General features: G+C 51.8%; 4 protein-coding genes and 2 non-coding genes across 13 annotated transcripts in view; 3 read left to right on the top strand and 3 right to left on the bottom strand.

Annotated features, from left to right (window-relative positions):
* The window catches only part of ZC3H7B (zinc finger CCCH-type containing 7B), a 56054-nt gene extending 20781 nt beyond the window's left edge, over positions 1 to 35273 (bottom strand). For 3 of the 6 annotated variants that reach the window (XM_036072616.2, XM_036072617.2, XM_036072618.2), the window contains exons 1-6: positions 12358 to 12416; positions 9695 to 9728; positions 9360 to 9557; positions 8472 to 8630; positions 5547 to 5627; positions 4669 to 4725 (exon numbers count right to left, since the gene is read on the bottom strand). In XM_036072616.2, coding sequence (XP_035928509.1) covers positions 4669 to 4725; positions 5547 to 5627; positions 8472 to 8630; positions 9360 to 9557; positions 9695 to 9728; positions 12358 to 12410 — 582 coding nt within the window. In that variant the 5' untranslated portion in view covers positions 12411 to 12416. Of the gene's footprint in view, positions 1 to 4668; positions 4726 to 5546; positions 5628 to 8471; positions 8631 to 9359; positions 9558 to 9694; positions 9729 to 12357; positions 12417 to 22394; positions 22783 to 34992 lie in introns of those variants that run through there. The other 3 variants (XM_036072619.2, XM_036072620.2, XM_078076679.1) reach the window with 3 other exon arrangements.
* Positions 35274 to 43046: 7773 nt separating this feature from the next.
* On the top strand, positions 43047 to 75529 carry RANGAP1 (Ran GTPase activating protein 1). 2 transcript variants are annotated; one of them, XM_036072624.2, is made up of 16 exons: positions 43047 to 43128; positions 47563 to 47712; positions 52512 to 52639; positions 55745 to 55804; positions 58595 to 58774; positions 61438 to 61572; positions 63965 to 64123; positions 65358 to 65471; positions 65877 to 65976; positions 66210 to 66294; positions 67326 to 67506; positions 68426 to 68545; positions 70812 to 70914; positions 72068 to 72156; positions 72395 to 72516; positions 74512 to 75529. In XM_036072624.2, the coding sequence occupies exons 1-16, from the start codon at positions 43089 to 43091 to the stop codon at positions 74579 to 74581; spliced, it is 1836 nt and encodes a 611-aa protein (XP_035928517.2). In that variant the 5' UTR covers positions 43047 to 43088; the 3' UTR covers positions 74582 to 75529. The 2 variants fall into 2 exon arrangements, with proteins under 2 accessions (XP_035928517.2, XP_035928519.1); XM_036072626.2 differs by lacking the exon at positions 43047 to 43128 and adding an exon at positions 44403 to 44694.
* Positions 75530 to 82478: 6949 nt separating this feature from the next.
* On the top strand, positions 82479 to 93251 carry CHADL (chondroadherin like). 2 transcript variants are annotated; one of them, XM_036072622.2, is made up of 6 exons: positions 82479 to 82589; positions 84049 to 84217; positions 84931 to 86634; positions 87171 to 87337; positions 88055 to 88259; positions 93035 to 93251. In XM_036072622.2, exons 1-5 carry the CDS (start codon positions 82582 to 82584, stop codon positions 88233 to 88235), a joined length of 2229 nt encoding a protein of 742 aa, XP_035928515.2. In that variant the 5' UTR covers positions 82479 to 82581; the 3' UTR covers positions 88236 to 88259; positions 93035 to 93251. The 2 variants fall into 2 exon arrangements, with proteins under 2 accessions (XP_035928515.2, XP_035928514.2); XM_036072621.2 differs by lacking the exon at positions 93035 to 93251 and adding an exon at positions 88358 to 88550.
* L3MBTL2 (L3MBTL histone methyl-lysine binding protein 2) lies at positions 90653 to 111729 on the bottom strand. The gene is made up of 17 exons (XM_036072623.2): positions 111590 to 111729; positions 109544 to 109787; positions 108146 to 108279; positions 104514 to 104637; positions 103642 to 103721; positions 102017 to 102134; positions 101437 to 101571; positions 101075 to 101163; positions 97369 to 97600; positions 96897 to 96973; positions 96618 to 96722; positions 95767 to 95914; positions 95280 to 95362; positions 94720 to 94954; positions 94171 to 94236; positions 93108 to 93224; positions 90653 to 92739 (listed from the first exon to the last, which is right to left on the bottom strand). Exons 1-17 carry the CDS (start codon positions 111611 to 111613, stop codon positions 92627 to 92629), a joined length of 2124 nt encoding a protein of 707 aa, XP_035928516.1. The 5' UTR covers positions 111614 to 111729; the 3' UTR covers positions 90653 to 92626.
* Positions 111730 to 123603: 11874 nt separating this feature from the next.
* LOC118523192 (U6 spliceosomal RNA) lies at positions 123604 to 123706 on the bottom strand. The gene has a single exon (XR_004910981.1). It is a non-coding gene; the product is annotated as a U6 spliceosomal RNA (small nuclear RNA).
* A 2425-nt stretch (positions 123707 to 126131) lies between these two features.
* Positions 126132 to 126238, top strand: LOC118523195 (small nucleolar RNA U13). The gene has a single exon (XR_004910984.1). It is a non-coding gene; the product is annotated as a small nucleolar RNA U13 (small nucleolar RNA).
* Positions 126239 to 139583: the final 13345 nt, after the last annotated feature.

Genomic DNA, 139583 nt, shown 5'->3' with positions numbered 1-139583 from the left:
CTGCCCCGTGGGCCCGCAGTGGTGCTAACAGCAGCGAGATGCATCCGGTGCCCTGCCTCCTGCCAGGCCGGGCCAGCACTCTGCAGCCAATCGAGTTCAGCCCTTGGTCCAGGTGCCCTGCAAGGTGTTGTCCCCCCACCCCGCCCCTGCACAGAGATGTCGGTCCAGGGGTCCAGGGAAGCTGCCACTCCCGGGCCAGAGAGGGGCTGTCTGACTCGGGACTCGGCCCCGAGCCCAGCCCCAGGCCTCTGCTCCCAGCCCCACCTGCACGCCCTGGAGCCCGGCCCTGGCGTGGCAAAGACGTGCAGCTCAGTATCTCGGGCGTGTTTGCTGCACAAACCGAGGCTGCCACGCTGGGTCAGAGCTGCTGCTCTCATGGAGAGCATACAGAGCGCGGGAGGAGGGAAAGAGGTGTCAGGTGGACAACGCTAGGGACAGCTGTGCACCTCCCTGCCCAGTGTGTCCGCGGCTCTCCAGGCCCCCTGCCCACCACCCAGCTCCAGCCCATCTTGCTAGGCTCGTCTGTCCCTGCCTTTCACTGCTAGGGGCACTCACGTGGCAACAAGGTTGATGGAGCTCCCCCTCTCTGACGGGCCTCGTACCCGCGGCTTTCATAGAGGACCCGCTGTTCCCCTACAGCCACCACCACATGGCGGGGCCCAGCGGCTCCCCGAGAGGTGGAGTGGCTGCCTCAGATAAGGGTGCACGTGAGACCTGAGCCAGAACCCATGCCCGGCTCCAGAGCCCAGGCTCTTCCAAACCCCCACGGGGAGAACCAGTCTTGTGGTCCAGGGTACACGTTCCCCTCTCCTGCCTCTCGGCCTGTGCTCAGTGCTCAAGCCTGTTCCTCTGGCTGTGAGTTCTGCCCCTTCCTCTCTACCTGCCTGAATCCTGCCACGCAGGCTCTGTTAAGTCCTCTCCAAACAAGGCCGCCTCAGGTTCTATCTGTCCCTAAAACTCACTGCCTTCCTCCTGTCTTGCCCCTCACGCTGCCAAGCTCAGGCGCGGACACCATGCCTGCCCGTCTCATCTCCAAGTCCCACGAAGCTCCCCGTGGGGTGCAGCTCATGAGTCTCCACGACCAGGCACACATGTGGAATGACCGGCTGGCTGAACCGCCGGGACCCCGGTGCTGGAGAGTCTTGCAGGGGATGCTTGTGGCCAAGCTCATGCACGATGTCTGTGGAAACCTCCTGGGGCAGGGGATCTGGCTGGCACGCTCCCCCCCGCCCCACTCCGTGTATCCTGGAGGCTCCCCAATCCCTGGCCCCGAGGAAAGACTTGTGGGCTGGGCTGGAACGGGATGGGGAGGGGCCCCACCCCCGCCGGGGGCGCCAGGCTGCTGGCCTCCCAGGCCTGCCTTCATGTCATCCACACAAGCACCCTGGGAACTGAGCACAATCTTCTGTTTTACAGAGGGGAACCCAAAGCTCAGAGACAAGTCCTTTCCTCTAGGTCATGCCACCAGTGAGCAGAGACCTGACCTATCTGACTCCAAAGGGGTGCCATGTGGAGGCCCAGAACAGAGGAACCCATGGTCCTGCTCTCAGAGGAGCTTGCCACGGAGCCCGGGAGAAATGCACGCACACTTTGTCTGGTGCATGGGTAGGAGGTGAGGATGGAGAGGGACGTTGGAACTAGACTGTTGGGGAGCCTAAATGCCAGGCAAGAGTATCCGGAGTTGATTCCTTTTAAACAGACACTTTAATTAATAACCACTGAGGGTCTCTATGCTGGGGAGGGACCCAGAGGCCTGCCAGAGTTCACCTTGAGGGTACAGGAAGGGGAGGCTAGCCCAAGTGGGATGTGGCTTTAACCAGGGCAGTCACTGCGGGAAGGGAAGGAAGAAGCAGGGACATACCATCACGTACCCAGCCAGGGTCACCCCAGCATAGTCCTATAAGGCACAATCATGACAGTTTCTTCAGCTCCAGGAATGAGGCAGGAGCCCTTGATATCCAAGAACTCTGAGTAAGATCTGCCTGAATAACTCCCTGCCTCCCTATCACCTCTGGCAAGAGGGAAGAGGAGCCCTGCACCCTGACCTCTAGCTACCCTGGCCTCCTGGCTGTTCTCCCCACACACTGGGCACACCCCTGCCTCAGGGCCTTTGCACTGGCCATTCCCTCTGCCTGCTCCCCTAGACCTCCTCAAGGCACATCCCTCATCTTCAGGTCTTTGCTCCAGTGTCTCCTTCTCCTTGAGGCCTTCCCTGCTCACTGTTTAAAACTGCAACCCCTCCCAATTACCCCAGCATTCCCCAGCCCGCGTCTCCAAGGCACTGATCACTTTTTGTTTGTTGTCTCCTCCAGTTAGCTGTAAGTTCTATGAGGGTGGGGCTCCTTGGCTATTTCTCCCTCTGCTGTACATCCAGTGCCTCGATCGACTCTATGCTGGGCACATAGGAGCCCTCAATAAATCTCTTCTGAATTAATGAACAGACTCAATACTCTTCCCCTTCAAAGCCTTCCCAACACTCCTATGATGAAGACTCATCTCCTCCCCAGGGGCAAGGTGGTCTGGCTTCTATCTACTGTCCCAGCCCCACTAGGGCCCTGCCTCCCCTCCACTTGGTCCCTCCCATTCTCTGAGGTCCTCCTAGCCTCAGGGCCTTTGCACATACCATCCCCTGTCTGAAATGCAGCTTTACCAGCACACCATGCCCCTGCCTACTCCTCAACCTTCAGGTCTCATTTGAAAGTTTGCTGATGCCCAATCTAAATCAGGCCTCCCTATTCCAGTGGCCCGTGGGTACCCACACTTTGCCTTTACAGCTCTCATGATGGTTTGTAACCAGAAATTATCAGGCTAGTATCCGTTCACCCTGGACTGTGAGCTCTTTGAGGGCAGGACCCACGAATGTTTTGTTTACCACGTACCTAGCCCCAGGCTCAGTGAACTCAGACAAATCATCTAACTTGTCTGGCCTTGCTTTCTTCTTTGTAATAGGGGTATGTAGTACCTCCCTTGAGGCATTGTGAAATTATTTGCAATTCTTCAGTCATTCATTCACTGTTATGGTCTGAATATTTGTTAAACGTTCAACGTATGTCAAATTCACACGTTGAAATCCTACCCCCCAAGGTGATAGTATTAGAAGGTGTGGCCTTCGGGAGGCGATTAGGTCATGAGGGTGAAGCCCTCACGAACGGGATTAGTGCCCTTTTTATAAAAGAGACACTAGAGAGCTCCCTTACCCCTTCCGCCATGTGAGGTTATAGCTAGAAAGTGCCATCTGTGAACCAGGAAGCGGGTCCTCAACAGATACCGAATTGGCCAGCACCTTGATCTTGGACTTCCCAGTCTCTAGAACTGTGAGAAATGAATTTCTGTTGTTTATAAGTTGCCCAGTCCATGGCATTTTGTTATAGCAAAATGTCATAATTTTTTTTTTTTTTTGAGCATCCAGTATGTGCCAGGCCCCAAAATTTCCGGTTACAATCCATGAGGAATGCTATACGGGCAGATGTGGATCTGGCACCCGGAAGTTCCCCAGGCCAAGGATGTGCCTGCCTGACTCAGCTACGCCCCAGCACCCAGCCCAGGGCCAAGAAAGGGTTCTCTGGGAGTTTGCTGAGTGAATGAATGAAAGCCTTGTAACACTCGGAAGGCAGCCAGGCCTGCTGCTGCCTGGCTGTGTGATGTCCGCCAAGTCCCCTCCTTGCTCTGTGCCTCAGTCTCCCCTTATATACAACAAAGAGGCAGGACCCCAGCCTCCATCAGTGCTCCCAGAGCCTGTCCCTTGTCTTCCAAAAAGCCTCAAAGTCCACCTGAGCATGCGTGGTGAGCAGTGGGAGAGTCCAGTGTGCGTACTGGGTCCTGCCGCCACCCCTAGGATGAGCCAGGGTTGTACAAGGGTCTTGGCCCGGGAGGCGGGGGACATCCAAAACCTAGGATAATGCTGAAGTACCAGCAGTTACTGCTCCTCATGGCTCCCGCAGGTGCCACACTTCTCAGGGTATGCTCCCTTGTTCTGGCCGAGGGACAGAACACCTTCATTTCACAGGTTCGAAATCTGAGGCTCAGAGGTAAAGATTCTGCTCAAGAACAGCCCGCACAGAGGCAGGCTGGGCTCTTCTCTATGGGATCCCAGGTATGAGCTCTGCCCCCCACTTCTGTGCATCTCCCCAGCAGTCACTTGGGCAGGGGTACCAGGAAGGGCCTCAGTGGGGGTGTGCGCTTTAGCTGGGTCTTGAAAATGGAAAGGCAGAGAAAGTAGGGTAGGCTGGAGGGAGGACATTAGAGACCTGGAGGCCTAGATGCAGAAAGCCCACCGGGGAGGAAAGCAACGGCGGCAGGAAGGATGGGGGTGAGGAAGCAGGAAGGTCAACGGGACTGGGCCACCTGCCCGCCAACAGCGGCCACAGCCTATCCCCACACTTTGCCCCTGTGGTCCCAGGAGGCCCCTCTTAAGAGGTGGAGGTGCTGTGCATCCCAGAGCTATCCTTGAGTCTGGCCCAGGCCCAGGTGGTCAGTCACCCCCTCTTCCCAGGGCAGATGCCTGGCTCACAGCAGTGCGGACTAGGACGGGTTGAGCCCAACCCTTCAGTCTGATGGCCCTGGACCCCCTGCTGGGGTCATTATGCCCCACAGAGTGAATCCAAAGCTCTCATGACAAGTTGGTCCTGGAGGCAGGGAGGGGGCTTGGGGTCCTGGCCCCCATCCTACCTGATCTGCCACGCCAGCCGCAGTGCCATTACTGAGCAGAGAAAATGTTTCCAATTCCTGCAGAGGTTAGAGAAGTGGGAAGGGATGAAGATTCTAGAAAGATGCTCCGGGTCCCATCAGCCAGGGCAGCAGAGGGGCCCCAACCCAGGCAGCTGGGGTCTGTAGTACCCTAAGGCTCCCTGCCCCTAGGCCTGCCCGAAGTGACCTGCCCTGTCTCTGGGTCAGATTCAGGCATTTTCTTCCTGTAACTGGGACCCGGGCAGAGGACTTCCACATACAAGCTCCTACTGCGTGCCAGGCACCACATCAAACATGCTTTCATTTTGATCCTCCCACGAGCCCCCTGCGGTGGGCATAATTATCCGGATGTTCCAGATGTAGAAACGCCAGGGGAGAGAGAACTAAGTTGCTCAAGGTCACAGCTGACTCTAGAGCCATACCCTCTCCCCCATGCAGCTTTCTGACACAAAAGAGGCGCCAAATGAATAAATGTGGGTCTGAAAGAGCCACACAGATGCCAACGTCTCCAATATGCACCCTACAGAGGTTATTTGAGAACATAAGACCGAAGGGCACCAGGGTCAAGTCAGGCCATCTCTGGGGCGTTTAAGCTGGCCAGGGCATGGGAGGGAACAGGTTTTAGCAGCTAGTGTCTAAGGTGAACTGCAAACTCTGGCTGTTCCTTCCTTTTCCAAAAGGTTCTGGAAGTCGGTCCAGGGCTTCCAGCCAACACAGATAGAAGATCACCTGTTATCATTGCCCTCGGTCCTGACCCAGCCCTGGCCACCCTCACCCACTTCTGCCCAAAGGTGCCTGGTCCCCCTTCAGACCTCCCCATCTCCACCCCCGCCCACCCTCAGCGCCCAGAGCCCACCTACCTGGGGCCTCTTATATGCTTTCCGAACCCGAAGTCCAAGCTTCTGAGCCAGCTCCTGCCCAAGCTGAGTTACGCTTTCATCCTGGAAACGGCAAGACACGGGGTGGAGGGGGTTAGTCTGCCCTAGCTCACAGAGCTCTCTGCTCTGGAGACCCTGAGCAGCCCTTCCGGGGCACGGTGGGGCATGTGGGGGGGGGGGGGCGTCCATTGTTACGCCATGTTACGGATAAGGGAGTGAGGCCCCAGGAGGGGTCACTGGCTGCCCAGGTCACACAGCTCATGCGTGGTGGGGCTGAACCAGAACTCATGCTTCCCTTTGTCCTTTTACTGTGGGGATGGGAAAGGAATAATTTTTATTTTGGAATTTAAGATGATCTTTTTATTTCTAAAACTCAGCAAGTGGTAGTGTCTCTGTAGAGGGCTGAAATGTTGCAGAGAGAGCAAGTGCTCCCCTGGATCACCCCCATCCCCACCGTCGCCCTAGGTTCCTCCCCAGAGGGAGCATGCCTTGTGCTCTCATCTGTCTCCCTACAGATCTTTTCTAGGAATTTACGTATGTGCCTATGGACCTATAAAGGATGCTCGGTTTTGCTTTGTGAGGATTTTCTTTTTTTTTTCATAAGTGAGATCATATTGTACCTATTGTTCCACCACTGGCTTCTTTCACCACGCAATGTCTTAGAACTCTTTGCAAGAGAGGACATGTGGGTGGTGCCCAGGCCCATAGGAGCGAGAATGTGGGAAGTTTGGAACATGGCTGGCCCACGGTTAGTGCTCAGTAACAGCACCCAACATTCCTTCCTCCCTCCAAGGCTGTATTACTGTATGCACATTATGTGCCAGGCGAGGGCTAGGAGCCAGGGACACCACCATCACAGGGAGGACGAGGCCCAGGCCTCATGGAGGCTCCAGTCTAGTGGGGGACACCAACCAATAGACAAAGAAATGGTAACTATGGTCCAAGGACCAAAGGCGGAACAAGGATGTTGTAACAACCTGTGCCTTTGACCACACCTCCCTAGCTGATGAGCTCCTGGAGCCCAGGGCCAGAGTCTTAGTCATCTCTGGTCCCCAGTACCCAACACAGAGCAGGGTTCAGCCAGTATTTGCCAGCAAAGACTGGAAAATGGGGCAGTTCCCCAACTCAGAGTCCGAAGTCCTCATCTGGGCACTTTCCTTAGGCAAGTTAGCAACCTCGCTGGGCCCCAGTGTCCTCACCCATACAGTGGGGTAAACGCCACCCTGCCTGCCCATGAACGGTAGACATGAGACTCGCATGTGGACCTGCTACAGACACTAGAAAATGCTGTACAGCTCAGGGACTATTGTCATAAGACAGGATCTCAGTTGTGAACTAAACTGAATTGGAGAGACCTGGGTGGCTCAGTCAGTTAAGTGTCTGCCTTCAGCTCAGGTCACGATCCTAAATTGGAGAGACCTGGGTGGCTCAGTCAGTTAAGTGTCTGCCTTCAGCTCAGGTCCTGGGATCAAATCCTGCAACGGGCTCCTTGCTCAGTGGGGAGTCTGCTTCTCCCTCTGCCTGCTGCTTCCCCTGCTTGTGCTCTCTCTCTCTCTGACAAATAAATGAATAAAATCTTTAAACTGAATTGGAGAAGCATGAATAATAAACAAAAAGTATAGTAACAGTGCATGTTTTCTGGCCATTATGCCAACTGCCTTGCATGATTTTCAGATTCCATTCTCATAGCCCAATGATGCATGGCATATTATCATCCCTGTTGGACAGGGGGTACAAACAAGGCTCAGAGAGACTAAGCTGTATGTGTCCAAGGTCACATGGCTAGTAGATGGCTGACTTAAGATCAGAATCCTAAACCCAGCTCTCTGACACCAACATCCTGGACCACTGTGCACATGGCCTTCCCTCTGTTCTGACCACCCAGATCCTTCCTGCTTCTTCTGGCTCCACTCAAGCCCACCTTCCTCCAGGGAGGGAGCCCTCTAAGATCCTGATCACTCCTGGGCAGAACTGAGCCTTGTCTGAGCCCTTTCATACTCATTATTTCAGGGGTAAAGTAGGAGGGGCCCTTTATAGACATGCAGCTGATGCGCAGAGAGGGGAAGTGTTTTGTCCAAGGTCACGCTGGGGGTCAGTGGTGGAGCCAGGCCTAGACCCCAGGCCTCTTTCCATGTCTCCCAGTGGACTGTGGGTCCTTGAAGGACACAGATCTGGGCACTGCATGGGTGCTTAGTAAATACTTGTTAAGTGGATGAATAAAGGGGGAAGAGGGCACGTGCCCAGCTGTGTGTGGGCCAGGGCAAGCCAGGCTCACTACTGATCCACTCCCTGTCTCTCCCCCACCCAGGGTCAGCCTGGACATCAGGATCCCGGCACATGTGGCACCCCTTTTAGTCCCCGCTGCAACCCTGTACCGTCACAGTGCAGAGGTTAGGATGCCAACTCTAGAATCGACTGCCTGGGTTCAAGGGCGACTCTGCCAACTCCAGCTGTGATCTTGGCTAAGTTCCTCTCTCTCTGTGCCTCTCTCCTCATCTTTAAAATGGGATGGTAACAGTATTGGGGCGCCCGGGTGGCTCAGATGGCTGGGCGTCTGCCTTCGGCTCAGGTCATGATCCCGGGGTCCTGGGATCGAGTCCCGCATCAGGCTCTCTGCTGGGCGGGGAGCCTGCTTCTCCCTCTGCCTCTGCCTCTCTCTTTCTCTGACTCTCATGAATAAATAAATAAAACATTTTAAAAAAACAAAATAAAATTATACGGGATAATAACAGTATCTACCTCAACTGGTAGATGCAAGGATTAAGTGAGTTAATACATACAGTGCATTTTCAGCAGTGCTTGAAACACAACTAGAGCTCAGGGTCCGTATCAGTATGTGCGAGTCCAAGCCCCAGGGGAGGAAGCTGACTCAGAAGCGCTGGCACACAGGGCACGCAGGGCACTCACGTGGGGCCGGGCAAGGGAGCACCGGCTGCTGCACTCGTATGCCTCCTTGTGGCGCCCCAGCTCGCTGAGGGCACGGGCCTTGCGGAACAGTGCCCGGATGTTCTCGCCATCCAGGCCCAGCGCTTTCTCGCTGTCCTCCAGCGCCTTCTCATACAGGCCCTGCGGAGAGGAGTGGGCGGCTCAGCGCTCGGCACCTGCTGCCTCCCTCCCTGCGCCTCCCGCCTCTTTCCCTGCAGAGATGGAGGATGCTGGAGGACCGGGGTCAGGGAGGGGGGCTCAGAGCTCCAGGAAACAGCTCTGGCGTTCATACTCTTAGGCATCTGGTAGACGTGCTTCTCCAGAACAGTCCACTCCGGACCGCAGAGGTGTTAGTGGGTCCTCTACAGAGCTCCCAGCAGAGCCTCCCAAAGGATCCGGTGAGTGACTGAGTCAGTGAGCAAGCAGGACAGGGAAGAGGTGGAGGCCAGAGCTGCTTTCAGGGACGGGGGAGACAGGAGGGAGGGAGTCCAGGAGGGAGAGGCCAGGGCTTTGCAGAAAGAGGCAGCACATGATGAGGGTCACGGATCTCAGCTCTGACTGCCCACAGACTCCTGCCAGTGCCCAGGCCACCCTGAGAGTCTAACTTAATTCCTCTGGGGTGGGGCTTAGTATCATTACAAACCATTTTTTGTATCGTGTATTAGTGCTTTAAACGCTCTCCAGGTGAGTCCGTGGTGCGGCTGGGGTTGGGAGCCATGGGAGTAGATGGTGAGACTCACACAGGAGGAGGTGAGGGGCTGGCCCTGCAGAGGCTCACTGGGGTACCGGCCGGGCTTGGCTGGGCATCTGGGGAAAGTGGTGGTCAGGGCCCAGGGGGTAGAGGAGAGGAAGGGAGGGTGTCGGGCTCACCATGGTGAAGTAGCAGGCGGCCCGGTTGACGTGCAGTTTGCACAGCAGCTCCTGGGGTAGGGCCACCTGGTCGGAGGCGGCGTAGTCGGCCACGTTCAGCCCCTCCATGTACTGCACCAGGGCCTGCTTATAGTCCTTCTCCCGGAACAGGTCATTGCCCTCAGCAAACAGGTTCTGCACCAGCTTGAGCAGAAAGGCCTGCCAGGGGGCAGGGTGCAGAGGGGGCTCAGGGGTCTTCATGCAGCCCAAGGCCTGGCACCTGGCCTCTACACCCCACCCCCGGACACCTCTGCCCTTCTCCTTCACCTTCCCCCAGCCCAGCAGCTGACACTCACCTCATATTCTTCTTGCTTTAGGGGTAGTGTCGACCTAGCAGGAAAAGGAGAGGGGTACGAAGTCTAGGTGAGCCCAGGGGTCTCAGACTCATGGAGGCCCCAGGAGCCCAAGCCAAGGGCCACAGATCATGCCAGGAATGGACTTATCTAGCTTGGACCTCAGATGTCACTTTGCAGATTGGAATAAGGGGACAGCAGTTTTTTCTCCCTAAACCAACACCATGTTTAAGGGGACAACAGGTTTTTTTCTCCCTAAACCAACACCATGTTGGTCTTCTACTTCTGATGGAAGGGTTGGAGCAAGGCCTTGTGTTTGCCCCAGGGCGACGGCCAGGCTTTCCCAGGTGCAGATGCTGAGAAAGAACAGGCCAGCTCCAGCTCCAGCTGGCTGTCCTCTTCCCAAGAAACCAGTTCTCTGGGAATGACCACAGCTCAACACACCAAACCTGCAAATGCAGGCGCCTCAGACAGCACCAAGAGTCCACCTCAGGTCCCCCTTCTCCCATCCCTTCCCACAAAACACGCAGGACCCCAGCCAATGCCAGGTACGCTCAGAGCCTGACCCTTCATGCCAGCCTCAACAAAGCAGATGGGGCTGTGGGCACCCTCTCCTCTGTGGGGGCCAACAAAATGCCAGCTCAGTACAGAAGAAAACGCCAGCCCAGGAGAACGGAGGCACATCGGTCAGGCTAAACAGCTGAGCTAGAAGGGCAGTCTCCTGGTCCTTCACATCACAAAGGGGAAAACAGACACTCGGAGGGGGCAGTGACTTGTTCAAGGTCACCCAGCAGGTCGGCGGCAGCACCAGGGCCAGAGTGCAGGGCTGGGGCTCTTTCTGTTGCCTGGAGCTGCCGCCAACATCTGGGCAAGAAAGATCAGCCTGAGCCAGTGAGTGAGAAGTGGTGAGAGGAGATGCCGAGGGCCCCTGTGTGTGGGGGAGAGGGTGTCCCTAATTGTGACAGTGGGGCTCACATCCTGCTCACTTGCCTCTCCACCGTCAGGGACCAGGGCCCATCACTGTTCCCTGTACTCCCCAGCCAGGCCCCATCACTACCCTGCCTCCTGACCTCCCACCTCCAGCACCAGCTCCCTGTCCAGTAGGTCACACCCTGACCTAAAGGTCACCTCATCCTGGTGTTCAAGGCTCCACACAAGCCAGAGCCACCCCACCTGTGCAAACCGCTTTATGGTCCTACAGTGCTCTATGCCCAGAGGTGCCTAATAAATGCTTAGTGCACAAAGGCTATATATGAAAACACAGTTAATTTTAAAAGAAGCAGGTCCTATTGTGTTACCTTGTACAGCAATCCCTTAGGAGACTACCATATGGGTTCCTAGGAGGCTGTCCTATTGCTAAACCTTCTTGGAACTCCCCTCTGGAAAGGGGAAGGAGAACAATGAGCTACCATTTACCCCAAGCACAATGACTCTGAGGGAAGGGGCTGAATTCATTTCACAGTGACTTAAGAAATCAGTGACTTAAGTTAAAGACATAATTCTTATGAGAGACAGTATTTGCAAGGTTCACTTTGTTCATCAGACTGGCCTCTTATAAATTTTGAGCAGTGCCACCAAATCAAAGCTCTCCCCCAGATGGGAGGAGACCGGCTCAGAGAGGAGTGAAAAGTGGACCACAGTTCTCATGGCGGCCTGAGCAAGCTGCGGAAGGACAGTGCGTGAATGTCGACACGTGCTCGAACAGAGCCACGCGGACACCGCGTGCATGACAAGGGGCCCAGTCTGTGGGGAAGAGGCAGGTCGTGTTTTACGCATCTCTGTGAGAAACAAAACTGGAGAGTTTATATGAGGGTATGTAGCTGTAAATCCTAGTTTTGTGGGGGTTCCCATTTAAGAAAAAAACCCCACAAAATTAGAAACAAAGAATTGCTCAGGGCACCTTCCATGGCTTCGGAAAGGACCCGAGCAATTGAGGGGTCCTGCAGCTAGCACTTTAGTAGTGTCATGATAAATGTGCCTCTGGGGATCTATGTAAGAAAAATAAAAGAAAAAAGTTAGCAAAAATATTTTGTGTATAAAGAAAAAACAAAACAAAACAAAACCCAAATATGGCATGTGGGTACTGAGGGGCAAATAATGGAAAGAAATGTGGGTTTGGGGTCAGCCAGACCTGGGTTAGAATCCTATCACGTTATAGCTGTGTGACCATAAACAAGTTTCTTAACCTCTCTGAGCCTTAGCAAAATGGAAATAAGGCCACCTACTTCACGAGGCTGTTGTGAGGGTTAAGAAGATGATGGATGCGAAGGGCCCAACACAGAGCCTGAGAGATGTGCTTAATAAGCAGAAACTAATTTATTGATTGACTGGTTATAAGATGTACACAGGCCAGCAGGAGAATTAACAGGAAGTGTGCCAGTGTATGTGGAAGGCGAGGGTAAAATGGTATACGGAGCAGGACTGAAGGGTAACCAGGGTCAGGGAATGTGTGTGCATGGGGGGTGGGGGGCGGTTCACAGATCTACACCCCCTCCCCTGGCCCCTTCCTAGCACATCCCACCTCCTCACTCCCCAGCACACATGGGAGCCTGAGCAGCAAAGGCTTAGCGAGAAGAAAAGGGGAGCTGGGGAGGCCTGGGCGGGCCTCGGGCATTGGCGTCAGAGGACCCACCGTGCCCAGCCTGCCCAGCCTGCCCCACACTCACTGAATGAACTGCAGCCCCTTCTCGATGTCCGCCTTCCGTCTCTGCCTCTCCATCAGTCTCTGGGGGAGAGAGCAGTCTATCAGTTAGTCAGCAGGGGCTGGTGGCTGGTCACAGTCCCCACCCCACTGTGTGCTCTCATTCTCACACTCATCCGCTTTCACAGGTGCCGCTGAGGGCAGTGGCCCATCTCACAGCCTACAAAGACCTTCTGAACCCAGCCACGCAGCTCCTGCCCTCCACACCCACGCCCCGCTGGACTCCGGTGTTGTGCGGGGCCTCTGATGGGTGGGGGGATGCCTGGAGGCCACCTGCCTTTTCTCACCCATGGCTCGGGCGGCAATTCTGCACCAGACACCCCAAGTTCAAGGAGAAAACCTTGTTTTACCAGCAAACTCAGCCCAAGGAGAAGAGATACAGAGGATGCAAAATGATGCCGATGATTAGTTACAAGGTAGCACCAGACACTGGGCCGGGCACTTTGTCTAAGAATCTCTTTGAATCTTTCAACAATGTCATGAGGCAGGTGTCATTTTGTCTCCATTTTACCAAGGTGGAAATAAGCTCAGGGAGCCCCAGGCATGAGCTGGCACATAGGGACCCGAGCAAGGATTTGAACCCAGGCCACCCTCGTTTACCACCAACAGCCCCTCCGCGCAGCCCTCACACACCCGGGAGCCCGCATGGCCCATACCAGACCAGGTAGCATAGTGTGGGCCCCAATTTGGCAAGATGGAGGGAATTTCCCATGTTCTGGATGAGGAAGATAGAGGCTCAGCAAGCCTGAGGACTGGCCTGCTGATGCACAGCAAGTGAATGGTACCAAACACGTGCAGGGAGCCTGCTCGAGACGCAGGGAGTGAAAACTGCTTAAGGAGAAGGGAGGCTCAGGCAGAGCAGCTAGGGTTCAGGTTCCTTTAGGGCACGCCCCCCGGGCGCCGGGAGCTCCTGGCCAGATCTAGACAGCCCACCCGGCTTCCACGACACCATGTATGGACTAGAAGGCCCATTGGAGGTCAGCTTGTCCCACCCAGTGGCAGCCCAGAAGGGATGTGGGCCTTCCCCTGGGTCAGAACCTGAGCCTGGGGCTTCCACCCCCTAGTGGGAAGGGGGCTGGAAGCTGCCTGATCTCAAGCCAGCACTTTCTGTCCAGGCTACTCACGGGCCCCTTCCATGATCACTCTCTCCCCCACCAAATGGTCCCGGAGAGAGGACTACGGGCTATGCTGGGAAGCGGGGAGCTCCATCAGCAGAGGGCTAGAGTGCAGACACAAGCAGGGGCACCAAGATGTAAAAAGGTGTGAAAAACACCCAGCTACTTTGGGGAGGGAGCAAGTGTGTCAAATTAATACCTTCCCAGGCTTCCTTACTTCCTTGTTCTTTTTTTTTTTTTTAAGATTTTATTTATTTGAGAGAGAGACAATGAGAGAGAGCATGAGCAGGGAAAAGAGGGAGAAGCAGGCTCCCTACTAAGCAGGGAGCCCGATGCGGGGCTCGATCCCAGGATCCTGGGATCATGACCTGAGCCAAAGGCAGACACTTCATCGACTGAGCCACCCAGGCGGCCCGCTTCCTTGTTCTTTATTTCCATCTGCATCAACCACGTCCTCACAATCCTGTCTCGTAAGAAGGGTAGGGGTCACTAACCCATTTTACAGATGAGGACAGTGAGGCACAAGGTATGAAGTTTCTTTCCCAAGATCACTTGACCAGTGAGCAGGCAAACAGCCCCGTCAGACCACACACCATGTCCTCGGCCACACTCGGAGTTGTGAGACGCCATGTGGCCATTGCGTTGCTCTGGGCCTCACTTTCCTCCTCTGTGCAGCTTGTCAGCTGACAAGCCCCGCCTGGAAGGGTGGCTGTGAGGCTCTAGAGATAACAAGCGTGGGATCAGGGGAGCTCAGTTCCCCAAATCTCGTTCCTCCTGTGTGTCCTTCCCAGGGAGGGGTGAAGCCACACTGAGTCTTCAGGCTCCCAGAACAGTGCTCTTCACACCAGGGCCTGGGCCATCGCCATGTGCCCACTAACATCTGCTTGCCCGCCGGGGTCGAGGGTCAGGGCTCAGGACTCCGACAGACCTGGGTGGGAATGCTACCACTTAGGCTTGCGTGTGACTGTGACTTTGGGCCTCGGTCTCCTGATGGGGAAAATGGGGCTGATGGTGGCCCCTGCCTCACCGCTGTCGTGAGCACTCAGGAGACACATGGGCAGAGCACCTGGGGCGGGGCGACAGTCCAACCATCCTGGGAACACGCGTCATCCAACCCTGCTCCTCCCTCTTGCAAAAACCTGCAAGTGTGTCCCGGGATGGACACAACTAGGACCCTGTTCTCCCGCAGGAGGCAGGCGGTGATGGCCCTGGGCTGCCTGGGCCTTGCCAGGCACACCCTTTGTTTGGTCTCTCTGTCCTAGGCTTCCCTGTCTGGGACACAAGGGCTCATCCCCCTCACAACCACACGCTCCTCTGGGCCTCCAGCCAGAACGGGCTGTGGTGGCCTTCCTGTCTCCTGGCTTTTGCCCTTGTGGTTCCTTCTACCTGTGCCGCCATCCTCTAAAGGAAACTCCATCCCTCCTTCGAAGCCTAGACCCTCCACAGAGTCTCTCCCCCTCCCTTCGATGAGACCATCATATGCTCAATTCATTCTATTTCCTGGGAGCCTGGGGAGCCACCGACGGCTGAGACCCAGTCCTGGCCCTGCAAGGAAAGCTCACCTGGTGGGAGAGACAAGGGTGTACCTCTCACCATGCAGTGTGGCCCAGCAAGGCCAGGGGACCGGTGAGAGGGGGCCAGACCCCCACAGGCCTAGACAACCAGCACCACAGGGTCACGACCACCAAGCCCTGTCACTCTGACCCGGGTCAGAATCCAGCCCCCATCCCTCCCCACCATTTGGGAGTGTTTCCTGCGCCCAGACAAGCGGACCAGCCTCCTCACTGCCCCCCACCTCCCTGAGGCCAACACGGGGAAGGGGTAGGCTCTCGAGCCCTCAAATCAGACCCTGCCCTCCCCCACGTAGAGCCTCTTGATGACTCGCTTTAATTTCAGCTGATCACGGTTCCCCGCACCGGCTCACGCCGTGTGGGGGCAGTTGGCCTGTTATCTTCCCGAAGCCCGGCTCAGCCTATAGCTCTCTCAGAAGACCACGGTGGTCAGAGAGCAGTGTTCCCATGCAGTCTGAACAGACTTAAGAGCAACAAGCAGTGCCCATATCCATCCCAAGAGGTAATTCTGAAGTCTGAATCCAAAGCCAAGGAAAAAAACATTCCCTGCCCCGGGCGCTATGTAGAAGGTTCCTCACCCGGCCCAGTGTGAATCCTCCTCTCCGACCACCAAAATCCCAAAGCAGCAGCATCGCTGTGTGCATGCACTATGGAGAGGGTTCAAATCCCAGAGCAGGCTACTCTGCCCGCCCTGATTTGCAGTTCCCTGCTTTGTACGGTGGAGATTACAGACAGCACCTACCGACAGGATTACTACAGAGAAGGCACTGATTCCAGGGCCTGGGATACTTAGCAAGTGGTGACTTTTGGATCAGAATTCCTATGCTGGGCATTCAATTCAATATCTGCTATATGCCCATTATATACAGGTGAGAAGGCCAGGGTGCCCATCCTCTACACAGCTCTTCTAACCTACTTAGAGACCTGGAAAGAATATCCCGGCACCTCCACTCCAAACCAGACTTCTGTGGCAAACAGAGGCTGGGATGAGGTACAACAAAGTGGAAACATTTGGGAAACAAAGAGGACCACATTTGAACTGGGTTTTGAAGGGTGAATAGGAGTTGGCTCATTGGCGTCAGCGAGAGAGGCCCTTCTGACAGGCTGCATCCAATTGTTTATGAAATCCCTGTCATCTCCCCCATTTTATCTGATCCTGACCAATGACCCTGGGGCTGGGCCGTTCTGGGACCCACATTTTGAGAGACGAGGAAAGTGAGGCTCAGCCAGCACGCGGGGGCCCAGCCTGGAACTACTGATTTTATACCAGTAAAAACACTGTCGCTCTCCCTCCTGAAAGGCACAGTAGAGGTGGAACTGCTCGGTAACCTTCCTAGGCACCTGAGCCCGCGCTTGGTGTTTGTGAATACTCGTGGGGCCCAGAAAACGCAGATGTGTCTGTGGGGCGATTCGGGGGGGAAGACTTCTCTGTGTGAAAATATTATGCTTCTTCCAATGTCCTGTTCTAGGGTCTATTATTGACCATGCTCGAGTCCTTCTCTTGAGTGTAAAGGCCCTAGGCCAGGGCTGGCAAATAGATTTCATCTCATAAGCAATGCTGCCAGGCTGGTAGAGGTTGGTAGGGCTGCCCCAAGGGGCTGGGTCCTAGTGATGCTTAAAGAAAGAGTACCACCATGTGCAAGATCGGCCATAATAAACTAGGGATGCCCAGTAGAGATGCATATGCCTCAGGCCTTCACACACCCCCTCCCCAGTAAGAGTACAACCACTGCTAAAATTCTCAGTAATACAAAAGTAACACCAAGCCGGAGGCCCAGTCTTATGGGGGCCCAGGATGCAGAGGAAACCACCATCCCCCCCTCCTTTGGGAAGATTTTTCTGACTCCCGTAATGTATTGAGTTAGTCTCCTCGTGCCAAGGGCAGAGATAGCCCCAGAAAGCCAGGGTATAATTCAGTCCAACCAACATCCATGACCTTCCTACTCAGTGCTAGGCATGGGGGCAGGGGAGATACAAAACGAATTGGTAGCTCAGGCCCAGCCCCGCCCTCCAGGAACTCCTGGTCCAGCGGGAGGGAAAAGACAGGTAAGCCACCAGCTGTGGTGCAGGCTAGTAGTGGGTGCAAAGGGCCTGGGGCCTGAGAGGAAGGAGAGGTGCGTCCATTGGGGGAAGCCAGGGAAGGCTCTGCAGGAGGTGCTCCTTGAGCTGGATGTGAAGGAGAATGAAGGTTTCTTGGGTAGCTTGGGAGAGAAGGGACAGTTCTTACAGGACACCTGTCCATAAACATGCGCACTGAGACTGATCTGAACCCCCCAATTCCCTGTGGCATCCTGCAATCTGCCCAGCTATAATGGGGAAGCCCAGGCCCCAACCCACTCCGAGGCTGCCAACAGGGGTCAGGCCTGGCCCACAGCTAGGAGAAAGCCAGAGGGTCAGGTGGCAGCAAGGGAAGGAAACCCACATTTCCTGGGTGCCCACCGTGCACCAGATACTGGGCTTACCTCCCCCTGATCGAAGGGCCTTCTGCTGGTAGCTCCAGTGATCCTTGCTAACGACAGGAAGGGCACCGACCACCCAAACAGCTGCGTAGTCTGGTACCAGATCTGGCTTTGCCCGGCCGTGCCCATCCCAGAAAACAAACTACAGAGCACTTGCTAAGTGCCAGATGCCCGGATGGAAGGGCAGGTAAAGTATAAAGCACACCGTCTGGAAAGGAAAACCAGAGAGTCTACCAGACAGTGGCCCTGGGCGAGCTGGGGGAAGTGGGCAAAGCACAACCATGCCCTCAATTCTGTCATTAAATGTGAGTGGCTTTTCCACTGGGCCAAGTCCTGCTCTGGGTGCAGGGGACTCGGCCATGACAGAAACAAAATCCCTGCCCTCGAAGGGCTCACCGTCCAGCCGGGAAACCAGGCGGCAGGGGCACTCTACAACATGAAGAAAAAGGAGCTTCAGTGGACCCATCCATCCATCCACCTGTGCATCGAGCCCTTAAGGGATTCCTTCAACGTTCTAGGCCCTAGCAATTAACAAAGGTGACAAAATCTCTCCTCTTCCAGAGTGTCTGTTCTGGTTGGAGGAGAGATATGACAAATAAATGCATAATGGAACACAGGAAGAATACATATAGTGAAGGAAAAAATAAGGTGATAGAGTGACAGGATGCTATAATTATATAGGGGACTCAGGGAAGGCCTTCTTGACAGTTGAACAGAGATCGAAATGATGGAGGAGCAAGCCGTGTGGGGAAAAGTGTTCGGGCAGAAGGAACAGTGAGTGCAAAGATCCTGAGATAGAGATTGATTGGTGTATTTGAGGAAGAGCAAGGAGGCCAGCGTGGACGGAGCAGAGTGGGCAGTGGGGAGAGTGGAGGATGGGCAGCTCAGAGAGATTAGCAGGGAAGACCATACATATGGTCTCGTCTGTGGGGCAAGGACTGTGGCTTCCCCCTAAGTAAGATGAGAAGTCACAGGAAGTGTTTTTTTTTTTTATAAAGATTTTATTTATTTATTTGACAGAGAGAGAGACAGCGAGAGAGGGAACACAAGCAGGGGGAGTGGGAGAGGGAGAAGCAGGCTTCCCGCGAAGAAGGGAGCCCAATGCGGGGCTCGATTCCAGCACCCTGGGATCATGACCTGAGCCAAAGGCAGACGCTTAACGACTGAGCCACCCAGGTGCCCCGTCACAGGAGGTTTTGAACAAAAAAGCAGCTCTGTGTCTGGCTTTGTCCTACATGAAAACGAGTCATCATTAAATAAACGCTATTTATTTAAGTTTCACCACAACCCCATCAGGCAGGAAAATAGTGCTCCAAGAGGCTAGGAAAGTTGTTCAAGGCCGCATAGTGATCCTGGAGCCTGGGTTCAAAGGGCGTGGGGAGATGGGCATTGGACAGCCTCGTTAACAATGTGCCAAGCTGGGGTGCCTGGGTGGCTCAGTCGGTTAAGCGTCTGACTTTGGTTATTTAGCAGAGGAGATTTCTTTTTTTTTTAAAGAGCTTTAATCGTTTATTTGAGACAGAGAGAGCAAGCACAAGTGGGGGGCAGGGCAGAGGGAGAGGGAGAGGGACAGAGAGAATCTCAAGCAGACTCCACATTCAACATGGAGCCCGTCACAGGGCTCGACACAGGACTCCATCCCACGACCCTGAGATCATGGCCTGAGCCGAAACCAAGAGTCAGACGCTTAACCAACTGAGCTACCCAGGGGCCCCTAAGCAGAGGAGATTTCTTTTTTTTTCTTTTTAAAGATTTTATTTATTTGACAGAGAGAGACACAGCAAGAGAGGGAACACAAGCAGGGGGAGTGGGAGCTGAAGGCAGATGCTTAATGACTGAGCTACCCAGGTGCCCCTAAGTAGAGGAGATTTCTTTTTTTTTTAATTATTTATTTTTTTTTTTTTTAAAGATTTTATTTATTTATTTGACAGAGAGAGAGATAGCGAGAGCAGGAACACAAGCAGGGGGAGTGGGAGAGGGAGAAGCAGGCTTCCCGCCGAGCAGGGAGCCCGATGTGGGACTCGATCCCAGGATCCTGGGATCATGACCTGAGCCGAAGGCAGACGCTTAACGACTGAGCCACCCAGGCGCCCTTTAATTTTTTAAAGATTTTATTTATTTATTTGACAGAGAGAGACACAGCGAGAGCAGGAACACAAACAGGGGGAGTGGGAGAGAGAGAGGCAGGCTTCCCGCCGAGCAGGGAGCCCGACGTGGGGCTCCATCCCAGGACCCTGGGATCATGACCTGAGCCGAAGGCAGACGCTTAACGACTGAGCCACCCAGGTGCTCCAGCAGAGATTTCTAAGCAAAGTATGGAATGTGTGGCATGGGTCCTCCTTACTGCTTATAGTAAAACAAGAGAAAAGAGATGAACTGAAGAAGGAATTGTTAAACAAAAGGAATCAGAACTTGAAGAACTGGAAAATGCTCAGCCTATCCTTATCGCAAAAAAATGAGGACATGTGTCCTGAAGAGAACACTAAGGATGTGGCTGAACAACCATTTGACAAGGAGATGAGTATGGGTATGAACCACATATCAACTCAGCTATCAGCAGAAGTCAGAAATAGAGATGGGATTATAGCAGCAGAAACACTACCAGTTAGAACCAGAGGGGACAGAGAAAACTGGATGACAGAATGCAGGAAAGCTGCTGGACTTCTTGGATTCTACAGGACTGGACCATAGAGCTCTTTGGAGGCAAACATGCTTTATCCTTCAAGAAAAGGGAAGTTTGACCCTGAGTCACAGATCATCAGAGCTGCCTTGATGGGGCCACCAATTCCTTTTCAGAGCTGTGGGGGGGGGGGGGGTGACCCACTGGCAGAGCTGTGGGGGGGTGTGCTGTACTCCGGTGGGCCAGCAAGGAGGAACAGCAAGTCAAAGATGATTCTCAAGCCTTTAAATCAAATGGAATTTGCCCCAGTGGGTTTTAGACTTGCTTGGGCCCGTCACTTCTCTCTTCTTTCTGAATGATCCCTTTTGGAATGGGAATGTCTATTCTTTGCCTGTCTCACCATTGATTTTTGGGAGCACATAACCTGTCTGGTTTCACAGGTTCACAGCTGGAGAGGAATTTACTCCGGATGAATCTGCCTCCAGTCTCGCCCAGACCTGATTTAGATATTTAGATGAGACTTGGGACTTTATAGTTGATGTGAACGAGTTAAGACTTTGGGGGCTGTTGGGATGGAATGAATGTATTTTGCATCTGATAAGAACATGAATTTGGGGGGGCAAGGGTCAGAATTTATACACTGAATGTTTGTGTCCCCCCAAAATCATATGTTGAAGCCCTAACCCTCTTTATGACTTTGGAAATAGGGCCTCAAAGGAGGTAATTAAGGTTAAATGAGGTCATAGGGTGGGGCCATAGTCTGATAGGGTTAGTGTTTTTATTTTTTAATTTTTTTTAAAGATTTTATTTATTCATTTGCTAGAGAGAGAGAGCATGGGTGAGAGAGAGTGAGCGAGAGTACAAGCAGGGGGAGCTGCAGGCAGAGGGAGAAGCAGGCTTCCCCACGAGCAGGAAGCCCGATGCGGGACTTGATCCCAGGACCCTGGGATCATGACCTCAGCCGAAGGCAGCCGCTTACCTGACTGAGCCACCCAGGCATCCCAGGGTTAGTGTTTTTATTAGAAGAGACACCAGAGAGCTCTCCCTCTCTCCCTGCCCACACAGGGAGGAAAGGTCACATGAGGCCACAACGAGAAGGCAGCCATCTGCAAGCCAGGAAGAGAGTTCCCATCAGAAACTGAATCTGCCAGCACCTTAATCCTGGCCTTCTAGCTTCCTGACCTGTGAGAAAATAAATTTCTGTTGTTTAAGCCACTCAGTCTATGGTAGTTTCTTTTTTTTTTTTTTTTTAAGATTTTTTTTTTTTTTTAATTTATTTGAGACAGAGAGAATGAGAGAGAGAGAGCACATGAGAGGGGGGAGGGTCAGAGGGAGAAGCAGGCTCCCTGCCGAGCAGGGAGCCCGATGCGGGACGCGATCCAGGGACTCCAGGATCATGACCTGAGCCGAAGGCAGTCGCTTAACCAACTGAGCCACCCAGGCGCCCAGTCTATGGTAGTTTCTTATAGCATCCCCAACAGACTGAGACAATGGTTAAAAGAGCATTTGTTCTCAGCTGAAGAGGGAGATGAGTTCCTTGAGGGTGAGGATAGGGGTGGGGCATGCTTGGTCACTGCACCTGGTGGAAGAGCAAGAAGCATGTAAATCAAACAAATCTTACCTCTTTTTAAAGAAAAAAGTGCAAGGAAAAAAAAAAAAGAAGAAAGGAAGGAAGGAAAAAAGTCCAAGGAGAAAACAGGCCCAAGACTCCCCCAGGATCCCGCTGCCAGGCGGGGCAGTCCCCTCTTCCCTACTCTAGGTCCATGTTCTTATAATTTGGGAATTGCAAGCTAGACTTACCTCAAATCTCAAATGGCTCTTCCCAGAAATATAGCCATGAATTAAGGAACCAGCAAGAAACAATTCCCTCAGCATGGCAGCACAGTATGGGACCACATACCCAGGTTCACAAGCAAGTTCAAATCCAAGCCCTGTTCCTTAGTAACTGTACACAAGTTGCTTCATTTCTCGTGTTTCACTTCCCTCATCTCTAAAACAGGGACACTGGTACCTCCTTCTTCTTTTTAAAAGATTTTATTTATTTACTTGATAGAGAGTGAGAGTGGGCCTGAGCGCGTGAATGGGGGAGGAGCAGAGGGAGAAGCAGAGCGGGGAGTCAAAGTCAAAGTCCCAACTCCAGGCTTGATCCCACCACCCCGAGAGCATGACCCCAGCCGAAATCAAGAGTCCCATGCCTAACCCACAGAGCCACCCAGGCGCCCCAAGAATACTAATACCTTCTTTACGGGGTTGTTGTGAAGATTCAATGAGATGCCAGGCCTGGAATAAGCACTTAATATCAACCATGACTATTGTAGGATCATTATGATTACTTAAAAAGAGGCGCAAAGAACATAAACAGGAAATCCACAGGAACTACGAGTCATGAAGAAAAGACACTCGAACTCACTGATAAAAGAACCACAGGATAAACAAGACGCCCCTTTGCCCCTCTGAGACTACTGTGATTGGCCAGCCTGGTTCATGCAGGCAGAGGCGTGGGCACTCTCCAATGCCACAAGGACACTGCGCGCGTGGACTGGCAGCATTTCCGTGAAGCAGTGTGGCAACATCCACCAAAAAGAGCAAGGCAGCCAGTCGCCCGTCATCCTCCCCAGCACAGCCCCCAGACTGTTCCCTTCCCAGTCATTCCGCTGAACCTGCACTGGACTCAGCCAATCATAATGGTCCTTTTACTTGCCGGTGATTGGACTAGGCAAGGGCACATGACATCATCCCGGCCAATGAGAGAGGAGGGGAAGTCTGCCAAGGGGTTTCTGGTTTTCTTCACACTTAAAAAAGGACCGAAGCCGTAATTCCTTTCCTGCCGCCGTATGACAGCGTGTAGTGGGACGCACGCACTGGCCATGGCGGGGCAGAGAGACAGACCAAAGCCGTTGAATGTGTCTGACCCCTAAATTAGCTGATCCTGGAACTGCTCTGCCTCATTTATCACGTGAAATTATAATAAACTCCCGTTTTGAGGTAGGAATTCGGTTACTTGCAGCCTAAAGCCTTCAACATGATAAAGCGCCCTTTCCTTTTGACCCAGAAACTTCACTTCCAAGAATTTAATCTACTAAAATCCTTGTACAAGGACTCAGTTGTATTTGTACAGGATGTATTTTTTTTTAAGAGTGAAAAACTAGAAGGAACTTTAATGTCCACCAGCAGAGAATTAATCCACTGAGGTATAGTATACCCTACCATGGAATGCAATGCAGCTATTCAATCTATTACATGCCTTGTCATGGAGATGCCGCCATTCATAGCTGAGAAAGAAAAAAAAGCAGCAGATTCCACAACATTCTGTGTTGTATGATCACATCTGTGTGCAGTGTGTGTTTACATCAAGAGGACGTTTGAAAGGTAGTCTCCAATCTAACTGGTTCTCTCTGGGGACTGGGATCTGCCAAGGGGCAACAGGACACAGAACACTTTCTGCTTTATGGACCTCAGCATGATTTGGATTTTTTTTTTTTTTTTAAGATTTATTTATTTATTTATTTGACAGAGAGAGAGACAGCGAGAGAGGGAACACAAGCAGGGGGAGTGGGAGAGGGAGAAGCAGGCTTCCCCGCGGAGCAGGGAGCCTGATGCGGGGCTCGATCCCAGGACCCTGGGATCATGACCTGAGCCGAAGGCAGACGCTTAACGACTGAGCCACCCAGGCGCCTCTGATTTGGATTTTTTGCACAGAGCAAGTATTAACCTTGTAATCTAAAATACAAAATGAGATGACTGACTTGAGGCCAACCTGGTAGGGCAGAGGCCAAGTGGGAACCAGAAGCCTGGTTTCAAACCCAGTGTTTCCAGGTCTGCCCAAGTGTCCATGGGCTGTTCTTCCAGGAGAAAGACCAAACCACTGACCTGAAAACCATGATGGAAGCATATTTTTTCTTTTTCTTTTTTTTCACTCACTTTTTTTTTTTTAAGATTTTATTTATTGGGCGCCTGGGTGGCTCAGTCGGTTAAGCGACTGCCTTCGGCTCAGGTCATGATCCTGGAGTCCCGGGATCGAGTCCCGCATCAGGCTCCCTGCTTGGCAGGGAGTCTGCTTCTCCCTCTGACCCTCCTCCCTCTCATGCTCTCTGTCTCTCATTCTCTCTCTCTCTCAAATAAATAAATAAAATCTTAAAAAAAAAAAAGATTTTATTTATTTATTTGACAGAGAGAGAGATAGCGAGAACAGGAACACAAGCAAGGGGAGTGGGAGAGGGAGAAGCAGGGGGAGTGGGAGAGGGAGAAGCAGGCTTCCCGCCGAGCAGGGAGCCCAATGCGGGGCTCGATCCCAGGACCCTGGGATCATGACCTGAGCTGAAGGCAGCCGCTTAACCGACTGAGCCACCCAGGCGCCCCTTTTCCCTCACTTTTGAGAAGAGTTTGATGATGACAGAATTTCAGAGATTCAGATCTTCATCAGACCAGGAAGGGACTGCACCAGCCTCTTCAAAATCTCAACGCCTAGGCCCCGTCCTTGGTACAGAGCAAGTGCCCCATTAATGGTGGTAAAAGAAATGGATCAATGAATCAATTCATCCAACCCAGGCATTATATAGATAAGAATGAATGAGTTGAATAAATTAAAAAAAAATGGACACTGAAATAATCAAGTAATAATAATAGTAACATTTGCTGAGGGGCTACCACGTGCCAGGGGCTAGCATGATCTCTCTCTCTTTTTGGCATGTCATGATCTCTTTATACATGATACCTTCCAGCACACCCTGTGAGATAGCCTATCATCCGAATTTTGCAGAGGAGAAAAGAGAGGCACAGAGAAGTTACGTGACTTCCCCAAGGTCACACAGCTGGCACATGGTAGAGCTCAGATTTAAATCCCATCAGCCTGGCCCCGGGGCCCACACACATCACCATCTCTGTTGCCCATTAAGCAATCAGACCCAGCCCTAGGACCCCTCAACCTGTCATCATGCTCAAGTCTCCCCCACCCCCAAATAATTCCCTCCCCTGATCCTGAATCCCCTTCTGAATAATGCACAACCTCTCCTCCTTTTCTTGGTCACATTTTGTGAAATAGTAGTCTACAGTCTCTACATCCTCACCTCCCCATACTCCATTCTCCCCATACTCCATGCTCCATCTCTACATACTCCAATCCCCAAATCTCAGCAGCCCCCCTTCCACTCCACCAAAGGTGATTGCCAAGGGTCCCCCCCCATCCCAGGGACCTCCTGGTTGCTGAGTCCAGCAGAGGGACAGTTTGTCACTCGCCTTTTTCGGGACTCTTGGCTGCAACTGCCAGGTCCTTCTCACACCTCTCTGATCGGTCCTGTTCTGTTAGGAGTTCTTCTTCCTCTGCCCAGGTCTCAAGACCAATGCGTCCGAGCTTCCGTTTAAGGGACAGTGCTCCTGCTCTCCTCACTCTGCATGCTCTCCCCAGATGAGCTCTTACGTTTCATGATCTCATGAGTCATGTCGATGACTCACAAATCTGTTCCTCCCGCCAGGCTTGCCCCCTCCCCAATATTTCATATTCATGTCTCTTACCCTCTGAGTGGTGCTACCTAGATGTCCAACACACAGGCTACTTAGGACCTCCATGCTTTTCCAAATCCTGGGCCCTCTACCTGGAATGCCCTCTCCTCACACACGCACCTACCCAACTCCTATTCATCTGTTAAGACCCAGCTCGGATGCCTCCGTGCCCAGAAAGTCCTCCCTGGTGCCCATCCCAGTTGGGTGCTCCTCCAACTTAACCGTATTCCAAACTTAACTCAGCAGCATCTCCCCTGCTCCTACTCCTCCTCCATTTCCCCCAAACTCCAGTCATAGCTCCAACTGCCATCCTGTTCTCAGTCCCCAGTTCCTTCCACCTTTACCTCTGAAACAGTTCTCCACTCTGCAGCTCCTCCCACCATCTCCATGACCACAGCTCCCAGGCCCTCAGCTTCTCCTGCCAACAGCCTCCAACAAGCCCCCTCCAATCTGCTGCCATTTGGTGGTCGAGGATATTTGTCCAACACATATATCAATGTCACTCCCCTGCTCAAAACCCTTCCAGGTGCACACATGCACACACACAGATGAATGCAGTTGTTGTTTTTTTTTTAAGGTGAAAACTGAGTAAGCTCTATAGGCTCTTAACGTACCAGTACCGATTTTCTGGTTTTGATACCCCTATATACCATCATCAGGGGAAGCTGCGTAAAGGGAACTCTACTATTTTTGCTACTTCCTGTGGAAAAAAGTTGAAAAACAAACAAAACCTTCGTGACACCCACTACCAGAAGGACAAAGGCCAAGCTGCTCATCCCGGACACACAGTACTGTAGGGAGTGCCTGGCCTCCCCTCCAGCCCCATGGCTGGCCTGGAAGCTTACCCGCTGACAATGTCAGACCCAAGCCCCCCGCTCTGTCTGGAACAACCCTCACACCCACTGCTTCCTTCCCACCCCAGCTAGCGCCCAGTGCTTCTTTAAAGCCCAGCTGAGGTGGCTTCTCTAGCAGGAAGACTCTTGCCCCAACCCCCAGCCTAACGCAGCACCCGAAGCTCACCACAACCATTGCGCTTACCCTAGTTAACCAACAGTGTGTGCTTATGTCCCCATCTCTCCCTAAACTATGAGCCCCGTGAAGGAAGAAGCTGCACCCGATTCATCTCTGGGCCGCACACAGGAGCAGTGAAGATGCTGATTTCAATCCTTTATTAAGGTTTTTCTCTTACCTGGTAAGAATTTTAAATAGAATACTTAATTCTCTGGGCCCCTCGGTGGCGCAGTCAGTTAAGCGTCCGACTCTTGGTTTCAGCTCAGGTCATGATCTCAGGGTTGTGAGATGGAACCCTGCACCGGGCTCTGAGCTCGGCAAGGAGTCTGCTAACATTTCTCTCTCCCTCTGCCCCTCCCCATTCTCTCTCTCTCTCTCAAATTAATAAATAAATCTTTAAAAAATTTCACAACACCCCATAAGAAGGTACTATTATCATCCCCATTTTACAGATGAGGAGACCAAGGCACAAGGAGGTAAACTAACCTCCAAGGGCCACACAGGTTGTAAGTGACAGAGTGGGAACTTGAACCCTGGCAGCTGGGCTCTGGAGCCCACACACTCTCACCTCCCAACTCAGAGGTGCTTCCTCCCCCATCCCCACAGGCTGCCTCCAACCTCATCCCCCACTCCACCTGCCTGGCCCTCCCGTACCCCAGGATTCATGGAAAAGGAGCAGTCGGTCCAGACTGCAGACTTGCCACACACCGCGTGAACACTACCTGAGGTTACGTCATCTCCAAAGATGCCTGACACTTCTCCTGACTCGCCAGGCCCTCACAGCTCGCTCAGAGACCAGCAAAGGTTCCATTCCACCGTCCTCGACCTCACTAGTCAGAATTCCAGGTCAGCATTGATCCCTTCCCCAGAGGCTTGGTGCACCCTGTCTGTCCACCTGAGGACCCTCTGCTCCAAGGAGGTCGAGGAGGGGTCTGGGCTCATTTCTGGAGCTTATGTGTTGGGTGTCATGTACCTTTTATGGCAAGGGTTTTGAACCTGGGGCCCACGGCGAGAATTCAGGGGGCCATGAACTGGGATGGGAAAAAACATTTACAAGTTCTTTTCACGAACCCCTAGCTGGCATTTAGCATTCCCTTCAATTCCGAATGCAGGCAATACGCCGCAGTGGTGCCGCGCTAGAAATCGCAGCTCTTTCCCTGTCACATTTCAGCTACTGTCGGCACAACAAAATACTGTTCCCGCTCGTCACAACTTCAAAATTATGGTGCTTAGATTAGACTCACTGCCAGATCTTGTTTTACAGTGAGTGCATTGATAGAAGAGCCCGGCTACAGTTCAGGAGAACTGGCTTCCTTTGCAATCCTGTGTATTTTACTTTATGCAATTAAAAACAGGATTCTGAGGGCACCTGGGTGGCTCAGTTGGTGAAGTGTCCAACTCTTGATTTCGGCTCCTCCAAGGATCGAGCCCCTTGTCGGGCTCTGTGCTCAGCGGGGAGTCTGTTTCTCCCTCTGCCCCTCCCCCTGCTCATGCTCGCTCTCTCTCTCTCAAATAAATAAATGAAATCTTTTAAATAAATAAAAAATAAAAACAGTATTCTGAAAAGGTGTTCATGGGCTCCCTCAGCCTGCCCAACGGGTCTGCAATGCAGAGACGATTTAGAAGCCCTGTCCTAAGGAATCATGTTTATCCCTACCACAATCTCAAAGGCAGGTGCTATTATCCCCACTCCCCACTCTCCACAGAAAAGCTAGGCTTGGAAAAAAAAGTCTTAAACAGGGATGCCTGGGTGGCTCAGTCGTTAAGTGTCTGCCTTCAGCTCAGGTCATGATCCCAGGGTCCTGGGATCGAGCCCCGCATCGGGCTCCCTGCTCCCCGCGAGCCTGCTTCTCCCACTCCCACTGCTTGTGTTCCCTCTCGCTGTCTCTCTCTGTCAAATAAATAAGTAAAATCTTTAAAAAAAAAAAAAGTCTTAAACAGAAGTGCGGCTTGGGGAGTCTCTGACCTGCCCAAGGCTACCCAGCAGCTGAGGAAGAAAGCTAGCGGTACTAACACTGCGTCAGGCTCCCCCAGAAACCACCTCAAGGAATGACCTCAAGAAATGGACCGCCCACAGGCCTCAGCAACTTGCAGTGTGTTTTCTTTTAGCTACCTTGAACAGAAACCAAAGTTCAGGAAACTTCCCTCAGGCCTCCCCCAAGGCCCCACTCTAAGCCAAACCAATCGGCAGAGCATAACCCCTCCCCACCTGCAGAGCTCCGGTTACAAAGCGCTTTTTTGTCTTCCGCTCACGGCTACTTGGGGGCCACACTGCATGGGAAGGGTTCAAACCCACAACTCTGTCTCCAGGGGTCCGGGAGACCTGGTTCCAATCCCAGCACAGCCCCGCCCTAGCTTTGAGGGCACCTCTCTGAGCCTCGGTTTTGTCATTTGGGAGATGGAGCTAATCATATACCCACCCTGCAAGACGATTTTGAAAATGTACACAGCATGCCCTTGACCCCCGTATCCAAGAGGAGATCAAACATTTGTGTTTCTCCTGCAGCCATACTGTTATACAGCACCTGGCTACTTACAAAATTACCCCGTAAGTGCTTTCTGATCAGTCAACACCAATTCCTTTTCAGTTTCTATCTATCTAGGCTGTTCTTTTTTGGCAAGAGCTCTTCCGGACACCCCGCTACTATTACTCATTTATTCAACAAATAACCACAGAGCACCTTTATGTGCCAGGGGCTCTGCTACATGATGGGGGAGCGAGGTTAATAGAGTCCCTGACCTTGTGGGACATGAGGTCCAGGCGTGGGAAGACAAACAGGCCAATGTTAAATGCACATGACAAGTAAAGCTACAGAGAAGAGTTACAAGCAAACTGAAATCGGAAATGTGGCAGGGAGTGATGGCCCTTCGGGGAGGCGGCATTTAAGAGAAACAAGAAGGAGCCCGCCATGGGAACGTAGAAGGTAGGTAAGCGTGCACCAGCAGAGGGTCCAGCAAAGGTAATGGCCCTGAGGTGGGAACAAACTCGGCATGTTCGAGGAAAAGACAGAAGGCCAGTGTGACTACAGCACTGGAAGTGAGGGCAAGCCGAGTAGGAAGCAAGTTTCGACGGGACGGGTAAGGCTGGTTAGAAAGCTACCTGCAGGCCAGACTGGGGAGCCAGCACTGCATTGCATTCTGTGTGTGTCAGGAAGCCACTGGAAGCTTTTCAGCAGAGGAGTGACAAAGTCCCATTTAAATCTTGAGAAGATCCGTCAGGCTGCTGCATTGAGGGTAGATTAAAAGAGGGGAAGCTGGGAGAAGTGTTAGCAAGCTACTGCAGTGGTCTGGGCCCAGATCAAGGTAGGCAGTGGAGAAGATTCAGGAACATTCTGGAGGTTATGGCTACCATAAGCATGCTGTCACACCAGTGGTCTTTATAGTTTTCAAATTCTCTTCATTTGAGTCTCACAGCACACCCAGGGAAGATGGGACTGAATCAGTGAGGCCATTTCACAGAACAAGAGACTGAGGCCAAGAGTGACAATATGATTGTGCCCCAGAACACGCAGCTAGTGTGTGCTGGAGCTGGGAATGAAACTGAGGACTTTGGACTCCCTGCCCTAAGTTCCTCTGCCTGCAGGCAGACAGGGCATGACACCGAATGCTCCAGAGAACAAAAGCATAGATGAACCTCTGTAAACCCCAGCAGGGTCAGCCTCAACCTCCCCTGCAGCCCTCACAGCAAGTGATCAATGGATGCTCGCTGGCTGTCCCCAGCACTTCGGAAGACATGGCTCTCAGTCCCAGGGAATGTGGGACCTTCCCTTTCCAAGTCACAGTGTGGACAGGGTAGGAAGAGCTGGAGGGCGGGTGACCCCTCCACTTTCTTCTTCTGCAAAACAGGGACTTCTTGCCTTTTAAAGGAGTGTCAAGAGGATTCATGAGAATACGGGCCAAAGCACAATACAAATGATAGATAATTGAGATTTCCAGAGAGATAAGAGCTTCATGGAGACTAAAAGAACTCGTGGGGCGCCTGGCTGGCTCAGTCGGTAGAGCACGCGACCCCTGATCTCGGAGTCGTGAGTTTGAGCCCCACATTGGACGCAGAGATGACTGACTGACTAAACAAAATACCTTGAAGGCACCTCTCTTGCAGAGCGGCAAAGACCTTGGGCTCGGGAATGCAAAATGCCTGGCCCCCTCTGACCCCCTGAGTCCCGGCTCCACCACAGGCTGGTGATCTTGGACCCTGTCTCCTCATCTGCAAGATGGGGCTGCTAAAACTCGTTCCTGCCTCAGAGAGTTGTTGAGTGGATTCAGGCAGAGAAGGCCCAGAAAGTGCCAAGCACAGGGCCGGCACACGGCAGCCTTAAGTACGTGGTGGCTGGTGCCCCGAACGGCCACTGCTGCCACCAAGCTCGGGGTGGGGGCCCGGGACCCGCGGCTGGACTGAAGTCGGCCACAGCCAGCTTCTGAACGCAGCAGTGGCCCCCGCAGCCTGACGGGGAAACGGTGCTCACACCCCTGCAGAAGCCATCAGGGCGCTAGCCGAGAAACAGACTTCCTAGGGAAATAAATAAGGCAGGAAGGAGCCCCGTAGCTGGTGATGACAGAGAAAGGAAAGCGAGCCCGTTTTCTGTGGGCCATTAAACATGATGAAAGGAGCTGGCTTCTGTGGGGGCTCCTGGGAGCTGACACGTAGCAGTCACTTCATCAGCCCAGGCTGAGGCTCCTGAGGCTCCGGCTTCGGCTTGCAGCCAGACTTCCTCAGAGGACACCTCCACCTCTGCCACCTGAAGTTACCACTGCCCGCCTGGTCACTCCCTCCGCCCCGTCCTTCCCAGTCCCTAGTCCCACGCGGAGCCAACTCAAGAGCCAGGCTGCCTGGCTCTGCTCTCCAGCTCTGCCACTTAACCTCCCTTGACAGTTTCTTCATCTGTAAAATGGGGACAATTACAGTGCTTCCCTGTACGGCTGCTGTGAAGGTTAAGGAAGCTCATCTAGGAAAAAAGCACTCACAACAGGGCCGGGCTATAGGAAATGCTGGCTTGGGTAACGGCTACATGATTAAAAATTTTAAAACCCCTCCACGTGTAGTTCCTCTCATCTGACTCTCCTGCCCTGATTCCCGGGCACTGGGCTTCTCCCCACAGGTCACCATCACACACCATCAAACCGCAGGGCTTATTTTTAGAAAGGGAAATTTGGGGCCAGAGAGCCCAAGGGACGTGAACTCATGCCTGTCCCCCACTCGTGGCAGGACCAGATGACCTGCCGCTTCCTTCTTCACACTGCCCTGCCTTTGCCCGGCTCACTGCCTCTCCTCAGGATGCCTTCTCTGGCCTTTCTGAACCCACCTCCCAAATGTTCAAATGGCACTTCTAGGAAGACCTTCACCCCAGAGACAAAAAAAAAAACAAACCACCCTTCCTCCCCTACACTGGAGTATAATTCAATATGACAACACGTTGGCTGAATGTGTCCTCCCGGCACCTCCACTGGGGCCTGGGGCACAGGAGGTGAATCAGACCCAGTGTCTGCCCTTGGGAAGCTCAGGTTAATCACCCATATCGTTCTCCTTTCCAAAGGACAAGCTCCTTCAAGATGTCGAGCGAGGCACCCTTAGGCACTGAGGAAGTGAACTTAGATTCCACACTCAGAGCCCAGTCCTCCTTCACCACCATTCTGCCTTCTCCAGGCATGCTTCCAGAAATCTCCTAAGTCCTTTCACTGGGCCAGCCCCGTGAGGCCCTGGGATATAAGGGAGTTCAGTAAAACTCCCCCACCCCCATTGCATTTACCAAATCAGACTGTCCTGGTCTCTGTTCTTTGTCTACACATTTGAAATGGAGGTGAGCCAATTCTGACACCAATCCTGATGTAGTACACTCAACAGTCACATACGCCTGGGTTCCAATCCAGCTGGCTGACATCGGGCCAGCCACATGAATCCTGCATTCCTCAGTTTTTCCATCTGTGAAATGGAGATAAAAATGCCCACCCCCCTCATGGAACCACTGTAAGAGTCAGAATATCCGTCAGCCTCCCGGCACAGAAGCAACTATGGCCAGCCCAGGAATTCCTTTCCTCTTCTCTCCCCCAGCCAAACCTCCCCATTCTGTCAAGCTCAAGATCCACTTGCCGGAGGAAGCCTTTTCTAACTTTTCCAGGTTACCCTAAGAGCTCTCTCTTCTGCTCCCTCCCACTGCATTGACTCCAGTACTGAGCATGTCTTGGTCCTCTCATGGGTTCTACTAGAGTTGACTTTCTCTTCCCAGCCAGAATCTAGGTGACAAACTCAACCCCAAGCCTGCCCCACAGCATCTCACCATGCTCATAGAAGGCGTTCAAAATCTAACTTGCTAAGGCGGCCCAGGCCTCTGGGAAAGGCTGAAGATTTGGAGTCTGAAAACTAAGTGGGAATCCTAGCTCTGCTATGTGACTTTCCAGGGGGACACTCGATTCTAGAAGCCTCAGGTTTCTCATCTGGAAAATGAGGATTGAATAATGTCTACCTGACATGGTTGCTATGGAGCGCAGATGAGCCGGCATATGTGAAAGCCCTTTTGTTATACACTAAAAAGTTCTATTTAAGGGATTATTATTTTCAGAGTCTCAAATCCAAACCTACTGACACCTTAACTTTCTTATACCTAGAGACTAGCTCATCCCACAGAGCTTCTTAGCCCCCAATAATCCACCCACACCCGCATTCTTAATTGTCCATCCCAAACAAAAAGCCAACAGCCTAGAATTCACAGCCTCCATGGAACACAAACCTGGTTCCAGCTCAGGAACCACAAAATCTCTCTCCCATCCTCAGATCTCATCCCTCCTCAACACAGGTTTCTCCTTCCCAGCTTAAGGTACCCCACGCCTCAAACCTGCCACAGTAGCATTTTGGCCAGGCATCATTCCTCCCTCGCAGTCCAATTTCTACGGGAAGTCCAAATGGGGAAAGAAGACTTTGGTGGGTATGGTTGTATGTGGAGAGAGGGACAGTAGTAGTCTTGGTAGTAGAAGTAAAGATTCCGCTGGAATTTTGTGTCCAACAGTTGCTAAATGTACTATAATTATCCCATTTGTGTGAAAATCCAAGGATCTGCATTCTGCTATTTTCATGCGACTGGATGAATTGCAGATGCTGAGGAAAATGGTAAGAAGTTGGGGTTCAAAATCTAGTACCTAGACACCAAAGTCTCTGTGAGCAACCCCAGAGAACTGAAATCCCCGGCAAAGCTGCTATGGGCCCCCAGTCCCCCAGTCCAGGCCCAGCCCCCTTCTCCAGCCCCAGACTCCCCAGCCCCCTTTCCTGGCCCCAGGCCCTACTCTTCCCCATTGATGCCATGTTGGCACCACAGCCATCAGGGGCAGAGGGAACGTTTCGACGTTTTTTTGTTTTTTTTTTTTCCTCCTGGGAAAACTGCTTTGTCTCTGTGAAAGAGCCCCAAACCAGGCACCTTATAAACATCCGAGCCAGAGAGATTTTAAAGGGAAAGAGGGGAAAGGAGGGAGCAGGCCCGGGGAGGGAAGGTGGGGGAGTCCCTGAGACCCGCTGACGGTGGGAGGAGGGTCCGAGGCCTGGGTCAGTGACTCCGGGGCGCCGATCTCCGGGGGGCGCCCCCCAGGCGCTGGAGCTGCCCTCCCCCCACCCCAGTCCCCGCGCGCTCCCAGCCCCGCGACCCGCCCCGCTCAGGCCTCGGAGCCCAGGGATGGATCTCGCGACCGGAAATGCCCCCCTGCCCAGACCGCGCCCCCCTTTCCTGCCGCCCCCTCCCCCCGGGCCGGGCCGCAGGCCCCGGATCCCCGGGCTTGCGTGGCCGCCGCAGCCGGCACAGGCGACCCGTCGGCGGCCGCGGTCCTCGGCCCTTGCTGCGGTCCCTTCAACTCTTGGCGCTGCGGGGCCAAGGCGCACACAAAAGGAAGGGGCGCGCTGCCAGAGACGCCCCTGCCAGCCCCCTCGACCCCCTTCGCGGGGGCCGGCAAAGCATCCGCGCACCCCAAAGCTCCGGACGCCGAGGCGGGAGCCCCCCACGGAAGAAAATTCCGAGGCACCCCCCTGGGAGCTGCAGGGGCGGCCAAATCACCCAGCGGCAGGTGCCCCCGGCCGCACAACTTTGAAACTTTGGGGCAGGGAACGGGGACCGGGAGGGGGAGCCCCCAAAAGGAGGAAATGAGGATTTGGCGGCTCTTTCTTTATTTCTGCAAAATGCACTTTGCGGGTGGCCCCGCGCAGCTCCGGCCTGGCCAGGGCTCCCCGCGCCTCCTCCCGGCCCGGCGCGGCCCCCGGGCGCCCCTGAGCCCTCCCGCGCCGGCCGCCGGGACCCAGTCGGGCCCCGGCCTCTGCCCCGCCGGGCTCGGGCCGCGCGCAGCACTCACCTCGGCCGGGCTGCGCTCCCCGCGGGCCTGCGCCGAGCCCGATAAATGGTATGCTATGACTAGAGGTATGATTACGTTATTATTATTAGTAATAATAAGAGTAAATGCTATTTAATTACGGGCGGCCGCATCCTGCTCCCGGCGCCGCCGCCCCGGCAGCTCGGTCCATGTGGCTCCGGAGCGCTTTACTTTCATTTCCAGCCCCCTCGGCCGGCCGCTCGCGGCAGCACCCGCTGGAGGCACCGTCTCCCTGCAGCTCTTCCTCCTCGGGTCCTAGAGCGCGGCTTCCCTCGCCTCGCGCCCGGGGTGGGCGGCGCGGGCTGCGCACCTGGGGGCGGGGAAGTCCCCCTGCCCCGCGGAAAGCTCATGCCTGGAATCCACCTTTATTTTCTTGAAACGTGGCCTTCCCTTTTAGGGCTTTTTCGTTGGGCAGGTCTGTATTTCTGGGCTGATGCTGGTCGAACTCAGCGCCTCGGCCCTTCCCCATAGGTGTAAAAAGCCCCCGCGTTGCCAGGTGCTTTCAGAGAGGGCTCCCCCCAAACCCCAGCTGCTTTGTGCCCTTTTCACCGACGAGGACTGGAGGCTCAGAGAGGCATCAGACCCTCAGTCGGCTGGTGTTTTATGTTGGAGATCTTTCCCGAAAGGATTTGAGGCTACTTAGACGACCCAGTAGGAAAAGGGAGATGAACCAGAGAGATGGGCTGTAAGACATCCCTGGGCACTGCCTCAGAGCGGGTGGGGCCCAGACTGGATTTGAATCCAGAGCCGCTGATTCCAAATACAGTGTTATCCTCGCTACCACCGCCTGCACTGATTCCACAGGACTCCCACACCCCGTGAGAGTTCTCTCAAATGTCCTTCTTTCCCCCTCCTAATTTCGTACACACACACATATGCACTTGTATCTATACACACACGTACTTACAGGTGTGTACGTATTTATAACACGTACATATGTGTGTGTTTAATTTATTGAGGATCAGCTGTGAGCCCGGCGGGCTTTATAAATGTTATCTCTTCCCCACACCTTTGCGCCAGAGACATCTTAGGAGCTGGGGGTATATTGGTGGGACAAATTTTTTTTTTCTTTTAAGATTTTATTTATTTAGGGGCACCTGGGTGGCTCAGTCGTTAGGCGTCTGCCTTTGGCTCAGGTCATGATCCCGGGGTCCTGGAATCGAGCCCCGCATCGGGCTCCTTGCTTGGCGGGAAGCCTGCTTCTCCCTCTCCCACTCCCCCTGCTTGTGTTTGCTCTCTCTGTGTGTCTCTCTGTGTCAAATAAATAAATAAAATCTTAAAAAAAAAAAAAGATTTTATTTATTTATTTGACAGAGAGAGAGCACAAGCAGGGGGAGCAGCAGAGGGAGAGGGAGAAGCAGGCTCCCCGCTGAGCCGAGAGCCTGACATGGGGCTCCATCCCACTGGGATCATGACCTGAGCCAAAGGCAGACGCAGGTTCCCCTGTGGAACAAATTTTTAACATTTTAAACACACCGCAGTAAGTGCTAGGAGGGCAAGAACCTGCAGATGTGTCTGCTTATTTAATTCTCACAATGATCCTGGAAGGTTGGTTTTATTTATTTTTTTAGATGTATTTAGTTGAGAGAGAGAGAGAGAGGATGAGTGGGGGGAGGGGCAAAGGGAGAGGGAGAGAACAGGCTCCCCACTGAGCGAGGAGCCCTGGGGGGGGGGGGGCGGGGGCTTGTTCTTAGGACCCCAAGATCATGACCTGAGCCGAAATCAAGAGTCAGATGCTTAACCGACTGAGCCACCCAGGTGCCCCTGGAATGTTGGTTTTAGCTTGCCCATTTTACAGAAAGAAGACTAAGGCCTGGAGATTGATTTGTCCCACGTGGCAATTCTGACTCCAGAGCCTGTGTGTTTTATACGACCTCCCACGATTTTCTACTACCTGCCTTAAGGAAGCCTTGAAAGGGGGGGAAAAATGCACCTGCACCATCAGATGTTCTCAAACTCCTTTTCCTGTGAATGCTTTCTGTCCCCCTGATACTCTAAGAAACAAAGAGGCAGCCTCTGGCATGAAAAAGATGGGCATTTATGTCCAGAAATGAAAAGCAGAGTCCAGAGACCCTTGGACTTACTGCAGAGCAGGGCTGGCTTAAAATGAAGATTCCTAATCCCCTGCTCTCAAGAGATTCGAATTCGGCATTTCTGACAAGCACCCCTTGGGGATTCTGATATTTCCTGGGAAATCAATCCCTGGGTCACCTGGGATAGACCCAAGATCATGGGTCAAAGGCAGCCACAGGCAGAGCCTGGCAATTTAGGGGAGCTGGGTGATGTGGTGGCATTGGAAGACCAGGGTGGGGCGGAGTCCCAGCTCCCACCTCTTGCTAGCTGGGTGACTGTGCACAATCTTACAGCATCATCAATTTCCTCATTTGTAAAACAAGGATAAGAATATCTTTTTCCTTTTTTTTTTTTTAAGATTTTATTTATTTACTTGACAGAGAGAGACACAGCGAGAGAAGGAACACAGGCAGGGGGAGCGGGAGAGGGAGAAGCAGGCTTCCCCGGAGCCCGATGCGGGGCTTGATCCCAGGACCCTGAGATCATGACCCGAGCCGAAGGCAGACGCTTAACGACTGAGCCACCCAGGCGCCCCAAGGATAAGAATATCTGATAAATATGCCCCCTGTACAATGTACAGTGAAACACTCTTGACAATTGATCAGATTAGGCACCACTGTTACTATCACTCCCATGTTATGGAGGAGGATGCTGAGGCCAGTTGGATCCCCACATCTTGCCTCAAATGAACTAGCTGGCAAACGATGTGATTCCACCATCCCAAGCGGCCAGCAAAAGAGCACGTATCCTTAAAAGACTGTCCATCATTTAAAGGAGATTCAGCTGGACATCCACCACCCCCCTTTCGATTTGACATCAACCAGTTAAACTGTCCATGCGGCCTGAGATGGTAAATGGGCCTTTACAAGATGTCAACCCTATGTGGTGGTGCTTTTGAGAGAAAACCCTCGAGGCTGGCAGCAGTAGGATGTTTTCTGGGAAGGCCAGTGTCACTGGGCAGCAAATGCTCTGTGTCCGCACACTGAAGCCTAAATAGCAGCAACACCTACCACGTCTTATTTACTATGAGCCCAGTACTCTGTACGTGTTGATTCTCTTAAGCCCTCCCCCCTAAAGCCCTATAAGGTAGGGATTGTTTTGACCTGGTTTGGGGTGAAAAAACAGACACAAAGCAGTTAAGTGATTTGGCTGAGGCCACACAGCTAAGAAAGAGGCAGAGACAGAATCCAGACCCAGGCCTGTCTACCTATAAAGCCTGACCCCTGCCCCATGATGTGGACATCTTGTTTGGATACATCCCTGATCACCCCTAAGGACCAGTCCCCTGAGAGGGTTGCTGGAGAATGGGAGTCAGACACTCATGCTCTAACCTTTGAGGAACTGACAGTTATGTCGTTCGGTTATCCCTTCTGCAGGGAGCACCTCCTCTGCTGAGCTCAGGCCTGCCGTGGTCGGGCCCTCAGAGATGCCTTGTTATCTTCTGGTGGGGAGGCTATGAGTGCATGGCAACCTTTGCCACAAGCATGTGCAATGTTCATTCAGTCACTCAACAAACGTTCGTTGCAAGGCCCCATGCTGGGTCCTAGAGAAACCCCATGTCCCCACAGCTCTAGCATAGTTCCATGTCCCAGCCCTCCAGCAAGGGATCTTAATTTGGGGTTGAGGGAAGGGCCCTGAAGATGTGATGCACAACTTGTGGCTCAGGTCGGTGATAATAAGAGCACTTTCCCAACAGGGTCATTGTGAGGATTAAACAAGTCCTTGCATGCAAAACGTTGATAACTGTGTGATTAACTAAAAATAAATAATAAATTCTTCTGGGAACTAGTCCAGAGAATTCAGATTCTCAAAGGTGAGAGTGACTTAAAAAGAGAGAAGGGGAGGGGACTTATGAACCTAGAGGCTGAGATAGGCTAGTCCCCAGAATAGCATACAGGGGAGGAAATGCAACAAAACATGGTCACGTTGTTATTACAAAATGTTATTACAAAAATGTCCAAGCATACAGAAAGCTGAAAGGACTGAGCAGTGAATATTCACATGCCCTAGATCATGTTATAATTGTAAACATTTTGCTATGTTGCTCAATCACCTACTCATTCATCCATCCATCCATCCATTCATCAACCCACATAACATTTTTGTTCAAAACAACAACAAAAAAAACAGAACAGGTAATTTTTAACTTATTCTTTTTTTTTTTTAAGTAAACTCTTTGCCCAATGTGGGGCTTGAACTCATGACTCTGAGATCAAGAGTCACATACTCCACTGACTGAGCCAGCCAAGCACCCCTTAACTTTATTCCTCTTTTATTAAGATTTTATTATTTATTTGTCAGAGAGAGAGAGCACAAGCAGGGGGAGTGGCAGGCAGAGGGAGAAGCAGGCTCCCTGCTGAGCAAGGAGCCTGAAGTGAGACTCGATCCCAGGACTCTGGGATCATGACCTGAGCAGAAGGCAGACGCTTAACCGACTGAGCCACCCAGGCAACCCCCTTAACTTTATTCTTAATGCTCTTTTGCATTTATACTATTTTTAAAAAATTTGTCAGTATTTATTTATTTATTAAATATATTATTTATTTGTTTATTTGACAGAGAGATAGAGAGCACCAGTAGGCAGAGCGACAGGCAGAGGGAAGGGGAGAAGCAGGCTCTCTGCTGAGCAGGGAGCCCGATGCGGGGCTCGATCCCAGGACCCTGGGATCATGACCTGAGCCAAAGGCAGCCGCTTAACCGACTGAACCACCCAGGCGCCTCTGTCAGTATTTATTTAAAAAATTATTTCCATTTGGAACAAAATAATTCTTTTTTTTTTTAAGATTTATTTATTTGGGGCACCTGGGTGGCTCAGTCGGTTAAGCATCTACCTTCAGCTCAGGTCATGATCCTGGGGTCCTGGGACTGAGCCCCACGTGGGGCTCCCCACTCAGCAGGGAGTCTGCTTCTCTCTCTCCCTCTGCCCCTCCCCTCGCTTGTGTTCTCTCCCTCTCTCTCTCTCTCTCAAATAAATAAATATAATCTTAAGAAAAAATATTTATTTATTTGAGAGACAGAGAGAGAGAGCACGCAGGGGAGGGGGCAGAGGAAGAGGGAGAGAGAATCCCAAGCAGACTCCATGCTGGGTGTGGAGCCTGATGTGGGGCTCCATCCCAGGACGCCGAGATCACCACCTGAGCTGAAACCAAGAGTTGGACGCTTAACCGACTATGCTACCTAGGCACCCCCAGGAACAAAAGAATTGCTTTTTTTTTTTTAAGATTTTATTTATTTATTTGAGAGAGAGAGAGAGAGAGCACGTAAGCAGGGCAAGTGGCAGAGGGAGGAGCAGGCTCCCCGCTGAGCTGGGAGCCCAATGCGGGGCTGGATCCCAGGACTCTGGGATCAGGACCTGAGCTAAAGGCAGATCCTTAAAACCGACTGAGCCACGCCGGTGCCCTGGAGCAAAAGAATTCTTAAAAGAGAAAATAATCTACCAAAAGTATTTGGTATCAGGAAACTCTCCAGAAACTTTAGACCAGCATTTAACCTCCTCCATAGACAACATCCTTTTCTGTCTCACTCACCTTTGGATTCTCAGAGCCAGAACAGTGCCTGGGACATAGTAGATACTAGATTACTATTTGTGGGGGGAACGAATTATTTTAATTATGGTTATTTATCAAAGTTTAAAAAGGTCATGTATTCTGATGGGGAGCCCTGAGCTTGAACCCAGGGGAGAATGTGGTTTGAGTGGCCTTTAACAGATGATGTAGCAACCCCTTCCCACCAGGGGAGGTGACCCTTGGGGGTGAGGGGGCAGGCTCCCTTGCAATGCTGGGAGGCCAGGCCCACCTTTCTCTAGGGGCCCTAGGCAAGCACCAGCACCAATGGGTCTTGGGAGTCTCTCTCCACATTCCTCACATGTTTGGCATAATTCAGGTCTTTGTTTTTGATCTCACTAAATGGCAAGTCTGCAGCCTTAGTAGTTCTTAGTAACAGTATAAATATTGTTATTTATTCCATTTACAATTAGCAATTAAGTTTGTTTTCAGGCACCACAATGGAATTTAAAACACTCAGTTAAAGTAAACCAAATGAATCAGAGGCAGCCTGCTTTTCTCTTCAAAACATTCTTTAAAAAAAAAAAGGGAAAAAAGCTGCATAACAGAGACAGAAAGGTCTAAAACATTCCCCTTTCCCCTTATACCCACCTCATACTCACAAAATCACTTGTTTTACATGTGTATTGAAAAGGACCCGAGAGATCTGGCTTCTGCTGTCTCTTATATTGGGGCGCCTGGCTGACTCAGTTGAAAGAGCATGCCACTCTTGATTACGGGGTCATGAGTTCAAACCCCATGTTGGGCATAGAGCTTACTTAAAAAAAAAAAAAAACTACTGTCTCTTGTCTAAGTTACTGTGTAATTTGGGGAGGTTACTTAACCTCTCTGGTCCTCAATTCTTTGTGTTGAAAAGAAGAAAGGCGTGGCCTGAGATGACTCAATCCATGGGTCAAAGGCTATGATTCCATTTACTGGGCACGTCAAACTACCTTTCAGGTGATAACTTGAAAGGGAGAGAGTTGGAGAAAGAGGAGAGATGACAAATGCGTTGCTTGGAAACACTGATGGCTCTGGACTCCTCTGACACTGTGTACCATGGGGTAATCTCCTTCTCTTTTTAAACCCCAGCCTTCGGCGCCTGAGTGGCTCAGTCTTTAAGCGTCTGCCTTCTGCTCAGGTCATGATCCTGGGGTCCTGGGATCGAGCCCCACATCGGGCTCTTGGCTCTGCCAGAAGCCTGCTTCTCCCTCTCACACTCCCCCTGCTTGTGTTCCCTCTCTCACTGTCTCTCTGTCAAATGAATAAATAAAATTTAAAAAAAAAACACACACACAAAAAAACAGTCTTCCCATTTTAAAGTGGTTTGAGATAGAATCTAGATTCACGAGTAACAGAATCTGGATTGCTAAGGACTGATGTCTGGCTGGTTTGGTGATTTTGAGCTTTGAATGTGAACATGTTCAGGCAGAACATTTACTCTCCGGTTCTCCACAAGCCCCACCAGGCTCCCATTACCTCCTAACACCTCTCTGGCCCTTGAAGTCTGTTGTTTCTTTTTCTTTCTTTTGAAATTAAATAGGCTCCATACCCATTGTTGGGCTTGAACTCATGACCCTGAGATCAACAGTCACATGCTCTACCAACCGAACCAGCCAGGCGCCCTGAAGACTGTTGTTTCTTACTAAGAATTCCCTTCCAATCCTGAAAACCCTATGATCCATCAGCTAGGCGAGGACAGGGAAGATCGCCTAAGATATCCTACCGTCTGCCCTCCTCTTCCCTTTGGGAGGTCCTTGTCAGAGGGTCAAGGAAGGCCTCAGGAAGGAAAACTGGAAAAGGGAGGCTGGGGATCACCCCAAGGAAAATCCAGACTGATTTGATAGGTCCTAGCTGTAAACAGCACAGGAATAGCATCAGGCCTAATTGGGAGCATCTCAGCCTTCTCGGATGATGACTCATTTTAAGCAAACATCCAGTGACCCTGACTGGAATCCAGTTCAAATGAGGAAACGTGAAGCATTTACGACAGGTGAATCCTGGAAAAGATGCTGCCAAGATGGGCACAGTACCTGCCCCAAAGCTCTCCCAGGTTGACAAGGACGCTGCCAATAATAACTATTAACGTTGTGAAAAAGCCTTCAGAGCTGCAGATCAACCACTGTGGGGCCCAGAGGAAGGTGACTCATTCTGGACAGAGTGGTGTAGAAAAGCCTCCCGGAGGAGGTGGCATTTGATATGGGCCTTGTAGGCAGAGGAGGAGAGGGAGGGTGGAAAGAAGACCCACATCTCAGTAGTGGTGTGAACCAGGGTATGGAGCTTGTTTTCTCATCTCTGTGCTGGAAGGGGTGCAATGATGCCCGCTTCCTTTGTGGTTGTAAAGATTAAATTAACTGTGTGTGAAAAGATCTGGCACATAATATATTTAACTTTCAATTGCAGGTAAAGCAAAAGCATGTGCGTGGGCCAAGTTGTGAGAGGTGACTTTGGAGAAGGCTGCATATGTTGATGGTGATTATGTCTGGGTGCTGGAGTTTCTCGGGTAATGTTTACTTTTCTCTTTATCCTGTTCTATGTTGGTTGAAGTATTTATAGCAAACCCATGTTATTTATATAATGGATAAAATGTTCTTTGCGAAAAGAAAAAAAGAAAAGCTATTTGTGTTCTGATACCTAAAAAATTCAAACCTAGGGAAAAGTGGCAAAAGTGTTCAAAGAACTCCCATATACCCCCTCACCCAGATTCACTTATTTTGAACATCTGGTCACATGTGCACTCTCTCTATGTATATACACATTTTTTGAACCATTGGCAAGTCAGCTGCTGATATCACACCCCTAATTATTTCAGCATTCATTCCCAAGAACAAAGGCAGTCTCTTACATAACCCAGCACAATAATAAAAATCAGTAAGTTTAACATTGATACAATACTATCATCTAATATACAGTCGAGTTTTGCTAATTGTCTCCATATTGCCCTTTACAATAATTTCCTCCCCAGTCCAGGATCCAATCCACGACCATTGGTTGCATTTAGTTGTCATGTCTTTTTAGTCTCCTTTAATCTGCAACAGTTCCTCAGATTTTCTTTGTCTTTCATGACACAGACATTTTTGCAAGAGTACAGACCAGTTATTCTGTAGCCGAAGAAACTGTAACTCAGTTTGGCTTTGGCTGATGCTTCCTCAGGATTATATTAATTTTATGCACTGCTGACTGCATGGTGACGCTGTGTCCTTCTCAGTGCCTCACATCAGCAGGTGTGCAATGGACGTCAGTTTGTCGTATTACTCATGTTAACGTGGACCATTTGGTTAAGATGGTGTCTCCGCTTCTCTACCATAGGGTTAACTATTTCCCTTTTTAATTATCAAATAACTTGCGGCTATTTATGTGAAAGACTTCGAATAGCCTTTCAATTTCATGGGAGAAAAAAGGCGAGGCTTTCCTTTGAGGAAATGGATACCTATTTCTTGCCGAACAGATCCAACAGCTCTCCTTCAGGAGCACCAGCCTTTGTCAATAAAGTTACGTGAGCGTGAACCTTTCCGGAAGGGCTGAGTAGGCTGGACCGCAAGGCATGAAGGGAATTGTAGTCTCCCTGGGCGCCCGGGGTTACACGCCGCCCTGTGGCCTCCTGGAGAAAGAGCCCGAAGCCGAAAAGGGAGGGCGCAGAGGGAGCCGGCGGAGGCGCGCTGGAACGCGGTGGGTCACGGGACTGGTAGTTCGCGGGCGCGCTCCTGCCGCGGTCGCCGCGCCCGGCGCAGAAGAACTGGACTACCATACCCGATAGGCCAAGCGCGCGGGGGAAGGTGAACCCGGCCTGGGCCTCGAACAAATCAAATCGAAGGAAAGAAACTGCCGGCTTTCAAAATCCTCCTCCTCCGCCATCATCCGCCGCCGTGCGGGGAGCAGGTGGTGTCGGAAACGGGAGTGGCGAGAACTGCCGGGAGAGCTGACGGAAGAGCGGGCCGGGTATCGGGACCTCTGGGCTCAGAGGCGGCGACCCCGACCTGACCTGACCCGGACCCTAAATCATTCCCCGCCCCTGCCGGGCGGACGCGCGCGCTCAGGTCGCCCCACGCGCCGGCGCCGCCTGTTTACGGTAAGGGTCGGGGTCCCTTTCCTTTCCCCGTCAGCTGCCTGGGATGGGGACGGGAGGCGGCGCGGGCCTGCAACTGGGCGAGGAAGATGTGGCGCCCCTGAGCGCCTCCTGGGTGTCTTCTCGGCCTTCTCCCCTGCGCTTCGACGGCCAAGCGCGGAGGGGCTGAGAGAGGGGGTGCTGGGGGGGCGCAGCCCCCTTTCCCAGATGGGGAAGCTGAGGCTTGGAGAGGGCGTCTGGCGCAGCTGCCAGCAGTGGCGTCTCCCGTTGGCGTCGGTGACAACTGGGGGCGGTGCGCGTCCGCCGGGGATCCCGGATGGGGCTCCCGCGCCGCCCGCCTGTCATTCGCGGCCCGCCCTCGCGCGTCGCTCCCCTGCCGCCGCCTCCCAAGAGTCCCACGCCCGTCGCCCCTGGGATCGCCGCGAGCCACTGCTGACGCTTCGCAGGCGCGATGGATGTGCACCTGAGAAAATCTGCGACTTTCGTTCCCAGAAAGGAGAGGACCGTTTGTGTATTTACTCTCCGTCTTTGCTCTGCTGCTGACCCTTTGCAGACCTTGGGCAAATCAAGCACCTCGCTGTGCTTCGGTTTCGTAGTCTTTAAAGTGGATGGTGCGTGTGTATTGGACTGAGGAATAGGCCCTTTTCTAGCTGCGAAGGTCTGTGGTCCAATAGGAACATATCTGGGAGCCCCACCACCATTTTTCTTGCCTCAAATTGTTCCATCCCAGAACTGCAAGTGATGGCGGGGTTTCAGGCTAATGTTTATTCAGTTTCATCTCTTCATTCTTGGAGCACCTTCTAGATGCCAGGCCTTAGGTTGCATATAAGTGATCCTGTCAAAACATGTCAGAGCCTGCTCTTCTCTGTTAGAAACCCACCAGTGGCTTTCCTTTTCACTCAGAGTAAAAGCCAGATTCTTTCTTTCTTTCTTTCTATTTATTTTTTTTATTTATTTGAGAGAGAGAATGAGATAGAGAGAGCATGAGAGGGGGGAGGGTCAGAGGGAGGAGCAGGGAGCCCGATGTGGGACTCGATCCCAGGACTCCGGGATCATGACCTGAGCCGAAGGCAGTCGCTTAACCAACTGAGCCACCCAGGCGCCCCAAAAGCCAGATTCTTTAAATGGCCTTTGTGACTTGGGCCTCTTGCTAATTCTCTTTTCTCATTTCTTGCTTTCTTTCTCCTTCCCTCTCTGCCCTCCAGCCCCACTGGTCTCCCTGCAGTTCTTCTAATCTCCCCTTTCCCCCCCACAAGAGCCTTTGCTTTTGCTATTCCATTTGCAAGAATGCTCTTCCCCCCCAGATATCTGCCTGGCCCAGGCCTTGATATCCTTCAAGTCTTTGTTTCTTTCCTAATAATATCTTCTCTAACCATTTTGATTTGTTGTGGGGTTTTTTGTTTGTTTTTGTTTTTTTTTAAGTAGGCTCTATGCCCAGCGTGGAGCTGAACATGGGGCTTGAACTCATGACCCTGAGATCAAGACCTGAGTTGGGATCATTAGTCGGACGCTTAACCAACTGAGCCACCAGGCACTCCTCTAACCAATCTGTTTTAAATTGCAACCCCCAGAAAACTCCTTACCCTCTTCTCTGTTTATTTTTCTTCTTATCACTGTCTTAAGATACTACATATCTTGTTTAGAACACATGCTCTAAGGGGTGCCTGGCTGGCTCAGTTGGTAGAGCTTGCGACTCTTGATCTTGGTGTTATGCCTCACATTGGGCATAGAGATTACTTAAAAAAATAAAATCTTAAAAAAAAAAACACTTATTTTAAGAGGGTATGATTTTTGTTTCATTCACTGCTGTGCTTCTGGTATCTGGAACAATGTCCAGAACACAGTAGTACACAATAAATGTTTCTTGAATGAATGGACACCTCCTTACCCAGAAGAATGATTCATGCTTACTGGTAAAGATAGGCAAACCAGGGAGATCAGGGTTAAGATAAGGAGAAGGAGGTGGGAAGCTGGCTGTAGGAGCCCAGAGGAAGCCTGGGGGGAATGAGAGGCTTGGAGGGCCATCACAATTGTATCTTGAAGATGAATAGATAGGGGAAGAACATGTTCTGGATAAGACGGAGTCTCTGTGGGCACCTCCTGGTTCTGTCCCCCATATCAGTCTTCCTTGGTCTCCCCTGATTACCTGCCATTTCCTCTTTGGGGAAATGGAGTGGTCCTTTCTGCCAGTCTGCTGAGTTCTGCCAAGCTGGAAGCTCCTTTCTTCAGTAACTCTGCCCTGGATCTATTGTGATGGTGGCTGTTGTGATGTAGAGACCTCTGGTCTCCTAGGAACCCCTGAGGTCTGGCCGCCATGGGTTGCCCAGTCTCCTGGCCGTGCAGTGGGCTGACCCGTGTGCCCCAACCCCAGAGACATGTCAGCGTGGGTGGTGGGGCATTTCCTGGGATGGATGACCTGGATCCCATAGCCATCTTAGTCCTGTTTGGGGAATGGGACCCTCAAACAGAGAGCAGCCAAGATGATCAAGCAGGTGTGTGCTTGGGGCTCTTTGCAGCTATTGGTCTGGGACTCAACTGTCATTCACTGGGGGCCCAGAAAATGGGCAACTCACATGGCTATGCTTGGTGTCCCAGCTGGGGCATTTGGGCAGGGGAGGAGTTAAAGTGAGATAGTGACTGTCCAGAAGCTAAAATATGATTTTACTAACATTCTTGCCACTTTCTCCACCTTTCTAGAATTGTTCCCTCCCTAATGCTGTTTTCATTTCTCCCAGTAGTTTAGCTCTTGGAGTCTCCATAGTGGGGGGAGAAGGGGTCAAGCCCCTGAAAAGGCTGATGTCCTACCCTGCCCTTCCCAGCCGGGGGTCCCCAGGAGACTCCTCTCTCTTAATGAAACTTCATCCTGCTCAGTTTGCAGATTTCCAGGGGAGCCCAGCAACGTGGCCAGCATGGCCTCTGAAGACATTGCCAAGCTAGCAGAGACGCTTGCCAAAACCCAGGTGGCCGGGGGACAGCTGAGTTTCAAGGGCAAGAGCCTCAAACTCAACACTGCAGAAGATGGTGAGTTCCTGCTTGGGCTGGCCCAGGGGAGGAAAGGGAGTGTGCAAATGACCACTTACTCTTACTCGTGTTCCGGCTTGTTTAGCTGTGTTATTACGTTGTTTGTCCTAGTAGTTCTGTGAGATATCTTTGGGCCCATCTCACAGTGAGGCTCAGAGATGATGTGTCCACAAGCACACATAGGCTTCCCTGCTAGTCATGTTTTTGGAGGCCATCCTTGCTGGTGACAGCTTAGGTTGGCAGGTGGGAAGGGTCCCTTTATGTCTTGGAGAGGATAGTAAACAATGAGTGACCATGACAGCAGTCTCAGGATATAGCCCTTGACTTCCTATTAGATCTTTACCCCCATGATCCCAGGCTGGTCTGGGAATACTGGTTGCCTTCCCCAGAGGTAAGGCCCTCTTGGAGGTCCGGTCCATGCAGCTGAATGCTCCTGGGAGAGGGATGGATGTTCTTGTCTGTGTAGAGGAATGAGGACTGGAGGGAATTAGGAACCAGAATGCAGGCCCTGTCTTTGCATCCCTAGCCAAAGCGTGGCTAACACTGGTCAACCCTGAATCCCCTGGTGTTTGGAAGTGAAGGCACCTACGTCAGTACTTGAACGGCCTCTTGAGGTTCCGGCCCAACCAGGGAAACTGGTCTGGACTTGCCTGGTTGTCATGCGGTGCAGGCAGGCTTGCTCCCCTGCACTGGCTCAGAAGCTGCTGGAGTCCTCGGCTTGCTGGGAGCGTGGCTGTGCACATTCCTAATAGCTCTAAACGGCCTTAAAATTGATAGGGCTCCTCCCCGTGCTCTTGTCACTTTCGATCATGCATCATCCAGGAGGGAGGGAGGAAGGTGGAAATGTTACCGTTTTTATAAATAAGGAAAAATGATTTGGAAGACCTAATTTGCCCAAGGTCATACAGCTGGTACATAGCAGAGCCAGGATTTTAACAGAGTTCAGCTGAATCCGTGTTCCTGTGTTTCTCAGTAGACCTTCAGCTCAGTTCAGTAAACATAAATTTGCTATTAAATGCCATTCACTGAACACTGAGTCAGGCTGTCTTAAGTGCCATGCAAGTTGTATCTCAGTTTATTTTCACAAAAGTCCTTGAGGTGGGTTTCATCCCCATTCTATAGATTGGAAAATGAAAGCCCAGGGAAGTGAAAGGACTCGCCTAAGGGCGCAGCTAGAAGCAGTGGAGCTGGGATTAGAACTCAAGCTTGTCTGGCCTTAAAATCCGTGCAGATCACCACTTCACTGGCGCAGGCTGGACATGCTGCCTCCATTTTTAAGTCACCAGGGATGCCCAGCTTACAGCCCCAGCCTCTGAGGAGCTCCTGTCCTGGAGGAGGAAGGAGGTACTCAGATAACTACTGGGGGGCAGAAGGTGAAGGATACTCTGAGCGACATGAACAGAAAGCTGTGGGAAGTACGGCGAGGGAAAGGGGTCACTTCTAGTTTAGGAGGGCCCTAGAAGTCTCCATGGGTGAGGTGGTGTTTGAACTGTCCTTGAAGGCGAAAGGGTGCTAGAGGCAGGGAGGACGACATGAGTTAGGCAGAGGAGCTGAGACACGTAGGGTGGGCACGGGAGAGAAGAAATCAGGATGCCATAGGGAGCGCGGTGCAGAGGCCCTTGAATGCTGTGCAGGGGAGCCTGGCGGCCAAATCCTGGGCCCACAAAGGGCCTCCATCTTGGCTGCGAGTGAGCTGGCCCCGTCAGGAGCAAGGGCCTGTGTGAGGAAGCCACCAAACTGATGATTGGAACAAGGCTCTTTTCTCTCCCCAGTAAGTCATTTAAGGACCAAAGAAAGGCCTTACTGCTTTTCCATGGCTGCGTGGTGACCACCTGAAGCCTGTCACTGTGTGAGGTGGTGGAGGCTGAAAAGCAAGCCCTGCCGCTCAGCCTCCTGACAGCTGGTTATCCGACAGTGGTTGGGATGCGGCCCTAGCCTGTATTTGAGTTACACAGAACTCCACGTGGATTGAAGATGAACGAGAGAGGCCACCCAGCGGTGATCCCCCCATTCTCCTGTCCCTGCTCTTCCCAATTGGTCCTTTTTCTTCCCAGCTCGCGTTGTGCCTGTGACTCTCCCCAGGGCTGAACTCGCTCTGTGCGTGCGTCACTTGTACGGCAGAAGTCTTCCCTTGGGGCCCCTGCATCTGTGTTGCCTGGCTCTTAAGGATTGCACAGACATTCCCATGAGCAGCTGTCCTCCCTCCTTGTTCACCTGGCCAGTCCCTGGGTGTTCGAGGGGCTCCGTTCTGGAGCAGGTCTTCCAAAGCGCTGAGAGATTATTTCAGCCCTCGTGCAGCGCACTGTGTGCCGGTCACAGAGGACACCTGGGCACCTGGGACCCAGGGGAGGAAGGAGGGATTGAGGGGCTTCCTGCGGGGGTGGGGGGTGCTCCATTTAGTCCATGGTTATGCACGGAAGCAAGGATTTGGGGAGGAGCTCGTGGGTAGAGTTTTAGAAGACCAGTCTGAAGCCTAGCTCTGCTCTTCTCTTAAATTCATGGGCAGAGTTGCTTCATTCCTTGAAACCTCAGCTTCCCCTTCTAGCAAATGGAAGGCTCATACCTGTCCAGCCTTCCTGGTTGTGAAATAAGAAAAGGAAAATAAATGTTGGTCACCACTTTCTGACTGTGTGACCTCAGTAGGCCTGTATGTACTCTCTGTGTGTCTCAACTTACTCCACTGTGAGATAGACGTAATAGTAACTAGGCTGTGTGGGGGAGAATGCTAAGCATTCCTCTCTGTGGGGCATGGTAGTGAGCTGAGGCCAAGTCCTGGCCGGAGCTCATGACCCAGTGAGGAAGGGGGTATGAACAAAGTCTCCACGTGATGATCAAGTCATCACTTAGAAGAGTGTAAAATTGTAGCAGGCAGCGTCTGCGAGGAGACCAGGCTGTGAAACCTGCCAAGCAGGATCTGACCTGGCTGGGAGTTCAGCAGGGAGCCTAAGGAAGTGTCACTGGTGGCCTAGGGAGGGAGGCATGTTCAGAGGCCCCACTGGGACAGCTTCTCTGCAAGCTCCTTTCTGAGCTGAGGCAGTAGGCAAAGCACCACCTTTCTGAAACCCTTTCTGTGGCCTTTGTCACCTAAAAGGTCAAGTCCAACTTTTCTCTCCTGTACACATCTCCATCTCTTCCCCATCGCCTCACCCCACTGGTCTTGTGCCAGCCAGGCTAGAGGGGTTTTGTCTCGTGCCCCTTGTGTGTTTTTGTTCAGATTGTAAAATTAACATGTGCTCATTACAGAATACAGAAACATTGAAAGAAGGCAAAAAAACCACATCTTCATTATCTCACACCCCAGGATACAACTACTATTAATTTTGGTGCATTTTTCTTTCTAGCTTTTTTCCGAACCATAGCTGAGTTCCCCTTTCCTTTTTTTCTTTTCTTTCTTTTCTTTCTCTCTCTTTCTTTCTTTCTTTCTCTCTTTCTCTCTCTCTCTCTCTCTCCTTTCTTTCTCAATTAGGATCATAATTAGAGATACTTTAAAAGCTGTTTTATAACATTAGGAATAAATTGAGCAGATGATGGAAAAGCACAGAATCACCCATAATGGCAGCACCTAGAGATAATTGTTTTAACATTGGGTTTTTATCCTTTTAGACCTTGGGGTGTGTGTGTGTGTGTGTGTGTGTGTGTGTGTGTGTGTGTGTAAGATCGAATATATAGCATTTTATTTTTTATTTTTATTTATGTGTTTTCTAATAGGTATAATATTTTAAAAGTGGGATCAGATCAAATACCTGTGGAAAACCCCATTTTTCACTTGTCGCTATGACATGAATATTTTCCAAGTCAGGTAAACACTGTGTCACCATTCATAATGATGTCAGTGTAACTGTATAATGTACTCCAGTGAATTAACCTATTCTCTGTTGACGGACATTTAGCTTCCTTGGAATTTTTCATCGTAACAAAAACAATACAGTAACGAACGCCCCGCACATGATTCATGTAACTCTGAGAGCCTTTATGCTGTTGTACCTGCTGGTCCTCTCAGCTTGGATGCCATTTCCCTGCTTGGCCTCTTTTTATTTATTTATTTATTTATTTATTTGTTTGTTTGTTTGAGAGAGAGACAGAGATAGTGAGAGAGAACATGAGCAGGAAGGAGAGGGAGAAGCAGGCTCCCTGCTGAGCAGAGAGCTCTATGTGGGGCTTGATCCCAGGACCCTGAGATCATGACTCAAGCCGAAGGCGGATGCTTTTTTTTTTTTTAAGATTTTATTTATTTATTTGACAGAGCGAGAGAGCACAAGTAGGGGGAACAGTAGAGGGAGAGGGAGAAGCAGGCTCCCCACCAAGCAGGGAGCCCGATGCGGGGCTTGATCCCAGGACTCTGGGATCATGACCTGAGCCGAAGGCAGACGCTTAACCATCTGAGCCACCCAGGCGCCCCCCCCCCCCCCCCCGAAGGCGGATGCTTAACCAACTGAGCCACCTAGGCGCCCCTCCTTGCCTGGCCTTGTGCACTCCCTGCAGAGGGAGGCTCCACACACACCACCATAAGGTGCCCTAAGCCCCTTCTTTGCCCCACGTGGCCGGTTTCTTTCCTCCTTTGGCTCCCAAGCCTTCCCTCTGCGCCTGTTTTAACACTCAGTACAGAGGAATTTTCTTTGTAGCCGTGTCCCCTGCTAGATTGTGAGCCCGCCTGATTCTCCCTTGCAAGCCAGGGCCCAGCACGCAGCAGGTATACTATTGCTGTTGGAATTGTGAGTGACAAGGTAGCAGCTGGACTCTTCTGCCTCAGCTGTTTGCGACTCCCAAAATCTAAGTTTCTGTTCTTTGGTCCTTGGCAGCCAAAGATGTGATTAAAGAGATTGAAGACTTTGATGGCTTAGAGGCTCTGCGCCTGGAGGGCAACACGGTGGGCGTGGAGGCAGCCAGGGTCATCGCCAAGGCCTTGGAGAAGAAGTCAGAGTTAAAGGTGAGATCTGCATGGTGAGCAGGCCCAGACTGGTTGGGGACAAGCTTCTACTCATGCCACCACAGCCCCTGCCTATGTCCAGACCCTCCTAGGTCCTGCCTTGTTGGTGGTCACCACGAACAACTCGTCTTGCTCTGGCTTCCCCAGAGTGCACAGCACTGGCCAGGGCCCCTCTCCCTGGGTGATGTGTCCATTTGGATCCCCCAGTAACAGACAGGAGTGTCAGAGGTTTATCAGGTAATATGCATGAAAGATAAAGGGGGAAGAAGCAGAACTGGACACGGAGAGCCTAGCTAGCATTGTAGATTTGGCGTCTGTGAGGAGGGAAGGGCACAGAATTGGCCACCAAGCCTTGGACTATGGGGCTGTTCTGGCAAGCACCGAGCCTCCCCAGCAGGGGGCTCCAGAGCAAAGACTGCCCATAGAAGAGTCGTGTATTGCGCAGAAGTGGCCAGACCTCAGCTCAGATGCTGTGGTGGGTTTGGGAAGGTGCTGCACTCCTCGCGGCTGAATGGCGGATTCTTTCTTAAAGGTTAGATCCAAGTGATGCTCCTCTTTGGCCGATATAGAGATCCTTCTATTCCATTGTGTCCTAAAGGGGGTCCCGCTAAACAGCAGTCCTTCAAGATGCTCTGTGAGAAGAGTTGGGATATCAGGTGTTGCAAATATCAGGAGGGCGTCCCTACACACTCTTCATTCCTGGGAATCCTAGTGTGCATCAGCACATAAAGCCTCTGCAGAGTGATGAGGGAGAGACCTGCTTTTCTGACTGCAAATGATGCTCAGTGCATGCATGGCTTGTGTCATTAATCCTCCGGGCACCCCAGGTAATAAACACTGTGTCCATTTGTAAGTCAAGGGAACTGAGGCTCGGAGGAGCTGAGTAAACAGCCCAGGATCCTAATGCTGATTAGTAAGCCACGTGGCAGACTCTGAAGTCCGGTGCTCTTTCCTGGCCCCCCTGTGCTTGCTGAAGGGAAAGGATGCAGGGCCAGGGCGAACGGAGTGGCTGGCTCGTGAGGTAGTCCTTACTGTTTGTTTCCTCAGGAGCATCATGGTCGGGTAATAGCTAAGACGGTGGTTGTATCTTGTCTTCTGCCCAGGGCCTGTCGTTTCCCTGAGCAGACACTGGGACATTTTCCTATGAAAAAACGCAACCCTTCACAGTGGCCAGTGAAGGGCAGGAATGGAGGAGATGTGGCCTGGGCCTGGAGGCTGCAGAAGCTGAGCTTTGTCGTCTGAGGGTCTGGGTTCAAGCCCTGGTACCACCACCTTGTTTTCTGTGGCCTTGCACCAAACTCCGCTCTGAGTTGGGGGTCCTTTATCAAAACTTTTTCTTCCCTGTGAGGTTGCCGTGGTGAGCACATGTGGGCTTGTGTCATGAGAGAGCGTGACCACAGGAGTGCCACGTGCAACGTGTCATCCTGAGCAGGCCTAGGGCCTTAAGTCACCCCACCCCCATGGGGTCAGGGCCGGGGCAGGTGGGATCTGCCCTTGACCCCAGTAGTGCTCTGGCCAAGGTGCTAGTGCGAGAGATGTTCCCTCTCCTGTTGGAACACAGGCACAAGTTAGGTCTTGACAGATGAGGGAGGTGAGGTCCAGGGCCACACGTGTCAGGAGGGGGCTGGGACTGGGGCCCAGATAACAGCCCAGCCTCATAACTGCTCTGTAGTAACTACTGCTCACTGTAGTTTGTTGAGGCCAAAAGCTGTATTGCAGAGATGGGATAGCGGGGGTCAGAGATGGGGAGGGGGGAGTGGCGGGCCTGGAGTCAGGTTAAGTCAGAATTGGAACCTCGTTCTTGTGCGCCAAACCCCCATGCTGACCCTTGGCCCATCAGAGTTGGGGTGGGGAAGCTTCCGGGTGAGATGCCAGTTGTCAGGGGTTCCGGTGCTCAGGCTGTGGCTGCCTGTCGTGGCCCTGAGCACCTGCATTCAGGTGTACCTCACTGAGCAGACCCATGTAGACTGTCCCCGAAGGCTCCATGTGGGTTGGTGATTTGCTTTATTGGAGGCCTTGAGAATTCTACAGAAATCAGTTTGCCTAGTACTTAAGGTTGGATTTAGTTCATACATTTCAAGGACTGGATTTTCAGGGGAAAGTTGCTTTCTCTGGGTTCTGTCATGCCCAGGTTTGGCCCAGGAGAGGCTGGAGCTGCCAGAGCTGATATTTTGGGTGGACAGAGCGACCAGAGTTGGAGGGTAGGGCTGTGTGCTTAGAAACTAAATTCTGCTGGCCTGTGTGGTAACACGATCTAGTCCTAGGGCCACCACCTTTGTGGCTTTACCTAGTATTTTCTTTAAATCAGCTCACTTTGATGTAATTTAAAAGTAAACTTGATCTCTTCTGTAAATGGAAAGTGGTATTCCTTACCATAAAGATAACAAAATAGCGTTATTAAATTCTAGTCACCTAAAAGATGTCACCTAAAGCTTCTGAGCATGAGGCCTGCTCACCCTTTGTTCAAAAGGCAAACGAGCAAGAAGTGGAGAGGTGGGCAAGATCCACCAGCCCCAAAGAAAGACCGCCTTCTGGAGGTGATCGGAAGGGATGGAAAGAGTCTTGAGGGGCGCCTGGCTGGCTCAGTCAGTAGAGCATGAGACTCTTGATCTCGGGATCATGAGTTCGAGCCCCATGTTTGGCATAGACATTACTTAAAAAAAAAGGCACCTTAAAAAACGACTAACTTTCTCGCTGATGGATCCGTATTGCTCACTTTCTGCCTCTGCCACCCAAATCTTCTGTCACGTGTCACTTGGGCCCACAGTGTATGAGAAACCGGCATTGGAAACAAGGAGTCTGGCGTATTGGCCCTGGTCCTGCCACTGCCCTGCCTTGGGGCCTGAGGCCTGGGGCCAGTCTCTTCCTTCTCGGCCTGGTTTCTCTCCTGGAAAACCAGAGGGTTGGGCATTTTCCTCCACACTTCTGCTTTGGGGGCCTCCAGGTACTCCCAGCTTCAGCCAGAGCTGGACCAGCTTTTCATTGAGGAAACCCAATTTCAGAAGTATTGTAATGCTTAGTAGTCCATGGCCACAAGGATGAGGCATGCCTGCAGGCCACCTCTGAGGGGCTCCACTGACTCTTCTCTTCCTCCTCCTCCCAAAGCGATGCCATTGGAGCGACATGTTCACTGGGAGGCTGCGGTCCGAGATCCCACCAGCTCTGGTAAGGGCACCAGGCCACTGTTCCCCTCCCCTGGGGACAAGGGACCCCTTTGGCAATTCCCTGGACTGTTGTCAGACTTCGTTCACGCTGTGGGTGACTGAGGTGCTGAATGGAAGCCGGGCAAGTGCAGCATCTGCCCGTGTCCTGACGGGCTCGGCCTCTGGGAGACTCGAGGCCCAGTCGCAGGAGTGCAGCAGAGCCCCGGGATCCCAGGGTTCATTCCTGAGCTTTTTGGCTTCACCCCCACTGTGGATCTCGCTCCCTCCGCTCTCATCCCTCTTAGCTTTGCACCTCCCTGTTCTGTTCCCTCACGCCCTTCTGTGGCCCCCCCATCTCCCTCTGGGCCCTCCCTTTCTCCATACCACTCTTCGGCTTTGCTTCTCATGGTGGGTGGCTTCCATCCCCTCTGATTTCCATTTCCCCATTCCTGGGGCTCAGCTTGGCTTGGGGTCAGGTTCCCAGCCTGGGGTGGGTGGGTGGGCTGGGAGGGGGGGTGTCACTGAGCAGAATGTGGCTTGCCTGGGGCTCAAGGGAAAGAGGCAGGGCTGGTAATAGGCAGCCTTTCAGTAACATGGGGCCTAGCCCATGAGGTGCCTTCAGGGTGAGGTTCTTGGTCAATTATTAGCATGGCTCTGTGTTACTGGGTCTCTCACCCTGGTTTTACTGGGGCTGCCTTCTTAGACCTCCGTGCATCTAGCCAGCACTGTGGTTCCTGAGGTGCCAGGGACCACCCTCATTTCTAAAGCACCTCAGTCCGGGGGCACCTGGCTGGCTCCGTCGGTAGAGCAAGTGACTCCATCTCAGGGTCAAGTTCAAGCCCCATGGTGGGCATAGAGTTTACATTTGAAAGAATGAATGAATAATAAGTTGGGTACCTGGGTGGCTCAGTCGTTGGGTGTCTGCCTTTGGCTCAGGTCGATCCCAGGGTCCTAGGATCAAGACCCACATCGGGCTCCCTGCTCAGTGGGGAGCCTGCTTCTCCCTCTCCCACTCCCCCTGCTGTGTTCCCTCTCTCGCTGTCTCTCTCTCTGTCAGAAAATAAATAAAATCTTTAAAAAAGAAAGTTACAGATGTCCTAATGGGGACCCCAGAGGGAAGGCTCCTCCTTTGGGGGATTGAGGAAGCCCTTGGGGAGCTGATTCCATTAGTTACCAGCCTCAAAGGGTGAACAAGAACCAGGTGAAGGGAGGATTTAGAGTGTAGGTTAAGTAAATTCATTTGGGGGTTTGTAAGTAAAAGGATTTTTTTTTTTTAAAGATTTTATTTATTTGACAGAGAGAGAGCACAAGCAGAGGGAGTGGCAGGTAGAGGAAGAGAGAGAAGCAGGCTCCCCACAGAGCAAGGGAAGCCCAGTGTGGGACTCTATCCCAGGACCCCAGGATCATGACCTGAGCCGAAGGCAGTCGCCCAACCAACTGAGCCACCCAGGCGCCCAGTAAAAGGATTTAAAGTTAGAAGAGGGGGTGAAGAAAATGTACTTGGGAGATACGAACTATGGGCCCTGTGCACATTGTTTTACCTGAATTTTAGTATTTAAGTTTCTCAGTCATTGAGGGAGATATTCTTATCTCCATATTACCAACGACCAGAGTGAATCATAGGGGGACAAGAGAATTTGGGGTCAGGGAAAGGCATGAGATGGAGGGAAGGTAGGGCAGACACAGAGGGTTTCAGCAGCTCTGGCTGCTGGAGGGCTAGAGGCCAGTGGGGCCAGGTGACGGGGGCTGGGCATTCTGTGGGCAGGGGCAGCCCGAGAATGGCCCTCCGTTGCTGAGTCAATGGTGGGGAGGACAGTGGAAACTGCCTCAGGTATCCTGTTCATAGCCGAGGCAGGGAGAGTGTCTCCCCTCCCCCACTGTGTCCCCTGGGAACCCCATGCACGATGCACGCCCGACCCCGTTTCTGCCCCCAGTCTCCGGCGGAGCCTTCTCTCCTCACCCGTCTCTCCTGGGGAACTGTAGGTATCCCCAGCCCAGCAGGTTCCCAGGAGAGCTTAGCATCTTGCTACATTGGTCTTGGGCTGTGGCTCAGAGATAGGCACCCATCTGCCCAGTCACCACCGGGAACCCTGGAGGCATCAGTGGTGCCCGCCTCCTTCCTGCACGTCCACTGAACGTGCAGCTTCTGCAGGTCTCCTTCCCTCTGTGGGACCTAGAACCGACCCGAGGCTCTGTTTCCTCTCTTCTGTCTCCCACCACACTGGCCAGCTAGCTTCCTTCTTTGCTGCCTGAATCACTGTCTCACACTTCTGGGCGGGCACTTGGCCCCCAGTCTGCCCTCCTCAGGTTTGGGGGAATGTGTCTTCTATATCCCTCACCCACATCAAAGCCCTCAGAACCCTCGGGCTCAAGTTCACAGTCCTTGGCCTGACATTCAGGGCTCTAGCCTGATTTGATTCCTCTCTTTCCTTCCAGCCTCATCCTCTTCTGGAGTCCACTGCTTGTCTCTAGACACACAGTATGCTGCTTCATGCTTATGTCTCTTTGTTCATGTTTGTACTGTTGGCTGGAATCTCCTGTTCGGTTGACTGATTCTCATTCAGCCTGAGCTCAAGTGCCCCCTCCTATAGGAAGCTTTCCCTGACCACCCCCATGTATACCACACCCCACGCCCCACCTGGATTGGGAGCCTTCTTCAGGGTTTCTGGTCCTGGGTTTAAAGTAAGGATAGCTCTGTAGCGAAATGGTCTGTGTCTCTGCCTGGGTGCCCACTGAGGGCAGGGGGGGCCTGGCATAGGAGCTGCCCCTGGGAGGTGTCTGTGAAACTGAGCTGAACCTTCTCTGTGTCCAGACCTCACTAGGGGAGGGACTCATCACAGCCGGGGCGCAGCTGGTGGAGCTGGACCTGAGCGACAACGCATTCGGGCCCGACGGCGTGCGAGGCTTTGAGGCCCTGCTCAAGAGCTCCGCCTGCTTCACCCTTCATGAGCTCAAGCTCAACAACTGTGGCATGGGCATCGGCGGTGGCAAGGTGGGTGCGGCGGGCCCTCGCCCACGTCCCCATTGTCCCTAACCCCCCCCCCCCCGCCTCGTCTCCTGAAGTGTGTGCCCTTGGCCACCATCTGGGATGGCTGGCCAGCCGGTTGTTTTTCTCTTCAGAGGAGAAAGGCCTCAAAGGCAGCAGCCTGTGGCCCGTGGGGAGAGGTGGTGGAGGCCTGGAGGGCGGGGTTGCCAAGCAACCGTCCCCGGTTCTCGTGTTGTCTTGGCAACACAGAGGCAGTGACCTGCTGGCTCTGCAGAGCGCCGGGCTTGGGCATCCCAGACCTGCTGTGCCCTCAGAACAGTTGGCAGAGCCACGTGAGGCCTGGTGTGTGTGGAGGGGCGGGAGCCCAGAAAGAGAAACCCCTTAGGCCTGGGCACAGCTCACCTTTTTCCTGGACTGGGCCTTGCCCGAGGTGCCTCCCTCATCCTGCCAGCCGGTCGGGCTGGTCAGTGCAGAAAGGCGTCTCTTCTCTTCCCAGAACCTGCACAGAGGGAGCCCAGCCTTGTTTATTCTCTTTTTTGGTCCCTTCTGGCTCCGTTAGGCCCAGACACTAGAAAGGCCAATTCCCATCCTCCCTATCCCCACTCACGTTCTGACCAAAAGGAGAAAAGGGCTGGGACGCAGGAACCTACAGCGACTGGGGACATCTTCTTTTTGCGGATGTGTTAAATGCATTACCCTAATTCTCCCACCCACACCAAAAAGGGGGTGATGCTATTCCCAGTTTTCCACTTAACCAGCCGGATTTGGGGCTAGAGACCTTGGGTCAAGTCCCCAGATGGCATCGCTGGGGTGGGACTAATGTGGGATTTGAACCTGCTTCTGTGCCCGTTAGAGCAGCAAGGGGAGCCTGTGTTGTGCTCACGGTGCCCCAGGCTGAGGGGCCAGAGCGGCCTCCCCTGCGAGGGGTGCCCGTTGCCTCTTGCCCCATGGGAGGGAAAGCCGGGGTGTGCTCCCAGCCGGCTCAGCCAGCCCCACCCCCCAGTCTAATTGGGCAATAAGCTGTGTGCGTGTGTGAAGACATTAAAATGTTGGCATCAGCACAGAAAATCGGTCCAGGCCAACCTAGAGTGGGGTGTGCTGAGGGAGCTGGAGACGCGCCTGGGAAACGCCCCAGCTTTCCGTGGGCTCTCCTCTGCCGCGCGGCCGGCCCGGGGAACCGAGGCTCCTAGAGCTGCCCAGGGCTGGTCGTAGGCCTTGCCTTTACTCCAGTGTGTGGCATGGCTCGGGGACGAAGACAGTGGGAACCCTGCAGCCAGGGGAGCCTCCCTGGCAGCCCTGCTCCACTCTGGAATTTGACTTGTACTTGTCTTGACCTCCCTCACTCTGATTCAGTGAGACCTTTTTGTGGCATCTTGTGGGTGCTGGCCTTGCTGACCTGCGCCTCCGGGTCCTTCGTAATCTGTTCCCTCCAGCCGGAGTGCATTCACTGTGGCCCGTGTGCCACACGCATGGGAATTGGAGGGGCCCAAAGGATTCACTGGGAGTGAGATATAGCCCTGTGCTTGGGGCTCTCCAGACCCAGCGGCCCCAGGTTGGACTCTTGTAGGAGCTGGGGCCTCACCATGGTGGCCCCAGAGGGAACTGGGGAGAATGGGATGCGCTGGTGCGGTTGGCTCCCGCCTCCTCATAGGTTCCTTAGGAGGCTGGTTTATGGCAGAAGTCCACGGTCTCTGCGCTGAGCATGTGCATGACCCCCAGGAGCCAGGCTGGCGGTCGCCCTTCCGGCCCCCAGGGACGGCGAGCTGTGCACTCAGGCAGGCCTGGCTGCCGCTTGTGGCTCCCCTGTCCCTTTGCTGTGGGCCCTTGGCCCATGCAGTTACCTCTCTGAGCCTCAGCCTCCTCGTTTATAGTCAAGCCAATCCCACCTGCCTCCTAGGCTCAATTTGTGGTTGAAATGAGGTGTGAAAGTACCTTTCTTTATTGAAAGTGCCGGTGATCTAGGAGATGCTCTACAAACGTTGCTTCTCTCCTGTTGCACTTCTTGTGAATCTTTTGTTTTATTTACCGTGGCCTCTCTGATTCCCAGCAACCAGCCAGCATTTTTTAACTCTTGGTCTGTTGGTATCACCCAGGGAGAAGCTGTCTCCTGGCACCACCCCAACCATATGGTGTGTCCGATGAGTGTGACAGGGTCGTGGTCTTGGCCAGCTCCCCTTAGGCGCAGGGCTACAGGGGAGAGATTCCAGAAGATTTGGATTCTGGTCCAGAGTCTTCCACTTGTTTAGCAACCATAGGAATGTCTCTGTCCCTCTCTGAGCTTGAGGTTCTTCGGCTGGGAAGTGGAAATCACCATGGTTTCCCGTCTCCCCCCCCCCCCCCCACCACAGAGGGCTTCCGGCAGTATAGTGAGCTGACTGTGAAGCCCCTTCCCCAGGAGCTGGCTTTCAGTTGACCTCTCCATGTTGGTGTCTCCTTTCTCTCTGGGTATCTGTCCCCACCTCTCACACGAGGCTAGACCCCACAGGGTAGTGGGACACACACGTGAAGCAAGCTGTAAGGTGCTAGGTGCACATGCAGTATGACGGTGGTGCCTGTGAGCCATTCTTTGTCCCCAGGTCTGCCACCGCCAGTAGGTGGCATGGGATGTCGAAGACCAGGGCCTCCTGCCTCAGGGCTGGTCCTCTTCCCCCCCCTCCCCCCCCCCCCAGATCCTGGCAGCGGCTCTGACTGAGTGTCACCGGAAATCCAGTGCTCAAGGCAAGCCACTGGGCCTGAAGGTCTTCGTGGCCGGCAGAAACCGTCTGGAGAACGACGGAGCCACGGCCTTGGCAGAAGCTTTCGGGGTGAGTGGTTTCTGCACATCCTCCCCGCCGTGCCCCAAGGCAGGCTAAGCTTGGCAGGTTGACAGAGCTGGTGTGCATCCAGCTCTGGAGTTGAGCTGCGAGACCTAGGGCGAGTTGCTTCCCCCTCTGCACCTGCTAGCTCATTCAGCAGCTGGGCAGAATTCCTGTTAGGTGTCTGAAAGGTTGCATGATCTACCACTGCGGCTCCCTGGAATGCTGTTTGAGAAGATTGTGAGGTTGCTCTGGTCAGTGAGTGAGGTCAGGCTCAGAAATGGGAGCGGGGGTGCCAGAGCAGTGAGCGGGATAGCAGCCTGGCCCGGCGCTGGCCTGGGCTCACAGAGGGTCGCTGTCTCTGGCCTCTACCGGGTGGGGCACAGAGGTGGAGTCATCAGACTTACCTTTCAGATGGAGAGGTGGGGGAGCAGTGGCTCAGGTACCCTAATCCCCTCTGCCTCTCCTCCCACTCTCCTCTCCCTTCACCCTTCACAGCTGCCCCAGTGCCCTGCCCCCACCCCCCACACTGCTGAGACCCTGACCTTGAGCTCTGTGAGAGGGCCACACCTGCCCCACCGCGCTGGGAACTTTGGAGTCCCTTTCTTTTCTCTTAATTTAAATGTTTTCTTTGGCAAACAGTATCCTAGCAACATTAACCACACTCGGGCCAGAGCGGCTTTCCCCGCTGCCTCCCTGCTGGAGCTCATCTACCTCAGGCAGAGAGTGAACATAGCAGGGGAGAAGTACCCTGGGCCTTGCTGGACCCCTGGCTGCAGGGGTTTCCAGGTGCCTCCGGAGCTGGGGGCACCTCATTGCCATCCTTATAGACACCATGCCGTTAAAGGTTACGCCTTCTCTGCACCCCTCGTTCAGCTTGCTGTCCCCGGTGCACTGGGAAGAGGGGGGAATACATTGTGTCTGCTAGGCCTCCAACAGATGTCCACCATGCTCTTAGAGTGGGGTTCTTCCCTCAGGGTCCCTGGGATGTCTCTAGTCTGTGGATAGATTTCAGGGAGTCTTTGAATGCGGACGGAAGAAGATTACATGATTATTACCACTAATGTAACTAAAATGTAGTGTTACCTTGAATTGTGAATGTAAATTTTAAACCTCAGCAACTTTCGAAATGTTCGTGATTTGGTTAAGTATAGAAATCACAGGTATTTTCACATCAAGTTACAGTTGTTACAGAGACATAGAAATCTTTGTTTCTCACGCATCAGCATTACGGTAGCGGGGGACTGGCCTCCAGGTCCTGTTATTCAGTGCCTTTGTACTAAGGAGTGCATTTACTACTGCAACACACATTTGGGGTTTTTTCTCAATATTTTGAGGACTCTCTTCCAATTGAATGGATTTCCTTTGTAGTCGTATATGATTTATCTTAACATTTTAAAATAGGCTCAGGAGAGAGTCAGGGGTTTACCAGACTGCCCATAGGGTCTGGTACCAGAAGATACTGAGAAGCCCTGACTGGTAATGTTCCTCCGTTGGCCTGTATTTACTTGTGAACCCCCTGTGCTGTTCTGGGCACTGCGGAACTACAAAAGGTACCCAGGTGGAGAGTCCTCGCAGGCCTGGCCTCAATCGTTGGTAGCAGTAGAGGCTGGGACATGGCTCTCCTTGGGAGCTCAGAGGCTGGTGGGGTGTAGACAGGAAGGTGGCATTGATCGTCCAGGGTGATGAACACCGTGATAGAGGAAGAACAGTGCTCTGGGGGCATGGGGGAAGAGCACTGGACTATGCCTGGTGGGGGGATTCTGGTGTCCAAAATGAGAGGTATATAGGAAAGCAACATAGGAGTCAGCCTATCAAGAAAATGCCAACAAATAAGGACACAGTGTTCCAAGAAGAGAGGAGTGTCAGAAGGTTGGGATGAAAAAGGGCTAGGTGTTTGTGAAGACCCCACCCCCCAGAAAAGGAGGGAATGTGGGGCACCAGTTGTACTGTGTAAATAGCGCAGGAGAGCCCCAAGAGAGGCACAGTGGAGCTGCATGCAGTCTGCAGGGAGGGACTGTGGCCAGACCCCAGGCCAGCGCCCAGGGTCCTTGCAGGGTAGAGGACACCAGATGGAAGAACCTGTGTTCCAAGCTGTGTGACCCTGCGTAAGTTACTTAGCCTTTCCGATCCCTAGTCTTCTCTGTCTGGTGGAGTTCCTAATCCCAGGTAGGTCTCCCTCATGAGATTGTAGAGAGGATCAGACAGCCCTGCCCAAAGTTCTGCTTTGAGATTCATGCCCCAAATAGCCACAGACAAGCCTGGGCCTGAGCTGATGGCAGCCCCTCCCCGTGTCTAGTGTGTGGTGCCCCCTTCCTGCCTGCTGGATGTTGTTGGTGCTGGGCCTGCCCCTGGAGCTCGGGAGCCCACCGCCCTGCTCTGTCCCTCCTGCCCTTCACAGATCATTGGGACTCTGGAGGAGGTCCACATGCCACAGAACGGCATCAATCACCCCGGCGTCACGGCCCTGGCCCAGGCTTTCGCCATCAACCCCCTGCTGCGTATCATCAACCTGAATGACAACACCTTCACCGAGAAGGGCGCCGTGGCCATGGCCAAGGTGAGGCGGGAGTGGCAGGGTCATGGTGGAGGCGAGCGGGACTGGCTACTGCCTTTTTTTTTTCTTTTAAAGATTTTATTTATTTATTTGAGAGAGAAAGAATGAGAGAGAGAGAGCATGAGAGGGGGGAGGGTCAGAGGGAGAAGCAGACTCCCTGCCGAGCGGGGAGTCCGACGCGAGACTCGATCCTAGGACTCCAGGATCATGACTTGAGCTGAAGGCAGTCGCTTAACCAACTGAGCCACCCAGGTGTCCTGGCTACTGCCTTTATAACACACACATCGGCAGGAGAGCTCCTCTGCGCATCCACCAGGTGTGCGCCCCGGCTCTCTTGAACATTCCAGAACGGGGCACATGTCACAGGCTTGCCTGTGCTGTTTTCGAGCATGTCCATACCACCTTCCTCTGCGCTGCCTCTGGACACCCAGCTGTTGGTGCTGGATTTGTCCATGGGGCTGCATGGGAGGCTGCTGCAGCCTGTTTTTCTCATTGATTCTTTCATCAGCTGCTTATTGAGCCCTGTACCGAGTGCAGGCCACGCAGAGTTGAATCAGACTCCGCCTCCGAGGAGCCCCTAGTTCAGGGAGGGAGGGGCGGGGCCAGGCCAGCGATGGTGCAGGGCCTGAATCCGGCTGGCTGGCTAGCTGTCGGGACCTCACAGGGCCCCAAGCCCCACAAAAGGCTAGTCCTGCTCCTGTGGGGTGTTAGCACAAGTGTGTGCAAGTGTAGGGAGCACACGGGAAGTTCAAATCAGACTTCGGGCAGACTTTCTGGAAGAGGTCACATTTTGGCCAAGTTGTATAGGACAAATGGACTGTGGACAGAGAGGGGTGTTTCGAGCAGAGGGATCAGCAGCACGGGGGAGGCCCAGAGGTGGGAGGGAGCCTTGTTCCATTGGTCCTGGTTTGAAACGACCAGGGTTCAGGATGTGTCTGAGGGCTGGAGGAGAGGAGAGGGGGATAAGACCCTGTGACCTTCTAACTCTGAGGCTGTCCCGTGACTAGAGAATTGTGTAATCGACTTGGTCAGATTTGTGCTTCACGAAGAAGGTTCTGGCTGTAGCATAGAAGTAGGGTGGAGGGAGGTTCGCCAGAGGCCGGGAGGGGACAAGAGCTGGTGAAGTACTGAGAAGTCCAGGCGACAGGGAGGACGAAGGTGTGGCAACTGGCGTGGGGTGTGCCGCGGGCTCTCGGAGGCCTGCACCCTCACCCCAGCCTTCGCTTCCTCCCCGCAGACGCTGAAGACCTTGCGGCAGGTGGAGATGATCAACTTCGGGGACTGCCTGGTGCGCTCCAAGGGCGCCGTCGCCATCGCAGAGGCCGTGCGCGGGGGCCTGCCCAAGCTGAAGGTGCCAGCGCCGCCGGGGCTTCCCCCACCCTCGGGGCTGCTGCCGTGCGGGGCAGGGGTGGGGTGGTCTTGAAGGCCAGGTGGGCCTGGGTTCATGGCCCCGTCCTTCCACACCTTTCCTCTGATGTTGTGCGGTTCCTATCACCCATGTGATGTGAGCCGGTTTCTTCATTTTTGAAATGGGAGGAGGGAGCGATGAGGTCATTAGGGTAGAGCGTGAGAGAACATACCGAGCGTCTGGCACGTCGCGAGGGAAACGGCTTTGTTTTTACTGTGGGTGTTACCGTGCCCGGCTGGAGGACAGAGCCTGCCTCATCCTCCCTTGGGGAAAACAGAGGCTTCAGAGTAGGACCCGGTCTCCTGGCCTATGGTTCTGCTTGCCTCTACTCCTTCCTCTTATTTTTAGGAGCTGAACTTGTCGTTCTGTGAAATCAAGAGAGATGCTGCTCTGGCTGTTGCTGAGGCCGTGGCGGACAAGAGTGAGCTGGAAAAGCTGGACCTCAACGGTAATAGGGGTGCGGGCCTTGGCCCAGGCCTGCCAGGCGGGCCCTGCTGCCCCTCTTTTTTTTTTTTTTTTTTTTTTTTTTTTTAAGATTTTATTTATTTGCGAGAGAGAGAATGAGAGACAGAGAGCATGAGAGGGAGGAGGGTCAGAGGGAGAAGCAGACTCCCTGCTGAGCAGGGAGTCTGCTGCCCCTCTTGACCTTCCTACCCTCCACCCCCTCCTGCCCGTGAACAGGCAACACGCTGGGAGCAGAAGGCTGCGAGCAGCTCCAGGAAGTGCTGGACGGCTTCCACATGGCCAAGGTGCTGGCCTCCCTCAGGTAGGGAGCTGTGAGCCGTGGCGCCTGTGGTTCTACTTTCATTCGTTCCACAACCGTTGTTCGAGCCCCTGTCTGTGCCAGGAGCTGTGCGAGGCGTTAGGGAGGCGAGCGGAAGACCGTGAAGGTTTCTGACCCGTCGGACTTCATTCCGGCAGGATGGGCGGGCAAGGAAAGTTAGGTGTCTGTATGTTCAGCCAAGAGGCAATAAGGGCCTTTGGAGTGGGTGAGTTGGGGAGACTTCTGAAGGGATGAGCTTTGATCTGAGCTGGGATAGATCAGGTAGGGGAGCAGTGAGGTCAGGGTGGCAGTGGGGGTGGGCTCAGTCAGGATTGTTCTGAAAATCAGACTTGGAGACAGAGTCTGGAAGGGAAGAGGTTGTTGCAAGGGGTGGGTTCTGGGTTTGCGGAGCCCACATGGAGCGGGAGCAGGGGCCAGGGCGGCAGGGCTGCCTCCTCCATCTGGATGGGAGTCGGTTTGGGCCTTCAGCATCCCTCTGCCCCTAGGTCAGCTTCACCTGTCAGCCCCTCACTTGTGTCCCCTCAGTGCTAGGTCTGTGCTGCTGCTAGGAATTGGGGGCTCAGAGATGGCCTCGAGAGGCTCACGGTCCCAGAAACCCCCATCCCCCTGCCCCCCACAACCGCAGCTTCCTGTGGGCAGGGAGATAGGGTGGCACAGTCTTGGCATCTCAGCCTGGGCAGTGTTCCTGCCAAGCCCCGGGCCTCAGCTGTGACAGACCGTTTTCTTCCTTTTCTCTGTTTCCGCAGTGGGACTGGGGCCCATTTGGGACAGGGATGAGATCTGGTTCTTCCGTGTTCACAGCATGGGCTTCCCTGGGTGATGAGAGATGAGCGATGGGCTCCCTGGTGACCCACATGGCCCCCCCCGGGCCCCTCCCCGGGAGCAGCTGCTCCCCCGCCCTCCGCAGGCGCCCTCCCACCTGCCTGGGGTCTATGGGTTTGTGTTGCCAGGCCTTGGAGCCCGCATAGGCCGCTGGGCAGGGAGGGTCTGCTTTAGCCAGTTCCCCTCTGCAGTGATGATGAGGGCGAGGATGATGAGGAGGAGGAAGAGGAGGAGGAAGAGGAAGGAGAAGAAGAGGAGGAGGAAGAAGAGGAGGAGGAAGAGGAGGAAGAGGAGGAGGAGGAGGAAGAGGCACAGCAAGGGCCAGGAGAGCAGTCCACAGCATCAAGGAAGATTCTGGACCCGAACAGTGGAGTGAGTTCCCCGTCGTTTGCCAGGATCAGAGCCCTGGCCCTCGAATGTGAAATCCTGAGCCACGTTCACGCGGGTAGTAGGTGTGGGATCCGCTTAAGTACCTTGGGTGCAAACTGTCCTTGAATGCACAGTCCTGTAAGTGGAAGAAGAAAATCTTCCCAGCGTGGCTGTATTTGTACCTCAGCCCAGGTGTGTTTATTCATTTGTGCATCGTAACAGGACTAAGGCATGTATCATGCCGCTGCACTGTTCATTATGAAACACGTATAAATATCTCTGCAAGAATAGGGTGAAAAATCAGCATAAATGGAAATTCTTTTCCGACCCATCTTGGTGACCCGTAGGGACAGCCCCCCCGTTCTGGAGACCGTGGCCTACCTGGGACACTTGGTGTCCCCTTGCTTCACTAAGAGGCTGGTGTTGTCAGGACGCCCGGGTCTGTTCCCCACAGACTCAGCTTCTGGAGAACTACGGGTTGGACAAGGTTCCCCACGCTCACGTTGAATTTCACTTTTTTCCCAGTTTAGGAAAGCATTTCAACAAGTGGCTGGGCACTCCTATTTCAGTTGTGTGGGCGCCGCTTGTGCTCACTGGCATTGCTTCCCCCTGCTAGACTCAGGCTCCTGGTGGGGTCCCCTTCAGCCCCCACGCACCTCCTGCGTCATTTCTGGGACATCGTGTGTCCCGGGGAGGAGCCACTTGGCCTAAGGAGGTGGCTTGCCCCCTCCCCAGAGGCTCCTGCACTAGGAGCCAGCCAGGGCAGCATCTGCGGGCCCCTCACCCTTTGGGGGACTGCCCGTGAACCGGAGGGAGAAGACCAGACTCCGAGCCTTGGCCGCCTAGAGTGAGGGGTGCATGTTCTGCATGAGGAGTCCGGGTTCGGACTTCTCCAGAGCCACCTGTGCCCCCTGTCCCTCAGGAGCCAGCCCCCGTGCTGTCCGCCCCGCCTCCTGCAGACGTCTCCACATTCCTCGCTTTCCCCTCTCCAGAGAAGCTGCTGCGCCTCGGGCCCAAGAGCCCCGTGCTGATAGCCCAGCAGGTGGGTAACAGCGCTGCCAACTCCAGGCCCCTGCGTGCCTCGGATTGGGAGGGGACGCTGTCAGTGGGAGTGGGGGCTGCCCGGTGTTTGTGTGTGTTTTAGTGTCAGGGTGGAATTTAGTGATTCATCAGTTGCACTTAACACGCAGTGTTCATTCCATCAAGTGGCCTCCTTAATGCCCGTCCCCCAGTTAGCCCAGTCCCCCCACCAACCTGACTCCAGCAGCCCTCAGTTTGTTCCCGGTAGTTAAGAGTCTCTTATGGTTTGTCTCTCTCTCTGTTTTCATCTTATTTGTCCCGCGCTTCCCCTGTGTTCATCTGTTTTGTTTCTTAAATTCTACGTAAGAGTGAAATCATGTATTTGTTTTTCTCTGACTTATTTCGTTTAGCATAATATTCTCTAGTTCCATCCACGTCATTGCAAATGCTAAGATTTCATTTTTTGATGGCTGAGTAGTATTCCATTTGTATATTTCCACATTTTCTTTATCCTTTGTTGATGGACATCTGCGCTGTTTGCATAGTTCGGCTATTGTGGACCTTGCTGCTGTAAACACTGGGGTGCAGGGGCCCCTTCGGATCACTATGTTTGTATTCTCTGGATAAATACCTAGATGTTTGTTTTTTAGTTTTTTTTAAAGATTTTATTTATTTGGGGCGCCTGGGTGGCTCAGTCGTTAAGCGTCTGCCTTCGGCTCAGGTCATGGTCCCAGGGTCCTGGGATCGAGCCCCACATCGGGCTCCCTGCTCCGCGGGAAGCCTGCTTCTCCTTCTCCAGCTCCCCCTGCGTGTGTTCCCTCTCTCCCTGTCTCTATCTCTCAAATTTTATTTATTTGACAGAGAGAGAGAGACAGCGAGAGAGGGAACACAAGCAGGGGGAGCTGGAGAAGGAGAAGCAGGCTTCCCGCGGAGCAGGGAGCCCGATGTGGGGCTCGATCCCAGGACCCTGGGACCATGACCTGAGCCGAAGGCAGACGCTTAACGACTGAGCCACCCAGTCCCCCCTAGACGTTTGTTTTTTAAATCCACAGACGCATGAGTGGGTGTGACCCAGGTATCTGTCAGCCTCCGGAGGTTGCAGATGACGTGCGACTGCGGACGTGTGTGGGCCACCGGACAGGCAGGCGTGCCACACCCAGTGACACCCAGGGAGTTAGGGAGTTTTCCCAGGCCCCTCTCGTGTGCACACATCTAGGCTCCCTGCCCAGGTTCTGTAGGACCTGCTGTTCTAGAACACCTGTCCTGCCCAGAGCTCCCACGGAGGCCACATGCCTACCGTGCCCTTGCTCCAGCCTCGCTTGTTTGCTTACTCACCAGTTCGTTCCGAGGCGGCTGGCAGGCGCCTCCTGTCTGCCAGGCACTGTCCCGGGTATTTGGACATGGTTCTGGTATTTAAGCCTTCTGGCAACCCGCCATGTAGACCCCGTTACCCTGTGTTACAGATGAGAAAACAGTTTCGATGAGCCTAAGTGATAAATACAGAGAAATTAAATGGGCCCGTTCTCAGAGCTGGCTTGGCCTTTTGGCTGATGTCCTTTTTATGTTTTATCTGTGTTCTTTTTTTTCCTTCCCGTGATATATGAGATGAAAGGCCCACTTTTTCCTGTAATACCATTTGTCATCTCCTATGTTAGCAAAACTGTTGTGCCCTCCGTCCCGTGAGTGGAGGTCGCACGTGGGCGGCACACTGTGTCTGGACACTCGCATTGTTTCCCCTTGTCTCCACCTCGGTGAAGTTAAGCTTCCTTGCACGTGAACGTTGTCTGTACTCTGGATTATTTGTTCAGGTTAGATTACAAGAAGGGGATCGCTGGGGCGCCTGGGTGGCTCAGTCGTTAAGCGTCTGCCTTCAGCTCAGGTCATGATCCCAGGGTCCTGGGATCGAGCCCCGCATCGGGCTCCCTGCTCAGCGGGGAGCCTGCTTCTCCCTCTCCCACTCCCCCTGCTTGTGTTCCCTCTCTCGCTGTCTCTCGCTAATAAATAAATAAATAAATAAATAAATAAAATCTTAAATAAAAGGGCGGGGATCGCTGGGTCATGGGAATAACCGTGGTTAATGCTGACTCACTCACTCTGTATGGATTACGTACCGCAGTGGGCCAGGCCCATGCCTAGCTCCAGGGGGACAGCGTGGGGTGAGGCAGGACCCATCCTTGCCCACCAGGGGCCTTGGCAAGACAGGCCTCTTCCAGCCAGCAGCAGAGTGCAGGCGCATCTTCACTGGGGCTCCGGCCCCTGTGACCTGCCATTGTCTCTTGTGTCCTCAGACTGACACATCCGACCCAGAAAAGGTGGTCTCTGCCTTCCTGAAGGTGTCCTCTGTGTTTAAGGACGAAGCCACAGTGAGGACAGCCGTGCAGGATGCAGTAGGTAACACGGGGTGGGTGGGCCGTGGCTGGCTCTGCCTCCTTGCTGCCTCGGGGCTCAGGGACGTTTATAGTCCCTGGAGCCCCTAGTCCCAGCACTAATGTATGTACCACTCTCCAGCCCCTCCTGCCTGTTCTGTTGGGTTCTTGCCATGGAGTAGGCTGGCTGCTCTCCTCTCTTATTTTTTGCAGATGGGGAAACTGAGGCCTTTTCAAAGCCATAGAGTTATGTCTAGTTAGACCTCATCCAGGTGGCATCTGCCATAGGAACAGCCCCAAGGCCCTTATGGGGACGGTCCTCTCAGGAGAGGTCCTGAGAACTGAGCTTTTGTCCTCATCTGTGGGCCTATGCACACCGTCCCTCCACCTGGAAGCCTGGAGGGTGCCTGCTCTCCCGATAGCGTTCCCAGGGCTTCCCGAGATCTCTTGTCCTGCCGCCACCCTCCCTCGCTACCCCGTTTCCTCCGCTGCCTCCGTTGTGGCACCTGTCACCTCCCACCTTGAGTACGCGTGTCTGAGCCCCGCCGTATGGGCCAGGCTTGGTCAGGCAGGGAGGGGAGGAAGGGCTCGGCATGAGGGAAAGGGCAGAGAGGGGTGGAGGTCCGGCGGCACTTTGTCCTGGATTGGTGCGCTGTGGGCAGCATGGAGGCAGGAGGGCCGGTGGGGAGCGAGGCCGGGGTGGAGCCCTAAGTCAGCTCCCTGAGGGCCCAGCCCCGTGGGCATTGATGGGAGCAAGTTACCTGAATTCTGTTTTCCTGACCAGCCTAGCCTAGAAGCAGGTACCCACACAGTGCCGGTAGACCCCCCGCCCCTCCTTTCCCTCCCTTCTCTGCTCATCCCCCTCCCTTGCCTCCACAGTGGCTGAAACCTCCCCCGGGATGATCTTCCTCGCGGGTTGTGCAAGGTCCCCAAGCCCCTTCTCATTGAGGTCAGGACCAGAAGGGCAAGGTGTCACAGCTTGAGCAGGTTGAGCTTTCCCTTGGTGCTGGCTGTCCCCTCAGTCTGGGATGTGGGACCGCCGGCTGCCGCCCTGTGTTCACCTGACTGGTGCGGAAGGCAGGTCGCAGCCCGTGCGTGCCAGGGCCGCGTGCCCTCGGCTGGTGAGCAGCCGTCTGTCGCAGCGGACTCCCTGCCCCATGGCCGCTTCTCCCTTGCAGATGCCTTGATGAAGAAGGCCTTTAGCTCACCCTCCTTCAACTCCAATGCCTTCCTTACCCGGCTCCTCGTCCACATGGGTCTGCTCAAGGTGAGACTGTGGGAGTGCAGGGGGGAACCAGGGGCAGTTCGGGCCACACCCACCCCGGCCCACACCTGAGTCCTGCTGGGGCCCGGGTCTGCTTAAGCAGCCTCCCTTCATGATGGGGTTCAGCTTGACCTCGACCATGGGGCTCTCGGAGCCGGGGCTGGGTGCTGGAGACCTAGGGCTTCCCACCCCAGGGGACCTTGTAGCTCACCCTGCCTGGTGCTGTGTGTTCCCTTCACAGAGTGAAGACAAGATCAAGGCCATTGCCAACTTGTACGGCCCTCTGATGGTGTTGAACCACATGGTGCAGCAGGACTACTTCCCCAAGGCCCTTGCACCCCTGCTGCTGGCGTTCATGACCAAGTGAGTGTGCCCTCGTCAGCTCACGTGGCAGCCGGGTCCCATGGATGCAGACCCCTAGTCCGTGGAGGCTTCCCTGGGCTGCTCGTTCAGGCTTGTGAGGGGCTCTCAAGCGTCCGTATTTGAGTCTCTCCTCCGCTGTGCCAGGCTGAGGATGTGGGGCTCAGGAACAGTGTCTTTTCCTGAGAGAAACAGGACGTGGAATGGCCCCCATTTCCTGATGAAACAGCGCTGGATAGTTCAGGGGTTTGCCCACAGTGCTGATCGGGGTCCTGTCCTCAGTGATGTCTCTGGGAGCAGTTCTGTGTCCGTTTCCTCAGCCACAGGGCTGAGGCCAGAGGGGCCTGTCACTCCCGCCTGCCGCAGCCACAGGCCCCTCCCCTGCGGATGCCAGATGCTCAGAGACCTGGAAACCTTGGCCTCGTCCTGGGCCATGGTGGGGCAGTGGCCACAGTTGGGTAGCAAGGAGCCTTCAGACCCCAGCGCCTACAAGGGATGGGTCGGAAGGCTCGTCCCCTGTCCTCACTGAGGTCCTCTGTGGCCCCAGCCAACTCCTGGCCTTCCTCAGGCCTCAGTCTCCCTATCTGCCCCACCAAGCTGTTGCATGAGGTTGTCTCTGGTGTCTGTGACCATCCACACTTCCTGTGAATCCAGTGCCTTGGGGGAAAGTGGGAATGGGGCAAGGAGAGAGGACGTAGCCCTTGCCTCGGGGGACGTGAACAAGTGATGTGGGGTAGTCTGGCTCAGCGCGGTGAGGATCTCCGGCCAGCTTCCGGGACTGTCGGCGCCATGGCCTCTTTGCCACCACAACGTCTTGCGGTCCCATGTGCTCCTTGGGCCTCGTGCTCTCGCATGTCTGCCCACCTGCCTGCCACCACACCTGGCCCCCACTGCCGCCGTGGCCCACGCCACCCCTTCCGCTGCAGCTGGACTGGCCCTTGTGAGAAGTTGAGCTGCGGGGCTCCTGGCTGGCTCAGTCGGTGGAGCCTGTGACTCTCGATCTTGGGGTCATGAGTTCAAGCCCCACGTTGGGTGAAGAGCTGAGTGCTTGGCCCCTCTGCCAGAGTCCAGGGCAAGCCCTCACCCTGGCCGCAGAGCTCATGGCCCTGCCTCCCCACAAGGTGCACTCTCCCCGTGCCTGTTCCCACACAGTAGGGGCCTTGACCCCAGGGCTTAGCTCCCTGGAACATCTCCACCTGCCACCCCGGACAAAGCCTGGCTCCTTTTGTCTTCTTCGGCCTCTAGTCAGAATTGTTCCCTTTGCCTTTCTGTTGCCCTTGGGCTGGGCGTGGACCCACAAGAAGAAACCCTCACCCTTGGCCCTTGTTGGTCAGGGGCAGGCTGCCTCCTCGCAGCCGCTTGCCCGCCCCCAGCGCAGGCCTCAGTCTGTTCTACTTTAAAAGAGGGAGATTGGTAAAAGCTGTGCCTTAGGCCTCCTCTGAGGCGACTGAGTGACCACAGAGTGACAGGCACATTCCCTCTCCCTCAACTCCTGGCCCAGTGGTCTAGGATCCCAGGGTGATCCTAGACCAGGTCAGTGTCTGTGGGCTGCAGACCCTGGCCGCACCCCACACTCACCCGGCGTCCTTTCTTCGTCTGTAGTGAGATTCATGATCTGGATGGTGACAATGGCCAAGCCATCATCTCTGAGGGCCCGGCTGGGATTCCAGTGCCTGTGAGGACGCCGTGTCCCCGTGTCCCCTGGAAGGGCCCTCACACAGGCTGCTGGGTGGAGAGCAGGGCCTGGGTTCCTGGCTGCTCGGCCCCGCATTCCGGCCAGCTCCGGGCCGCGGCCTTGGGGGCATTGCTGCCCCGTGAGCTTCACACACGCCTCACCCTGCGGCGTACGGAAGGCGGGCTCCTAGCCTCTCCCCCCAGAGTCGTCAGCCTCAGAACCCACGCCCCCCCCAATAGTGGGGAAAGTGCCCCTGCTGCAGCCTGCAGTCCCTGGCCCGGGCTGTGTGGTGTCCCCCCCCACTGACTGTTCTTTCCTCACAGGCCTAACGGTGCCCTGGAGTCCTGCTCCTTTGCCCGTCACAACCTGCTACAGACGCTGTACAAGGTCTAGATGCGAAGCCGCCCCCCCACCCCCTGGCCTGGACCAGTGACTTGGGAAGGGACTCGGACGAAGGACTCTGGCCAGAGGCAGGGAGGGTCTTCGTCGCTTGTGTCGTGTCGGTCCCCGAGTGTGCGTGTCGGTGTGGTGTGTGTGCAGGTGTGCGCTTCCTGTCAGGGCTGGGGTTTTAAGGTCTCCCTGCTGGACTGGCCCTGGTCCCACTGGAGGGGAGCTGGCCCCCCTGAGACGGCTGCAAGCTGCTCTGCCATTAAACTCATTGCCATCTGAGGGCGCTCTGCTGCTCCATGCCTCCAGCTCGAGGCCCTGGTGGCTGTCCCCTCCCACCTTGCCTTCCCTACCCTTCTGGGCTGCCCCAAAGCCTGGGGAGTTGGTCTGCTGCCGTCCCCTCCCTCTGTGTGGCGGCTGGGCTGAGTTTCCCGCCCTGCCTGGGGCTGCTCGCCTCCTGGCTGACCTTGCCTCCTGTCACTAAGCCCTAGGCCTCTAGCCACTGCCATCCCCGCTATCCATCCCTGCCGGGCTGACCTCTACGGCCTGAAGGACAGCCTGCTACGGGGGTGGGGCCATGGGCAGTCAGCAGAGGGCAAGACCCTGGTTCCCGGGCCGTGTGGACAGGAAGAAAAGCCAGTGGCAGATGGTGCTGGCTCCAGACCCATGGGGCCTGCCCCTTGCTGCTGAGCGGTCTGTGACTGGCCTGGGGGCCAAGCTGGAGGGGGTTTCTTTGGCAGGCCCAAACCTGTTCTCCGGCCCAGGGGGCAGGGGCAGGGCCCGCGGAGCCTGAACGGGGCTCAGGACGCTCTTAAAGGACCTGGACAGGGTGGGGACTGCACTGGAGCTGCCCCCCCGCCCCCCCCCACACGCTCTGTGCTTTCCCCTTTGTGCTCTTTGTGTGTCTGGGCTGTGCCCGGGGCTTCACAAATAAAGTCATGTGTGGCAAGCGTGGGGACTGAGGGATTTTTCACCTTAAGTGGGCAGTTCTTGGGGCTTAGTACCTGGAGTCCCACCTTGATCTGTACGGGCTTGTCCGTCCGCAGAAGAGCCCCTGCGCCAATCTTCTGTCGTCCCACGGGGCAGCCACTCTTGCCCAGGCCCAGATGCGTGCGGACACGCCAGCTGTCCTTGAGCAGCTGGGCGGTTCGTGCCCAGGAGTGGGCCGCGACTCCTGGGGGTCGGGGGGGTGGGCGGAAGGATCTCCTCTTCTGGGCACCGAGGGGCCTGGGTTGGGCCTGTTTCATCTGTCCAGCCTCATCTTACCCTTCACCTAGGCTTTGGGCTGCAGTTCCTCTAGCCCCCGTGTCGCTCCATTAATGGACCTGGCGAAGCCGGACACTGTCTGGATTTTGCCGCAAGCCCCTCTGGCTGCACAGTCAGGAACCCCCCGGGTCTGGCTAGCAAGGTCACTCCACAGGGTTGAGCTCGGCTGGGAAGCCGCCACAGGGTATCTGGCCATAGGGCCTGGAGTGGAGGGCACCTTGCCCGGGGTCCTTCCTTCCCTTTGCCACATGTGGTGTGAGGACAGCTAAGCAGACCCTCCTTACTGCCTACCTTAGACAGCAGGCACACTTGGGGAGTCTGTGTCTCCTACAGAATTGAAGCGGTCCCTCCAGGCTTTCTTAGGGGGCAGCATTTCCTTACTGGCTGTGGACCACTCAGGAACAGGCACCATCTGTCTTGGCCAGGGGGTGGAAGAGATGCCCATGCCTTGCCCCCCTACCCCCCATGTGAGGTGATATGGCAGAAGGCAGGTGGAGGTCTGACCAACTCCAACCCCCACCCCTTTGCCAGGCCCTGTTTTGAGCTCTGGGCCACAGGCACAGCTTTTGGGGGCCTCCCAGTCTGGTGCAGGAGACTAACAGTCATGGCCTAGTGTAAGGGACAGTGGGCAGTGAGGTCAGGGAAGTCTTCAAGAGTTAAGGGTGCAAGGGACGCCTGGGTGGCTTAGTTAAGCATCCGACTCTTGATTTCGGCTCAGGTCATGATCTCAGGATCGTGAGATCAAGCCCCACGTCGGGCTCTGCGCTCAGCAGGGAGCGTGCTTGAGGTTCCCTCTCCCTCGTCCTCTACCCCTCCCCCTCCTCCTGTGCACGTGCTCTTTCTCAAATAGATTTTAAAATAAAAGGGATGTAAGAGCTGAGTCTGGAGATTCAAGTAGAACTTCTCACAGGTGATAATTTAACAGATGGAGAAACTGAGGCTCAGGGCTGAGTTAGGGGCCTGCTCAAGGTTCTCTGGCCTGGCTCTTCCTTCCAGGCTGCCTGGTGCTGGCACCCGTGGCCTCCTAGGTTATGAAGGCGCAAGCTTCAGTTCAGACTGAGACGTGCACCACGATCTCATTTAACCTTGCAGCAGGCCAGCACTGCCAGGCTCCTCGGACCCGCACACTGTGGAGGGTCCTGTTGGTCTCAGGGGTATAGGCCCTGGCCCCTACTCAGTCCTTCGGACCAGTTCAGAGTTCAGAACTCCTGACCAGCTGCAGGTGCAGGGAAGGGCCTGAGGCTCAGCCTCTAACTCAGCTGCTTACTGAGAGAGCTATGTAGCTTTTGGAACTTCCCCAGACTCAAACGCTCCCAAGAACTATAGCCAACCCTGGGATTACACAGGCTTCATGTCTCTGAGGGCCATGACTTGGGATCTGCAAGATGAGAGGTGCCTCGGCCTAGACGGCATGTTACCCCCAAGTACAAAAGGCCTGCTCAGCACCAGGCTATTCTCACTAAAGGAAGTCCAGCCATGGGCTTGGGGCTAAACCAGCAATAATTCCATTCTGAAGCCCCCAGGAAGCATGGCCAAAGGCACTCCCAAGCAACGCTTCCTGATCCTAGGAACCTAGAAACGACTCAGGCCAATATCAGGAAAGCGGATCAAATGCAAAGGTATACAGTGTAACGTCACACAACCATGAGAACGTATCAGCTCGGGCTACATGCATCGTGTGGATGAATCAGGAAGGATGCTGAGTGAAGAAAGTCTCAGTACCATACCATGGGGTCAAAAGCAACTGTGTTTAGGTATACGCATGTATGTGGTAAACCCAGCGTTCAAGATAGGAGTCAGTCTGGGGAAAGCAGGGGACGGGATGGGGTGGAAGGACAGTTAGACCACAGCCATCCACCAAACATTCAAAGTGAACCAGATCCATCCATCTAAGAGCCATATTAAAAAAAAAAAAACACATTTTTTTTAAAAAGAAGGTTAAAATACAAGAGCATTGTTTGACATCACAAAAGCACAGGCATAAGGAAATTTGCTACTGTCAAAAAGTGAAAAACAATGACCAAAACACCCTAAGAAATGGCAAGGTGATAAAATACAAGAAGACTACAACATATGTTGCATGAGGATTAGTGTTGAGAATAGTACATCCAATTGAAAATGGGCAAAGGATATGAACAGGCAGTTCACAGAGGATGCAACCTGAGAAGCAAAAAATATGTTCCCCTTTACTGGAAATCAAGGAAATGCAAAATAAAGCCACAGAGACGCCATTTTGGACCAGACTGGCGGATGTCATTGAGAGGTCATGACCCCAGGAAAGAGCTGAATCTCTTACATTGCACGTGTTGGAGGGATGTCAGACTAATAAAACCACCTCAGAGAGCAATCCGGCAGGTACTCAGGTGAAGATACGTGTAGCCTGTGACCCCAAATTCCATTTCTAAGGATCTACCCTAGAGAAACCGTTGTACACGTGCACAAGGTGACAAGTTACAAGGGCAGTTTCATGAAAAAGTCCAGAAAACTAATAACGTCAATGTCCTTCGGGGGAAAAAAAACGGTTAATTACAGTGTGTGCCGCATGCAGTGAGATAATATGCCACAGTTACAGGGCGCCCGGCTGGCTCAGTCCCAAGAGCATGTGACTCTTGATCTCAGGGTTGTGAGTTCGAGCCCCAGGTTGGGTGTAGAGATTACTTAAATAAAAACTTATAAAGGTTTTATTCATTTATTTGAGAGGAGGGAGAGAGAACAGGAGCAGGGGAGAGGGAGAAGCAGACTCCCTGCTAAGCAGGGAGCCCGATGTGGGGCTCCATCCCAGGACCCCAGGATCATGACCCGAGCCGAAGGCAGACACTTAACTGACTGAGCCACCCAGGCGCCCCTAAAAATTTTTTTTAAATGCAGCCGTTAAAGTGAACACAGGAGATGCAGGAGCTTTCTTCATTCATGTGAATAAACCTTGAAAATGTTGAGTGAAAAAAACAAGTTTGCAAAGCAGTATGTACAGTTGATAGTTTAAAATTGTTAATGCCATATATTACAGTGAAGTTATACTACCGCGGGAAAGTGGTTGCCTCTGGGAGGAGACAGAGGGAAGAGAATGAGACAAGGTGGAGGAAAGGGGGCTTCCCACTGCCTGCACTCCCACTTCCGGTGCGTGTGAACCCAAAAGAAGGGAATGGGGGGACCCCAGCAAATACCTGTATGTCCATGTGCACAGCAGCTTTACGAGAGCCAAGAGGTGCAGGCAGCCTAGTGTCCATTAACAGGTGAGCAGATGAAATGTGATCAATATACATATTCGGGGTGGCGCAGTCGGTTGAGCGTCCGACTCTTGGTTTCAGCTCAGATCTGATCTCAGGGTCATGAGATCGAGCCCCGTGTTGAGCTCCACACTCAGCAGGGAGTCTGCCTGAGTTTCTCTCTCTCCCTCTTCCTCTGCCCAACCCCCTGCTTTCTCTCTCTCACTAAAATAAATATAAATAAATCTTTAAAAATACACACACACACAGTGGAGTACTGTTCATTCATAAAAAGGAGTGAACTTCGGACACATGCTACAACATGGATGAACCTTGGAGCAATGTGCTCAGTGAAAGAAGCCAGACATGAAAGGACAAGTAGTATGTGATTGCACAGATAAGAGGTAGCTCGAAGAGAGGTTACTAGGGGCTGGGTGAAGACAGGAGAGTTACTGTGTCTTGGGTGTAAAATTTTTGTTTGGGATGACAACAAGGTTCTGGAAATGGATTGTGGTAATGGTTTGCACAGCAATGTGAATGCACTTAATGCCACGGAATTGTACACTTACAGGGTTAAGATTGTAAATCTTATGTAATGTACATTTTAGCACAATTTAAAAAATCCTAAATGTAAAAGCCAAAACTACTGATCTTTCAGGAGATCGTGTGTCGGTGAATATCTTAAAGACCTTCCTTAGTTTGCCATTATAGGGTATTGACACAATGGATACTGTGTAGCAGTGAGAACAGGAGGATTTTGTTTATCAAAAGGTCTCATGGGGGGCGTCTGGGTGGCACAGTTGGTTAAGCGTCTGACTCTTGGTGTCTGCTCAGGTCATGATCTCAGGGTCCTGAGATCGAGCCCCGCATTGGGCTCTGCGCTCAGTATGGAGTTGGCTTGAGATTCTCTCTCCCTCTCCCTCTCCCCCTCCTGCTCCTGCTCTCATTCACTCGCTCGCTCTCTAAAATAAATAAATCTTAAAAAAAAAAAAAAAAAGGCATCGTAGGGGCTCCTGGCTGGCTCAGTCGGTAGAGCATGCCACTCTTGGTCTTGGGGTCATGAGTTCGAGCCCCCCATTAGGTGTAGAGATTACTTAAAAATAAAATCAACTCATTAGAAAAATGAACAAAAATGTTCGAATGGGGACTTCACAAAAAGCATATGAAAAGATGCGTACTTTTTTTTTTTTAAGATTTTATTTATTATTATTAGAATGGCAAAAGTGCAAAACAGTTGATACCAAGCATTGGTGAGAATGGAGCAATGGAGCTCCCACACTGCTGGGGAAAGTGTAATTTGGTACAAACACTCGGACAAACTGTTTGGCAATATCCATTGAAGCTGAAAATAAGCACATTCTATGGCCAGCAGTTCCACCCATAGGTCTACCCCGACAGAGATGGGTTGTGCTATGTTCTCCAAAAGACGTGCAAACAGGGGTGCCCGGGTGGCTCAGTTGGTTAAGCATCTGCCTTTGGCTCAGGTCATGATCCCAGGGTCCTGGAATCGAGCCCCACATCAGGCTCCCTGCTCAGCGGAGAGCCTTCTTCTCCCTCTGCCCCCTCCCCCTGCTCGTGCGCGCTGACTCCCTCTCGCTCTCAAAATCTTTAAAAAGAAAACAAAAAATGTGCAAATGTCGTAAGCAGCCCTCTTCATAATAGCCCCAGCCTGGAAACAACCCAAATGTCCATCAAGAGTGGAATGGAGGGGCACCTGGGTGGCTCAGTCGTTAAGCATCTGCCTTCGGCTCAGGTCATGATCCCGGGGTCCTGGGATCGAGCCCTGCATCGGGCTCCCTGATCGGCAGGAAGCCTGCTTCTCCCTCTCCCACTCCCCCTGCTTGTGTTCCCTCTCTCGCTGTGTCTCTCTCTCTCTCAAAAAAAAAAAAAGAGTGGAATGGATTAATTGCACCATGTGGTACCAAGAAAGCGGAGGTGAGAACGGTCCACCCAAGCAGGGAGGAATATTTTAGCATCAGCAGTGTTTAGAATCACCAGCACGTGATGACAATAAAAAGCAAACCAACTGGGTCCCCTTGCATTTAAATTCCCTACCAACCGCACACCCCCTTGTTGCCTGCATCTGGGGCAGATGGCCCTCCGGTCTCCACACCCCCCCCCCATGCCACTGCTGTGGGATATTTATGGAATGGAGTGCTGAAATGCTATATAAAAATTAAGCAAATTTTAAAAATATGCATCACAGATGAAGCTCACAAACATAATGTTGAATGGAAAAAAACCGAAGAGTGCACACTCTGTGATGCCACTGACATGAAATTGCTGAGTGAAATAAAGCACAAGCCTGTGGTCCGGCACTATTTCTGGTTTAAAAAAAAAAAGATCCACGCAAACTGAATAACAACAGATGCAAATCCACCAGCAACATGGATCTGAACAATCACAGGATGTATAGAAGTTTGCTATGGTTTACATGAACTGTTGCATTAAAAAAATTTTTTTTTGTTTTGTTTTGTTTAAGTAGGCTCCATGCCCAGTGTGGAGCCCAAGGCAGGGCTTGAACTCACGACCCTGAGATCAAGACCTGAGCTAAGAGTCAGAGGTTTAACTGACTGACCCACCCAGGTGCCCCTGTTGCATTTTTTACTAAATGCACATGTGCCCAGGAAGATAAGTATTTGGATGTTGTTTTGCAATATTATTTGTAATAAAATTTTGGAAGCAAAAAAAAAAGAGGCAACCAAAATCTCCAAGATTAATGGATAAGTAGAGTTGCCACCTGTACACAATGGAATATTACACAGCCGTTAAAATGAACATGACTAAGAAGAATCAGCCAGGATCACTCGATAATTTGATGTTGAGTGGAAAAAAAAATTGCAGGGGCGCCTGGGTGGCTCAGTTGTTAAGCGTCTGCCTTCGGCTTAGGTCATGGTCCCAGGGTCCTAGGATCGAGCCCCGCATCGGGCTCCCTGCTGAGCAGGGAGCGTGCTTCCCCCTCTCCCTCTGCCTGCAGCTCCCCCTGCTTGTGCTTGCTTTCTCTTTTCTCTCTCTCTGACAAATAAATAAAGCCTTAAAAAAAATAAAAATAAAAAAAATTGCAGAATATCATCTGTACAGTGTTAAACAATGTACGTAAATGTCTAATAAACAGGACACAGTGAACCATTCTCGAGCACCTACTATGTTCCAGGTGCCTTCCTGGGCCCCCACAGCAACCCCGTGAGCTAGTTACTAATACTGCCCGACAGCCCACAGCTGGGAGGGAGCGCAGGTCTGGGACCCACAGGCTGGCCCCGAGATGCCCCTCCCTGCCAGCCGGCCTGGGACCCAGCTGTCCAGGCTGGGCTCTCAGGCCTGGCCCGCGATCCTGAGCCCTGAGCCGGCGCCGGGCAGGAGGCCCTGTAACTCCAGCCACTCTCCCGCCCCTGCCCGCCCCTCCTTCACCTCAGCCTCGGGCTGGGCTGCCCACAATGCCTCCCATTCAGCCCCGTCCCGGCTGCCAGGCCTGCGGGCCCGACAGGGGGGCTCCCGCCGCATCCAGGCTGGACTGGCAGTGTGAGGCGAGGCGGCATGGAGGGGTGAGTGTGTGGGCCCTGGGAGGGTACCAGGGGGGGCCTACAGAAGCTGAGGGGCTGCAGGCAAGCCCCTGGCCCTCTCTGGGCCTCTGATGGGTTGGGGGACAGGGGCTCTGGGATCTGTTGGGGGAGAGATTCTCCAAGGCTGTCCCTGAAGTGGTTTCTGAGGAAGGTGGTGAATGGCAGGGTGGATGCTCCAGCGAGCCGCCGTGGGCGTGTCCTCAACCTCAGCAGGCCTCAACCCTGGACGCTTGTCCCTGAGGGATCTGTCCCCACGGGCCCCCCTTCCCCGGTCCACCCTGAGCCTCGGGAGGATGCCAGCAGCCCCGGCCTTCAAGGGGACGAGACCTCAAGGAGACTGAACAATAGACGGCGAGGAGCAGTGAGGAGGCTGAGGGTGGGGGCCCAGCCCAGGGCCTGGCACGGGCTGCCCGGAGGCCGAGATGCGGGCTGAGAACAGCAGGAAGAGCCGGGGGACTCAGGAGTCACGGGCGGCGAGGAGGAAACTCTGTCATGTGTGTTTCTGGTCTGGGAGCCAAGGGTGACCCTGGAGAGTCGGAGCACATTCCAGGTGGGATCAGGAGTCAGGCAGTGGGGAGATGCTGGAGGGCTTCAAGTTGGCGGTGTCAGAGCCCGTCTGTATCTTGGAATACCTTGGAAGGTTGCCTTCGGTTGGTGGTGGTGAGCAGAGTGTGGGGGAGCCAGCAGTCACCCCTAAGAGGCAACAGGCAGCGGTTGCGGTTGTGAGGTGAAGGGGTCCCACTGGCTGATGGATGGATACGCTGGGGGAAGATGGACGGGGAAGGGGATGGAGCCGCCCAAAGCAGAGCCCGGGCCCGTCCCCTCAGCCGTCCCGTTCCGGGCTGGTGGGGTGGCATCAGATGGACGACAGGCCTAAGCCTCCTGCTCACCTGCCAGCATGGCTCTGACCAGCCAGTAAGGCTCCTCGAGCCCCTCGGACCCCGTAACACCTGGTCCCCCGAACCTGGCCTGACACACTCAGGCCCGGCCTGGGTGCCCCTCTGGCTGCAGGCCGTCTTCCTACAGCAGGTGCCACTCTGCTCCCTGTCACCACTTCTGGGGACGGGCTGCTTCTGTCTCTGCCCCCCTCACGCTGGGAGGTCCAGGCCTCCCCCTGGACCCAGGAGCCTCATCACAGCCTGGGCACACCCGCTGAGCCCTCAGGTCATCCTTGCATTCAGCAAGCCCTCCCTGAGCCGAGGGGCAGGCGGTCGAGGAGACTTGCCAGGTCGCCTTTCTGAGCCTCAGTTTCCCCCAGTGTTAAGGCTAACAATAGAAGCTTTGCTGCATGGAGCGTCGTGAGGCTCAGAGCAATGACGCCTTCCCTGGGGCCAAAGAAGGAAGACATCTCAGGGGCTCCGGAAACAGGAGCTGGGCTCGGTGAGTGGACAGCGTGGGACCCTTGCCCCTGTGAACAACAGACCATTCCTCCCTCTCCCAGGCCCCGGAGAGTCTCCTTGGTGCTGCTGCTGCTTCTGCTGCTGCCACTGGGCCCGGCTTGGCATACAGCTGCCCAACGCTGCCCACAGACGTGCATTTGCGACAGTCCCGGGCGGCATGTGGCCTGTCGGCACCAGAACCTCACGGAGGTGCCAGACGCCATCCCTGAGGTCAGCAGGGTGAGGGGGGCAGGGCGGACAGCAGGAGGAGCCTGGGTTGGCACCAGGGGATCTGCCACTGCCTGGCTGGGAGACCTTGGCATGTCACCTTTCCTCTCTGAGCCTCAGTCTTCACATCTGTAAAATGGGAATAACAACCACCACTAGGGAGACAATCTATTTAAAATTCTATGTGATTGGAACAAGTAGGTGACCTATAAGATAAATATTGAATTGGGACGCCTGGGTGGCTCAGTCGGTGAAGCGTCGTCTGCCTTCGGCTCAGGTCGTGATCCCAGGGTCCTGGGATCGAGCCCCACATCGGGCTCCCTGCTCAGCACAGAGCCTGCTTCTTCCTCTGCCCCTCCCCCTGCTTGTGCTCTCTCTCTGATAAATAAATAAAAAATCTTAAAAAAATACGGAATTAATTACAAACCCTGTGGGAGAGAACCAGAGAGAACAGGGGATGTACTGGAATAAGATACGGTCTCTGCTCTGTGGAGTCAAGGGCTAGGAGGGAAGAGAGAAAGTAAACAGGCAGCGACAGTTCGATGTGAAAAGTGCCCAGGTGGCTAGGGGGGAAGGCTTCCTGGAGGAGGTGTCGGGGAGCAGGAGGAAGAGAATGAGGAAAAGGTGAGGGGGAGGAGCGTCCAGCTGAGGGAACAGCGCGTGCAAAGGCTGTAGTCCTCACGCTTTCCGGCCTCCCCCTGCCTCTCCCCGCTCAGCTGACCCAGCGGCTGGACCTCCAAGGCAACACGCTGAAGGTGATCCCCCCAGCGGCCTTCCAGGATCTGCCTTATCTGACGCATCTGGACCTGCGGCACTGCCAGGTGGAGCTGGTGGCCGAGGGCGCCTTCCGCGGCCTGGGCCGCCTGCTCCTCCTCAACCTGGCCTCCAACCGCCTGAGCTCGCTGCCCCAGGAGGCCCTGGACGGGCTGGGCTCGCTGCAGCGGCTGGAGCTGGAGGGGAACGTGCTGGAGGAGCTGCGGCCGGGCACGTTCGGGGCGCTGGGGGCGCTGGCCACGCTGAACCTGGCCCACAACGCCCTGGTCTACCTGCCCGCCATGGCCTTCCAGGGGCTGGCGCGCGCGCGCTGGCTGCAGCTGGCCCACAACGCGCTCAGCGTGCTGGCCCCCGAGGCCCTGGCCGGCCTGCCCGCCCTGCGCCGGCTCAGCCTGCACCACAACGAGCTGCAGGCCCTGCCGGGGCCGGCCCTGTCCCAGGCCCGCGTCCTGGCGCGCCTCGAGCTGGGCCACAACCCCTTCACCTACGTGGGCGAGGAGGACGGGCTGGCGCTGCCGGGCCTCCGGGAGCTGCTGCTGGACCACGGCGCCCTGCAGGCGCTGGACGCCAGGGCCTTCGCGCGCTGCCCCCGCCTGCACACCCTGGACCTCCGCGGGAACCAGCTGGCCGCCCTGCCCCCGCTGCAGGGCCCCGGGCGGCTGCGCCGGCTGCGGCTGCAGGGCAACCCTCTGTGGTGCGGCTGCGAGGCCCGGCCGCTGCTCGAGTGGCTGGCGCGCGCGCGCGTGCGCTCGGACGGCACGTGCGGGGGCCCGCGGCGCCTGGGAGGCGAGGCCCTGGGCGCCCTGAGGCCCGCCGACCTGCGCTGCCCCGCAGACGGGGCGGCGGCGGCGGCGGAGGAGGACGAGTGGCGGGCGGCCGCGCGGCCCCACGCCCCCCCTGCCGCCCCCGACGAGGCGGACGGGGCAGCCCGGCCCTGCCCGCCGGCCTGCGTGTGCGCCTCCGAGTCCCGGCACAGCGGCTGCGAGGGCCGGGGCCTGCGGGCCGTGCCCCGCGGCTTCCCCGGCGACACCCGGCTCCTGGACCTGAGGCGCAACCACTTCCCGTCGGTGCCGCGAGCCGCCTTCCCGGGCCTGGGCCAGCTGGTGTCGCTGCACCTGCAGCACTGCGGCCTCACGGAGCTGGAGGCGGGCGCCCTGGCCGGGCTGGGCAGCCTCCTCTACCTCTACCTCTCGGACAACCAGCTCGCCGGCCTCCGCGCCGCTGCCCTGGAGGGGGCCCCCCGCCTCGGCTACCTGTACCTGGAGCGCAACCGCTTCCGGCACGTGCCCGGGGCCGCCCTGCGCGCCCTGCCCAGCCTCTTCTCCCTGCACCTGCAGAACAACGCCGTGGACCGCCTGGGGCCTGGGGACCTGGCAGGCCTGCCAGCCCTGCGCTGGCTCTACCTGAGCGGCAACCGCATCACCCAAGTGTCCCCTGGGGCAATAGGCCCAGCGCCCGAGCTGGAGAAGCTGCACCTGGACAGGAACCAGCTGCAAGGGGTGCCCACTGGGGCCTTGGAGGGGCTGCCTGCCCTCCTGGAGCTGCAGCTCTCGGGGAACCCGCTCCAAACCCTGCCAGACGGGGCCTTCCGGCCCGTGGGCCACTCACTGCGGCACCTCTTCCTGAACAGCAGTGGCCTGGAGCAGGTGCGGGGCTGGAGTGTAGGGTGGGGGAGGCAGCGTGAGCCCCATGCAGCAGGCACTCACTGGGCAGGCACCGCTGCCCCGGCAGTTAGGCCTGAGGCTGGGCCGGGTGCCCCTGGGATAGGCCAGACCCTATGCCTGCCCCCAGGGAGCTCAGGTGTGGGGACAGATCAGGTGGACTCCGGTGCCACACAGAGAGGCCATCCAGGGAGGGTGCTGCCAGAGCCCGGAGGAACGAGGAAGTGGGTCCATGGGGTTCTTGTGCACTTTGAGGGCAGGGCTGGAGCCACCAAGGGGATCTGCCGTTATGGGGGCGTGTTCGGGCAGAGCAGAAAGAACCATGAGCTGGGCATCCAGGTGACGTGCAAAGGGCAGGCGCTTTGGGATCAGACCAACCAGGGTCCGCACTGCCCTTTCTTGGGGGGCCACCTTGGGATCTCCACTTCCCTTCTGCTGGGGGAGCATGGGGCTACCTCCCAGGCCTAGGGGTGAGACGAGCCTGGCAGGAGCTCACACCAAGGCTTGGCATCTCCTCGCAGATTTCTCCCAGGGCCTTTTTGGGCCTGGGGCCCTGGCTGCAGAGTCTGCACCTGCAGAAGAACCAGCTGCAGGCCATGCCTGCCCTGGCCCATCTCAGCCAGCTGGAGCTTATCGACCTCAGCGGCAATCCCTTCCACTGTGATTGTCAGCTGCTCCCGCTGCACAGGTAGGCGCCTTCAGCGGGCCCCCCAGCTGGGGACCCACCAGCTGCTCTCAGTCAAGCCCCACCCTCTCCCCAGGGCACATGGCTGCGCCCGCTGAGCATCTTCGGAGGGGAGGGTCCTGCCAGAGCCAGCTGCCGTTCCTGAGGGAGCCAGAAGGGCATGGGGCTTGGGGTGGACTTCTCTGGGCCTGGATTCCCTCACCCATCACGTGGGAATGCAATCCTCACAGCCTAGTGGGGTGGGACCTAATAAATATTTGTGGGCACTTCATTAATTTCATAAGAAAGCACCAAGAACCCTGGAGTCCAGCAGAGCTGGGCTGCAATCCTGCTCTGCGACTAACTTGGGGCCCCCTGCCTTCTCTGCGCCATTCCCTCATCCGTAAAGGGGATGGAAGGAACCGTGTCCACCTCATGGGGCTTCTTCGTGAGGATGACACTGTCAGCTCGCATATATAGATTGATTTGAACAGTGTCTGGAGCACCCTGAGCTCTCTGTCACTATTTATTACTATTACTATCCCCTTTTTACAGAGAAGGGATCTGAGAATTGAAGTGACTCATTCGGAGTCCCCTAATTGGTGAGGGGCTGAGCCGGGCTTCCCTCCAGAGTCTGCCCTCGCCCACCAGGCTCCACTGCCCGCCAGTTCCCAAGGACCTCCTCGCGTCCCCCGGGAAGGCTCAGCACAGCGGGGTCCCTGAACTCTCTCCTCTCCTCAGGTGGCTCATGGGGCTGAACCTGCGTGTGGGGGCCGTCTGTGCCGCCCCTCCCAGCGCCCACGGCCAGAGGGTGAGGGCTGCAACTGCTATCTTTGAAACCTGCCCCGGCAGGGCTGCCAGGAAGGCCAAGCGGATGCCCGCCCCCAGGTCTGGTGCCAGGAGAACCCGCGTGAAGGGATGACGATGACGGTGGACAGCAGACAAGGTTGGCCTGAGGCAGGTCGGGGGGAGGCCTCGGTGGGTGGGTCAGGTTCCAGAGAGCCCAGGCGAGCAGGGATCTGACTTCTCTCGGTCCTAATTCAGGTGGTTCCACATCTGGGCAATGACTCTGTTGCTTCCCTGCCGTAATATCTGTCCCCGCTCCTCACCTCCTGCACCCCTGGCTGGGCCCAGGTGGGTTTATGAGGAAATGACTACGTTCTGTGGGACAGTGGCCTTTCCGAGAAGCCACAGGCTACCTGGCCCCAGCGTGTTCCTAAAAGCAATGCCGCTGTCACCGTATTTGCTGGATCATTGTTGATTCACCCCTTCGTGGCCTCGAGGGCCTGGCTCACCCCCGGGACAGAGCAGAGGCTCAGGCGCTGTTGTCGCCGCCTCCCGGGGCTCGTCAGCCACACGCCGGCCCTGCTCTGCGGTGTCGCATCACCCGCCTGGCGTTTACGTTCGCGTCCTTGAGCCCTCGGCTGTAGCAAAACTGTGCAGCACTCAGTGAAGGGCGAGCAGGATATGGGGGCCTTGCCTGTGGGAACCCCTGCTGTGCGGTGAGGGCACGGGGAGGTGAGGCCAGTCCTGAGAGGGAGGATGAGAACAGAAAAGTGGGTCCTGGTAAGACAGGGACAGTGCTCAGCCTGCCTCTGGACCAGCACTCGCAGGACTTGGGTGCCTGGGGACCATGAGATGGTGTAGAAGCGCCCAGGGGCTGCCGTGAAAAAGGACCACAAACCGGGTGGCTTAGGATGACAGACATTTTTGTCTCACTGTTCTCAGAAGCGGGAGAGCAAGGCGTCCACAGGGCTGTGCTCCCTCTGCAGGCTGTAGGGGAGAGCCTTCTGAGCCCCTTCGAGCTTCTGGTGGACCCAGATGTGCCTTGGCTTGTGGCCGCACAGCGGCAGTCTGCCTGACTTCACATGGCATGTGCCCCCGTCCCATCTTCCTGCTTCCAAATTCCCTTTCTAGAAGGACAGGAGTCATATTGCATTAGGGCCCACCCCGATGATCTTGTTCTAACTTGATTACCTCTGTGAAGACCCTTTTTCCGAGTAAGGTCTCATTCTGAGGTGTATCTTCTTTGGGGGGGGGGGCCAATTCACTTCCTAAGTGTTCCTTGTCCGGTAGGCTGGGAGGAAGGAACCCCTAGAAAGACACCAAGCTGAAGGTGAGCAGTTGTGCCTTAGAGGTCAGATCTGGAACTAGCAGTAATGACAACGGCATTCATCTCCGCGGACGCGTCGTGCTCTCCCCCTGCGGCAGCCCTGGGAGCTCACGTGGCTGCTGAGCGTGGCCCTGATGGCGCCAGCTGCGGGTCAGGGCTTTGGATGAAGGGGAAGACCCCGCACCCTGACTCCCGTGGTATGCTGGCTGCAGCAGGCATTGGGACATCTGAGACCGTTCCATCCAGCCACCCTTTTGGACGTGGAGATCGTCCACCAAATGCTAGCCCTGGGGTTATAGGTTTTTCATTTTTGTTGAAAGTGGCAGTTTCCTCCCAGGAATACGAAGGAATTGATAGGGGCCCTGGGTTCCTGGCTGGCTCAGTTGGTAGAGTATGTGACTTTTTTTTTTTTGAGCATGAGACTTGATCTCAACTCCACCTTGGGCACGGAGCCTACTTTAAAAAAAAAAAAAAAAAAAAAAAAAAAAAAAGGACCCTGACCTCGAGGATCACACAGGGCCCTGAGTCCCGTTCTGGGCGTGCTCACCTGGCTCATGGCCACAGCAGGAGCACCCATGCATTGCAATTTTGAGGCCCAACCTCTAGCGGTGCTGTCTGGCATGTGGAAGATGCTTCAGGAAGGACACTGAATGAAGAGTACCTACTGGTGGTAATACGGCAGACCGCCCTGGGCTTACTCCCGCTGCTGTCATTTAAGTTGTGGATTTAAGCCAATGAGTTACTAAACTCTGATAAGATGAAGTCAACGTGTACCTCAGGGTTCCTGTGAAGCTGAACTGTGTCTAGACTGGGGACCAGTAGAGGAAAGGTGTGTGCATTTGCACTCGGTCTAATCCTGCAGCAGGGAGCCACTGCTGGTCATGGAGCGGCGGCACAGGGAGTGGAAACGGTTCTTCAGGAGGTCCCACAGCCAGCGGCACCCCCGACCCCCGGCTGGACTCCAAGCTCTCCGGTTCTCTCCAAGGGCAAGTGAGGTACAAAGTTGGTCCTTGCCTGGAATGGAAACCTCCCAGAAGCCCCCACTTCCATCTGTGATGAATCAAGATCTTTCGGCCCCAGCAACACAAGTTACGTATTTTCAGGTCACACATTCATGGCTTAGTACCAGGCTGCTGCGGCAGACCAGGCCCGGGCTTGGCCTCTGGGCTCAGGGTCTTGCAGGAGAGGAACGGCAGAGACGCAAATACGGGTAACCCACAGTGTGGTTGCTATGGAGATGGGGCGCTCAAATGAGGCCATTTATTCATTGTGCTCATGTGTGAACCCAGCCTTCACAGGAGGTGACAGATGAGAATACACTCAGCTCTAAGAAACAGAAACCTGACTAACGACTTCAGGAAGTCCGGGGTGGCCAGTCGAGGGCGGGAATGGCAGCTGGCCTGTCCCCCGACCCTGCCATCCTCATCAGGGCACAGGCAGGCCTCACTTCATTCAGGGGGAAGGGACTGAAGGTTACAATGCCGTCCAAGGCCAGTTTTCCCAGAAGCTCCAGTCAGAACGGGATCCCCGAACTGCAAGGGGTCTGGGGATGAGGCACTAGCTTCAGCTGGGAGCAGGAGCCTACAAGAGCTCCACGGGGACACTGTGAGCCCAAATGCGTACCCAGGCCATCTTCCCTGGGGAGGGGGGGGCTGCAGTTATTGACCTGTCACTGTCCAGGTCTGGGGTGCGTGTGTGAGCGACAGCAGGGGAAGGCATGGCCCGTCCTTGATCTTCACTATGTTCCAAATCTAGTCACTTTTTGGGGGAGTTCAGGCTGCACCAACTGACCACTTTCTGGGCCTGGTTTCTACACCATGTGGGGCTTTCTAGTGCCTTTAGTAAAGGAGTGAGGATCAAGTTCTCTCTGGAAAAAAATGACTGGAAATCAGCTCCCCTTAGGCTGGTCACCCCATCTCTGGGTAACACCAAACAGCCGGGGTCCTGAGCAAACGCACGCCAGCACCCCACCCAGCAAGCACGGGCAGTGGCAGCCGGACAGACCAGCTCCGAGTGTAGCTGGACGCCCATAGCAGCACAGCTGGACCCCCTAAAGGACGACACGGGGACCCACCTGGCAGTGCGTCTCCACCCAAAGACAAGAAATAAGGGCAGCCTGCCTCCACCTTACGTTCCAGGAAAAGTTACTGAAGAGACGGAAAGAGACAGTTTCCAAGGAGACTAACTGGGAAAAATAAAAGCTACTGAAATTTGGGCAGACACTAGGGGAGCTTCTAGAATGTAATTTCAGAGAGGAGGATGGACAGTAAGGGACAGAGAGCCAGGAAGCATGTCCTGTTATCCTCTTCTCCCTTCCTCCCTTCCTTAGGGCCACCTCAGCCAGCAGGGCTGACCACTCCCCTGCCCCAGGACTCTCAGGCAGGGCTGCACCTGACCCTGGTTAACAGGGAGAAGGGGGTGAAAGGACAGGTCCCGGCCAAGCTGGGCTCAGGGCAGGTTAAGCGCAAAGCTGGCGGTGGTCCCCCGTCCAGCTGGGGCCTCCTCATAGCCCTGGCCTCACCTTCCAGTCCTGCCGCCTCTGCAGCCCCTCGGCCACCAAGCCCCCTAGCCAGGAGCAGACCCCACCTCTATTCCACTGTTCCTTTTAGGAAATACGGGTCAGTCCTCTTGCTAACAAAGAAACCAGGTCAAGGCCACCTCACAAGTCACCAGAACCTGCCTCCTGGTCACTGCTGCTTAGCTGCCTGCCAGAGGTGGGCGCGCGCATGGGGTTCCCTGGCCTCCCTCGGGTGCTGGGAGGAGCGGAGCACCAAGCCCAGAGGTGAGAGGCTGCTCCACGTGGCTGCTTTCAGGCACGCACCACACCACTCACCACCGACCTGCGGCTGTTACAGGCCTGTTACAGGACTTGCTTGGACACACCCGTACACGCCTCACGGACTCATCTTCCAGTATGACTGGGGGCAGCCCTCGACCCCACGGCAGTCGAGGGGTATGTGGGTGTGGAGGGAGGTTACTGGGAGGAAGAGCTTCGGGAACTGTAGCTGGAGGAGGAGTCGCTCACAGACAAATCTGGAGGCCTCGGGCAGCCGCAGTCACGCAGGCCTGGCCAGAGGTCCTTCGGTGCCCGGCCCTCACAGCAGCTGGCAGAACTTAGGCAAAAAGGCTCAGTCTGCAAACTAAAGCAGGGGGGAAGGGTGGTAGCAACAGAGGAGCCCCGGGCTGGCATGGGGGAAGGCTCAGTCGTCTGTCTCCTGTTTGATGTTCTCGAGGGGAACAGGCAGCTCTGGACTCGGGGCTTTGTCCGGCGTGGCCATGTCTAGATGTTCTTCCTTCACGCGCACGGCAATGACTAAAGAGGAAGGGGGGGGTTGGAGAACAGAGTGAGTGTGCGTGAAACCCTGGGAAGGGCGGGGCCTCTGGCTCCCTATGAACGGGGGCCTTCGGGACGTGGCGGGGAGGTGGGAATGGCACCTTCCCCCCGTGGGGCAGGCGGCGAGATGGAGAGGGCCCGGCTGGAGATGGGGTGGCTCGGTTCAGAGGTGGGGGTGGGTGTTTGGGAAGCTCTCCAGGCCCAGTGGTCCGAGGAGGACTGCTTGGTGCCCGGAAAAGTCCCTTCACACTGGACTCTCCTCTTCTGTGCCCAGGTGGGGGAGAAGGGCCGCCTCTGAGCACTGGAGCAGGCCGGCCCTGGCCTGACCCCGCCCGGGAGGCTCTTACTCTCTTCAGGAACAGGATCCGATGAGATCTTCTCTGCGGCCTGCAGGTCATCCTCCAGCAGGGGCTTCTTGGACCCCTGTCTGAGGGGCCGAGTCTTGGTTGGTGGTATTCTTTTCCCTTTGAATAAAAACAGAATGAAACCCAGCACAGGGCTGTATCCATGGGAGGCTCAACGGCTGGGGGTCATCCAGCGGTGAGCAGAGGCGGTGTAGTGGAGGGGCAGGTGCCAACGTGGGGGCACAGAGCGTGAACTCTGACACTGCCCCTCGGCGCTGTGTGCCTGAGCCTCAGAGAGCTTGTCTGCCCTGGGTGTGCTTGCTGAGCTTCCTTTCTTCACCTGTGAAGTGCCGTTCCCAGCCCCACCACTGTGGACGACACAGGACCTGCCCACATGATCAACTCAAACCTGATCCTGCCCAGGGACCGCACCTGCTTCCTCCTTGTCCTGTTTCTAGACAACCTCTTCTCTGTGTGGTGCCACCTCATGGAGACCATCTCGCTGCCACAGGCTGGCAGCTCTGAAGGATGGCTTTACCTCCCCCCCTCCCCGCCCCACTCCACCTGCCGTCCCCTCAAGCTGAGCCCGCATAGGGCTCAGGATCTGTTAAGACTGGGGCCCCGCCTAAGGAAATGACACCAAAGCTCCCACCCCTGAGGGTCCCAAGGGAAGAACGACAGGCTTGAGGAGAAATTGCCACCCCCCATACATCTTACTTTCAAAGAGCAGTTGTGCACTGCCGATGGGGCCGATGGGGCCGTGCTGACTTCTGACCACAGGACAGCAGGGATGAGGATCCCTCCCCCTTTTCTCTCTCATAAATACCATCTCTTGCCTTTTTTGCTTGGGATCCTGACCACTGCCAGAGACTGAAGACTTCCTATTTGTGCTTGGGTCCCTTAAGACACAGGCTGATAGGCCCGCTGGGGCCGAAGGGCAAAGGGGAGGAGATGGAGGCACCATGAAGAGCGCTACCTACGTGGTGACCCCCCTCTGCTCCCAGAAACACAGGCCCAGCTGATCCCAAGTCCCACATCAGCCTGGCTGCTTGAGAGCATCACTTACTTTTCTTCCCAAACTGTTTCTTTTTCTTCTTTGTGGCCTCTTTGGCCTTCAGAGGTGTGGTCGGCTCTGTTGTTGAAAGACGAGGGACAAAGGTAAGAGGAGAGCTTGAGGACATGGTACAGGCACACCCCGAGACCCCCTGCCCACACCTCACTAGCCTCCCTTACACACGGGACGCTCCAAGAAGGAAAGCCAAAGTGGGGCAGTGAGAATGGGGGAGGGACTGGGAGCAGCTGTCCCTTCTTCCCACCCTCGTCACCTGGGCTGCTCCGAGGGGCCTGGGTGGTTTACCTGGGTGCACAAGGGCACGAGCATATGACAGAGTGGGCAAGATCAAGGAAGGCGCTCTGCAGGCCAGAGGGAGAGGGAGACAGACAAGTCAGGAGTGGGAGGCGGGGACATGAGGGCCGCTCTTTCATTAGGAGTGGTCCAGGAGACTTCTGGGTCTCATGCCAAAGAATGAGGTAGGTATGGGGCAGGGGGAGTGGTTGGCAAGAAGGAAAAAGAAAAGGAAAGTCAAGAGTCCCCTGGGGCCGCAAGAGCCCAGACCTGCGGCCACAGGTGGCTGGAGCTGGTAGCCGGTGAGCTCACACCAGCCGACGGGGTAGATGTCCGGGGACTCACAGTCCACCCACTGGTCATACTCGCTGTCCCAGCCATCGAAGTGGATGCTGAGGAGCCTGTGCACCACCCGCTTCACCGTGGCCACGCAGATGAGCCGGGGTTCCATCAGGTCCACGGCCTCCAGCTTCATGCCCACCTTGAAGCCGTGGTTGGGGCAGTCCTGGGGAGGGGGGAGACGCAGTGACCAAGGCAGCCAGCTCCCTGCCCCAGTGGGGCCGAACTGGGGAGAGGGAGTGGACTGGGAGTGCCCAGGGGAAGTGTCCCCTGGCAGTGATCCCACTGCCCTCTGTTCCCAGCACCAGCCCCTCCGGGAAAGGGAGCAGGCTGGACTGTTTGGCAGAATGCCTATGGCAGGGTTTGGGACTTCTCCCCTGAAGCAGCTGGTCTCCACCGTCCAGACTCAAGGAAAGAGAAGGGGGTTGGAGTTAACACCGCTGACAGCGGGCAGGGCCACCCCAGGCCCCATGCTTCCTCGCTCTCCTCACCATGTTAAAGAGTCTCGACGGAGCTACTTTCGACTTGGTCTTCTCCAAGTAGGTGTCCCAGCTGAAAGTGTGTGCCTCGTAGCCTGGTGGAGCAGAAAACATAGACGTGGAGGGAAAGGAGGGAAGGCAGGAGGAAGTCTGGGGGAGGAGCACGGGCCAAACGGGCACCTGTAGCTGGGTCAGGACCCAGCCCGGAGTCTCCCCAGCAGCCTTCTTTCCTCCTCCGCAGGCTGATACCTGCTCTAGGACCCTGGTCCCGTCGTATAGGTTGTTCACTGCCCGAAGGAACAAGTGGGAGCTCTGCTCGCGCAGACACCCATTAGCCACGGAGCTAAGTCAGCCCAGTGTAAGGGCTGGTGGTGGTGGCTTGGCTGGTTCTGACAGCTCCCCAATCCACTCTAAGACTCTAAGGCCCAGGGTCTGGCTTGGACAGGAATCTGGGCCTGTGGGCACACACTGCCATTTCCGACTATGAGGACAGTCTTACCTTTTGGGGGTGTGAGCTCAATGTCATTCTTTTGGCAGAACGTGGCTGGGAAGATGGCGTGGGAGGAGGCATGGTAACAGAACCAGTCTGAGCCATCTGTGGAGGGCCCCCCATCCACACAGATCATCAGGTAGCCGTCTAGGAGAACCTGGGGGGCGGGCAGGCAGACACCATGGTATCATGAACTGCACCCCCATCCCAGGGTGAGGTGGCTATGGTGGGGACACGAGGCAAATGGATGCAGCCGGAGTTAGATCTCAGCCTTCCCTGAGCTTCTGCTTCCGAGCACTCGGCACCGCTGGAACCCATACTCATGAGGTTCTTTACTTTCCTCACTAGACAGCAAATGCTGTTCCCGCAGGGACTACATCTGTCTCTTCCAGTGTTTTTGGTGGTGAGCACACAGGCCCAGCCGGGAGAAGATCGGCTGGACGCACAAATCAGCATGTCCCCAGGGGGGCCAAGGTGGAGTCATCTGCTGCTCAGGCCACAGCAATAATGGAGGTGGCGTGCAGAGAAGTCAGCACAGCTATGGCTCCTGGCCAGGCCGCCACTCGAAGGAGAGGACGTGTGGCGGTGGGAAGGCCCCCAGGGAGGTTGACAGGGCGGGGCCTACACCCGACACAAGACCAGGCTCAGGCCAGGTGTTCAATAAGCACCCCTCCAACGCGCCTGGGACCTGACACGAAAGCCGATTCTGGGCAAGAAGCAGGTAAGACCCCTACTCTCAAGAGTGTGGCACTCCCAGAGCAGCCAGAGTGGGGAAGGGGGGACGGACGTGAAGGGCTCTGTGCCACCTCACCGGCTCCCGAAAGCCACCCTGGAAGCTGCAGGGCCAGGCCCAGGCTCACCTTGCAGATGGTTGCCACGCAGATGTTGCCCAGATTCAGGGGGTCAATGGCTTCCAGTTTCATCCCCTCCTCAAACCAACCACCTTCCGTGTAGACAGCTCGAACCTTAAAGGAACGGGGCAGCTGGGGAAACTGGGTGGCCCAGGTTGGGGGGGGGGGGCTGGCCTCATCTGCCACAGGCCTGGGAAGGAAACGGGGAGGGAAAGGAACGCCCCGGGGTCGTGAGGCCTGGAATGGGCCTGTGGCCAAGAGGAGAAGTGCCCGAGGGCTGCGCCTCACCTTCTTGAACAGGTAAGGAACAGCGTCACAGTAGATTTTCCGGAAGGTGGGATGGTGGGCCATGTCGCTGCGCCTCTCTTTTGGGGAGATGGCAGAGGGAGCAAGGGAGAGAAGGGAGTTGCAGGCTGCTCACAGGGCCAGCTCCCTCCCCTCCCCAGAAATGTGGGCGCTGCCCCGCATGTGTTCTAATCTGTATCTCGGCACCCCGTGCCCCCCACCTAGACCAGAAGACAGAACACGTCAGGAGCTCTCTGTAGGAACTACTGAACCCATAAGATCCAGATGCTTCCCCCATCATGTAATCCCCAGGTTCCAATCGGTTTAAAACCCTTACAAACTGAGTGACCTTGGTCAAATCATGCAACCGCTCTGGACCCTGGTACGACCATGCACATGCTGGAGGTGGTCACCCCCACCCCACGGTGGTGGTGTGGGGTGCAGAGGTGCTCCCGCCCCGGCCCCGACAGCAGACCTGACAGCTTGATGCCATGGCCGACTCGCCGTGACCAGCCCACTGGGTGGATCAGGGGGCTCCACATGTGGCACCAGAAGTCGTCATCACTGTCGCCGTCCTCATAGAGGAGCCGAAGGCGACCCCCGATTACTGTGTCCACCACGGCCATGCGGGTCCGGGACACCTGGGCCTTGTCCACCACCTCCAGCCGCATGCCTTGTCGGAAGGGGTACTTCATGCTCTCCACCATCTGCAACATCAGGGCACAGGCCTGCTGTGGTCCTGGGGCTCCCCCCGCCCTCCCTGTGTCATCTCTTACTGCACCCAGCCCTGAGTTAGGGAACGGGCGGATGAGCCCTCCCATCCCACTGGGTTCGACCCTGGCCCCCAATTCCCCAGGATGATGTGGAAGGACAGCACTCAGGTTACAAGGTGGGCACCAAAATGCCAGTCACTCAGTATGATGGGAAGTACAAATACCCCTTGCAGACGAAGGAAACAGGTGCCCCAGAGGGCTCAAGTGACTTGCCTATGCTCACCCAGATTCACTGGTGCCAGAGCTGGACCTTGAAACTGGTCCCAGTGTCCAGCCTTGTGCGCTTTCCCACGCCCCTCCACCTCCCGGCTGATGGCACATACAGCTCTCATGTCCAGAGAGCTGAGGCCCCCGATGCCTCCGTATGTCTAATTACAGCTGTGAACCCACTGGGCTGCAACTTGAAACGGCTATCCACTGACCCAGCAAGGGACAGTGACCAAGATGCCCATAAGCTGTTCTAGAGAGCCCTGATGACAGGCCACGGATGAGGGGTAGGAGAGTTTTTCAGGTCACTGTGACTTCAGTGCTGTCCTGCCTGGGGTAGGGAAATGGGAACAGTGAGCTCTGTAGGGCTTTCACAGCCAGGGAAAACCAGCCCCAGCCTAGGGGACCAAGGTGGGGACTAAGCCATGCTATTTTTTTTCTTTTAAGATTTTATTTGTCAGGGGCGCCTGGGTGGCTCAGTCTTTGGGCACCTGCCTTCGGCTCAGGTCATGATCCCAGGGTCCTGGGATCAAGCCCTGCATGGGGCAGGCTCCCTGCCCTGTGGGGAGTCTGCTTCTCCCTCTCCCACTCCCCCTGCTTGTGTTCCCTCTCTCGCTGTTTCTCTGTCATATAAATAAATAAATCTTTAAAAAAAATTTTTTTATTTGTCAGAGCACGCATGATCTGAGCCAAAGGCAGACACTTAACAGACTGAGCCATCCAGGCGTCCCTAAGCCGTGCTATTTCCAAGCCCACCAGGAGGGGGAGCATCTCTATGGTCACAAAGCAGCAACCAGGCAAAGCTGATAAGAGTCCTACACCACAGATGCGTCAGACATCAGCTCAAGGCCTGGAATCAAGTCCAAACCGACTGCCTGATTGGCCCATTTAGGAGAGAGACACAGGGTGAGGCCTGGATTGGGGTCCCTCTGCGCTACCTTCCTCTCCTAGCCTTTCCTGACACACTCCTTTCTTTGACGCCCACCCAGGGCAGCCCACAGCCCACCACCACTTTCATGGCCTCTTTGTTCAGTCACGCCCAGAACCTGAGCTCCGTAGGGGTAGAAGCCAGGTTTGGGAGGATTCATCTCGATCGTCTCAGTTCCAAGCACAGAACTAGGCACAGAGTTAGTGCTCAGTTAACGTTTTTTCTCCTCGACAAACACATAGTACACACCTGACCTTGGCCAGTGGGTCATTCATTCAAAACATTTTACTCAGCACTTACCACATTGTAGGCATCAAAGGAACCAGACTGGATTTGGATTAGAGCTTCCTTCACAAACCCACCCCCTTTTACCTTCCCTACCCCCAATCCTCAGAGGCAGCTGCTTTTGTATCCGCTGCAGGACTGGGTACATGACAGTGAGTCACTGTGTGCTTGCTGACTGGTTCACATGGAACCAGAATCAAGCTCTTTTTTTTTTTCAAAGTAGGCTCCATGCCTAGCGTGGAGGCCAACGTGGGGCTTGAACTCATGACCCTGAGATCAAGAGTTGGATGCTTAACCAACAGAGCCCCCCCGGAATCAAGCTCATTTTAATTTAAGCAGAGGAGAGGCCAGCCTGATAACGCCAGTGGCTGCCCCGCCCACAATCAGCTACCTCATCTTCAGACAAGTGCCAGGGGAGGAGTGAACGCTTGTTTTCAACTGCTCCATCTGTCCACTGTGCAAGGCATTATGAGAAGAGGAGAAAGAGCTTATAGTTTTGTTGGAAAGAGAGTATGGGGCCGCCTGGGTGGCTCAGTCGTTGGGCGTCTGCCTTCGGCTCAGGTCATGATCCCAGGGTCCTGGGATTGGGCCCGCATCGGGCTCCCTGCTCAGCAGTGAGTCTGCCCGCTCTCTCCCCACTGCTCATGCTCTATCACTCTCTAATAAATGAAATCTTAAAAAAAGAGAGAGTATGAAAAGATAAATTAGCAAAATACAGAGAAATAAAGAGTAAACGGACAGTACCCAGCAAGTTCAACTAAAGCAAAAATCATTTCTACTTTAGGGAAAAAAGCCAGGGAAAGCTTCCTTGAGGTGCTGGAACCATTCCTTGCCATAGGCCCACTCTCCACCAGCTAAGACTCACGGTGGCAACCTCTTCACCAGGCGTCCGGTGCCTTGGGTGAGATGGCCCCAGCTTCTATTCCATCCTTACTTTCCGAAACTCTTGGCTTCCAGACCACCCACACCCTACCCATCAAGGTAGAATTCAAATGCCATTTTCTCCATGAAGCCTTCCTTGATAGCTGCTCCTCTTCAGGCCACAGGGCCAGTTCAACCATGTGCCACACAGCACCCTCTCTGTGTCCCCTGCCCGCTGCTGTGTCGCTTACGGAGGCAACGTGGGAACCAGACCTGTGCGCATCCGGGTCCGGAGACCTCAGACGCTGTCCAGGCCCCTATGTGAGCGAGCCCCACAACAGAGGGTCTGGTGTACAGAGGTGGGAGAAATGAAGTCTTCACTATGTATCCTTGTGTTCTCTTTGAATTTTTAACCACGTGTGTGATTTTTTAAGTTAAGGAGCTAAATTTTACAAAATTAAAATTAAAAGCCACAGAGATGATTTGGAGACACACCCCTGGTTCAGAACCCAGTCTATTTTATATTCCTGGCGTTTCCTCTGCCAGACTGGAGGGTCCTGAATACAGGGTCTGTATTCCCACAGTTCCTTGTACACAAGTACTTAATAAAATCTATGGGATGGGGGCGCCTGGGTGGCTCAGTCGTTAAGCGTCTGCCTTCAGCTCAGGTCATGGTCCCAGGGTCCTGGGATCGAGCCCCGCATCGGGCTCCCTGCTCCACGGGAAGCCTGCTTCTCCCTCTCCCACTCTGCCTGCTTGTGTTCCCTCTCTAGCTCTCTCTCTCTCTGTCAAATAAATAAAATCTTTAAAAAAAAAAAAAAAAATCTATGGGACGAATGCTCCTGAAAAATGCTATGAGCAAAGGTAAGGCTCTGGAGGAGCAAACAGGAGGCAAAGCAACATGATCAGCATGGCAGGATCAGAGTCTGGGTTGGGTGGGGGAGGCCGACACTAGGCTGGGAAGGCGGACAGCAACCGACATCCTTCCTGGAGAAACGTGAAGCTGCTAGAAACTGGCAAGCAAGGGAATCTTTGAGAAAATACTCCAGTGAGTAGCAGGGACAGAGAAAATGGAAGAGGGGCAGGAAGGAGATCAGTTAGGACACCCAAAGGGCTCAGTGCCAGACCTTGATATGGAAATCCACGGGAAGTGTCCTGGAGCCCACCAACCGTTTCATGAGGTACCCCTTCCAGTCGGTGAACTTGGCATGGATGGCTGTGGAGACACAGCGGAATCCTGGTTACACAGACTGACAACGCTCCCGCCAACAGGGGGCACCAGAGCAACTTATTTCTGCCTCTTCGGGGCCGCCATCACATCTAATAAAACCTGCTGTACAACTTGGATCTGCCACGGGGCTTCTGAGACCGGAGGGGACAGGAAGCAGGCTGGCAAGTGGGTTCTGCTTGGGCTAACCTAAGACAAAGGGTGCCCCTTCTACCAAGGGCTCTGCACGAACCACAACAGGGAATGTTCTCATCAACTCACTCCGTGGGGGCACCAGAATCTTGCTGTTGATGGCACACCAGCCAATGGGGTGGACGTCCACTGTCCCCAGGTTGCACCAGAAGTCATGGCTGGCGTCATTTTCAAAGCCTTCGTACCGAAGCAGCACCCGGTACCCTGAAAGAAGGAGGGCACCGGTGAGGGTGGGTGGGATGGGGAAAGGTATATTCTCAGGCCTTCCTTCTTCTTGAGCCTAACTAAACCTGACTCCTCTCCCAAGAACTCCTTCTGGGCAAGTGGGGTCCCTGTTGTCCTCAACAGTCACAGCCAAAACAAACCCACGCCGCGTACTCGGAAAGCTGTGTGGCACAGCAGGGAGAATTAATTTTCTGCAGCCTGATCGTTCCTGGAAAAAAACCTTAAAAAGGGGACTTTACAAACTTGTCATACTTTGTGGCCTCTTCGAAGCCAGGGAAGGTAGGAGAATCCCAAGAAGGGACTGGCAGAGCTCCAGGGGGTGGGCTTTTTTGTTTTACGAAGCCAATTTCTGTGTGCGATACTGCCCACCCGTGCGGAGAGGTCCTCCGAACCCGGACCCTGCCTTGGCCAGAGGACTACCCACCTGCGGCCTGGATGACAGAGGCGATCCAGTACACCCGGCTGGGGAGCACGGCGTCGCTGTTGAGCACCTCCACCTTCATTCCCTTCATCACATCCTCCCACTGGTCATAGAGTGGGACCTGTGTGGGCACGAGAGCATTCAGGGGGACGGTGAGCTGCCTGAGTGGACAGGGGAGAGTGGCTGGCCTCACGAGCCCTGGCGTCCTTCTCTGCACCTCAGTGCACATCACTCGCTGCATGTGGCCAGCCAGGCATGGGACTAGGGATGAAGAGAGGAGCAAGACGAGTCCACAGTCCCCAAAGAGCTGAGGCAGGACAGTGGGGGTGGGGGGACGGGATGGGAGGGCGGTGCAACAGCCAGACATCCAGAGTCAGTCAGCCCCGAGTGCTGATCTTACAGGACCCCAGCTCCTCACTCCATCATCCAGCGACTACACCTCACACCGCCTAGTGCTCGCCACGTGCCAGGGACTGTCCTCGGCACAAATACCACCTCTTTCAATCGTCACTCAAGCCTGGGCAGTAGTCTCTCAGCCATCACCATGCCGGCTCTCACGTACTACTTCTGGTACATTCTTTCTCCACTTCTCCAACCGGTCTTCTCTTCAGATGCTCTCCAACAGCAGCGCACCCTTCCTGTGTGCCTTCCCTATAGCTAATCCTCACTTTGCACCACCAGCACCTTGATTCTCCTTTGGAGAAACTCACCCTTTTTTTCATTCTCATCCTGGCTTAAGCTCATCGGGGTATCCCATTCCATCTCTCTGGCCAGAGAAGAACCGAGAAATGGTTATGCTACCCGGGCACACCAGGGCCAGCGTGGCAGAGCCTATGGAATCAGGTATGCTGAATGCAAGCTCGATGTAACTCCCCTGCAGTGAAAACTCAGGGCAGAAGAGCTTCCCACTAGGAAAGGTGTGCGCCTTCAACAGCAATGCGGAGAAGAGTCAAACTTCCCAACTTTCCTCTGTCCGCGGCGCTCTCCAGAGTTCAGCAGCTACTAGGATGGGACTCTGGTCAGAGGGCTCCAAGAGTAAAGAGGCCTCCTCTCCTCCACTTCCTGGCTTGAAAGACCAAACAGGAGCACCACTCTAGGCGGCTCCCGGGCCCCCAGACAACTGGCAGCATCTCTGCCCGTCCTTCCACTCCAGGCCCAGCCCCCCAGGACCTCACTCTTCTGTGCTTCTCTGTGCAGAAGTGGGCTCCAGGAGGATCCCCATCTGCCTCCCAGGGACCAGGGGGCCCAGAGCAGTTCAGAACAAGCTTTCAATGGGAAAACATGGACCAATGGGGAAGACAGAAGAGGATTTCTATAAAAAAGAAAGAAAGAAAAAGGATTTCTAGCACAAAGTTCCATTACATAAATAAGCAGAGTGAGAATGACCTCAGAGGGATGCACGGTGCTAGAAGGCCTCGATGAGGCTTTGTGGGAGGATGCTGAAGAAAGGTGGACAGAAAGGTAAACCAGAGCGAGTGGCAAAGCTGGACTGCGCCCACCCCGACCTCACCACTGCTCTCTCCGGGGTGCCGATGCCCAGCCTGGAACGCTTGGGAGGCTGGCGGGTGAGAGCGGTGGCATGCGCCCCGGTTCCCAGCTCTCCCTCCCCTCATCTCCAGGGCACTCACGTGCTTAAAACAGCTGACGGGAGCAGCTTTGTAACTGTGATCCTTCAGGAACTTCCCCCAGTCGAAACCCAGGACCAGCGCTGCAGAGCAGGAAGAGGAAGAGCTGAAAGTCAGCAGCCCTGCTAGGAACCTGGCCCCCAGGAGTCTGTAGACGCAGGTCCTTCCCCACCCGGGAAGCCCCATACCTGCCCCATCAGTGGCCATCAGAACAGGGCTGGACCTTATCCAAAGGGTGACAGACTCTCAGGAGTGGAGGAAACATTCAAGGGGAGTGTCTGATCTTTCTTCCCCAAGAAGAGAAGGAAATCCAAAGACCTTTGGGCTTAAATTCCTTAGACCTCCCCCAACCTCTCATTGGCCACAGCTTATCTGAATGGGTGGGAGGGGTGCACACCTAGGCCCCTCCAACCCTCCTGCCTGTGGAGTTCAACTGCAGTCAGAAACTCAGACCACCTAAAGCAGAGTTGCTTAATGCTTGTATGTTTAAAAACTGCTATACACACTCAGAGAGAAAGGTTCCTTTCCTTATCCCACGACCCCTTTCCAAACCAGAGAGGGGTCTTCACTGTCCAAGGGAAACAGAAACCAAAGGGCCAAAAGCAATACAAGAGAAAAGAAGCTAATTCTTGGCTTCTGAATTATCAGGAGTAGGGGTCCTGGCACTTTAGGAATGACTAAAGGGATTTTCTGGGGTAATTTCCACACTACCTTCTGATGGGGAAGACGCAATCCACAGTGAGCTTGGACCAGGGCACTCTCTAGCTGCCCCATCTTTCCCATTCCGGGCTCCTAGGCAGGGCCACCCCAGAACGGGCACCCCACTCCCACCGATCCCCAGCAGCTTCCTGAGCACCAGTGCCCTGCTGTCTTACCGTCTTGCCCTGTTGGTGTCCCATCTGCTAGCTGTCCTGTCCCTTGCGAGTGGAGGAAGGCTCCGATTTTGGCAGACCAGGCTGCCTTGTGCAAGACTTTGGCTTTCTTGGTCGGCGGCTTTCCCTGGAGGGAGGAGAACATGTGTGTTACCCAATGGCTGAGAACAGGACTCTCGAGTTGGACTGCCTAGGTTCAAACCCTGGGATTCATCCAGTTACTTAACCTCTCCAGTTTCTTCATTTGTAAATCAAGTGGATAACAATAACAATCTTAACTCAGAGGGGGGTGGCAAGGATGAGAGTTACTGTATTATGCCGGCACTCAGTAAGTGCTTAGCTTTTGTTCAACAAGGGAGGACAGGGTCAGAGGAGCTACAGGGCAGGGAGGGACGCTTGTTCTATCTTTTCTATCTTTTAAGCCTTGGCTTCCTCCAGGAACTTTTCCCTCATGGCTTCAACTCAGCCATCTCCTTCCTCCGGAGCTCCTACAGACTTATTGCAGAGAGTGGGCTTCAGAAAGGTCCGTGAACTGAGTCAGGAGGCAATATTTTGTACACATACATGAATGTTCTGGAGCAGGTCCGTGGCTTTCATCAGGTGCTCCAAGGGGGCATCCCCAAAGGTGAAAGGCCACTAATCTGGTCTATAATTTGTAACTTAAGCACTGCTCAGAAAGACCCAGAGAATTTATTTTTATTTTTATTTTTTAAAGAGGGAGGGAGAGACGGGGAGAATGAGGGTGGGGGAGGGGACAGAGGGAGAGGGAGAATCTTTTTTTTTTTTTGAGAGAGAGAATCTTAAGTATGACTCCACGCTCAGCGCGAAGCCTGACACAGTCCATCTCACGACCCTGAGGATCATGATCTGAGTCCAAATCCAGAGTCAGATGCTTAACTGACTGAGCCACCCAGGCGCCGCCCCTCTCCCCCCTACCAGATAATTTATTTAAAAATACCAGTGAAGTAAAAATGTGAGTTTAAATCCCCCAGAGACCTGGGGTCAAATCCTGGCTCTTCAATTTCATTTGTATACCTCTGAGTAAGTTACTAAAAGTATTTGAGCCTTTAAAATAGGAATTTAGGGGCGCCTGGGTGGCTCAGTCGTTAAGCATCTGCCTTCGGCTCAGGTCATGATCCCATGGTCTTGGGATCCAGCCCCACAATGGGCTCCCTACTCGGTGGGAAGCTTGCTTCTCCCTCTCCCACTCCCTCTGCTTCGGTGCTCCCTCTCTCTGTGTCTCTGTCAAATAAAAAAAAAAAAAAAATAGGAATTTAAGGGGCACCTGGCTAGTGCAGTCAGTAGAACATGCAACTCTTGATCTTGGGGTTTTAAGTTCAAGCCCCATGTTTGGTGTAGAAATTACTTTAAAAAAAATCTTAAATAAAATAGAAATTTAAAAAAAAATTCATTTTTAAGAGATCACTGGTTGGACTCAGTCCAAATACTTAGCAAGTACTCCCAAATTGTAGCTATTAACAATACTCTTATTAGGGCGCCTGGGTGGCTCAGTTGGTTAAGCGACTGCCTTCGGCTCAGGTCATGATCCTGGAGTCCCTGGATCGAGTCCCGCATCGGGCTCCCTGCTCGGCAAGGAGGCTGCTTCTCCCTCTAATCCTCCCCCCTCTCATGTACTCTCTCTCTCATTCTTGCTCTCTCAAATAAATAAATAAATCTTTAAAAAAAAAAAAAAACTATTATTTGCTGAGGAGAGATTTTTCTGTGCCCTGACTAAAATCTGCATAAGGGAAACAATTATCTCACAAAAGTGAGAGATAAATTGTATGAAGTACTAAGCAGAAACCTGGCACACTGGGACTTTCAATAAATGTCAGAGCAGTGGGTCTCAAGCTCTGCTATGCATTACAGTCACCTGTGAGGGGACGCGTCTTTATTTTTATTTTTTTTAAGATTTTATTTATTTGATAGAGACACAGCAAGAGAGGGAACACAAGCAGGGGGAGTGGGAGAGGGAGAAGCAGGCTTCCCGCGGAGCAGGGAGCCCGATGCGGGACTCGATCCCAGGACCCTGGGATCATGACCTGGGCTGAAGGCAGAGGCTTACCCAGGCGCCCCGACGCGTCTTTTTTTTTTTTTTAATTTTTTTATTGTTATGTTAATCCCCATACATTATATCATTAGTTTTAGATATAGTGTTCCATGATTCATTGTTTGTGCATAACACCCAGTGCTCCATGCAGAACGTGCCCTCCTCAATACCCATCACCAGGCTAACCCATCCTCCCACCCCCCTCCCCTCCGATGCGTCTTTTTTAAAGTCCCTATGTCCAGGGGGTACCTGGCTGGCTCAGTCGGTGGAGTATATGTGCCTTTTTTTTTTTTAAGACTATTCACTTGAGAGAGAGCGAGCATGAGGGGCTCCCACTGAGCAGGGAATGTGACTCAGGGCTAGATCCCCAGGACCCTGGGATCATGACCTGAGCTGAAGGCAGATACTTAACCAGCTGAGCCACCCAGGTGCCCCGAGTGTGTGACTCTTGATCTCAGAGTTATCAATTCGAGCCCCACATTGGGTGTAGAGATTACTTAAAAATAAATAGATAATAATAAATAAAGGCCTTGTGTCCGGGCCACACTCCATCCCAGTTAAATCAGAACCTAGGGAGTAAGACCAAGCACTGATATTTTATTATTTTTTAAAAGTTCATATTTTTGGTTTTGTTTGGTTTGGTTTTTGGGTAATCTCTACACCCAACGTGGGGCTCGAACTCATAGCCTAAGATCAAGTCTCACCAAGAGTCACTATTTTAAACTCTCCAGGTGATCCCAACGTGCAGGCGAGTTTGAGAATCAGTGTTGTGGATGGTGGCCATAGTTACCAGGAAACCACAAAGCCAGGCACCTGAGATTACAGTCCAGTCCCAGTTCTGCTGCTCTTCCAACAGAACTACCTAAGGTAAGTCATTCTTCCTCTGGACCTCAGCACACTTCTCAACTAATGTGTGGGTTAGACAACACATCTCTTTAAGAATCCTTCCATTTACAGGGCTGTCTGGGTGGCTCAGTCCATTGAGTGTCCTACTCTTGATATTGGCTCAGGTCATGATCTCAGGGTTGTGAGACTGAGCCCTGAGTCGGGCTCTGGGCTGGGTGTGGAGCCTGCTTAAGATTGTCTCTCTCCCTCTCCACCTCTGCTCCCCCACCCCCGACTGCTCTCTCAAAAAAAAAAAAGAAAAAGTAGTAAGACTTTCTAGGTGGCTGTCTATGACATGGAGTCGGAGACAAGGCATCAACTTCCTAAACCCACTGTGGTTGGTGAAACATATGCCTATCTCCTAGCTTCCTTTCAGAGCATTTATAAAAGTACTGGGGGGCAAAGACCAAGGGCATCAGACTCCCCAAAGGCTCTCGTTTAAAACATACTAAACACATCAGACTATGCAGGGGGTGAAGGTGGGGAATGAGGGCAGCTCTAGAAATCTGTCATTTATCAAGCTCCATAAATGGATTCCTCTCCCCTCTAAATTTTAGAGAATAGCAGGAAACTTAAAATCTCAGAACGCCACAAGCAAGCTCCTCCCAAGCCCTCTTGGCCCCTTGCCATCAGCCAATTGGTTGCTCCTGTCTCGGCTCCCAGGACCCCAGGAAGGGTCTTCCAAGTGACTGCCTCTCACCTGTAATCTGGCCAAGATACTGGCTTTCTTGGAGTTGGAGGAGTAGCTCCTGGAACAGGAAACGCTGCAGAATCTCTTAGTCTTGGAGAAGAAGGCTTCCCTTGTACCCACGATACCACACATCTCACAGACAGCTGGGAAGAGAACTTAGCACGTGACCCACCTAATACGATCACCCCAAATCAAACAAAATGATGGGCCCTTCAAAATCTGGAACGGTGCATTAACTAGGTGAGTCCCAGCTCCCTGTAAGACTGACGGGACTGGAACAGGAACAGGTTTGTGTACAACTGAATCCGTTTTGTCCAAGATAAGCTGCCTGGCATCCCCTGGCTATATGTCAACAGTGGAGCTAAAGAAAATCCACAGGGCAACAGCTAAGTGTTGGAAAGTCTGTAAAGAGGAAAACGAGAAGAAAAAAAGTGTCTATACCAACCTAACTTCTGCGGATTTTCTCCTCATCTATAAAGAGACTGAACTAGATCAGTGTTTCCATCCTGACATCATATTAGAATCACCCGTGGAGCTTAAAAAATAGCCAAGCCTGAGCTTCTAATTAACTGGTCTGTGGTGGGACATAGGCATCTGTAGTCTGTTAAAAGCTCCCAGGTAATCCTAATGCACAGCCACGACAGAGGACCCCTGGACTCAACGGTCTTCGATGGTTCTAGTTCCAATGTTCTAAGATTCTAAGAGAATGGATGGAAGAAGACAGAAGGGAGAAAGATTAAGAAAAGGGAGGGGAAGGAGGAAGAGAAGACAGGTAGATGGAAAGGAAGAGTCGAGTGGCAGAGTATTTGCAGGCACTAAGGAATAGGAGTGTCCTCATATACATCTAGCCTGTCCCTCTTCACAGGCAGTCCACACACTGGGGGCCCTGACACAGGGATCTAGCAGCTGTCCAAGCAGCACAGCTCGGAAATTAACTGGCTTCCAGATGCTCTACGGGGACTCTCATCAGTAACCCTCTCCCCAGGAAGTCCCTTTATTCTGTATTTTCCACCCCAGCCTCACATCCAACCCACAAGCTACTTCTTGTCCTTTCCCGGATAGTAAATCAGAACATTTTAGGTGTCCTTCTCAACATCCAGGCTTAAAAATCAACCGGCTATTCACACAAATGTAAAAGCAGCACCATATTAGTGACTGGCATCTAATGTGTGCCAAATAAGTATTAGTTGTATGAAAGACCAAAGGAAATTGCAGTTTGAAATCAGACTGCAGCAGAGGAAATGCCCCTTGGGGCTACTTGGGGTACTTCTGTCTCTTTCACAGGCCCTTAGACATTAGATCAAACAGCTTTTACACCTGGACAGCTCTGCCCACATGGCCTATATCCCCCTCTTCCTTCATAATCTCCTGAAACCTCCCCGTCTTCAGGGGACACTCTGAAAGCACCTGGCTCAGAACCACTGCCATCCAAGGAGCGGGGAGTCCCAGGGCTGAGCAAATGCAGGGGGGAGGTGGGCAGCTCCCCTGCTTCCCGATCCTCATTTTCTGCTTCACTTGACTCCTCCAGATAGGAGCTGCTCTCGCTGCCCGCACTGCTGTTATAGCTCCGGAAACTGTCATAGCCACCGAAGAGCTCCAAGTCGTCCTCCTCCTCCTCTTCCTCTTCCATAGGTTCTGAAGATGGAGTCTCCTAGTGGAAGGATGACACATACCAGGCAGGAGGAATCAGGTCTGCCTTAGTGTATGGGGAAGAAGGATGCAGGTCTGCTATCAGCTTCCTTTCCAGTTCTTGGTCAACACCTTTGGGCCAAGTGGCAGGCAGAATCAAATACCCCTTTTGCAAACACCAGGATCATTACTCTTGTTTATACAATTCTTAACTGCAACTCATCAGAACAGCTTAACAAGACAGAAAATATGTATTAGGAATTCACCAAGCTCCTCCTGTGGATTTGTAAATGATGACATTTCAATATGATTCACATAGAATACAATGATGTGAAAATACTCTTAAGTTATCTCATGAAGACTTTCTGGGGAAGATGTAAATTAGAAAATCATTCTTCCCCCTTCAGCATATGTACACCAAAACAATCTCAATTGAGAAACAATTTCAGCCACAGAAAAGTTAATGTGGGACACAGACTGCCCTGAGGAGTGTTTGGGAAACAGATGACACACTAGTTAGAGCATAGTGGTATGTACCATAGCTCTGGACTCAGCTTCAATCCTAACTAGCTGTGGGTCTTTGGGCAAGTCATTTAACCCCTCTGGGCCTCAACTTTCTCACCTATGAAATAAGAAAAGTAGCTCACAGGATGTGAAATGTAAATGAGATACTGTGTATCAATCTACCTGCACTTAGTAGAAAAGGTCCTAGACCAGGGCTCAAATACCATCTCTACCGCTGACTAGCTGTAGGATCTGCAGGAAGTCAATCTCTCCGTGCATCAGTTCCCACATCTTTGGGATACCACCTCTTACAGAAGCTTGGAGGGAGAAATAAGGATTAATACAAATATAGCACTCAAAACAGTAACGCACGTAACAAGTGTTCGATACATGTTGGCAACTATTACTGGTTAAAAGCATGGGCTTTCAAACCAGATTTGCCTCGGTTTGAATCCTCGCTCTACCACTTAACTGCGATTTTGTGCAAGATACTGAAGCTTGCTGCTCTGTTTCTTCATCAGTACAATGGAGATAATAGCAAGCCTTCTTTAGATGACTAGAATGAAGACTGACCTATGTAAAGCCTAGCTCTGTTTCCAGCAGTTAGTGACAGCTCTAAAAGCGTGGGCTATTATTCTCCATTTCCCTTATATCTTTGAGCTACTCCATTTTATGTTTACAACTACACACGCAAATGTAGTAGAAAAGAGACCGAATTTAAATACAAGGTGACCAGAAGCCAAACGACTCAAGGATGAGTGGGTGACAGGCTGTAGGAGAGTGGGGAAAGTTCTGGAGCCTGCAAGACTAAGTGCCCATCTCCTTCACTTTACAGCTGTGTGGCCTTCCTGGGGAGTCACCACCTGTCTGAAAGCCTCAGCTACTTTAACCATAACAACGAAACAGTGACGCAGGATTGTCGTGAGTAAACTGGGCGACAATGCACGTGAACGCTCCAGACACGTAGTTTTATGAAACTTTAATCTCCCTCGTCCCACCAGGATGTCACTGGCCTCCTAATCCCCAAAGAAACGACCACGAGAGAGGGAGGACAAAGAAGATGCAAGAGCTCTCAGATCCTGAACCCAGGGAGCCCAGGGAGGCTGTTCCGCCCTGAACTACTCGCCGGACGTCGGCCCCAGCAGGATGGGGCAAAAGGCAACGCCAATCGCCTCTGGCCCTGCTCAGCCTAACTACCTCAGTTTATCCATCCTTCCACTCTCCACCCTCCAGGCGTCGCTAAAAGGCCTAAAGAACGGTCCCGCGTGCGACGTTCTCGGGGTTCCCTTCCCCCTTCACGATAAATCCTCTCCCTCTCACCTCGACGCCCCGAGTCTTCTCCATGAGACCTAACACCGTTTCTTCAACCGTCACCAGGTGCAGGAAGCCATATTGGCCTCGCGGCTCTTCCTGAGCGCAGTCATTGGCCGCTTCCCAGAGCTGCGGGCCAATCACGCTGCAGGAAGGAGGAAAAGCCGGTTCCGCGCTCGCCCGCGCCCCTGCCCCCAGGGGCGGGGAAGCCGCGGGTCCTTGTGGGACTTGTAGTTCCCCTGCGGGTGCTCGTGGAAGCGGGCGTTGCTATAGAGATGTGAAAATCCCTGCGCGCCGGCCCTGCCGCCGCCGGGGCATATCTCATTTCTGCACGCTAACCTCCTCTCACTCCTACCCCATTCTTTATCAAATAATTATTGAGCACATACGGTAGGTACTGTTCCAGGTACCAGGAATGACATCGCATTCTCCCTGATTCGAAGAATTTTAAGGTGCCCTTGGGCCAGGATGACTAGCAGAGAGACTCATTTCCAATTCAGGCAGAAACTGGAATTTCTGTCCAGTGGTATAAATGTCTCGCATGCTCAAAATCCCGCAACACTGCCCCTCTATCACCATCTCCTGAATAAAATCTAGAATATGAGGCACTCTGCCTCACTCATTTTGGATGTCCCACAACCTCCGTAAACCTCAGTTCTAGGAGCTCTGGCGGAGCTTTACAAACAGCTCAAATCTGGAGACAGCCAATCACCCTATCAAAGATGAAGCGGTGCCTCTTTCCGAGATCATACAGGATTGGAATTTAAGTCCATATTCTTTCCCCGTGCTATGCTGTGCTCTAATTAAGGATCTAAATGTAGGGGTGCCTGGCTGGCTCAGTCAGAGGAGCGTGGGACTCTTGATCTCAGGGTGGTGGCTTCCAGCCTCATTGGGTGTAGAGATTACTAAAGTAAAATAAACTTAAAAAAATAGACAAAAGAAAAAAAAGAATCTAAATGTAGTAAGTGGAGGCTGAATAAATGTTAAAAATATTTCTAAATTTGAGGTCCACCACATAGATGTGGAAGTTTTTGATTTTTCCCTTCTTCAACCCCTTCTACCACCAACCCCATATTCATGCTATCAACCAGTATTGTTGGTTCTACATCCAAAATAGAGCCTGTATTCCTCCACCACTACCACCCGAACAGATGTCACCAGCCCACTGCAACAGCCCTCCAACGGTCCCTGTTTGAGTTTTCCCCTTCTTTAATCCATAGGTGATCTTTTAAATCATAAGCCAGATCATGTTCATCCTCTTGCTTGAAACCTCTACTAGCTCCCCCTTGCACTTTGAATAAAATTCAAACATTCCACAAGACCCTGAATGACACTCTGCTTTCTCTTCAATCTGCTCCTGTACTACCCTCTGCGGCTTTCCCCACTCACTTCTTGTTCTTTTTTTTTTTTTTTTTTTAGATTTTATTTATTTATTTGACAGAGGGAGACACAGAGAGAGAGCGAACACAAGCAGGGGGAGCGGGAGAGGGAGAAGCAGACTCACCACTGAGCAGGGAGCCGGATGCGGGGCTCGATCCCAGGACCCTGGGATCATGACCTGAGCCGAAGGCAGACGCTTAACCAACTGAGCCACCCAGGCAGCCCAACTCACTTCTTGTTCTTGACTGCCAAGCTTGACTTTGCCTTAGGGCCTTTGCACTTGATGTTCTTTCTGTGGCTCTTCTCCTGGATGGCTCTTCATTTTTCAAATTTCAGCTCAAAGTCATCTCCTCAGGGACCTTATTTAAAGTAACTTTTCCCTCCCCTCACTCTGTATCCCTTCACCCATTTTATAGTTCTTTATAGTACCTGTTTCTGTCTGAAATTATCTTGTTCACTTGTTTATTTCTTTATTGTCTATCTCCCACCACTGGAATGTAAGTGCCCTAAGGGTGGGGACTTAGACTGTCTTGCTCTCTACTGTATTTCCAGAGCCAAGAACAGAGCCTAGCATATCCTAGGTGCTCAGGGACTAAAGAGATAGATAATAAGACTTTAAGGATTAAACAGGCTACTTCTTAAAGGCAGAACACTGGATTAGGCAGCTTGTTGTTCTGACTCTGGCGAACGGTTTTGTTTTACCACTAACAGGGTTCTAGGCCCCGTTCCCTCATGAGGAGACTACAGCCTTCCTTCTTGGGCCTCACCTTCTTTATCCAGTAAACTGGATTAAGTTACTCTCATTCAACTTGAAAAATTCCATGATTTCAAATGGAATATGGAATCAACAAGATTCATCAAGCTTAAATAGAGAGAGTCTAGGTTTTACTTTGTACAGTGGAAATGATAGGGTCACCTCACTGGGTTATAAGAACTAGAAATAAGAAACGTGCAGGACCTGCCGTAGGCCAGGCAAAGTCAATGGTGGTTATCATCATCCTATTAGACACCAGAAGGGCAGCAACTAGAAGAATAAAACAGCCAAGAAGAATCCCCTTCATATGTTGCTTAATCTTTTATTAATTTTCAAAGTACAACCACAGGGGCACCTGGCTGGCTCAGTTGGTAGAGCATGCAACTCCATCTTGGGGTCATGAGTTCAAGCCTCATGTTGAGCATAGAGCTTACTTAAAAAAAAAAAAAAAGTACAACCATAAACTTCACAGGCAGGGAATCTGCTCATAGCAAATCATGCTGTTCATCAAATATTTATTTACTGCATGCCAGGCACAGTGCTGGACTCTGGGGAGACACAGGTGAACGTCTCTGTCCATCCACATGGATTTCACCGCCTCCTGCAGGAGGACAGTGAAAACTTAACATCTAGTTGAGCTGAGAAGGTACTTGGCAGGGTGCAGTGATGGACGCTAGGGAAGGGAGCACCTAGAAGGGGATATGACTTGCCTGATGAGAAGTAGCCAGTTAGGGTAGGGAGGTTGTTGGGGAAAGCGCATTCCAGAGACACAGAAGTTAGGGAGGGTGGCAAACAACTCGTTGGCAGGAGAATGTGATGGGAAACCTTTGAAGGGTTTAAGCAGGGTAGTAAATTGATTTGATTATGCTTTAAAAGACCACTCTCTGGTTGCAGTGTGGAGAATGGATTGGAGATGGGTTGAGAGAAACAGCAGTTAGAAGGCTCTTGTAATGATCCCAATGAAGGATGATGGTGGCTTAGACCAGGGCAGACTCAGAGGGCACGCAGAAAAGTAGAATTTTTGAGAAATGTGTTGGAGGCAGTAATTAATTGTATAGAGTGGGTAGAGTGAGGAATCCAGAATGACTCTGGGAAGACATGTCAAATGGGTAGATGCTGGGAGCATGTTCTCTAATAGTTAAAAACTGTAGGATGAATGAATGAGGTTGGGTGGTCGAATATAAGGTATTAAGGACTCTATTTAGCCTGAGATGCCTGTGGGGAAGAAGGCAAGAAGGCGGGTGGAGTTCATTGGAGGGCTCTGAACTGGAGATCTATATCCTGCATTCTTTGGCACCCTCCCTTTAAGACTGAGTGAGAGTCCCTAATTTTCACATCTTGATGCATACATTTATCAACAGTACAAGAAAGTAGAAATTTGAGCTTTCCATCAGTTTCAGAGCATTTCAACAAGAGTCTGAAGTACCAGACTTTGGGAGAGGGAAAGAAGCAGAGTGCGCACCCCAGTGACAGGAAACGTTAGCATAAGTTGAAATGACCGTTAATTAGGAATTCAGTTGAAACGTCTTACTAAACACAGGTTGCTAAGCAACAGGGGCCACTGGAACCATGTGGTCATTCCTTCTGCCACAGAGCTCCTGGGCCTGGGTCTCATACTGTAGCACAGGTACCCTTTTCGGCTGGTCAGAGTCATGCCTTCATACACGGACTTCATATACCCCTCTCTTTTCAGGGCCTGCCTTCCATGAATCACCGTGTCTCTCTCTCTCTCTCTGGGGTCATTGATCTCTCCTACTCTATTGGATCATTCCCAATAGCAACACAAATGTGCTCTTGTGTCACCCAAACTATACAAATAAATCCCTTGAATCCACCTCCTCTGTCCCCTGCATTCCACCCCCATTTTTTTCAAGCCTTGTCTGCCCATACTACCTCCACTTCTGCTTCTCCTCGCTTCTCCATCTGTCCCCATAGTCCACCAAAACTGCTCTGTCAAGTTCACATACAACTTCTCAGATGTGCAGACACACCTCTCTTCTCTCAGCAGCATCTGACACAACTGATCATTCCACCCTTCCTGAAACGCTGTCCTTTCTTGGGATCCCTTTGGTCTTCCTCCTGCCTCTCTGGCCAGTTCTCTCCCCATTGCAGGGCCTGAACCCTGAGTATTGGTGTTCTCCAGGATTCTGCCCTGGGCCTGCTTTGTTTCGCTTTACTTCTCACCATAAGTGAGGTCTTTTATTTTTAGCATGGTAAATACCATTTATATGCCCCAAATTCACATCTCCAGCCCATGTGTTTGTCATCTGAGCTCCAGACTCCTATACCCATCCTTATAGAGGACAACTGGACATTGCATCATAAACCACACAACAGAACACTTTATTCCCTTACCCCATACCTATTTCTCTTCTAGTTTCCCCCATTTCAGTACACAGCACTACTAAACCACTCAAGGAACTTCTGGATTCCTCCTTCTCCATCCGTCCTTTCAATCCATCTGCAAATCCCATTAATTCTCCAAAACCTACCTCAAATATTTCCCCTTCGTTCTAGCCCTACTGCCACCACTTAAATCCATCATCCCTCCCCTGGATTCCACTGCAGCCTCCTAGCTGGTCTCCTCTCTTACCCTAGCCCATAAATTAGATGGATTAACTCCCCTGCATCACCGATATGCAGGCTGGGTGCTCTTCCCCATACCAAATCACCCACTTCTGCCTGGCCTTCCCCCAATTATTTTACAAGACCTTTGGGGGAGGGGGCAGAGAGGACGTCACAGTTCCTGTCATCATAGAGCTTCCATGTCAATGTGATCTAAAGGAAAGGAGCCCAACGCTTTCGGACCCCGACCTCAGGCCCGCACGGTGCTAACTGCTTTGACGCCGGCCTGCGACCGGTGACTCTGGGCAGGCCTCAGTTCGCCTCGTCTGCAAAATGGGACGACAGAGGGTAGCTCCGTCCCAGCGCTCCCACGGCAGGCCGTGCAGGTGCAGGCGGAGGGGAGAGGCGGTGGTCGCGGGCGGGGCGGGGCCCGCAGCCACGTTGCCGGGGGCCGCGCGCGGGTTCCGAGCGCCAACCGCCGGCAGCCCCGCCCGCCCCGCCCCGCGGTCCGCCCCGGGCGCGCGCCCGACCCGCCGGCCCCGGGGCAGGGAGGCTGCAGCCCTTGCCCGAGCGAGCCTGGCCGGAGCGGGGAGGAGCGCGGCGCGGGCTCGCCTGGACAGCGGGGCCCAGGCTGGGGGGGCGGGGGGCCGGTCAGTGCCGGCCGCGTAGGACCGAGGCGCCGGGGGCGTAGCGGACAGCCGGGCCTCGGGGGACTATTGAGCTGGGGGCTGGCAGAGCCGGGACACCGCCCCGGGGTTGCTCCCCCCTTGTCTTAGGTACTCGGAGGTGTAGGGCTGCTCCCGGCCAGAGCGATTAGCACAGTGCTTGGCCCCGAGCGAGCCCTTAGAGTGCCCGGGCTTTGATTGCAACCACAGTGCGCGGGGGAAACAGGAAAGAGAGTGATAAGTGGGCTGACCAAGGGTAACTGCCATTATTAAGCACCCAGGCTGGCCGGGCTCGGTCACCACCCCTTCCTTCTCGAGGTGGCAGCGAAGGCACATGGGGCACAAGCATGTGTCCTAGGATTGGGAAGAGGCAGAGCTGGGATACGAACCTGGGACCTTTGGCTCTTGGCCCAGTGCGCCAGGCCGAGGAAAACGTGTATTTGAACCAGTCTTTGAAGACCAGGAAGGGTTTGATGAGTGGCCCTAACTGGGCGAGCTCTGCCCTAATCGCCCTTGGAAGACGTTTGATTTTTTTATAGGCCACACTTTCCTCCTCCGTAAAAGTGGCTGGACTTAGGAAAACTAATAACTAATATGTGAGTAAGTGCTTTGCAACCCGTAAAGCATTTTCAACTACGTTGTCATAAGTAATGTCTCACAATTAACTCACCAAATAAGCTTTATTTTTTTTTTAAGATTTTATTTATTTATTTGACAGAGAGAGACACAGCGAGAGGGGGAACGCAGGCAGGGTGAGTGGGGGAGGGAGAGGCGGGCCTCCCGCGGAGCAGGGAGCCAGATGCGGGGCTCGATCCCAGGACCCCGGGATCATGACCTGAGCCGAAGGCAGACGCTTAACGACTGAGCCACCCAGGCGCCCCTCACCAAGTAAGCTTTTTTATTAGCCTCCTTGGACGGATGAAGAAATTGTCCTAGAGAGGTTTGTTAGATCAGGGAGCAGTGCCAGAACATTACTATGGACTAAATCAGAGGTTTTTCAGGATAACTGCCTTGGATGGGCATAAAGCTCAGAAACCAAACATCCTGTGACCTCATCATCTACTAGTCTAGAATAATACTTTTGCTGGATCTACTTGTCCTCCCGGACTACCAACAGCTCTATCCCAGCAACCCAAATCGCCAAAGTGGAGCTATTACTCTTATTTTTAATGTTACTTTCTGGTTTGGGCTGGGCTATGGGGAGTCCTTTAGGCAAAGTCAAAACTGAGAGGGAGTCGGATGGGGAGTTGATTGAATTCTGAAAATTTCAACTGTTTTGGGTTTTCTGAGTAATGATTATTTTGAGGGCATTGGTGATAAATAGTAATAATTTTGTCCTTCCTATTGACAGGTCCACCTCCTAGCAAATTATTTGGAATGAACATGAGAAATGTAAGTAGGGATTTTTAAGTATCAGTTAAAGGAACCTAAATTGTTTGTTTATGAAATGATGGCAGTTAATTTGGCAATACCATTTCTGGATGTATACAGTTAATTGGCAGTTAATTATCAAATTACCATTTTCGAAGAGTATATTTAATACATGGAGAGGGGTCTACACAGGTCTGTCACCACAAGCACTGACAAGTATCCTAGAGATACTTGTCCCTCTGGGCCTGTAAAAGGGAAGATGGGCTGTGTGTTTCCTAATGTCTATGATGTATGGCAGGTGTTTTTTGGCCTGAGTGTTTTCATTTATCCTGTAACCTCCTTTGTCCTCAACAAACTTAAAAGGCAGGAGGCATTCTTATCTTTTTAAGAACTGAGGCTTAAGCTTAGGAAGGCTAAGTAAACCAGCCCTGTTGGTGCCAAAAGAAAACCTTTTCACTAAAGCACACCTTTCATGTTGTTGATCCAGGTTTAGAGTCGACAAATATTTAATGAACGTCTACTTAACACCAGGTGCTTTTGAGTATTTTATCCAATCCTCATGACAACCTACCATCCCTTTTGCTCATTTCAGCTGATCACCTTGAAATCAATTAGCAAGCCTTCTTTTTTTTTTTTTTTTTTTTTTTTTTAAAGATTTTATTTATTTATTTGACAGAGAGAGACACAGCGAGAGAGGGAATACAAGCAGGGGGAGTGGGAGAGGGAGAAGCAGGCTTCCCGCTGAGCAGGGAGCCCGATGCGGGGCTCGATCCCAGGACCTGGAATCATGACCTGAGCCGAAGGCAGACGCTTAACGACTGAGCCACCCAGGCGCCCCTAGCAAGCCTTCTTTTTTTTTTTTTTTTTTCTTCAAGATTTCATTTATTTATTTGACAGAGAGAGAGATAGCGAGAGCAGGAACACAAGCAGGGGAGTGGGAGAGGGAGAAGCAGGCTTCCCGCTGAGCAGGGAGCTCGATGTGGGACTTGATCCTAGGACCCTGGGATCATGACCTGAGCCGAAGGCAGACGCTTAACGACTGAGCCACCCAGGCGCCCCAATTAGCAAGTCTTCTAGGAAAATAGCCCACTCCCACTGGTAGGACAGGAGATAATCCATGGGAATGTTATGGTCCCCCTTTCTAAATATGATGGGACTTACATGGCAAACTTTGAATTGGAGGGAGCATTTTCTTCCACTGATGACAATTAAGTCTGAAAATGCCGTTGGTTTCCTGTGATAGATGCACACATCGTGATGACTGGGGCTCGCTGTTGATCTGACCCTTGGATCAATTAGGTGTTACTTATGAAAAAGCATCAGGTGGAAATTCTGGCGTGGCTACAAGCCAGGCTGTGAGAAGGGGATGGATAGGTGGGCAGGCAGGGGTCCCGAGTTTGAAGGGCCTTGGATGTTATTCTGAGACATTTGCGTTTTAATCTGTGGGCGGTGGGAGCCACAGCAGTGTTTAAAAGGGAAGTGACATGATGGGTATATGTTGTAGGTGGAGTCCTGCAGCGGAGCTGAGGAGGGATTGGAGCAGGCGGAATGGAAGCAGGGAGGCCAGGAAAAGAACTATTGCAGTTAGTTAATTGGAATGAATGTGGAAGTGTCCAGTAACTGATAAAAATGCTAACCGCTATCATCGGCTGAGCTCTTCCTGTGTGGCCAGATTCTGTGCAAGGGGCTTTGTACGCATTATCTTATGTACCCTTTGAGCTAAATACTGTTGTCCCCATTTTACAGGGTAGGAGGCGATGAAGATGACTTGTATAAGGTCACACAGTGACTAAATGGTAGAGCCAGAGTTCAAATCCACATCTGTCTGAATCTAAAGCCTTAAGGCTGCAAATCTAAGTCTATGTTGCAAACTTAAACACCTGAGACTAGTACTAGGCAGACTCTCCAGATCTTTGTACAGCAGAACTTGCCATATAAAGTACCAGTCTAGTTGATCTGCATCTAAGACACATCCCAAATCTGTCCTCTTACCTCCTTCGCCTACCACCCCAGATGAGTCAGCATCAGTTTCTGCCCGCGGTCCTACGGTAGTCACCTAACTATTTTCCCAGCATCCTCACTTGCCAACCTAAAACCTATTCTTCACATAATAGCCTGACGGATCTCTTTAAAATCTAAATCAGGGTAGGCGCCTGGGTGGTTCAGTCAGTTAAGTGTCAGACTCTTGATTTAGGCTCAGGTCATGATCTCTGGTCCTGGGATCCAGCCCAGCATCCAGCTCCATGCTAAGTGCAGAGTCTCCTTGAGATTCTCTCTCTCTCTCTCTCTCTCTCTCTCTCTCTCTCTCTCTCTCTCGCTCTGCCCCTCCCCCGCACTTGTGCGTACACGCTCTCTCTCTCTTTCAAATAAATAAATAAAATCTTTAAAAAATATGGGCACCTGGGTGGCTCAGTCATTGGGCGTCTGCCTTTGGCTCAGGTCATGATCCCAGGGTCCTGGGATCGAGCCCCGCATCAGGCTCCCTGCTCAGCGGGGAGCCTGCTTCTCCCTCTCCCACTCCCCCTGCTTGTGTTCCCTCTCTCGCTGTGTCTCCCTCTGTCAAATAAATAAATAAAATCTTAAAAATATATATATTAGAATATATATTTTAACATTTAATTAATTTAATTAATCTTATTTAAATTTTTAAAAAATATATATATTAATCCAAGGGCACCTGACTGGCTCAGTTGGTAGAAAACACTTTTTTTTAAAGATTTTATTTATTTATTTTTTTAACTTTTTTTTTTTTTAAAGATTTTATTTATTTGACAGAGAGAGACACAGTGAGAGAGGGAACACCAGCAGAGGGAGTGGGAGGAGGAGAAACAGGCTTCCCGCTGAGTAGGGAGCCGGATGCGGGACTCGATCCAAGGACCCTGAGATCATGACCTGAGCCGAAGGCAGACGCTTAACGACTGAGCCACCCAGGCACCCCAAGACTTTATTTTTAAGTAATCTCTACACCCAGTGTGGGGCTCGAACTCACAACCTTGAGATCAAGAGTCGCATCCTCCACCAACTGAGCCAGCCAGGCCCCCCATGTGCTCTCTATTCTTTTCCATTGATCTGCGTGTCTTTTTCTGTGCCAGTTCCATACTATTTTAATTACTACAGCTTCGTACTGTATCTTGAAACCTGGGACTGTGATACCTCCCGTTTGCTCTTCTTTCTCCAGATTGCTAGGCTATTCAGGGTCTTTTGTGGTCCCGTACACGTTTTGGAATTATTTGTTCTAGTTCTGTGAAAAACAACATCCACCCTCTTAATTAAGTGAAAGCAGGCACCTTATCTTTCCCACCTCTGCATTCTGGCACCTTGGACATGGCATGGCATTTTGCAGGCTCTTAATAAAACTCATGGAATGAAAGGTTGTAGTCACAGTAGAAATACAACTATATTATTAACAAAAAGTTAGGAATTATCCTTGATTCTGCTCTCTGCCACTCACAATTCCATCTGCAAATCCTGAAGCAAAACTACTTCTCACCACTAAACATATCCCCATATGTCCGCTTTTCTGCATTCCCACTGCTCCCATCCTTCTGCAGCTCCTGATTGGCTCTCTCTGAAACACCACGACCACCTCCCAGCTGGTCGCCCAAATCACTGGCCTTGGGGCCCCTCTCCTGACTGCAAACTGATAGCTGCTGGAAGCAAAGAATCAGGTGTGTTATTAGGGCAGAAGTGTTTGTTTATGTTTATTATGTCAAATGAAAATGTGCTAGCTGACCTTACCATGTGAGTTTGCTAGGCTGCTATAACCGAATACCACAGACGGTGTGGCTTAAACAGCAGAGAGTTATTTTCTCACAGTTCTGGGAGGCCGGAAGCCTCAGATTCAAGCGTCGGCAGGTTTTCTTTTCTCTGAGGCCCCTCTCGTGGGCTTGCAGTGCTGCCTTCTTGCTGTGTCCTCACATGGTCTTTTATGTGTGTGCACACGTCTGTGTCCTAATGTCTTCTTATAAGGACACCAGTCAAATTGGGTGAGGGCCCACCTAGGTGACCTCATTTTACCTTAATTACATCTTTCCGGGCCCTATCTCCAAATACAGTCGCAGTCTGAGGTACTAGGGTTAGAATTTTAACATACCAATTGAAAGGGGGTGGGACACGATTCAGCCCATCACACAAACGACATCTGTCTGGTACTGCACAGAACTGCCCGCTCACATGACAGTCCTTTAGATAACATCCTCTCTTTGCAAAGCTGAGGGAGGTTGTTGTGATAAAAAGTATTGTGTGTAGATGAATGTGGAACAGGAAATGAGTCCTAATTCCAAGGTTTGAGAAGGTGTGCGGTGCGAAACAGGCATTAAGTTCTTAGGACATACTGGATTTGTTTGGACTTACCTACTTAATGAACAGAACTGTTAGGTATTTCTGTAGGCCTAGGGGGTCATGAAACAATTATGGAAACACTAGATGCACCATGAGTTGTGAAAATGTGGCAACCTCCTTTACTCCAAACAGGTCAGTGGATCCCAGAGATCAGAGACACCAGGGAAGATTTTAATTAAGCAGATTTCTCCAGGTCCCACCCTAGACCTATTGAAAAAATATTTGGGAGTTAAGCCCTGGGTCAGTTTTGGGATCCACTGGTCTAACCTAACCCCTTCATGAAGGCCTAGAAAGGGAAATGTTTTGCTAGAAGTCATACAGCAAGTTAGTGGCTGAGCTGGGACTAGAATCCAGATTCTAATGGAACTATCAGATTCTCTTCATCTTCTCGAGGATTTCTCATATCCACACCTGCCAATGTCATGGCAATCTGCTGCTTAAAAACAGGCATGACCCTGACCTCAAAGACAGCAATTACATGGACAAACTCTATGTTGAATACATCAGTTGCATTTTTTAAAAAAGATTATTTATTTATTTATTTGAAAGAGAGTGAGAGCAGGGGGAGGGGCAGAAGCAGAGGTAGAGGGACAAGCAGACTCTGTGCTGAGCAGGGATGTGGGGCTCAATCCCAGAACCCTGAGATCATGACCTGAGCAGAAATCAAGAGTCGGACGCTTATCTGAGCCACCCAAGTGCCCCACATCAGTTGCATTTTAAAAATTTATATTGTGGGGCACCTGGGTGGCTCAGCCGTTGGGCATCTGCCTTCGGCTCAGGTCATGATACCCAGGGTCCTGGGATCAAGCCCCGCATCGAGCCCCGCATCAGGCTCCCTGCTCGGCGGGGAGCCTGCTTCTCCCTCTCCCACTCCCCCTGCTTGTGTTCCCTCTCTCACTGTGTCTCTCTCTGTCAAATAAATAAAATCTTTATTTATTTATTTTTTTAAAAATATGGAACGCTTCACGAATTTGTGTGTCATCCTTGCGCAGGGGCCATGCTAATCTTCTCTGTATCGTTCCAATTTTAGTATATGTGCTACGAAAGCACATAAATAAAATCTTTAAAAAAAAATCTATATGAGGAAAACCATGAAACTCTGGTGAAAGATATTAAAGAAGAATTAAGTAAATGGAGAGATATTTCATGTTTTTGGTTAGGAAAACTCAATATTGTCAAGATGTTCATTCTTTTCAACTTGGTCTGTAGATTCAGTTCAATCCCAGTCAAAATCCCACAAGTTCTTTTGTGGATGTTGACAGGTTCTAAAGTTTATATGTAGAGGCAAAAAGAATAGCCAACTCAATATTGAAGAAGAACGAAGTCAGAGTGATGTAGGCAGGCCAGGTCTGAGGATCTGGAGGGGGTCCTGCAGGACCAGCCAAGGCGGTCCCAGGGTGCATGCAGAAGACATCAAATGGGAGCAGCAGGAGGTGAGAGGAGAGTTTATTGAAGGTACAGAGAGAGTGCACGTACAGACAGAATGTCTGGGAAACTCAGAAAGGAAAGGAGAGAGAGTCTCATCTTTGCTCAAATTTTTGCTCTGCAAAGGGATTTTTACTGATGATCATAGTCTGGTGTATGTGACCTCTTAGGCAACCAGGAACCAGTTAGATGAGGTCCAGGTGTTATTCCTTGGAGCCCGGGGGGTCTTGGTGTCGATTTCTAGCACCAGTGGTCTGGAATATGCATATGATGGCTTGTCTGGTCATTCTCACCCGGTCCTTCCTTAGATGTTGTCTATTCTAGAGAAATCACCAACTCCTTGTCCTTTACAAGGAGGACGTATGCTATTTGCATTCCGAGGCTTGTGTAAAAGTAGGGGTGCAGGTCCTAGCAAGAATAGAAGCAGGAAAAGGAGCAAAAAGCAGATTTCTCTGCAGTCTTTCAGTTTCCCTATGCCAAGAGGACTGATACGACCCAAATTCAAGACTTCCTATAAAGCTACAGTAATGAAGCCAGTGTGGTATTGGTGAAGAATAGACCAATGGGTCAATGGAGCAGAATAGAGAGCCCAGATATAGAGCCACATAAAAACAGCCAGCTCCTTGACCAAGGAGAAAAGGCAATACAATGGAGCAAAGAGTCTTTTCAACAAATGGTGCTGGAACAACTGGACATCCATATGCAAAAAAATGAATCCAGGCAGAGACCATACACCCTTGACAAAATTTGGCTTAAAATGGATCATAGACCTAAATGTAAAATGCAAAACTGTGAACCCCCTAGGAGATAACATAGGGGAAAATCTGGATGATCATGGAGATGGTGATGACTTTTTAGGTCCAGGAAAGGCATGATCCGTGTAAGAAATAACCTACAAACTAGACTTCATTAAAATTAAAAATTTTTGCTCTGCAAAGGCCATTGTCAAGGGAATGAAAAGCCAGACTGGGTGAAAATATTTGCAAAAGACATAACTGATAAAAGACTATTATCCACAATATACAAAGAACTCTTAAAATGCAATGATAAGAAAACAACCTGATTAAAAAATGGACCAAAGATTTTAACAGACCCAGAACAGATGACAAGTAAGCGTATGAAAAGATACCCTACATCATGTAACCCCAATGAAATGCAAATTAAAACAACAATGAGATGCCACTATACACCTATTGGAATCCCCCAAATCTAGAATACTGACAACACCAAATACTCTCAAGGATATGGAGTAACAGGAACTCTCATTCATTGCTGGTGGGAATGCAAAATGGTACAGCTACTTTGGAAGACAGATTGATGGTTTCTCACAAAACTAACCATAATCTCACCATACAATCCAGCAATTGTGCTCCTTGGTGTTTACTCAAAGGAGTTGAAAACTTATGTCCACACGAAAACCCGCATATGGGTGTTTATAGCAGTTGCCAAAACTTGGAAGCAACCAAGTCCTTCAGGAGGTGAACGGATAAATAAACTGTGGTCCATCCAGACAACGGGGTATTGTTCACTACTAAAAAGAAATGAGCTCTCAAGCCATGACAAGACATGGAGGAACCTTAAATGCATATATCTAAGTGAAAGAAGCCAATCTGAAAAGACTACATGCTATATGATTCCGCTTATACAACATCTGGAAAAGGCAAAACCATGGAGGTAATAAAAAGATGAGTGGTTGCCAGGGGTTGGGGGAGGGAGACATGAACAGGGCACAGAGGATTTTTAGGGTAGAAAATATTCTATGTGATGCCGTAACGGTGGATTTATATCATACGTTTGTCTAAACCCATAGAATGTGCTACACCAAGGGTGAACCCTCATGCAAACTATGGACTTTGGATGATAATGACGTGTCAGTGTAGGTTCACTGATTGTAACAAGTGTACTATTCTGGTGGGGCACGTTGACAGTGGGGAGGCAATGATTGTGTGGGGGTAAGGGGGGGTAGAGGAAATCTCTGTACTTTGCACTCAATTTAGCTTTAAACCTAAAACCACTCTAAAAATTAAAAGTCTAATAAAAAAATTTGTAGATCCTTTTGTGGCTCATAGATGTGACGACTGGGAGTTCATGCTATTATTGTGTGAGATGTACTACCCTCCACCCTTATCATGACACTGGCACGTTACTGGTCTGATATAGAAAAGAATCTGTCTAGAAGTCAATAAACAAGTTTATGTATCCCCATTAGTAGCACTACCCATTTAATGAAGTAAAAAGAGGGTTGTGGGAATTATACAATGCTAAGTAATAAAAAATATTTTAGTAAGTATTCACCATGTACCTATTGAAAGACACAGGGGACGATACAAGAGAAATATAAAATGGGGCTCCTGGCTGGCTCATTTGGTAGAACATGCAACTCTCGATCTCAGGTTTGTGAGTTCGAGCCCTATGTTGGGTGTAGAGCTTACTTAAAATAATAATAATAATAAAACACACACACACAAAAAATGTTGTTCCTGCAAAGCTAAAAGTCTGGTTCTTTGGCCTGAATTGTGAGAAATCAATAATGCAAATGGACTTTAAACCCTCAGTGCTGTGTTGTTCCAACTCTGTATCTATAATTCAGAGGCGGAGAAAAAGTGTCCACTGTTTTTGTTTTTAAGATTTCTTTATTTGAGAGAGAGAGAGTGTGAGAGCATGGGGTGGGGGAGGGGCAGAGAGAAAGAGAGAATCTCAAGCTGACTCCCCACTGGGCATGGAGCTGGACATGGGGCTCAATCCCACGACCCCGAGATCATGACCTAAACTGAAATCAAGAGTTGGGCGCATAACCACCTGAGCCACTCAGGTGCCCCCAAAAGTGTCTACTGTTAAAGGTGTGTTCTCTAGCAGATATGTAACATCTTGTTTGCCTCAAGTGACAGAAGGAATGTAAAAAAAAAAAAAAAAAAAACCAACTCTAAACCATAAAGTGCTTTACAGAGACAGATTATTAATGTTACTTTGTGAGATGAACAGCCTAGTTCCAGGACCTGTTGAAAGTATACAGTGACGCAAAAAGATGGCGTAGAATTTGAACAAGGATTAGAAAGGAGGCCCCTGAGGATTTTAAGTTCTGGTCACTTGAGGATTCCACTAAGTTTCAGATTTGAGGAGCCAGATGGGAGCCTTCAAGCCCAATGGAGAAGAACAGAGATTACAATGTTTTTGAGACCTGGGACCCAAGAAGAAAGACTAAGGGAATTAGAACCATGACACCCGAAGATAAGGTGTCGTTATTCATCGAGAAGAAAAAGCTAAGGGCTGTCTCTTGTTGAAATAGGTCCAGGGAATCTGGAAGATTGCTCGGTCACTGCCGCCTCTGGGAATTGTATCTTGGCTCTGGGAATAAGCCCAAGGCCCTCTTAGTTCTCCCTGGTACTTGTCTGAAGTGTCTTCTGCCTAAGAATAGGCTCAGGCAACCATTCTGAATACAGAGCTGCGGGAGTTCTAAGAGCCAGGCTTGTAAAGGTAGGTCAAGGTTGAGGTGGGCTGGGGAGGAGGTTAGCCAGCATTCCCCCTGAGGGTCTTTACTAATAGTGGTCTCAGAAAGTGTTCACAGTGCTCCCTTGGCTAAGAATTCTCCAGGAACGTTCACTGGAGAGGCACATGATTCCCCATCACCAGGCACACATGGTCCCCTCGGAAGCTGTGATATTGGTAGTTACACACCCTTTTCAGGGGCAAAAGGAAACTTAGAGCCTTGTTTGAAGCAATTCCTAGTGATAAACATTCCAGAGAGATGCCCCCAGGACTTGGGCAGGCGGCTAAGGGTGCCCGGGGGAGAAGGGCAGAAATAAAATGGTTTTGGCACTTGGGACCCAGGAAGAAAGCCTGAAGGGCTCAGAACAGTCGCTGGCATATAGTAAGCCCTTTGTGTTTATGGCAGAAGAGCGGGCAGATTGCGTGTTTAAATAGGGTGGTCAGGGTAGATCTCACTGAGAGGGCGAGATTTGAGCAGACGTGAAGAAGGCAAGGAAATCTGCTCAATGGGTCTCTGAGGAAAGAGCATTCCAGGCCTGAGGAATAGCCATAGCAAAAGTCTGGCAAGTTCCAGACACTCTGGGGCTGGGGTTGGGTGAGAGATGAGAAACGCAGTGTTCCTGCTCACATCAGGCCTGTGAGGCCCTGGGGAGGATTTGGGCTTCCACTCTGAGTGAGGTGGAGCCACATGAGTGTTCAGCAGAGGAATGACAAGATCTGTCTTCTGCTCTGCTGTACTGGGAACGACATGGGAGTGGTGAGGGGCAAAGGTCAGAGTAGGAAGCTGTGGTAGGAGGCTAGGGCAAAACTGGGCCAGATATAGTGAGGCCAGAGGAATCAGGGGAGGTGGTAGGAGAGTCTGATTCTGGAAATGCTGGGAAGCCAGCATTGACTTCTAAGGGACTGGTACAGGGTAGTGAGAGTGGGCCCAGCAATGTTTGCTGTCTTTCCTTATGTGCTCGAATGACTGTGTTGTTTAGCCTGAGTTGGATGGATGTGGTTGCCATCAAATGGTTGGGAGAAATAAAGGATCGTGTCAGACAGGCCGTTCTTTCATTCAGAGTCTTTACTGGGCCCGCCCCTCGTGTTAGGCGCAGGATGACGGACAATGCAAGTTAAGGTCATTATCCACATGGAGCAACCATTCTAGTCGTATAATTAGACAGTAGTCATGTAAGCAATGTCAACCAGGGATAAGGGCTAGGAGAAAAATAAAGTGTGGTATTGTGGCAGCATCTTGGGTTGCTCAACTTTAGGGGCTGGAAGAGCCCTCTGTGGAGGTGACATCTGCCCTGACGCCATTTCTCCTGAGACATCAGATGCTTGCCCTTAGAATGATCTAGACCATCAGAGGATGTGTCATGACCTCTCATGGAATTGCTTGAACTGAACTTCATTTCATCACAAGACCTTTTAAACCACAGCCAAATGAAACACTGTGTGGAAACTGAGGCTATTGTTGAGAATCTTGTCCACCATGAGGCTCAGTCATATCCCAGTTCCAAAAACTGTGAAAATACTGAGCTGATTTTTTTCTGATCTTTTGGCTGCAATCACGTAACCAATTGTTTTTCATTCTTTGCTTCTGTCACCAACAAGCTAAAAGTCAAGTCTACAACCCCTCTTCTTACAAGTGTATAGGACTGATGGCATTTTGTATACTAGCTGAATCCCTGTTTCAACTTTATTTTACTTAATCAAATTCATTCATTTTATTTATTTTTTTTTTATTTTTATTTTTTTTTAAGATTTTATTTATTTGACAGAGAGAGACACAGCGAGAGAGGGAACACAAGCAGGGGGAGTGGGAGAGGGAGAAGCAGGCTCTCCGCCGAGCAGGGAGCCCAATGCGGGGCTCGATCCCAGCACCCTGGGATCAGGACCTGAGCCGAAGGCAGACGCTTAATGACTGAGCCACCCAGGCACCCCTATTTTTTATTTTTCAACGTGGGGCTTGAACTCATGACCCCAAGATCAAGAGTCACACCCAATACCAACTAAGCTGGCCAGGCACCCCTCATTCATTTATTTTAAGTAAGCTCTAGGCCCAGCATGGGACTTGAACTCATGACCCTGAGAGCAAGACTCACACACTACTGACTGAGCCAGCCAGGCACCCTTGTTTCAACTGACTAAAAAAATTTTGAGGTTATAATTTATATATAATACTTCTACTCCACACTCCACAGGCAATCATTATAATGATTTCTATAATCATAGTTTTACCTGTTCTAGAATTTCATATACATAGAATCATGAAGCATATACTCATTTGCATTTTCTTTCACACAGCCTAATGTTTTTCAGATTTAGCCATGTTCATGCATGTATCAACAGTTTTATTGTGTAGTATTCCATGTATCAATTTGTTTATCCATTCACCTGTTGATGGACAACTTAATTGTTTCCAGGTTTGGCTACTATGAATAAAGCTGATGTGAACATTCCTTTCATGGACAAATATTTTCATTTCCTCCCTTCCTTTCCTTTCCTTTTCTTGAATAAATATTTTCTTGAATAATATTTAATATTTTCATTTTCTTGAATAAATACCAGAAGTAGAATTGCTGGGTCAGAAGAAAAGTATATGATTGACTTTATAAGAAATGGCAGGGACACCTGGCTGGCTCAGTCAGTAGAACATATGACTCTTGCTCTCAGGGTTGTGAGTTCAAGCCCCACATTGTGTGTAGAGGTTACTTAAAAATAAAATCTTAAAAAAGAAAAAAGAAAGGGGCGCCTGGGTGGCTCAGTTGTTAAGCGTCTGCCTTCAGCTCAGGTCATGATCCCAGGGTCCTGGGATCGAGCCCCGCATCGGGCTCCCTGCTCAGCGGGAAGCCTGCTTCTCCCTCTCCCACTGCCCCTGCTTGTGTTCCCTCTCTCGCTGTGTCTCTCTCTGTCAAATAGATAAATCTTAAAAAAAAAAAGAAAGAAAGAAAAAAAAAAGAAATGGCCAAACCTTTTTTCAAAATGGTTTTACTGTGTTCTAGCATGATATGAGAGTTTCCATTGCTTTATTTTCTTTATGGTCTTTTCTAGAATTTCATCTAGCATTTAGTTTTTTGCATCTGGCTTTTTTCCAATTAGCATAATGATTTTGAGATTCATCCATGTCATGTTTATCAGTAGTTTGTTTGTTTTTTAAGATTTTTTTATTTATTTGAGAGAGAGAAAGAACGAGAAGGGGGGAGGAGCAGAGGGAGAGGGAGAAGCAGACTCTGCACTGAGCACAGAGCCAGACATGGGGTTCAATCCACGACCTGAGATCATGACCTGAGCGGAAATCAAGAGTTGGAGGCTCAACCCACTGAGCCACCCAGGTGCGCCTGTTTGTTTATAACAAAACCCTACCCCTCAGCAGTTTGTTTCTTTTGAGTGCTGAGTAATAATGTACCGTGTGCATCCATCAGATTGGTTATACATACACCGTTTGTTGGGCTATTTCCATAGTTTGGCTGTTTTGTATAAAGCTATCAATATTCACATGAGGGTCTTTGTGCTGACATACGTTTTTTGTTTTTTCTCTTGGGTAAATAATCTACAAGTAAGACTGCTGAGTGGTGTATTAGGTATATTTTAGCTTTATAAGAAACTGCAAGTGTTTATGCCAATTTACATTCCCACCAGCAGTGGGTGAGGGGTCCTGTTGCTCCATGTCCTTGACAAAACTTGGTCTTGTCAGTCTTGTTCATGTCGGCCACTCTAATAGGTATGTAGTGGGATCTCACAGTGGTTTTGATTCGCATTTTCATAATGCTAACCTTAAAAATAAAGCAGTCAGTCATTTTACCAGCAAAAATGGGTTTATTCAGGAATGACAGAGAATTGCAATCCGGGACACCCAAGCTACAGCAAAACCATAGGCAAGTCCAACAAACAAAGAAGAGGAATGTTAATTTAAGGAGAAGGAGGAAGTTCGAAGGGGCTGTTTTGAATGAAAATCCATTGGAGAAAAGCAAAAGAGTTCAGGGTGGCAACAATTTCTCATTGGCTGAGTTGAAAGGGTAGTTGATTTCTTGTAGGAGACACAATGTAAATCTTTCCCTGTTGGGGTCTGCAATTGATGATTCTTTCCTGTTGACATTCTTCTGTTGGGATCTGTAATTGACAGTTTTTCCTGTAATTTATTTTGAGTGGTAGGCTCTTCTTCCAGTCTCCAAGTCCACTTTAGTGAGATTTCCCTTTATTAATTTTCACAGTAATTACTAGAGATTACTACATGATTAGTAATTTATTTACTAAATTACTAAATTTTACTAAATTTTTTTTTACAGTTACTAAAGATACTAGATAATTAGTATCTTTAAATGTGCTTATTAGCCAGTTTTATACCTTCATTTATGAAATGTCCAAGGCTTTTGCCTGTTTTTATAAATTGGATTGAAAAAAAATAAATTGGGTTGGTCTTTTTTTTTTTTATTGAGTTTTAGGAGTTTTTTTTTAAGATTTATTTATTAGAGAGAGAGAGAGAGCACAAGTTGGGGGGTGGGCAGAAGGAGAGAATCTTCAAGCAGATTCCCTGCTGAGCAGGGAGCCCGGTTCCACAACCCATGAGATCATGACCTGAGCTGAAACCAAGAGTCTGATGCTCAACTGACTGAGCCACCCAGGCACCCCAGAGTTTTTGGAGTTTTTAAAAAATATAATCTAATTATAAATCCTTTGTCATATATATGTATTGTGAATATTCTTCTCCCAATCTAAGACTTGCCTTTTCATTTTTTTTGATAAGCAGAAAAATTTAATTTTGATGAAGTTCAATTTATCAGCTTTTTTTTTTTTAAATTAATTTATTTGACAGAGAGAGACACAGCGAGAGAGGAAATACAAGCAGGGGAAGTGGGAGAGGGAGAAGCAGGCTTCCCATGGTGCAGGGAGCCTGATGTGGGGCTCGATCCCAGGACTCTGGAATCATGATCTGAGCCGAAGGCAGATGCTTAATGACTGAGCCACCCAGGCACCCCCAGCTTTTTCTTTTGATTAGTGTTTTTTGTGTTCTAAGAAATTTTTGCCTATCCTAGGGTTGCAAAGATATTCTCCTATGTTGTCTTCTAGAAATTGTATGGTTTTAGATTTTACATTTATTTATTTATTTTTTTAAAATTATTTATTTATTTATTTGACAGAGTGAGAGATAGTGAGAGCAGGAACACAAGCAGTGGGAGTGGGAGAGGGAGAAACAGGCTTCCCATGGAGCAGGGAGCCTGATGCGGGGCTCGATCCCAGGACCCTGGGATCATGACCTGAGCTGAAGCCAGATGCTTAATGACTGAGCCACCCAGGCGCCCCTAGATTTTACATTTAGATATATGATCTATCTCAAAATAATTTTTTTTAAATAGTTTACTTATTTTTTTAAAGATTTTATTTATTCATTTGACAGAGAGAGACATAGCGAGGGAGGGAACAAAAGCAGGGGGAGTGGGAGAGGGAGAAGCAGGCCTCCCGCCGAGCAGGGAGCCCGATGCGGGGCTCATCCCAGGACCCTGGGATCATGACCGAGCTGAAGGCAGACGCTTAACGACTGAGCCACCCAGGCGCCCCTCAAAATAATTTTTATATTTGGTATAAGATAGGGATCAAGATTAATTCTTTATAATGTAGATATCCAGTTGCTCCAACAGTATATATTAATAAGAATGTTCTTTCTTCATCGGATTATTTTGATGCTTATTTTTTTTTTTTTTTTTAATTTTTATTTATTTATTTGAGAGAGAGAATGAGACAGAGAGAGAGCACGAGACGGGGGAGGATCAGAGGGAGAAGCAGACTCCCCGCCGAGCAGGGAGCCCGATGCGGGACTCGATCCCAGGACTCCAGGATCATGACCTGAGCCGAAGGCAGTCGCTTAACCAACTGAGCCACCCAGGCGCCCTATTTTGATGCTTATTGAAAATCAATTGTACATGTGAGAATTTGTTTTTGAGGGATGCCGGGGTGGCTCAGTCTTTAAGCGTCTGCCTTCGGCTCAGGTCATGATCCCAGGGTCCTGGGATCGAGGCCCGCATCGGGCTCCCTGCTCCTCAGAAGCCTGCTTCTCCCTCTCCCACTCCCCCTGCTTGTGTTCCCTCCCTCGCTGTGTCTCTCTGTCAAATAAATAAATAAATAAAATCTTAAAAAAAAAAAAAGAATTTGTCTTTGATCTCTCTCTTCTGTTCCATTGATTTGACTTTACATCAATACTACACTGTCTTGAATATTTACTTTGTATCCTGCCACTTGGCTAAACTCACTTATCCTAGTAGCTTTTTTGTATATTCTTTAGGACTTCTCTTTTTTTTTAAGAGAGAAAGTGTGTGCACGTGGGTGCATGAGTGGTGGGGGCGGGAGGGAGAGAGAATCCCAAGTAGTCTTCACTCTCAGTGCAAAGCCTGATGTGGAGCTCGATCCCATGACCCTGAGATCATGACCTGGGCCAAAATCAAGAGTTGGACGTTCAACCAACTGAGCCACCCAGGCCCCCCTATTTAGGACTTTGTATTTACACAATCATGTAGTCTGTAAATAAATTACAGCTTTACTTATTTATATCCAATCTTAATGCCTTTTATTTCTTTTTCTTACATTACACTGGCTGGGACCATCACTACAATGTTGACTAGTATTTAGAGTAGACATCTTTGCATTGTTTCCAATCTTAGGGGAAAGCACTCATTATTTCACCAATAAGTATGATGTTACTATAGATTTTTCATGGATGCTCTTTATTAATTTGAAGTAATTACCTACCATCTCTACTTTGCGAGAATTTTTATCTTTTTAAAAAAATTTTTTAATTTTATTTTTTTTAAAGATTTTATTTATTTATTTGACAGAGAGAGAGAGCACAAGTAGGCAGAGCGGCAGACAGAAGCAGAGGGAGAAGCAGACTCCCCGCTTAGCGGGGAGCCCGACTCAGGACTCCATCCCAGGACCCTGGGATCATGACCTGAGCTGAAGGCAGATGCTTAACTGACTGAGCCACCCAGGCGCCCCGAGAATTTTTATCTTGAATAGGTATTAAATTTTGTCAAATACCATTGAAATGGTATCTGATTTTTCTCATTTATTACACTAATGTGGTAGATTGCATTGATTTTTCTTTTCTTTTTTTTTTTAAAGATTTTGTTTTTAAGTAATCTCTATACCTCACGTGGGCCTCAAACTCAAAACCCCAAGATCAAGAGTCGCACACCCCACTGACTGAGCCAGCCAGGCACCACATGATTTTTTAAATGTTGAACCAACCTTGTATTACTGGTATAAAATCTATATGGATATGATTATCATTTTTATATATTGCTGGGTTTAATTTGCTAATATTTTGTTTTACAACTCAGTAATATTTTTCAATTTGTGAATTTTTTGTCTATGTTCACGAATGATATTACCTGCAATTTTCTTTTTATATAGTAACAGGCTTTGGTATCAGAGTTATGCTGCTTTGTAACACAGGTTGGGAAGTATTCCCTTCTCTTCCTCTTTTTGAAGGAGTTTATATAAAATTGGTGTTATATCTTCCTTAAATATTTGGGATAATTCACCAATGAAGTCATCTGGGCCTGGAGTTTTCTAGTGGGAATGTTGTTAATTATGACTTCAATTTCTTTAATAGATAACAGACTATTCATTCATATATTTTATGTTTTCATATGTTTTAGTAAATTATATATATATATATTTTTTTTAAATAGGATATCTTTTTTTTTAAGATTTTATTTATTTATTTGAGAGAGAGAGAATGAGAGACAGATAGCAAGAGAGGGAAGAGGGTCAGAGGGAGAAGCAGACCCCCCGCTGAGCAGGGAGCCCGATGTGGGACTCGATCCCAGGACTCCAGGATCATGACCTGAGCTGAAGGCAGTCGCTTAACCAACTGAGCCACCCAGGCGCCCAGTAAATTATATTTTTAAGAACTTTGTCCATTTCATTGAAACCAATAAATATATTGACATAAAGTTGTTCATAATTTTATCTTATTATTCTTTAGGTTCTGTAGAGATGTCTTCTCTTTCATTTCTGATTTTGGTAGTTTATATTTTCTCTCTTCAGTCAGAGATTTATCAATTTTATTGAATCCTTATTCCATTTACATTTAATGTAATTACTGATAGATTGGTTTTAAGTCTGCCATCTTGATATTTATTTTCTCTTTGTCCCCTCTGTTCTTTGTTCCTTTATTGTTTGGGTTAATTGAGTATTTTTCTTTCTTTTTTTTTTTTAAAGATTTTATTTATTTGACAGAGAGAGAGGAGGGGAGAGAGAACACAAGTAGGGGGAGCAGCAGAGGGAGAAGCAGGCTCTCCACCGAGCAGGGAGCCTGACACAGGACTCAATCCCAGGTCCCAAGGATCATGACCTGAGCTGAAGGCAGACGCTTAACGACTGAGCCACCCAGGTGCCCCTAATTGAGTATTTTTTTTTTTTAAAGATTTTATTTAGACACAGCGAGAGAGGGAACACAAGCAGGGGGAGTGGGAGAGGAATAAGCAGGCTTCCCACGGAGCAGGGAGCCTGATGCGGGGCTCGATCCCAGGACCTTTGGATCATGACCTGAGCCGAAGGCAGATGCTTAACGACTGAGCCACCCAGGCGCCCCTAATTGAGTATTTTTAAGTATTTCATTCTTTCTCTTCTGTTGACTTTTTAGCCAGTTCTTTGGATCATTTTTTCAAGTGGTTACTTCAGTGATTACTGTGTGCATCCTTAATCTTCTGCAGCTGATTTATATTTAATGAAAACCTTTACAACAATGTCATTATATTTACACCCCTACTGTCCTTTGCATTATTGTCATGTATTTTACTTTTATAAGTGTTATAAACTTCACAATACACTGTTATTTTTACTTTTTAAAAAATATTTTTAAATTTTTAAGTAATCTCTACACCCAAAATGGGGCTCGAACTCACAACCTCAAGATCAAGAGTTGCATGCTCTACCAACTAAGCCAGCCAGGTACCTCTGTTATTTTTACTTTGAACAGCCAGCTGACTTTTTAAAACAAATTAAGAACAATCATATTTTACATTTACCCACACACTTGCCATTTTGAGTGTGCTTTTCTTCCTATAGGTTTGCATTTTCATCTCTCCCTCCATCCTGAAGAATTTCCTTTAGCATTTCTTGGAGTAAGTGCTGGCTACAAATTATCCTAGTCTTTACTTATCTGAAAAGGTCTATTTTATTAAAAACGTTTATTTAATTGTGGTAAAATACCCATAAGATTTACCATCTTATTTATTTTTTTAAGATTTACCATTTTAAAGTGTACAGTTCAGTGGCATTAACAACATTCACATTTTTTGTGCGACCATCACCACCATCCATCTCCAGAACTTTTCCATCTTCCCAAACTGAAACCCTGTCCTCATCAAACATGAACTCCCAATAGAATAGAGAGCTCAGAAAAATACCCCTTGCATATATGGTCAAATGATTTTCAACAAGGGTACTAAGACAATTTAATGGGGAAAGGAGTCCTTTCAACAAGTAGTCCTGGGAAAACTGGATTATCCACATGTAAAAGAATTACCTTACATACAAAATTTAACACAAAATGGATCAAAGACTTGAAAGACCCAAGAGATAGAACTATAAAGACCTAAGAGCTAAAACTACAAAACTCTTAGGGGCACCTGGGTGGCTCAGTCAGTTGAGCGTCCGACTCTTGGTTTTGGTTCAGGTCCTGATCTCAGGGTCTTGAGATCAAGCCCAAATCAGGCTCCTAGGTCAGTGCAGAGTCTGCTTAGGACTGTCTCTCCCTCTCCCTCTGCCCCTCCCCTCCATGTGCAGTCTCTCTCTCTCTCAAATAAATAAATCTTAAAAAAAAAAAACCAAACTATAAAATTCTTAGAAGAAACCATAGGGAAAAGCTTTATGACATTGGATTTGGCAGTGATTTCCTGGCTATGACACTAAAAGCACAGGAAACAAAAGTTAAAATTGATCAATTGGACTATATCAAAATTAAGAGTTTCTGTCAATCAAAGGACACAATCAACAGTGAAAAGACAGCCTACATAGGTACCTGGCAGGCTCAGTCAGTAGAGCATTCTACTCTTGATCTCCGGGCCATGAGTTTGAGGCCCGTGTTGGGGGTAGAGTTTATTAAAAAAAAAAAAGGCAGCCTACAAAATAGGAGAAAATATTTTCAAATTATATATTTGATAAGGGGTTAACAACCAGAATATATAAAGAACTCCTACAACTCAAATAAAACAAAACTCCAAATAATCCAATTAAAAAATGGGCAAAGTACTTGAATAGATATTTCACCAAAGAAGACATAGAGATGGCCAACAAGCACATGAAAAGATGCTCAACATCACTCATCATCACTCAGGGAAATGCAAATAAGAACCACAACAGAAAATAACAAGTGTTGGCAAGGATGTGGAGAAATTGGAGCCTGTTTGTATTGCTGCTGGGAATGAAAAATTATACAGCTGCTGTGGGAAATAATATGGTGGTTCCTCAAAAAAAAAAAAAAAAAAACTAAACTAAAAATGGAAAAAATCCAGCAATTCTCTTTCTGAGTATATATCCAGAAGAATTGAAAGCAGGATCTTGGAGAGATATTTATGCACCCATATTTATAGTAGCATTGTTTGCAGTAGCCCAAAGTAGAAACATCCAAATTTCCATTGACAGATGAGTAAACAAACAAAAAAATATATATAATGTGTGTCTATATAATATTCCCACATGTGTATATGCATGTGTGTTATGCACGCATTTATATATGTATATTATACACATATTACATATAACACATACATATATGAATGTGTGTATATAAATACACAGGGATGCTATTCAGCCTTAAAAAGGAAGGAAATTTTGTGTTATATGTAAGTGATGAACCTCTAAATTCTCCTGAAGCCAATATTATACTATATGTTAACCAACTAGAATTTAAATAAAAATTTGGAAAAAAAAAAAAGAAAATTTGACACATGCTACAATATGCATTAACCGTATACTAAATGAAATAAGCCAGTCAAAAAAGGCAAAACACTGCACTATTCCATTTGTATGTGGTACCTAGAGTAGTCAAACTCATAGAGACAGAAATTAGAAAGGTGGTTGCCAGGGGCTGGTGTGGGTGGGGATGGGTTCTTGTTTAGTGGGTACAGAGTTTCAGATTTGCAAGATGAAATAAGTCTTGGACATTGCTTGACAACGTGAATGTATCTAATACTACTGAACTGTACACATAAAATGGCTAAATGTTTAATTTTATGTTATCCATATTCTGTCACAATTTTAAAAAATCTTTGGGAGAGGAAAAAGAACACTAATTCCAATGTCCAGTTTTTGATGATTGTGAATGATGCTGCTACATACATTCTTGTACAGGTTTTTGTGTGAACATAAGTTGTCCTCTCTTTAGGGTAAATATCTAGAAGTAGGACGGCTGAGTTACAAGGTGAGTAAGGGTATGTTTAACTTTATAAGAAACTGCCCAACTGTTTTTCACATGGTTGTACATTTGCGTTCCCCATGCATTCCCTCATTCCGTGTTCTCACCAGGACCCTATGGCCAGGTTCCCACCGTTCTAATAGGTGTGTTGTGATATCTCCCTGTGGTTTTAATTTTTCATTTCCCTAATGTCTATTGAGTCTCTTTTCCTATGTTTTTTTGCCATTTATATGTCTTTTTTGGTAAAGTGTCTAGATCTTTTACTTGTTTTGGAAAATTGGGTTGATTAGGTTGTTTGCTTTGTTTTGTTGAGTTTTGAGATACAAGTCCTTTGTTTTGGATACTAGTTTTTTTTTTAATTGAGATATAATTGACATATAACAGTATACAGTATTAGTTACCGGTACACAACTTAATGATTTGATATAAGGTATATATGGCGAGATAATCACCATCATAAGTCTAGTTAACATTCATCACCACACATAGTTACAATTTTTTTTCTTGCGATGAGAATTTTTTTTTAAAGATTTTATTTATTTATTTGACAGAGAGAGAGATAGTAAGAGCAGGAACAAAAGCAGGGGGAGTGGGAGAGGGAGAAGCAGGCTT

Source organism: Halichoerus grypus, chromosome 6, assembly GCF_964656455.1.
Source record: "Halichoerus grypus chromosome 6, mHalGry1.hap1.1, whole genome shotgun sequence".
Taxonomy (NCBI): Eukaryota; Metazoa; Chordata; class Mammalia; order Carnivora; family Phocidae; genus Halichoerus; species Halichoerus grypus.
The sequence above is the reverse complement of the archived record's forward strand: the minus strand, read 5'-3'. Positions and strand labels throughout refer to the sequence as shown.

Coding starts and splice junctions, on each gene's coding strand:
- RANGAP1 (XM_036072624.2), top strand. CDS start 43,089: ATGTTGATGGTGATTATGTCTGGGTGCTGGAGTTTCTCGG. Junction 52,640..55,744: donor AGAAGAAGTCAGAGTTAAAG/GTGAGATCTGCA, acceptor CTCCTCCCAAAG/CGATGCCATTGGAGCGACAT. Junction 72,157..72,394: donor TCCACATGGGTCTGCTCAAG/GTGAGACTGTGG, acceptor TTCCCTTCACAG/AGTGAAGACAAGATCAAGGC.
- CHADL (XM_036072622.2), top strand. Junction 84,218..84,930: donor TGCCAGACGCCATCCCTGAG/GTCAGCAGGGTG, acceptor CTCCCCGCTCAG/CTGACCCAGCGGCTGGACCT. Junction 87,338..88,054: donor CAGCTGCTCCCGCTGCACAG/GTAGGCGCCTTC, acceptor TCCTCTCCTCAG/GTGGCTCATGGGGCTGAACC.
- L3MBTL2 (XM_036072623.2), bottom strand. CDS start 111,613: ATGGAGAAGACTCGGGGCGTCGAG. Junction 102,135..103,641: donor CCGTCAGCTGTTTTAAGCAC/GTGAGTGCCCTG, acceptor GTGCCCACACAG/GTCCCACTCTATGACCAGTG. Junction 96,723..96,896: donor TTCCTTACCTGTTCAAGAAG/GTGAGGCGCAGC, acceptor CGTTCCTTTAAG/GTTCGAGCTGTCTACACGGA.